Source organism: Pelodiscus sinensis, chromosome 6 (genome assembly GCF_052426305.1).
Source record: "Pelodiscus sinensis isolate ZL-2025 chromosome 6, ASM5242630v1, whole genome shotgun sequence".
Classification (NCBI taxonomy): domain Eukaryota; kingdom Metazoa; phylum Chordata; order Testudines; family Trionychidae; genus Pelodiscus; species Pelodiscus sinensis.
Window position 1 is genome coordinate 60113504 of NC_143057.1, and position 144179 is coordinate 60257682.

General features: G+C 43.1%; 1 protein-coding gene and 1 long non-coding RNA gene across 5 annotated transcripts; one reads left to right on the forward strand and one right to left on the reverse strand.

The window, feature by feature from the left end:
* Positions 1-498: 498 nt before the first annotated feature.
* Positions 499-7405, reverse strand: LOC142829880 (uncharacterized). Its single transcript, XR_012904766.2, has 3 exons — positions 7316-7405; positions 6757-6832; positions 499-833 (listed from the first exon to the last, which is right to left on the reverse strand). It is a non-coding gene; the product is annotated as an uncharacterized LOC142829880 (long non-coding RNA).
* Positions 7406-23870: 16465 nt separating this feature from the next.
* FEM1C (fem-1 homolog C) lies at positions 23871-58959 on the forward strand. Of its 4 annotated transcripts, none has more exons than XM_014579226.4 (3): positions 23871-24095; positions 24803-25548; positions 47965-58959. In XM_014579226.4, the coding sequence occupies exons 2-3, from the start codon at positions 25005-25007 to the stop codon at positions 49272-49274; spliced, it is 1854 nt and encodes a 617-aa protein (XP_014434712.1). In that variant the 5' UTR covers positions 23871-24095; positions 24803-25004; the 3' UTR covers positions 49275-58959. The 4 variants fall into 4 exon arrangements, with proteins under 4 accessions (XP_014434712.1, XP_006134541.1, XP_075788097.1 ...); XM_006134479.5 differs by having other exon boundaries at positions 24878-25548; XM_075931982.2 differs by lacking the exon at positions 23871-24095 and adding an exon at positions 24288-24480 and having other exon boundaries at positions 24878-25548.
* The last annotated feature ends 85220 nt before the right edge of the window (positions 58960-144179 follow it).

Below are 144179 nucleotides of genomic sequence, written 5' to 3' on the forward strand. Positions count from 1 at the left end.
GAGTAGTGTGTCCAGTTTTGGGCACCACATTTCACGAAAGAGAAGGTCCAGAGAAGAGCAACAAGAATGATTAAATGTCTAGAGAACATGAGTTATGAGAGAAGACTGAAAGAATTGGGATTGTTTAGCTTGGAAAGGAGAAGACAGAGGGGACATGACAGCAGTTTAAGTATCTAAAAGGGTGTCACGAGGAAGGAGAAAAATTGTTCTCTTTGGCCTCTGATGATAGTCAAGGAGCAATAGGTTTAAACTACAGCAAGGGAGGTTTAGATTGAACATTAGGAAAAACTTCCTGTCAGGGTTGTTAAACACTGGAATAAATTGCCTACGGAATACTCCACCTCTGAAGATATTTAAGAGCAGGTTAGATAGAAATCTATCAGGGATGGTAGACAATGCTTTGTTCTGCCATGAGGGCAGGAGACTGGACTCAATGTCCCTTCCAGTTCTGGTAGTCTATGATCCTATGGTTCAGTTTTGTCAGATTTAAGTGCACTTGTTGATGGGGAGCAGAGCAAATACTAATGCTGTAGTAAAGTCTTTGCCATTTTTAAAGAAGAGAGAAGCATGACATTTCGGTGTTTTAATATTTTTAATACCCATTTCTGTGTCAATGTTTCATTCTCTAAAATCATTCATTATGTGCGAATGGTGGTCGTGAACTTATGATCATAACCACTTGTCTCTGGCTGAGGAGAAAAGACAGGAGGATTCGATCCTTGACACAATATCTGTCCAATAGCAGTTGGACGTTAGGAGATCCTGTGTCACCCTCACTGACTTGCTGCATGACCTCAGAGAAGCAATTTCTTCTGCTGCCTCAATTTCCTTCCCTGCAAAATAAGAATAGTACTTGCATACTTTCCTGATGATGATTTTATCAGAATTAGTTGTCTATACAGTGCTTTGAACATAGTGCATAGCATTTAGTTTTACTGCATAACACACACAGATATATCAGGCTAAATAAGCCTATCCTATGGATGTTAAATGTACATTAACTTACTTAATTGACAAGTCATTGAGAGCCCTACTGGGCTCTTGCTACAGTTCAGAAGTGGAAGCTCCGCACGGAGCACAGGGCCAGCGGGGGACTGGCCACGCCCTGCCTGCGGCACCTGAGCCTTTGAAATGTCCGAGCCTCTTCGAAAGTAGAATTGCAGCAGAAGTGGCGCAAGCAGAGACTGCTTAAGTTTCCGCTTCCCCATTGTGCGTCTACCTCGCCTGCTCCCTGCGGAGACAGTGCTGGAAGGAACCAGTTTTTAAGCCGACTCCCTGCAGCAGCAGCTCCTGCTCTCCACCCCCCCTCCCACCGCTGCCTCTGATAAAGTCAGCAAGGGGGGGAAGCGACTAGTTACATCACTAGTTGACTCTCCGATAAGTTTACGCTAATTGGATAGATGACTAATTGACTAGTTGCTTACGTTCATGATCTTAAGGAAAGGTAGAAGGGAGACCAGCACAATTGAGGTAATGGATTTCAGGAAGGCAGATTTTGATAAGCTCAGAGAACTTGTAGGTAAGGTCCCATGGGAAGCAAGACTGAAGGGAAAAACAACTGAGGAGAGTTGGAAGTATTTCAAAGGGACGTTGTTAAGGGCCCAAAAGCAAACAATTCCGCTGTGTAGGAAAGATAGAAAATATGGCAAAAGACCAGCTTGGCTTAACAAGGAGATCTTGCACGATCTCAAAATAAAAAAGGAGTCATATAAAAAATGGAAACTAGGACAACTAACAAAGGATGAATACAGGCAAGCAACACGGGAATGCAGGGGCAAGATTAGAAAGGCAAAGGCACAAAATGAGATCAAACTAGCTACAGGCATAAAGGGAAACAAGAAACTTTTTATAAATACATTAAAAGCAAGAGGAAGACCAAGGACAGGGTAGGCCCACTGCTTAGTGAGGAGGGAGAAGCAGTAACAGGAAACTTGGAAATGGCGGAGATGCTCAATGACTTCTTTGTTTCGGTCTTCACGGAGAAGTCTGGAGGTGTGCCTAACGTAGTGAATACAAGCAGAGAGAGGGTAGGTTTAGAAGATAGGATTCACAAAAAACAAGTTAAAAGTCACTTAGGAAAGTTAGATGTCAGCAAGTCACCAGGTCCTGATGAAATGCATCCCAGGATACTCAAGGAGCTGATAGAGGAGGTATCTGAGCCTTTAGCTATGATCTTTGAAAAATCATGGCAGACAGGGGAGATTCCAGAAGACTGGAAAAGGGCAAATATTGTGCCCATCTATAAAAAGGGGAATAAGAACAACCCAGGAAACTATAGACCAGTCAGTTTAACGTCTGTCCCAGGGAAGATAATGGAGCAGGTAATTAAGGAAATCCTATGCAAACACTTGGAAGGTAATAAAGTGATAGGGAATAGCCAGCATGGGTTTGTGAAGAACAAGTCATGCCAAACTAATCTGATAGCTTTCTTTGATAAGATAACGAGCCTTGTGGATAAGGGAGAAGCGGTGGATGTCATATACCTAGACTTTAGTAAGGCATTTGATACGGTTTCGCATGATATTCTTATTGATAAACTAGGCAAATATAACTTAGATAGGGCCACGATAAGGTGGGTGCATAATTGGCTGGATAACCGTAGTCAGAGAGTTGTTGTTAACGGTTCTAAATCCTGCTGGAAAGGGATAACAGGTGGAGTTCCTCAAGGGTCTGTTTTGGGACCCGTACTGTTCAATATCTTCATCAATGATGTAGATATTGGGATAGAGAGTACGCTTATTAAGTTTGCGGATGATACCAAACTGGGTGGGGTTGCGACTTCTTCGGAGGATAGGGACATAATTCAAAATGACCTTAGCAAGTTAGAGAAATGGTCAGAGGTAAACAGGATGAGGTTTAATAAAGAGAAATGCAAAGTGCTCCACTTAGGAAGGAACAATCAGTTCCATACATACAAGATGGGAAGCGACTGTCTAGGAAGGAGCATGGCAGAAAGGGATCTAGGGGTCATAGTGGACCACAAGTTGAATATGAGTCAACAGTGTGATGCTGTTGCCAAAAAAGCAAATATGATTCTAGGTTGTATCAACAGGTGTGTTGTAAGCAAAACTCGTGAAGTCATTCTGCCTCTCTACTCTGCACTAGTTAGGCCACAGCTGGAGTACTGTGTCCAGTTCTGGGCGCCACATTTCAAGAAAGATGTGGAGAAATTGGAAAGGGTACAGAGAAGAGCGACAAGAATGATTAAAGGTCTAGAGAACATGACCTATGAAGCCAGGCTTCATGAACTGGGCTTGTTTAGTTTGGAAAAAAGAAGATTAAGGGGGGACATGATAGCGGTTTTCAAATATCTAAAAGGGTGTCACAAGGAGGAAGGAGAAAATTTGTTCCTCTTGGTTTTTGAGGACAGGACAAGGAGTAATGGGCTTAAAGTGCAGCAGGGGAGGTTTAGATTGGACATTAGGAAAAAATTCCTAACTGTCAGGGTGGTCAAATATTGGAATAAATTGCCAAGGGAGGTGGTGGAATCTCCCTCTCTGGAGATATTTAAGAACAGGTTAGATAGACATCTGTCAGGGATGGTGTAGGTGGAGCTTGGTCCTGCCTTGAGGGCGGGGGGCTGGACTCGATGACCTCTTGAGGTCCCTTCCAGTCCTATGATTCTATGATTCTATGATTCTATCCCATGCCTATCCTGTGGTTAAACAAAAAGGTAAAATTGGGGACTGAGGATGAGGGCCTATGTATTCATTATGTGATATTTATGCTGTCTGGGATTCTGACCACAGGATGAAACTTACACTATATAATTCATATATGTCAGTATTAAAATGAACACCTGCTGTGAGACCCCTGCTGACTAACAAGATACCAAAGCTGTATGGAGGCTGATACTACTCAGCTTTGCTGAACACTCAAATAATTACCATTTGCCTAAGGTTGAAATGTTGCCCGTCAGCCCTCTCTAAGGTCTCCAGAAGCCTGGTTCCAATCCCCTTGAGATTTTCCCAGTTGCTTGAGAACCCCTGAAATTCCTTTATGACCTAGTTCAGTATCCAGCACAGACAATGCGAACTAGAGCAGCTCGCATCCTCAGAGAGACAGCAGTGTGTGTAAAGACTGGGTTTAGAATTCTAAAATACAACCTGGCATCAACATAACTCTGTTTTGTTTTCTTAAAGTGCAGGGTGCAAGGCTTGTCTACTTTCCTTAAAGGCATGGGTTGATCAAAGGAGGAGGATTTTAACATTGGAGGGTTGGTACGGCTCTTGCGCATATATTGAGCTACTTGATGTAGTTATTGTCAGGGGTTTTTTTTTTCCTTGTCAATACATCACAATCGAACATTTCTAAAATTAAAGTTGCCATCTCTAATGTACAACATACAGTTAATATGCGTATCCAACAACCTTAATGTTAAACTGTGAAATCAAATAACATGATGCTTTGCAACTCATGGATGGAGAACACAAGGAAAGAAAGAAAGTATGAAAACAGGGGAAAGAAGATGAAGAAAAAGTTAAGGAAGGGGAAGGTGGTGTAAACTGGTCCCTGAGCCTTTGAGTTTCTTAGTCAAATGTTTCTAAAAACAGCTCAGATTTCTTTAAACTCAGGTAGTTGGTCTCTGGAGAAGGAGACCATTTGGCTGCCAGGTCAAAGAAGTCAGAACATCCACGGTTTTACTTTGGGCCATGATTTATTTTCATCTGTAAAATCAGTTGTTTTGCTGTGCTCATAAACCATGAACATTATGCTGGAGAGAGGCCCAAATTCAAGGGTAAATATCTTAAGTAGTTCTTGGATGATGTTTAATTGTTAAAGCCCAAAATATTTATACATGTTTAACCAGAAAATATTCCTGCAACATGTGGTACTCTGTGTTTTTAAAAGAATGTACCGTATTTTCCGGCGTATAAGGCGACTGGGCGTATAAGACGACCCCCTAATTTTTTAGTTAAAAGATAGGGTTTCGTCTTATACCCCAGCGCCCCTCCGCCTCCTTTGCTCCCGGTGTCCCTGGTCTGCTGGAGACGGTCCCCAGTAGACCAGAGGCACCGGGAGCAAAGCCGCAGCAGCGGCGGGGTCCTGCGTCTCTGAGGCTTTGCCAGAGCAAAGCCTCAGAAGCGCGGCACCCCGCCGCCGCTTCGGCTTTGCTCCCGGTGCCTCTGGTCTACTGGGGACCGTCTCCAGCAGACCAGGGACACCGGGAGCAAAGCCTCTGAGGACGCCCTGGCAGCGGGACAGCCCCGGCACGCCGGGGCTGCCGCGCCGCCGGAGCCCCTCCGCGGCTTTGCAAAGCCTCGGGGGAAGCTGGCGGCAGGGCATCCCAGGCGCGCCTGAGCTGCCCCGCCGCCGGCTTCCCCCGAGGCTTTTCAAAGCCGTGGAGGGGCTCCGGCGGCGGGGCAGCTCAGGCGCGCCTGGGATGCCCCGCCGCCGGCTTCCCCCGAGGCTTTGCAAAGCCGCATACCCGGCGTATAAGACGACCCCCGATTTTGGGGGGATGTTTTTTAACATCAAAAGTCGCCTTATACGCCGGAAAATACAGTAAAGCAAATTAGATGGTACCCCTAGATACAAATGACCCCCTCTCTACCTCTGCAAGCTTCCACTAGACAAGTTATACCCTGCTATTTTATGCCTTACCAAATTTATGGAGACTCCTAAATCTTGCAGCAGCTTCATAACCCAAAGGGAGTATATTATTTATCACAATCTGCCATCCTAACAGGTTTTGCTCAGACCCTTTCTACACTACACAATTTTGTCAACAAAAGTCTGCTTTTTAACAAAACAGTGGAGGTGCATGCATTGAAATTTTCCTCTCACTGATGTAACTCCCCTGCTGCGCCCGCAAAATAAAACTACCACAAGGAGAGGCGTAGCTCTTTTTGTGCTGTAATTTGAGCAACACAATTTCAGAGTAGACGTTGCACTAGCTCATGTTACTAATTGGCCTCCAGGAGGTTTTCCACAATACCCATCACGACCACTCTGGTCAGAGGTTTGAACTCTGCTGCCCTGCAGATACACAGACATGCATCTCTCTCGTTTAAACATCTGGGAATTTTTGAAATTCCTCTTCCTGTTTGGTTGGTGTGGACTGTTCACACATTTGAGCTAACCATGTTGGCTTTGTGCCTATACATGCTCTTGTCTGCAGTACTCTGAAGCTGTTGGGTGTGGGGAGAGGAGGCTGTACAGTCATAACTTTGCTCGAGCCATAGGAACTTGTATATCTACAGGCAAATTGCTTGAGAAGGGACACGTAGCAGTGCTGTGCTAAGATCAAGAAGCTAAGATGGGTGTACCAGGACAGAGGCAAGCGAGACCAACCAGTGTTCAAGCACAATAGCGTCAAAGACATGCCACTTCTACGAGGAGTAGAACACCACCTTTGGCAGCAACTCTGCCGCCACCAGCAGGAGCCTTATATATGCTTCGGGGGGAATGGTGGCAGCAGCTGGCAAAGTCTACCCTGAGGATGGTGGTAGAGGAAGTTGTGTGACATGCAACAAGGTCATTGGGGGCTGGCTTGCCATGACACTGATTTTGGACTCTGCAGGGGTCTAGTCATTCCCTGCACTCCAGCTCTGCCACCACTTGGAGCAGGATAGGCAAGCTCTTGTATGCACACATTTTGCTTTGAGAATGCATAGTGGTAGAAGATTGAGGCTGCCTATTGGTAGAGAAGAGAGGGAGCCCATGCAGCTATGCAGTGGGGGCCCTGCAGAAAAGTTTGTTAATGTACACCAGCATGGCCCAGGAATCTTCCATAGAGATCTGTAGGGAACTTACATACAAGTATCCTGCAATCCTCTGCCACAAGGTCCTGTGCAAAGCTGCCTTGTTTCTCCTCCCTCTGTAGGAAACTCTGCAATACCAGTTGATAATTATTACTGTCGGGACCAAAAGGCAAGCAGCCTATGGGCCCGGTCTGAAGCAGCACACATGCAGGAAATACACTTTTGCATCATTGGTTACCCTCAGGAGAGAGACAGGGTTTGATTATTCCAACCAATGGAAAAGGTTTGGACAATTAGTGTTCCCTCTAATGTTTTACAGCCATGTGTGGAATGAATTTTATTGTGTGCTGATACAGAGGTGATGTGTGACACAAAATTATTCTGCACGTGGATGATCTGTGGTGGGAGGGGGGCCAAGAGGTTTAGAGTCTGCAGTGAGGCTCAAGGGTGGGGTTGGGGATGGTGATTGGGGTGCAGGAGTGGGCTCAGGGCAGGAGGTTGGGATAGAAGTGCAGGAGGGGACTCAGGGTTGGCATGTGGTGTCTAGGAGGAAGCTAGGGTGATAGAGAGGACTTGGAGCTGGGACAGAGATTGGGGTGTGGGAAACTTACCTGGGGCAGCTCCCATTTGGCTGTGATTCCTGGCCAATGGGAGCTGCAGAGACAGAGCTTCTCAGCACTCCCAGTGACGCAGCTCCAGCTGGGGAGGGGTGGGGAAGGAAAGGAATTTTTATCTAGGTCACTGAGTTTGCTTTACATTATCTTAAAACACAGACAGTGCCACATAGTAACTGTTTCTTTGGTTTCTGAAAATGTGCTAACTACTTACGCCAGGGCTGAGGGAACCTTTTTTTGGGTCGGGAGCCACTGACCCACAGAAAAAAAAAAATCAGTAAAATCAGTCAGGGACCACAAACAAGAAAGAAGCAAAACAAACAAGAACAACAATAAAACACCCCAAAAAGACACACTCACCTTGCTTATGCAACTTGGGGCACTGGGGTTCCCTCCACGCTCTAATACTTCCTAGGGTTGGATTAAGTCTTCTGGGAGACTGGGGCTAGTAGATTGTGGGGACCCCCGGGCTCTGGGATGGGGCCAAAAATGAGTGTGTCAGTGTGTGGAAGTGTGCTGCTGGGGAGTGGGCTGAGGGCAGGGCTGTGGGGTCTGGGAGGAAGGAAGGTGCAGGAGTGGTCTGGGCAAGAGGCGGGGTACAGGAGAGGACGGGGAGGAAAGAAGAGTGCAGGAGGGGCAGGTGATTCAGGTGCTTACCTAATGCAGCTCCTGTTTGGAGGGGGGCAGCACAGGTGGCTCTGTGCCACCCTGCGCTTGCAGGCACTACCTCTGCTGCTCCATTGGCTGCAATGCCCAGCCACTGGGAACAACTTGCAGCGCTACTTCTTCTCCCCTCCCCACCAGGCAAAGCCGTCCACATAGGAGTTTTAGATCGGCTCCCCCTTATATCCTCCCACTGGGGAGTTGGTGCTAATGCTCCAGCCACAGAGGAAGGGGGAAAGAGGGTGCTAAGGCTTGGAAACTTGCTGCAGGACTGGAGCACCCGTGACAGCTTTCCTTGCTGTGGGAGTGGGGAGGGAGAGGGAGCCCTGAGTTTCAGCGGGGGCAGGATCCAGTCCATGGGCTTTAGGTTGCCCATCTCTGCCATACGCTAAACAATCTGTTCCACCTTTTATTTAGCTGTGAGGCTTGACTACTTTTCCCTCATCTGAAGAGCTTCACATGGCTCAAAAGCTTGTTTCTCACCAATAGAAGTTGGTTCAATGAAAGGTATTAGCTTGCACACCTGGTCACTGATAATTAAGCTAATGTCGAGCTGGGAGTTACCGGCAGTTTGATTTGGTCACTGACATTAGCCAAATCAAACTTCTATTGTCTGTTGTGAGTTGAAACTCTGTCATGATTCCAGTCCAAAAATTATGCTGGACAGGTTATATTCTAATGCCAGTACAATGCATAGTACTATAAGATACTCAGATACCCTAATGAGAAGGGTGGTATTAAAAAGTTACATGGAGGTTTTGTGGTAAGATGATGAAAGTATTTGACGACAAGCCCAACAAAGACCCATATTATCCAACTGTAATTATATTGTATGTATAATTATATATTTTAACTGACTACAGAGTAGATTATAAGTGATGCATTTTAATTTTTCTAAAGGCCTAACAAAAAGCTATGGCTGTAATTAACATGACTTAGCTGTTTCTTTTCTAAAAATGTACCCATTACAGAACTTCTGGGAGCATATAGAAAATACCTGTCAGCCAAACCAACAAATGGCATAGTATGAACTGTCCTTGCTACTGTCTCACCTCCGCCCCCATTCATCATTAAGATAAAAGGCAGAGTAAATGCAAAAACCTTCCATTCTTTCCTCAATATTAACAGACTCTAGCTCTGTGTGAGAACAAAAAACAAACAAAAAAATCAGGGGCAAGGCCCCTCCCTCCACAGAATGTATTGTTGTCTCTGCCACTTCTTCAGACCTCATCTCCAAGCCTGTTAGGAGAATCACCTAATCTGACATATATTGTCAGGATGATGATGCATAAAGAAAGAGGCAATTGCTGTATAGCCAGAACCCAAGGGACGTATTGATCTAAAAATGAGAGCCTACGCAATCTAAGGAGCTAATAAACACTACAAAGCAAGCAAACAGCTACAATCTGCTGTAACTAAAGTTTCGAGGAGTCGTTGTGAGTCGCCCTATATAAAGTGCATTTTAGTGTTCCAAATTTGGAGACCACAGAATAGGCATTCACATATAACATTTAATTGGGGTGCTAACTTAGATAAGAGAGGAACTGACTAAATACATATCTATTGCAAGGCGTAAATAAGAGTAGAAGTTGCTGCTTAGTCAAATGCAGCTAACAAAAGATATCCATGGACATTACTGCCAACCAAGAATGCTAGAGGAGACAGAGATCCTGGAGTATTCTGCAAATTACAGCAACCCTCTTTGGCAAAGGGTAGACACAACTCTTCAATAGGCAGCTAAGTCAGAATGAGAATGACATCTGCATGTCTGATTATTGTTATTGCTGCAGAAGAAAATGAGCCAGCCTGTCTTATTGGGCACCTGGGTAGGTGAGGCGGAGAGGGGAATGGTACAAACCCGGATGTTGCCAGTTCTCTCTACTCTATATTCCTTCACTCATTCCATGTGTTTTTTTTTTATATTAACTCTTGCAAGCACAACTTCCTTTATGGGGAGAAGATCCAGCTTTCATTCTGCCTGCTCAACACCAGCATAATCCGCCTCAGAGGACCAATCAAAGCATCTGTATCTGGACTGCATGAAAATTACAAACACTAGTATTGCTGATGCTTCCCAAGCTCACAAAATGCAGCTATGCTTCTGAGCATGGCTATTCTTGCTGTCCTTACTCCCTCGTTTCTCTAGAGCAGAGGTTCTCAAACTTTTTTTGCTGGGATTCCCTCTGAAAATATTTCTGGCTGTGATGACTCCTCTCCCAAAAATAATATCATGCTTCTCTTACTGATGCTGGCAACAGTAGAGGTGACAATGCCGTACCATCACAATCTCCCCACTACATTAGCCTTGCAACCCCACTCTAGGTCAATACCCTCAGTGTGAGAAATGCTGCTCTAGAAACTGGTTTCAGTCATCCCATAATCAGAATAAATTAATAGGCAAGTTGTTAATAATTTGACAGAGAGCTACTCCCAGACAGGTCCATGAGCTAACTGGTCACATGCTCACCTCTAGCTAGATACTCATAGTTGATTCAAAACAGAAAATATCAGCAGAAAACAAAACAGGAAACAGGAAACAAAACAGGCCTTTGCATATGAGCTCTGAACATACACTACAGTTCCATATATAATCCTGCCTACCTTGGCAGTGCCCCCAATATTTGGGATAAACTTAAACAACAAATAGTCTGGTAGTACTTTAAAGACTAACAAAACATGTAGACGGTATCATGAGCTTTTGTGGGCACAGCCCATTTCTTCAGATGTAACATACACACACACTCTCACTTACTCATTCACTCACAAAATAGAAAACCCAGGCTGCTGTGAATTTTGATTTTTCGCTAGGAATGAGTCACTAGTAAGTGATAGTTTGAGAGGTCATAATTATTATAAAATACTCTGCACTTGTGCTTTTGCAAACTTCCAAAGACAGTTACAGCTGCAGCTGTTTGAAATATAAAGATACAGCAATCTGCAATTGAAGCCAAGGACTGAACTACTATCACAATGTTCTCAGTTGGTTATTAGCTTCTACAGGAACTGCAGTGTTGCAGTCCAGATTGTTGCCTATCAGTTATATTCTATTTTGTTTGTTCATTGTGTTCATACTGTGTGGTTCTTTTGCTAAATGGAATGTGGTATTGTCTTCCCTACCTTTCTCATCTCCCCCCCCCCTTTTTTTTCTTCTACTGATATTTATTTTGGGAAAATTAAACTAAACCAGAACAACACTGCATGTGTGCTAGCTTACAGCTGTGATGCGTGAACATTAAAGCACTTCATCAGTTTACTGTGCTTCCTGAATAATCAGCTATGTAATTATTCTCTGTGGTAAAACTAATTTAGGGGTCTGTGATGATGCCCAGAGTTAGGGGTATATATTCATGTGCATCACGACAAGTCTGGTAGATTCTATTGTAAGTGAAATGTCTGTTCTATATTTAGAAAACAGGAGGTGTTGGGTATGGTTCTTTACCCACTATGAAAATCTTATATTTCACTTCAAAATGTAATGCCTAGAGCTTTGCAGATCCATATTTACATTTATGAGGTAAATCCCCTCATTGTGCTGGAGTGCAAGGAGTGAAGAAGGATAAGAAGATGTTGCATATGAAGTCGGGGTGGGAAGTAGAGGGAATCTGAAATGCTATTCAAGACCGCTCAGACAGCAAGGCTACGTCTAGACTGGCATGATTTTCCGCAAATGCTTTTAACGGAAAAGTTCTGTTAAAAGTATTTGCGGAAAAGAGCGTCTAGATTGGCACAGACGCTTTTCCGCAAAAGCACTTTTTGTGGAAAAGCATCCGTGCCAATCTAGACGTGCTTTTGCGCAAAAAAGCCCTGATCACCATTTTAGCCATCGGGGCTTTTTTGCACAAAACAGTATTGTGCTGTCTACACTGTCCCTCTTGCGCAAATGATTTGCACAAGAGGGCTTTTGCCTGAACGGGAGCAGCGTAGTATTTCCGCAAGAAGCACTGATATCTTACAGTAGGAAGTCAGTGTTCTTGAGGAAATTCAAGCGGCCAGGGTAGACAGCTGGCAAGTTTTTCCGCAAAAGCAGCTGATTTTGCGGAAAATCTTGCCAGTCTAGACACAGCCCTACAGTTTTGTAATGCATTAAGGACCATAGCAGAGTCAGTAGGAGAGCCAAATGCCATGGACCCAAACTGTAAACCCTATATATGATGGAAACTGCTTGAAGCCAAGGGGTGCAGCAACAGCCCTAGTTCCAGTGCCTGTGCAAACAACTGATGTAGTTCCTGCTTAGAGAAGCAGCAATATATGGTGGATTATCAAACTGGTTAGTTTGGCACAAACAATGCTGCCTTATATGGCTAGCAACATAAATATCATCCTGTGCTGGCTGCTTCCAGTAAGGACACAATTTGGACCTTTGTGGCCAATTTCTTTACTCACACAACTTAATGGACTATTAAATTAAAACTGCTTTGATGGATTTGAAAGGTTTCATGAAAAAGTGTGTTGAGCATAATTTTATTTTATAAAACTATTTTCTTCAATATTAAAATGTACTGCATTAAAACTGTAAGTAGAATTATTAGACACATACTGTAGTTGAAACTTCCATAACAACCTAGGACAGCTTTTCCCCCCACCCTAAAAAAATGGGGCTTCAAAGGAGTAAATGAGGGGGCACAGAAAATGTATAAATTAAGACAAGGAGACCTTTTACATCACATATTTAGGGTTACTAGATGGGGGAAGTGGAGAACTGATTTGATTTTCCTCAGCTTTTCAAAAATTGGCAGATTATGGTCTAGAGAACTTAGACACTCAAATGTGCTATTAATGTTACTGCTAGATATGTGTCTAAATCTCTCAGCTTGCTTTAAGAAATCTCAATATATGTTGTTAAATCTTTCAGGATCTTGAATAATTACTCCAGAAAAAAAATACTGATCTTATACAGTTAGACTACAGACCATCAGACTAGTAAGAAGAAATGTAGATTAATTAGACAATTTCAACATTCTGGAATTTCCCTTTGAGAATATCAATGTACCTGCCTTATTTGTACCTTCCCAGAAACATCTCTCTTGTGGAACAGCATCAGTATCACATGGTATATTCAAACAACCCAACAATGCGTATTACAAGCTTTCTGCTACTAAATAATTATATGCATTTTGGGGAAGTTAAACATACTTATCTGTAAAACTGATAAAATGTGTAAAATCGTAGCATTAAACAGCCCCTGTTTAAATACAGGCAGTCCCCGGGTTATGTACAAGATAGGGACTATAGGTTTGTTCTTAAGTTGAATTTGTATGTAAGTCGGAACTGGCTCCAGATTCAGCTGATGGCACTGAAACTGACAAGGGGCTGACTACAGGAAGCCAGAGGCAGAGTGGCTCTGCCCCCAGCTTCCTGGAATCAGCCTGATCAGTTTCAACAGCTGCTGAATCTGGAGCCTGGGACAGAACAGCTGGGGCGCTGCCCAGTAGGTTCCCACAGGACCAACCCGGCAGCACCCCAGCTGCTCTACCCGAGGCATCCCGCAACAAAAGCCTGGTCTGCTGGGGGGGGGGGGGGGGGGCGCACTAGCTGCGCCCCCTCCCTCCCAGCACACCAGGGAGACCAGAGCAAAGCCGCACAGGTGGAGGGACCCCACCGCCCATGTGGCTTTGCTCCTTTGCCCGGGAGCAAAGCCGCCCAGGCGGCGGGATGCCTGTGCGGCTTTGCTCCTGTCTCCCTGGTCTGCTGGGGGGGTCCAGAAAAGCTGCTGGACCCCCCCCAGCAGACCAGGGACACCCGAGCAAAGCCGCTGCCTGGGCGGCTTTGCTCCCGTGTCCCTGGTCTGCTGGGGGGGGTCCAGCAGCTTTGCTGGACCCCCCCCCCCCAGCAGACCAGGGAGACCGGGAGAAGCTTTTCTCGCCCCGGAGGACGCGGGTGGCGACCTGCCGCCCGTGAGCTCCGGGGCGAGAAAAGCCCCGTTCGTAAGTGCGGATCCTGTCGGATCCACGTAAGTCGGGGACTGCCTGTACGAAGTCCAGCAACGTGAAATCAGATAGCAAAGTATAATTAAAAATTCCAACCATGCTGGAAGAATTTGGGAAGAAAGTAGTCAAGGGCTTGTCTATGCTACGCGATAAGTTCGAATTTACTAAGTTTGAGTTTTGGGCCCCTGATGTTGAGAAGTTAAGGGGCTGTCTCCCCACTGCAAGCAAGAATTGAATTTACTCCAACGTAGCACTTCCACCTTCCCGGAGCCTGCCTCAGGCTCAGAGTCCCGGGAAGCATTCAAGAAAACGTCAAGGAGTGCTTGCAGGGGCTCCTCTCCATACCTGCATCCCAGAAGGCACCCCTCCACTCTTGTGGGACAGAAAAAGGACACAGTTGGTGCGCTCTGTTGTTCTCTGGTTGCTCTCGGGGACACCACAGCACTGTGACCATGAAAACAGAACTGCTGCAAAGCAGTACCATGCTCATGGCTCTCATGCTGTGCTTCATAGTGCAATACATCGACCGTGTCCACATGTTACACCACCAGGAACAGGACATGGACAAGGAAGACGAACCCCAGCAAGGCCCGCAGGCCTTGGTCAGCCAAGTCCTTGTCATCCTGTTATTGTGTATGCCCCTCAGTTCCCTGGACACGGTGGAATGCTGCTTCTGGCAGATAAGTGCGAGCTCAGACTGGTGGAACCATATAGTCAGGCAGGGATAGAATGATCAGCAGTGGCTGCACAACTTCTGCATGTGCAAGGCCACCTTCCTCGAACTCTGCGAGTGGTTCGCTCCTGCTTTCAGGTGACAGGACACCTGACTGAGACCCAACCTCCTCATGCAGAAGCATGTGGCCATTGCCCTCCGGAAGCTACTGCTCAATTGGGTATCAGTGCAGCATGGGGAAGTCCACAGTTGGGGCTGTGCTCATACAAGTAGCCAAGACCATCAACCATGTCCTGCTGTGGAGGGTTGTCACTCTGTGCAATGTTGACAACATCATGGGCAACTTTGGCAACATAGGCTTCCCCCACTGCTGGGTGGTCATAGACAACACACTTCCCCATCCTGGCCCCCCAACCACCAGGCCTCAGAGTGCATTAACTGCAAGGTGTACTTCTTCATGGTGCTGCAGGCACTCATGGTCAGAAAAGGTGTATGATGTGCACATCTTTTGAAACTCATCTCTCTTCAGCAAGATGCACATCAGCACCTTTCCCCCACCCCACTGGACAATCAGAGTCAGAGAGCTGGACCTACCCATTGTGATCGTGGGTGATGCAGCTTACTCCTGACTCATGAAGCCCTACACAGGCAGCCTAGATCCCAGCAAGGAGGAGTTCAATAACAAGCTTGGCAGGTGCAGAATGGTGGTGGAATATGCATTTGGGCATTCAAAGGCATCTCCTCACTTGCCTGGACCTTAGCAAGTACAGCATCCCCTTCGTAGTGGTGGCCTGTTGTGTGCTGCACAGCCTGTGTGAGAATAAGGGGGAGAGTTTTTTTGCCAGGGTGGGGAGGCTGAGGCAGAATGCCTGGCCAGGGCGTTAGAGCAACTGCAGTGCCATACAGAGAGCACAGGAAGGGGCTATGCTCAGAGAGGCCTTGAAAGAAGTTGTGCGAGGCCATTTCTGAGACTCTCCCCCCATGGCTCTTCAGGAGGGGCCTCTGAAGGCCCTTTGTGTTCCTTTCACTCCCCGCTCTCCCCAGCAGAGCTAACAATAAAGAGATTGTTTATTAAACAGGAGTCTATTCTGGGGACATACAATGGGAGGGAATGGAAAGAGAACCTGGAATAGGGGAGTGGGGCTTGGACAAGACTGGGACTAGCATCTTCCTGTGTATGGCCTGGAGGCTCTGGCTGCCAGCCTCCTCCTCCCCGCCATGTTCTGGGGCGCTGGCAGCCCCTGAGGATCCTTGCAGGGGAAGCAGCTTGTGGCCTGCTCCATGCATGCTGTCATGTTCTCCTTCACCATCACCATGGTGATGGAGAAGAACATGTTCATCTGCTGGTGCACAAGCTGTTCCTGTGCAGCCTCTTTCCTCCTGGTCACCCCAGCATTCCCTTTTCTCAGTGACCTGCTCCAACTGTTCTGCCTCTACTTCCTGACTATCTGCTCCCTCATGATTTCATCCCAGGCTTGCGGATCCTAGTCAGGCAAGTAGATTCAGTAGGAAGTGGGGGATGTGCCCAGCTCGCAGCTGTCCCAGCTGTGAAGAGAAGTTACAAGGGCAGTCATCACAGGAGACACTTTACATAAAGCCTAATCCTAATCTGAGCCAACACCAAAGATCTTAGTTCAGACAATGGCGATGTGTTGCGAGCAAAGCCATATTTTGCCTAGAATACAGGCACTTTCCAGCAGTGCAGAGATGTCCCAGGGAACCATGGCAATACACATGGCTTGGAGACAAGCAGGCATGGTAAGGTGCTGACCAGGCCAAGCATCTGTGGGAAGGAGGAATGGGAGTGCTCAGCTTTCTACTGTGTCCTGCATGCACTGGGCCCAGTACTCGCAGTGTCCCACAGAGAGAACTTCAGTCCCTGCCCATTGAGGGAGAGGGATGTGTCAGAGCAGCAAATGCTGCTTGCTGGAGAGAATGCTAATGGGTTTGCCATTCTCTTCCTCCTAGTGGCAGATTCCCATGTACTATATCTGTTTTTTCCGCATTACTGCACTTGACCGGGAGCGGGTGCTGACTGACTGCAGGCACGAACCTGGGCCGTGTGCTGCACAGCTGTGTCATTCCATGACCCCAAATTACTTACTAATGGCTTGGCATGGGAAGGTGTCCTACTACCAAGGCTGGAATAAGGCAGGCCCCTCTAGGAACCTTGCGAGAAGGATTGAACCTGTGTGAAAGCTTTGTAGGACAGCCTGGTGTTCCATCTGCCGTCACGTGAACAAGCTGTCCTTTGCCCCCCCCCCCCCCCCCCCCGAGTAGGCCAAGAGCCCCTTGCAACCTGTCACCTGACCTCTCTAGTAGATGGAGAAGGTTAAAGAACTCACCGGAAGTGTCCTCCTCAGAGTCATCGGAAGCCTGGAAGATGTCCCAGGAGCAGGGGGACAGGCTCTAAAGCGAGGAGCAACTCCTGGCATCATCATGTGGCTGACCTCATCCTCCTTTGCCACCTCACTCTCCTGCAGGCAGACACCAGGTGTGTCTTGGCCAGATTCGATGACTACAGCAGGGAAGGTAACTGGCCCCCATCCCAGAACGGGAGCCACCTGTTCATAATAGTGGCAGGTATGAGGTCCTGCCCCAGAACATCTACTCTACTCCCTACTCTTCTAATAGGATTTGCACAGCTCTTTGATTCTGAGCCTGAACTGCTCCAGGTTCCTCTTGACCAAAGGCCATGCCAGGAAGTCAACAATCCTGCCCTAGATGTTAGCATTCCTCTTCTTGGTGTGGAGTTCATGGAGGTTGGACTCCTCCCCCCGCCCCTTCAATGAGATCCAAGGTTGGAGCTCTTCTGCATCGTCTGGCAGTGGAAGCAGGAGTGCTAGCAGCTATTAGTGTCAGAGAAGAAGTTGGGAAAGCTCATAGCATGTTGGTTGCTCACAAAGCTGGCAATGTGGGACAAGCACTTCCCTAGTTCCCAGGGCTTCTGGAGCTCCGGAGGGGATGGTTTTAAAAAAAAAAAAAAAAAAAAAAAAAAACTCCACACCTTCTGTAAGCTGGAGTTAAGGTTATAAATACAAAGTTACTACTAGTTGATAACTCACAGTAAAAGAAACTAAAGATAGCTTACCTTAACTATTTTTCCAATACTACTTTTCATGAAATGAATTACTGTAGTTGCCAGAAGAATAATATACAAACATAAAATGGGAGACGAGATGTCTGGCAATTGAGAACAGAACAATTAGTATCTGCAAGGCACAATCCCTATTAATAACGTGGTACACATTATCAGAAACCCCCTGATTTAGAGAATGAATTTGTGTGAGACCAAGAATAACTCAGGGTGAGAAGGAATCCAGTGGCAGTGATGGAAATTATCACTTCACATGCTGTTGCTAACACCTATCAACAGCCAGAGAGCATGTCACAGGAAAGAACAGTGTGTGATTGAAAACTGCTGAGTGATGGAGGTTAAGCTCTTGATGTGTGAAGTGGTAACCTCAGAATCTGTTTTTAGGAGACCTTGAGGTACAATAGGTTAATTCATTAGTTTGAAGAACAGCAAAACACATCAGATACATCAAAATGGCTTTGTGGCTCCATTCTAGACCCCAGTGCATGGATAGGAAACCTCAGACCCAGGGGCCAGATGCAGTCCCCGGCTTGCCTGGATCTGGCCCCAGAGGCTCATGGCCCCACCCCCAGTATGGAGGAGCCTACACTGATGCACCAGCCCCCTCTCCTACTAGGCTACCTCACCATGGAGCTGGAGCACACAAAATCTACTAGCCTGGGCCAACCTAGACTCTGGTGTGTGAGGGGGATGTGGAGAGTGTCCCTTTCTCAGTCAGGGGCCACTTCAGCGAGGGTTTTGGTTTTTTGCTTCTCGGTTCTGTGCTACCCCTGATTGATTTTTCTGTGAGTGGGCAGCCCTCCCCACCCAAAAAAGGTTCCCTGCCCCTGCCTCTGCCCCACTGGATCCAGCTGGCAATAAATTGAATATTTCTGTGAGTGGGCAGCCCTCCCCACCCAAAAAAGGTTCCCTGCCCCTGCCCCACTGGATCCAGCTAGCAATAAATTGAATATAGACTGACATGATTAATGGTTTATGTTCTCTAGTTCTAGAAGGCCAGGCACTGCAAGTGAGGTACCATCTTAACAGATCAGGAATGGAATATCAGGATATGACCACGTCAGGATTTAGCAAGAGTCAGAAGTATATCTACAGCCCTACAACTTCTTCACTTTCCTGAGTACTACATTTATGAAGGTATTCAAAGAATTAAAAAAGATAATAGACACCTAAGTATGAAGAGGAACTATGCACAAAAAAAAGGATAGAAAGAAGGGCTTCACATGAACATATGTTGCCAATGTACTTACTAACTATAGAGCCACGCTCCAGATTTTTCAGTTAAGTAAAATTTCAAGACAAATCCATTTCCCCCCCTCCCCCCTTACAAATTTGCCACAATATACCTCCAGTCTTACCTATGTAAGGACAGCTCTGTGGCTACAATTTCTACAGTCCATAGGCCACTCCTGAAGGACTGCTGGAAATAGTACTTAACGATCATTAATATTCCCTGGGACATCATTAGGGCTACTCTCAATAGTCTACAGTGGCACAATCCTACAGCGAGTTTCATGCAAAGCTCATTAATGGATCAGGGCTTTGGAGGAGTAGGAAGTGTGTTAAGGGTGATGCCTTACATTTCTCTCCAGGGAATCATGTGGAATACTCTAGAAATTAGAAAGGCAAGACATAAGGTTCTTATCTTTCTCTCTGCCAGAACAGAACTCTTCTGTAGAGTATATTCTTGTTATATACAATTTAGATTGTATAATGTAGTCTTAACTTTAAACAAATAAAGCTCTAGGCTTCCACAACCTTTTATGTGATTATTGTAGTCTAATATAACCTCACCACCAAATGGTCATTGTTGATAGTAAGCATATATTTTCCTTTGTTACATACCATTACTGCTCATGAAAACCGCCAAACCATCTTAAATAATCCTTCCCTCCCTTTCAGTACTTGTAGGTAGTTCTATATAAGCCTTGAATCCCCATTTAATCCTAATTTAGCATTTAGCCAAGTGTCATGCAGCAGACACTCACTGCTATGGTGCTTCCTGCTGGTAGCACTGGGAAATAGCTCATCTATGAAGCACCTCACTCTGGCTGCTGTCTCCCCATGTCCTCACTACTTGCTTCAGTTCCAGACCCATGTTGCTCCCAGACTATGGTGACCTTTTCAGAACTCTGCCCTCCAGCAGTGCACACTTCAGTGTCTCTCAGCCCCCTTCCAGGGGGAGAGGGGTTGTTTGTCAGTCTCTTTACTGTGGGGGCCTCCCTTTCCAGGGAACCCCAATTTCCCGATACCCACCTTGCCTCACTGACTCACTTCCAATCTTCATCTAGCTCCTGCCACGGGCAAACTGCAATCTGAAATGGCCACTCATCATTGGTAAGAGGGTGTGGACCTGATGACTTTGCTTATCCTGGCTGACTCCACACAGCCCTAGCACTTTGATGCCTTGCTTCAATCCCTACAGCCCTGGAGTCAGGCTAGGCCAGAGCTTCCAGCTGGCCCCTAATTGGCAGTATCTGCCTCAGCTGCACGCTTTGCTCTCAACCCTCTCCCAGGGTTGGGTTTTACCTTTAAAGCACCAGGTCCACACCCTCTTGCCAATGATGAGTGTCTTTAAAGAGCAGACGCCCAGTCACACCAAGATACAGATAGTTACTTTTTAATCTTTCCTCATGCAGTCATATAGCCATCCCCATGGTAATTTTAATTGCTATTCTCCCAAATTCCCTCTAATTTGTTTTTATCTTTCTGGTCCAAATGTTTACAGAAGTGTAACCAGTATTCTGTATATGGTGTCTCACTTGTGTTGCATAAAAAGGCACTTACAGCAGCCTGGTCTTCTGTGATGTTTTATTTCTGTATATACAATTATTGTCCATTATCTCCTATAGATACATATTTTTTGTATCACTACTATGTGTGTATCCCCATCCCTTCTGTAGCTTACAGAACAGGTCCCTGGTTATTCATGGGTTGCTGCCCATATTCCCATGTTCAAATGAAACTTTATATCTTGAATAAGATTGATTCTATTGCCAATGGAGCTAATGGAAGAGGATTAGTCCTGAAGTACCTGCTCCTGTCCCTCTTGTGTCCTAGCCCCACCTCTCTCAGATTCTTAAAAGGGCTGAACCTGCCATCCTAATACTACCTTTCACAATGCCTTCAAAAAAATCCCTACACCTTGAATGAGGTGAGAGTAGCTTGTTCCTTGTCCACGCGCTGAACAATCTTCATGGAGCCACTGTGGCATCTAGTCTCTATCTGATCCACCCAACAGCTTGACACAATCCCCTGTTGCTTTTTGGTTTGAGAAAATGCAACAGAGTAAAATTGACAAAAGGGGAGTTTCCAGGTGTGTTCAGGATAGAGCTGACCATCTCTCTCTTTCCTAGCACAGCATTTGTCAGAAGTTCCAGGTTATCTGGCCAGCCCTGATAGAACAATCAACTGAAGCTAGCCATTTTCTTAAGGGTTAACAAGCATCTCTAAATTCTGAAGATCCAAGATGGTGGTATTTATTCTCTGGGACAAATTCTACTTGATCATAGCATTTCCTCATGATGATTCTTCATCCTGGGTGATTCCCTAGCCACAATAAATTCAGAATTTGTAAATGTCCTTTAAATTCATCTTCCAAAATGTGAGACAGACCTGCACAACTCAGGATCTATCAACATAATGGGCAATACTGATAAAGAGAGCGGTGTGAATGACAATTCTTCTACAGCAAACAGAGTTGGACAGGCTATTCAGTGAGGGTCTGATAGGGAACCTGTGGCAATTTCAAATGGATTGGGGGACACTGCTGGATTCACCACTGAAGCCACAGGTTGGCTGTCCCATGTAGTTCCTTCTGGACTATGTTAACATGGTCTAAGTAGCTAAAGTATGTCACTAGGGTTTTTTGCTAGACTAAAGGTTTTTTTCGAAAAAAGTGGCCTTTTTTCGAAAAAACATCCCCTGCGTCTAGACTGCTGCCATGTTCTTTTGAAAGTAAATCGAAAGAACACAGCAGTTTTTTTGACCACGGAAAACCTCGTTTTACGAGGAAGAATGTCTTTTTTCGAAAATGCTCTTTTGAAAAAAGGCACTATGTAATGCAAACCGTGCTTTTTTGAAAGAGAGCATCCAGACTGCCTGAGTGCTCTCTTTCGAAAAAGCGGTTTGCTTTTTCTAAAGTACTGGTTGTAGTTTAGACGCTCTTTTTCGAAAGAGGCTTGCAGTCTAGACGTAGCCAAAGAGAAGTCAGAGGGGCAGGGAGAGGAGAGAGGGAATGTGATAAGAGGAGAATCATCCCAGGAAGGAATCCTAGCCTATGACTGGCCAAGGTAGTTATGAGCCCTAGGCAACATAGGAAATTAGCTTTCTTAGTCCTAACATTTATGGACTCTAGCCCTTGAAAGCTTATACCCAAATACATTTGCTGCAGGACTCCTTGTTTTTACTGAAACAGACTATGGTTCTACCCACCTGTCAGCCGATGGTCAGGGCAGTGAGTCCCTTATGACTGGCTGAAGTTCTTTTAAATTGTGCTTGGTTCTGTTACAAGCAACTGAAGGAGTCAGGTTAAAGCTTAAACAGTTACCATTTTATTGTTACAGGGTAAACTTAGTTGTTAAATGCTACTACTGTGTTACAGATAACACAGCCACTACAAAGGACAGGACAGAAATTACACTAAGAAGTCACTAATAGGTACCATGAAACCCCTTTGGTTCTCTGAGCTCTTATTAAATGCATGCAAAATAGACACATAGCAGGTATAATTCTCACCCCTGCGTTCCAGACTTGGCGTGGCCAGCGTCTTTCTTTCAATCCCTCAGGAAGAAGTAGGGCAAGATTGGGCATCCCACAGACCTCGGGAGACAATCAATACCTGCCAGCAGGTATAGATGATTGGAGCTCAAATGGGGTGGGCTACTATACCCCTCTTTATACCCCTTGGGTCATGTAGGCTTCTTCCTGGTCTCAAGTGGCCAATTAGGAAAAATGGCTTTGAATGCCAAGTTTCCCATGAAGGGTGCAAAGCATAATTCACACCTGGGAAAATGCAGACAATGGGCACCTCTGGTATGTGATGGGCGAAGATTCCTCTCCTGGGGCAGTGCAGGTGTGTCAATTACTGGTACTAGCCATCAGGACGGCGGGAGGCCCTGGGTCGTCAGCTAGCCTATTTACTGTCTGGTTTCTGTTTATGGTAGAGTCAGGGACAGGCAGCACACCTGTGTTTCCAGGGCATCAAAGGCTGACTGCCTTTCTCTTGCTCTCGGGGGAGGGGGAGGGGGGGGGGACGGAAACCAAGATGGGGTTCGTGTCTGGCTACACCGCAGCCCCCGAAACTTTTCTTAGAGCTGATTCTTCCCTTCTCCCTATTTTAGGGTCAGAGGCACAATAGGGGAGAGCTGGGAGGTTCCCCCCTTGACCATAGACTGGGATATAGAGAGATCTTGGTTTCTCTGGTAACAGGAGTGGGGAGGGGTGGGAGAGGTCCAAGCAACCTAATTCCTTCCTACTTTTTCATAAACACTTCTAAGTCTCAGAGCAAGCCTGGCAGTGCACCATCCACTTGAAATTAGGAGAGCCTCACTTTTTAAAGCGTAGTTAATTCTGTGAAAGGTGTCCGATTCATAGCCCCAGAAGTTGCAGTGCTAGTACCAGTTTGGATAGAAGTAGTGCAGATTTCCCTATGTTACCTCTAATGTGCCCTAATATCAAGGTGGAAAGACCATTTTTAGGGGCGCTAAGAAGTCTTTCAAATCCAACCTCCTACAGAGGCTGCTTGCAAAGCTGACAGTCAGCACATCACCAGTCTCCTGAGCCATTCAGTCCCCTCACCCATGCAAGCTTGAGTGCAATCCTGGATTCACGTGACAGCTAAACACCCCAATGCAAAACTCGAGGGGAACAGCGCAACACGAGGCTCAGCTCCTACATGTTTGTATCTCTGTAGCGCTTTACAAAGTTGGGGAGGAGGCATGATTTTTCAGAGGGGGAAACTGAGGCAGACTCATCCAGTCCCCATCACATGGCGGAGTCTGTATTCCGGGCGAGGGAGGGAGGACGCACACGCGGCTCCACGGGAAGCCCATTAGGCTCCTGGCGCGCTGAGGCAGGGGGAAGGCTCAGACCAGCTGTAAGGAAACTTGAGCGCTCTCCGCCCACCGCTGAGCAACCCTCCCCTTCTGCGCGCTCTCAGCCTAGCTTGAGCCCGGGCGAAGCCCCGCCCTCCGCGCGGCGCGTTCCCGCTCCTAGTGGCTGGCTGGGCGGCGGCCCCTTCCCCATTGGGGCTCCTGGCGGAGGACACGACGCGGCCGGTTTGGCTGCGCTTGGGCGCTCGTCGCTGTGGGGACGCGCCTGTCATGGAGGAGCTGGACGGGGCGCGGCGCGCGGCGGAGGCTTCCCGCTGAGGCGGCTCCGGGGAGAGGGAGCCGGGGGGCGCCGCGCCTGGGGCAGGTAGCTCGGAGCCTGTTCGGGGGGCGGGGGGGTCTCCGGGTCCCAGGGGCGCGGTAGGCGGCTGGGGGGTCTGTGGGGCTGGGAACCTGCCAGGCAGGGGCGGGAGAGCTTGGGGGGCTGCCTGCCCCGGGCCGGTCCCACCCCACCCAAGACCGGTCTCGTTCCCCTTGCCTGGCCCGGGCGGGGCGGGGCGGGGCCGGGGAGATCGGCGCTCCCTGCCCGGGCTGGGTCCGGCTCAAGTTGGTGCAGCTGGCGCGGTTGCCTGTGGCCGGCGCAGAGGGGCTTTCCTGCGAGGCGTGCGAGCGAGGCCGGGGGAGGATCCGCGCTCACTCCCGCCAGCCTCCCGGGAGGGGGCGCTCCCCAAAACCCGGGGAAGCCCCCGAAGGTGGCGCTTCCTTTTCTCTCGGGAGGTTTGGTGCCGCGCGGCACAGGCAGTGGGCGGTCAGTTTGAGCGAAGGCGTAGGAAAGTGTCGCTGCATTTAGGGCATTGGTTTTCAAGCCTTTCTCATTCGCGGATTGCTACAAAATTGCGAATGGAGGCATAGACCCCTGTGGGAGTCTTCGCAGTCAGGGGACCCTAGAGGTCTGCGGACCACCGATTGGAAATCACTGTTCTATGGTAACGACCCTGCCTAGGGTTGAAAACCACTGGTTTAGTGTATTAAAAAGGCAAAAGAAAAACACTTCCATTTTCTTTTCTCTTTCAGATTGCTGGGCACTGTCTGTGCTTTGAATTATTAGGACCTAATTTGATTCATCAGAGTTTTCTTGTTTGTTCACAGAGATAATACAGATCTCAGAAAAGGGTGTGGAGCCTCTATGTGCACCGTGTAGCTCCAGTAGTCCCATTATCTGTGACTCGGAAGAAAGGCAGGTGTGTATCCTGGAAGGATAAGAGGCACAGACTAAATGGATCTAAAGACAGCAGTGTTCAATGCAGCTCGTGATGGCAAACTGCGGCTCCTTGCAAAGTTACTGGCAAACAAAACTAAAGAAGAGGTGGCCTTGCTAATGTCTGAAAAAACTAGTGGTGCTACACCACTTTTGATGGCAGCCCGTTATGGGCATCTTGATATGGTGGAATACTTGCTGGAGCATTGCTGTGCCTCTATTGAAGTTGGTGGCTCAGTGAATTTTGATGGTGAGACCATTGAGGGTGCTCCTCCTTTATGGGCTGCTTCTGCTGCTGGTCATTTGAAGGTAGTCCAGTGTCTGTTAGATCATGGAGCATCGGTAAACAACACAACACTGACAAATTCAACCCCACTTAGGGCAGCCTGTTTTGATGGGCACCTGGAAATAGTAAAATACCTCGTGGAGCATAAAGCTGACTTGGAAGTATCAAACCGACATGGGCATACGTGCCTGATGATTTCATGTTACAAAGGACACAAAGAAATTGCTCAGTATTTGCTTGAAAAAGGTGCTGATGTTAATAGAAAAAGTGTTAAAGGTAAGATCAATATCCTATTTTTCTTGTTCCAAAGTTTCTGATACTATATAGCTGCTGTTACCTTTTTTATTTGTTGGACACCACCATCCATTAATGTTCATCTCACTTGATAATGTAAATGTTCAAAGTGCCAGCAAGAAGTTGAAATTATAGCATTATGGTTATAGTTTGTTATATGCATTTTTCAGCTGTTTTCCAGTGTGCTTACTGGTTCATTACTTAACAAAAGCAGTTACTAAATTTCATTCTAAATTCACATGTTTTAATTTATAAACTCTAGTTTCTAAAAGATTTTGCTGCATGAGAGGTGGGCAATAATTTTTGACTGGGGCCACTTCTGAAATTTTTGAAGTAGCCCTGGGCTGCCCCCCCCCCCTCCAAGGAAAGGGCCCTCAGGCAGAAGGGGTGGGGCCAGGATACTTTCATGCTTCCCCACCCATAGACCCTGATTGGTCTGGGGGTGGGAGAGTTCTGAACAGCTGGCAATTCCTTCTAGGTATCCCTGTTCCCTTGCAGTGGGAGAGAACTTCACATACTCCCCTCTGTTGCCTCCTGGTCAGTCAGGGTCTGGGGAGGGGGAGCATGTGATGTTTCTCACTCCCTGCCCCCGCCCTGCAAGGGAGCACCATGTTTAGAGTCAACTGCCAACTGAGCAGCAGCTGGCAGTTGACTTCAAGTGCTGAGCCCCTTGCAGGACAGGGGAAGACTTCATGTGCTCACTCTGCCCCCAAATCCTGATTGGCCTGGGGAGCGTACGAAGTCTCCCCCCATCCTGCAAGGAGTGTGCGGTGCTTAGAAGGGTTTAGGGGATGGTGAAGCTCGTGAAGCGTCCTCCTGCTCTGCCAGGAGCACACAGTGCTTCTAAGGGCTACACACACCTTGCAGGGCAGAGGCAGGATGGGAGGAGACTTTTCGCACTTCCCCCCTGCCCCTAGGTGCTGATTGGCCTAGGGGTGAGGGGAATGGCAAGGCCTCCGCTCCATGGGCCAGATCAACACACTTGGCGGGCCGGAACTGGCCCAACAGAGGCCCTTTTGCCCACCTCTGTGCAAATGCATACTTCTGGCTAACAGGCTTCTGCCAGAAAATGTAAGTGGGTCATGTGATAACTAACTTCAAATAGATAAATTTACATCATGCAGAATTTTGGGCCATTTGTTATCTAATGTTGTTCATTGACAAATATATCATGCATTGAACAAAATTCTTTGGCCTGCTGCACTGTTAAGATCAGAATAGGGAAATGGAGGAAGTCTTTTCTGTATTTTAAATTTGCATCCTTGATTCTTGAAGTTTTCAGTTGATCTATTGGCTATTATCAGTTGACTCCAGTAACTAATGGAAATTAGGGTAAAGCTAAGGACCAATGTGATTCAGCTCATGCCAAAAAAGAGTTTCAGTAAACAGTGGAGCTGTTGTCACAACAGATTTTTTTTGCTTCTGTTTACAATGATCCTGGCACCATTGTTCAAAGTGAAGACTTCTGCCTTTTTTGCTATGATCATAGTTGCATGGACCTTTTGTTCTAAGTCTGGGCATGTTGCAGCTTTTTAATTGCATCAGCAGTGCATATATTAATGTATTAACTCATAAGGTGTATGGACTCATAGGTGTAATGGTTAGTGCAGACTACCACACACTTTTAACCCTGGAAAGATGGTCTGTGTTTGGACAGTTGATTTGATATCTGGCAAGGGTATTTTCCCCTTAAACTAAAGCCTTCACATGACATGGTACTTGTAATTCCTGTTTCTGGCTAATTCTATTTACATTGTTAACACAGTAATTTAACAAGAGACCTTTCTAATGGTTGACCCTCTCCACTCCAGCACCCTCTGGACCTGACTGATGCCAAACTAGAGAATTTGCTGGACCATGTGAAGTCAAAGTTGTCTAGCAGTATTACCAACATTTCTACTGTTTATTGGGCTCTTAGAAGACATTTAGGAATAAACGTAGAGCTAAATAGCAGCACAGAATGCCAAGAGACTGGTGGCTGTAAACAAACTGAGACTGTAGGAAACTTGTGTGTGTGGCCAAGTGGCCATCACACTAACTTAAATCATGCCAGACTAGAGAGGTTCAACCTGTGTGGTATATAGTTTATTGTATGGTATTCTTAGTACTTCTTTAAATGATCATTTGTTAGCAGAAAAAAAATGAGCATCCCAATGACACTGTCACTAACTGAATCAAGGTGGGTGAAGTAAAATTTTGTATTGCATTTTCCTTGGTGAAGGAGACAAGTTTTCGAGCTTCAGAGCTGGAGAAGGTAACCACTGCTGTGTCACAGCTAAATACAGAACAAGACTGATTGTTGAGCAGAATGGCTTAAAGCATGTTGCAAGAAACCATTTCAAGTGAAGTGGGAAAGAACACCTCAGTTTTGTTCTGCCAACAGAAGTTCGTCCATTAAAAGCTATCCTCTTTCTACCTTGTGTCTTTCATATTCTGGAACCAACATGGATACAACAGTACTGCAAATGTTCATTAACTTAAAGACCTACTGTGAAAGTTGAAAGATGTGTGGAGTAATGTTTTTAAAAAAATCTCAATGCTAATTGGTGATAGAAATAAGAGCGGACATTCTCCCTGCTGTGTAGTAACTTATTTGTGCTTGTAAGATGAATAACCACTCATGAGTCATCATGAACTTGTGTTTAAAAATAGAAATGTGAATTGTCCAGAAATAGTTTTTGGGATATATTTTGTTTGTTTCAGTAGTCTTTGGTAGTAGAGGTGACTTTGTTCCAACTCTATCATATATAAAATCTGCTTTGTAATGTGATGATGAGGGTGATTACAACACAGCAGTGTGAAGGTCTGATGGATCATAAAGGCACTTTGCCAGTGGACTGTAAATGGTCTCAGACTTACTGATCCTTAATATCTTTTAGCATTGTTCAGACAGTGTTTAGTCTTTGCTGTATTTAAATAACATTTTATAGACACATATCCATAAGCATTTTTTCCCCTCTGATCTTAGATCCTCTATAATTTCATTTCTTCCCTTCTTCACTTTATTCAGTTTCTGCATGACTCATGATTTAGGCACAACAGCACAAGTCTCACCCATTCAGCAACACCTAAGAGAGACTATATTTTGTGAACAGCAGAAGCACACTGCTGACAAAGCTCTTTGGTATCAGGACTATATCTCTCTCTCTCGTATGCTCTTATGCTAAACATTCACTTTCCGTATAGTATTGCCACACAGGTGAAATGTTTTTTATTTTTTGTATAGTGCTATAGCAGGGAAGGAACCTTTTTTGGGTCGGGCCACTGACCCACAGAAAAATCAGTTAGGGGCCACACACAAATGAGAAGCGGGGGGATTGGAGCATCTGTGGAAGCTCCCCAATAGTGGAGGGGACCCTGAGCCTCCTGGGCTGGAATCAGGCAAGCTGGAGGCTGCATCCAGCCCCTGGGCCTTTGGTTTCCCATCTTTGTGCTATAGAGTAGCTGATCCTTTTGTTATGAAAAAAATTGAGTGCCAGATAGGATGTGTTATAGCCTAGTAAAGGTCTTTTTTTTTAAGTGTTTGTATATATTGTGTATGTATATATAGTATAGTGTATGTATATATAGTATGGTCTGTCTTTTCTTGCTCTTTGGAAGTAGACTCTGTCCATTGCTGGTGACATCAGATGGAAACACCTCATATGCTATCGGAAGCAGCCTAAATTCTGAAGATCCCTAGTGAGCAGCTACAAGGAAAGGGAGAAGCAAGTGCTAGAGACCTCCTCCTTTTTTTTATCAACAGTAGGTGGGCAGCAGAATTAGGGATGTAAAAAGTAGTCGACTACCTGATAAGCCTAGGCTTCTCGGCTAGTTGAGTCAACTACTTGCATCCCTCCTTCCCCTCCCCCCAGAGGCAGCAAGGGGAAAGGGGAAGTAGGGCCAATGCGGGGTGGAGTTGGCTTAAAAGCTGGTTCCCTCAACACCGTCTCCCTGGTGCGGGTGCGGATGGACAGGGCGGCGGAGGCACAGCGGGAAACCCGGCGTGAGCAGGGACTGTGTCGGGTCCTGACTGTGGCACCACTGCCTTTATATTTCAAAGGCAGAGGCTCAGCAGTCAGGACCTGGCACAAGTGGGGACAGCTTTGTGCTGGGTTCTCCGCTGCACCTTTCCCTTTGAAATGTAGTAAGAGCCGCTGGCGGCTCTTACTACATTTCATAGGCAGAGGGCAGTGGGGATAGCGAGTGCCCCTCCCACCTTATTGACAAATAAAGTAGTTGATGGAAATTCCATCGACTACTTGATTAGTTGATTAATAAAAATGTAACATCCCAAAGCAGAATTGAGCAAAACTGCATTCCTCAAAAAACTACAACATTCTGGTAATTTCAAAGGGATCTGCAATTGGCATGCTTCCAGAAATGTCCTCATGAGCTTTAATTTTCAGCCTTATTACTCTCTGCTAGGATGTCTCTTTCTACAGTTTGAGAGGAAACTTGTCTGCACTATTCAAAAAGTCTGTTGAAACAGTATTACATTGAATGCATTAGGGAACTTGTAGTGTACAACAATAGAGCTACATGGGCCAGTTTTTTACCAAACTGTAAGTGAGCTTTAGAATTCACACCCCTTTCATGCTAATTGCCATGCTGTGTAGATGAGTTCAGAGTTTTCTTGATGCACCCAACCTTAATATAGTGCAAAACTAGGGATTGCCCAATAACACCTTAGGGCCTTGCTCCACCCTACCAGGTGCATCAGGTGTGGGTAGACAGGCTCAGCAAGGCAAGATCCAAGTGTAGAGGGGCTTAATGTGGGGGCATCCAGGTGTGTGTTGAGAGGGTTCTGTGTACGGCAATTTGGATGCAATGCCACCATGGGGACTCTGGGTTTGGGGAGGATTTGATTGCACAGGGGGCTTGCTGTGGGTTCTGGCGGCAGCATTTCAAAGGGGAGGTGTTGCATGGAGCCCGGGGCACTGCTGCTTTGGATTACCACTCCTCCCCCTTTTTTCGCGTCAATCTGATAGAGGCAGCAGGAGGCGGGGAGGAAGGAGGAGGAGGAAGGAATTGACTAGTCGACAACTCTTTAACATCCTTAGAATCTAGCCATGCACATTTCACTTCCTTCTCCTCCCATAGAAGGTCCTTGATAGTCAGTAGGGGGTCTCATCATAGGATAGAGGGAAAGAAAAGTCCTGGTGCTGCTTTTTATGGACAAAGAAACCAGTTACTATAGATGTCCCTGTTGTTCTTCCTATACCTACTATGTTCTTTGGATACATGAATGTTTACTTGTTCTGCTTATAGGAAGGGGATCTTTAAGGGAGTGTACCTAGTAAGCATCTGAGGAGTAGGTTTTCCAAATATCCCATTACTGCTGGTTTGCATGTGTTGAATCCTGCCCCCTGCTTCCTAAGATGACCGTTGAGGGAGCCTTCTAGTGTTTGCCTCTGCTTTATACCTGCTAAAGCTTTTCTGTTCAATTATTTGTACAGCACTTTGAAAATGTAAAGCTGCCTAAGACAGCTAAATATTATATCTTCATTAAGTGGAATACCTCTAGAAAGCTGCTACCATGTGGCGCTCCAGAGTCTTTCAGAAATTTTATTGAAAACAGGAAGGGTGTGGGCATAAACCTCTGAACAATGTAAATAAATAAATAAATGTGAGTTATGTACCATACATGACTCTCTTTATCCCCAGGCCTTCACTTCTAGAAAAATGACTACCGTATTTTAGCGAATATACCCCACACCCGAATATACCCGGCGGTTTTTCTGAATTGAGTAAAAAAAGTTTGTATACCCCGCGCACAAGTATAACCAGCAGGGTATAAAAGACTTTTCTTTCAAACTGTGCCAGGGTATATTAGCTAATTTATGGTGCTGGGGGAGCGGGAATTAGCCAACCTGAATGCCCCGGTTCCTGCGCAGCAGCCAGCCTCTGGGTGGGGAAGCGCTAATCCCCCTGGTTCCTGCGCAGCTGCAGGAAGGGGCAGGGGAGTGCTCATCTCCCGGTTCCTGCGCAGCTGCCAGCCTCCGGGCGGGGGAACGCTCATCCCCCGGTTCCTGCAACTGCGCAGGAATCAGGGAATGAGTGCTCCCCCGCCCCGTCCTGTGGCTGCACAGGAACCAGGTGATGAGCACTCCCCAGGCTGGCGGCTGCGCAGGAACTCACTAGGTGAGTAAAAAAAAAAAAAATGTATGCCCTGCGGAGGCTAGGGGAGTGTTGTAAAAAGGCATATAACTTGCGGGTTATATGTGGTAAAATACAGTACCCACAGGCTAGCGAAGAGTTTATCTTAGGTCTGTGGAAGATGGAGTGGGTAAGTTTTTAGAGTTCCAAAAATCAGGATGACAAATTTTCAATGGAAAAGTTAGATACAAAAGCAGTTAGAAATGATGGAATTCACTGGAATACATGAGTAGTCTGGAATAGGGATGTAAAAGAGTAGTCAAATAGCCAACTGCTCAATAAGCTTAGGCTTATCAGATTCAGTCGACTACTCACATTTCTCCCCCTCTTCCCCCGCTGTCTCTGAGAGGCAACAAGGCAGGGGGAGCAGCGGAGGAGTCAGCTTAAAAGCCGATGTCCCTCCCCCCCCCCCAGCACCGTCTCTGTGCTGGGGGGGTGGAGGAGGCAGAGGTGTAGTGGGGGACCCAGCTGGCTCTTTATTTAAAAGGCAGAACCGCAGAGGGGTGGACTCGGTATGAGCCAGGACTGTGCCTCTGCCTTTTTTAACATCATAAGAACCAGGTGGCTCTTACTACCTTTAAAGGGTAGAGCCACTGCGGGTTTAGCTCCTGGGGGTAGCTTGAGCCAGACTGCTTAGTCTTGGCTCACGCCTCCCCCAGGAACTAACCCCGCTGCAGCTCTGCTGTTTAAATGTAGTAGGGCCTGGCTCCTACTACATTTAAACTGCAGGGCCACAGCGGGGGTAGCGAGTGCCCCCACCTCATTGACTAAGTTAGCTGATTATCCACAATTTAACATCCCTAGTCCAGAATGCTATTGCTAGACTACTAAAGCTTAGAAAGTAGAGATTTGGAAGAGCCTATGATGAAGTGCAGTGGTAAAGATAGGACCTCATTAAGACTGGAGGATTTCAGCTGAGTCAAGAGCAAGACAAGAGCAAATGATACCAATGCCTCATAGGTGTTTGTGACAGTGGGTGAGAGGAAAATTTAAAATGTGTGACAAGGCTGTACGATGAAAGATGGCTTATACCGTATATACTCGAGTATAAGCCGAGTTTTTCAGCACAGTTTTTGTGCTGAAAAATGCCCCCCTTGGCTTATACTCGAGTCAGCATCTCGAGATCTGAGGCGGGCGGGCTCAGCGCGTCTCTGCCGCTGGCCGGGTCTGGCCGGGTCTAGCCCCGGAAGTCGGGGCGAAAGCTGCTCCGGTGCCCCTGGTCTGCTGGAGACCGTCTCCAGCAGACCAGGGGCACCAGGCGGGTTCCCGCGCTTCTGAGGCTTTGCCAGAGCAAAGCCTCAGAGGCGCGGGACCCCCCCGCGGCTGCGGCTTCAGTCCGGGAGCCTGTGGTCTGCTGGGGACGGTCCCCAGCAGACCACAGGCACCCAGATTGAAGCGGCAGCAGCGGGGGGGTCCTGCGCCTCTGAGGCTTTGCTCTGGCAAAGCCTCAGAGGCGCGGGACCCCCCCGCGGCTGCGGCTTCAGTCCGGGAGCCTGTGGTCTGCTGGGGACGGTCCCCAGCAGACCACAGGCACCCGGATTGAAGCGGCAGCAGCGGCGGTTCCCCGTGCCTCTGAGGCTTTGCTCTGGCAAAGCCTCAGAAGCGCAGGAACCCACCCGGTGCCCCTGGTCTGCTGGAGACGGTCTCCAGCAGACCAGGGGCACCGGAGCAGCTTTCGCCCCGACTTCCGGGGCTAGACCCAGTATCTATCTTCATTTTTTACATTTACCAGTAGCTGCCTCATTTCCTACCCTAGGCTTATACTCGAGTCAATACTTTTTCCCAGTTTCTTGGGGTAAAATTAGGTGCCTCGGCTTATATTCGGGTCGACTTATACTCGAGTATATACGGTAACTCTTTCAAATTTAAATTAGCTGAATATTGAATAATCTTGGTTCAAGGTATATTCAAATTTCACTTCTTATCACCATTTTCCAGAATCCTCTTTTACAGTTTCCACAGATTCTTAAAGAGGGTAATGGCATGAGGTCAAATAGTCAGAAAGGAACTTGTTTAGAAAGTAATGTACTCTTTTTTTTTTTTTTTTAAAACATACCTTGTCACACACAAATATAGATGAAGGGAAAAAATAACAAATGGGACAAACAATCCACTCAGTACTGTATGGATGAGGGAATGTCTGAAGTTTTAATTTTGAAAAACAAAACTTCCAAACTCTCTTCCTATTGTCGTAGATTGTTTCAGTATAACTATTTTCTGCTTTCACTGCTACAGCTTGAAAATAACAATACTGTGGTAAGTTTTGTTGATGTTACATAGAAGCTTCTGGATAGCAGAGAGACTGTCAAGAATCATATTGCTTGCATTCTGTTGCTTGGGTATACCGTTAGTAGTAGTTCTGGAGTTTTTTGTAGTGAGGACCAAAAAACTAGACCCTAAGTGAAAGACAGATTTCTCAAGTGTACAGGATTTTTCGAGACACTTTTGCAATTTTGGATGCAGTCAGCTAACTGTTTCCCACTCCACTGTTAAGAATGGCAGTGTTATGTTCATGATAGACAGCACTCCCTTCCCAGAGTCAGAAACAGAACTCAAGAATCTTGATCCCAACATCTTACTATTGAATAACTGTGCAACCCCTGGCAAAATGTATGTGGTGTGCCTTTCTAGTGACTGACTAGCTCCAGGCGTCAAATTTTTTGTTGTTGAAGTGATAGTGGTCTGTGCTGATCACTGAAATTGAGGTTTCAAACACAAAAGAATATGAGTTCTTGTTAAAACACTACTTTAATTCTCACATTAGGAAACCTGTAACATCTGTTTTTATTGTAAAAACCATTATAATTGGTCAATTATAACATGACCTTCCTTTTCCCCATCTCATCTCCTTCGCACCCTTTAATCTCTGGCAAATAGGAGTTTGGCAAAGGGGTATGTAGTGGGCCTGCTAGCATGAGGGATATTTTTTTGGGGGGAAAATCATGTTTTGCAAGCAGTGAAATCTATTACAGCTGGGCTGTGTCTACATTGGCGCGATCTTGCGCAAAAGCACCCGCTTTTGCACAAAAACTTGCTGCCTGTCTACACTGGCTGCTAGTTCTTGCACAAGAACACTGATGTTCTAATGTATGAAATCAGGGCTTCTTGCGCAAGAACTCTGATGCTCCCGCTCAGGAATAAGCCCTCTTGCGCAATTGTTCTTGCGCAAGAGGCCAGTGTAGACAGGCAACATGAATTTCTTGCGCAAGAAAGCCCGATGGTTAAAATGGCCATCAGAGCTTTCTTGCGCAAGAGAGCATCTACACTGACATGGATGCTCTTGTGCAAAAACACATCTCTTGCTCAAAGGCACATGCCAGTGTAGATGCTCTCTTCTGGGAGAGTTTTTGCACAAGAACTCTTCCGCAAAAGAGTTCTTGCGCAAAATCATGCCAGTGTAGACGTAGCCCTAGTCTATGGATAAGAGCTATTCCAAAATTCTCAAGATGTCTTTGATGTCATATCCAATATAGCAACTTGCTAAATTAACAGAGATCTGCAGACTTGTTCAATTGGATTTCTCCTGTGGATATGTATGCAGACTTTGGTTAAGTATGAAACCTATATTAAGGCTTCAATTTAGATGTAGATTGAAATTTGTTTAATATTCCCTAAGCTGGGAGAAAAAGCAAAATCTCCACCTCTATATACCTATTAGTTTCTCTTGTCAATAGCTAATTTAAAACAACTCTTGTCTTTTCAAAATCAGAATGTGGTGTGCTGTATATTAAAATAATTAACCTAATAGTAAGCATAAAGAAGTCTGGCAGTTCTTTTCTCTTTTGGGTTTTTTGTCTTGCCTGCTTGCCAACCTTCATTTTGAAAAACAAGGTTCTGTTTCTTGGGAATAAAGGCCTTGCTCTAAATGTGTTCTGTCTCTCTCTCGGTTGTAATGCAATGCGTCATGTAATACATTTGTGAAGATATTTTGAGCATGAAGGCTGTGTGAAACTGAATCTTAAAAGGAATACATATTACTCAGCCTGATAATTGCATCTTCTTTCACAATTGAATTTAAAAGAAGGAAAATGTTTAATTTACAGTGTGGAAAAAAATTAATGTTGAAACTAAGTGATTTAAATACTTTAATACTTTATTCATAAATGTTGAGACACCAATAGTCTTGAAAATATAATTTAGAGAGCTGCATCTGTGAACAAGGTAATAATCCTTGTTTGATAGCATTTATTTTCCTAGTATGAGAAATTATATTAAAACATGACCATGAAGACTTGTTAATATAGGTAACTTGTCTATTTCATTGCCCAATCTGATTTTTTTAAACTTACTCATGAGAGCACAGCTTTAGTTGTCTTCCTGCAATACTATACTGTAAAAATTCTTAATGTTTACTTCTGGTGGTTCAGTCTAGTATATTCCAGATAAACCCATAATCAATAGTGAATTGGGATATCAATTACATAGATAGTTGCATTATTTTATTTAAATTTTTAAATTTATGTATATAAGGAAGTAAATGTAGGCTCATAAGTCCACATCAGTAAAACTGAGGTCTAGATCCACAAAGGGACTTGGACATTGCAACACCTAATTTTTAGGCTGGATTTGCACTAAGAAGAGATGCTAGATTCAGTTGAAGTGCTCAGGGCAAATGCACAGCCCTGAACATGTGGGTAAGATGAGCTAACCTCACAGTGTAAACATTGCTGGGTGGTTGATAAGAAGAATTATTTCATTAACCTAGCTGCTACCTCTTGGGGAAGTGGATTCACTGTAGTGATGAGAGAACCCTTCTTGTCACTGTAGTAATTTGATCTGAGGAAGTGGGTCTGGCTCACAAAAGCTCATCACCTAATAAACCATCTTGTTAGTCATTAAAGTGCTGCATAGTCCTGTCTTTTGTAGTAAGTGTTGACACTGAAGTATTACAGAGGCCCAATTACAGCACTGTGGCTGCACAGCTGTTTGTGTAGATACCACCATAAACCACCAGTCTTATAATGTAATCTACAGACCCAAATCAGGTGTTCAGGTTCACTATCCAATGCTCAGGGAGAGTTGCATGCTTGACCATGGCCTTTCTGGAAGCCAGGAAGCTTAGCTGGGAGCCACCTAAGACATCCAATAGAAATTCAGAAGTGAGGAATTTAGGGGTTTAATTCTGGGCTCCAGAGAGGCACCTCCCTTCGCTTGGGATTCACAGCTCTGAACCCTCCTTTCCTATGTTAGGGGCCTAAGATAGGTCAGTCATCTGAAAAATGAAGGAGGTTGCGGCTTCCTTTTTATACACCATAGCCTGGTTGTTAAGGCATTCACCTTGGGTCTCCCACATACATTTTTGAGTTCCACTGTTTCAATTAACATTTACTTGTACAACTAGAAGTGTTTCAGTAGGAGAGATTGAGACTTGCCCCCATAATATCCCACCAGTAGTTAGAGTACTCTTTCTAAGAAGTGGGTTCAGATTCCTGTTCCGTTTCAGCCAGAAGAAGTATTTGTTCCTAGTAGGGATGTAAATCCTGGTTAACCGACTAAAGTGGGATCCGAGCTTACCAGTTACCAGTATAAATTTGATATAATTTGGTAGCACTGGAGAGTTAAGGAATTAGTTGCGTTGAAATACATTTGTGTAGTGCTTTCTCATTCTGTTGGCTTTGTACCTTTACATTTTACAGTTATATTAGAGCCCCTCTTTTAAAAAGCTAACTGAGATTTACTCTATTAAATTAAAATATTTTCATAGAAATTTGGGAGAACTAGATGAGTGGAGAAATTCAGTAGTAGCTTTACTTTATTAGTAAAGGAAGTTGCTGATTGTTTTAGGGTGAAACCGTGATGGGCAAATAGGAATAATTAAAAAGTTGTTTGCCTGTTTAAACAGTCACGATTAACAATTTAATGGACTTGCATCCACTTCACTACAAGATTAACATGTTCTGTTCTTCTGTGGTAGTTTCAGGAGTCAATACATGCTGTTCAGAATGGCATGCCAATGTTCGTTGTCCTACTGATACACATAAATATCCAGTATCTAGAAGAATAGTCAGATTTCATAACTCTAGGAAGGAAAGGGAATTAGAAATGGAGTAATACAACTAATTTATAAAAGAGAAGACACTCTGATCTGAATAAAGATTTCACTTTGAACTTTCTAAGGTGATATTTGTATCATAACTCTGATTTCTTTAGAAAGACTTTAAAATGTTTGACACCATTTCTTTAATATCTATTAACACTTTTGTATGTTTCCCTTGGAAAAGTGATGTGCGGAAATTACATATCAAAAGAGAGGTTCTTCACATAAGCCTTTCTTTTCTTGTCAGCTATCTCCTCATTTGATCTAGCAGTAGAATTATAATGCTGAACTTGTTTATAAGTTATGCTTGTGGTAATAAATTAATGTCATGCTTGTGACATAACTGCAGTCTCAAACAGAAAGAATACTTAAACATGTACCTATAACAAGGGACAGAGAACTATAACTTGCCTTTTCAATGAATATTTTTCCAAACAAGCCATCCTCTCCTCAGTTTTTAACACCTATACTCCAGTGTGAAAATTCTTTATAGATGCTCACTAGAGTAGTCTGCCAATTACCCACTTAGTGGCTGTTTGTCATATTGTTGTTTGAGCCACTTTATAGTTTTAATTAATATTTAACACTTTTACTTTTTATTAAAAGGTGTGTTTTGTGATACTTTCCAAATTAATTGGTAATGCATGGAATATCCTCAAGAATGGAACTTGTCTTTACTGTCCCCACCCATTCTTTAAAGTCCCCCTGAAATTGATAATCATTAGATAGGTAACAGCCTTTATTAGACTGTTACATAGTGCACTACTCACACTGTTGATGATGGTGCCCCCTGTGTGGACATGATCTGTTGACAGAGGGAGCAAGTATGAACACCCTCTGGCGATTTGTTTTCTCGAGTTTTAGGTGTTAATATAAGATTTGATGACAATACTTGGTAGTGTATACTGTAGGGATGTTAACATACATTTATTTGTGTAAACGTGTAGCCACTGAATTTTTCAGAAGATATAAGTTTACATGCAGGGGGGAGAGGAGAGGTGGGAGCTGGAGCCAGCTTTTACACAGGCAGCTGGGGGAAGGCTGTGTGTAACCAGTAGGATTAACTATTGAGCCCCAGGCTCATTGGTTAACTGTGTTCTGAACTGCACAGTCCCATCCCTTGCAGTCTGTGTTCGCTCACTCCCACATATACCTGCCCAAAACAGTACTCCTCCAAAAAGCTCCTAGGCAGGTTCACACATCCCTTTCAGTTTGGCTTATGTTTACTGTTATATTAATTGAAGGATGAGTTCATATTTCTCAGTCTCCCCCTTAAAAAGGTTTCATTTAGTTATCAGTATATTATTTCTAAAAGATAGCCCACTCATAGCCATCTGTCTGTGCATATATCTGGCCTGTGTAAGCCAGTGTTCTTGTAACCTTTCTCTGTCATCCTCCTTGGGTCCCTTCTGATTATTACAAAGACTTGTTGCATTTCATTTTAATTGATTTTAAAGTTTAGGGCTGGGCTATACTGAAAACTTACATTGGCATTGTAGTGTCATTTGGGCATGAGCCCCCAACTCCCCCTTGGAGACATGTAGCTATGAAGACCTAACCCCAATGTAGATGGTGCTAGGAGGTCAATGGAAGAATTCTCCTGTTGACATAGCAACTGACTTTTAGGGACATGGACTAAGTAAAGCAACGGAAGAATCTCTCCTGTAGTTGGAATGAGTGTCCCCAGTGAAGCACTACTGTGAGCTGTGCTGCTTTAGCATTCTAAGTGTATATGTAGAGGCAGAAATGGTGTCTTACTGTGTTTATACTGTTCTCTGAACATTTGGGTCCTGTAATTACTACTGTAATACAAATAATTGCAAAACAGAACCTAACTACTTATTCTAATTCCAGCCTGATAACTAGTAGAACAGTGGTTTCTTTCAGAGTAGGTAAAAAGGAAAAATAGATTTGTAAATGAAAGTCTAGTGAGAGAGCAGTGAATTTCTCTGTGGTATATTCTGCTTTTTTAATGGTTCTGTGTTCATTTATTGTAAATTCATGAGCTCTTAAAAATGTTTGAGTTAGAGTTGAATCTGTTCAGTTAGCTGCTACATTTAGTTTTGAGTGTTTTTTGGTTTTGCAATGTTTGTATCATAACAAAGTATATCTCTTGGAAAGCATAGTATATCTCTAATGTAGTAACCCTAGTGGTCTCCGCTTAGGTGCCATGAGAGATTGGGTACTGGAGAGAATGTGAGGGTTTGGGAGGGAGCTTGGATGAGGGAGGCAGGATGACTGGAGTGCAAGGGTTTAAGGGAGGGATGTGACCAACTAGTTGATTATCTGATCAGCAAATATTTATTGGATAGTCGACATACTAGTCGACGAGTCACTTTCCCTCTTGCTGCCTCTATCAGAATGAGGCAGCAAAGTGGGGGAAGAGGTGCTTCAAAGCAGCAGCGCCACATGGAGCCCATGGCCAGACCCTGGCTCCACATGGCTCTGCCACTTTGAAATTCCATGTGTAGCCTGGAGTCAGCTGGGGACTGCTTGAATCTCTGCTGGTGCCATGCTCCCTACAGTGCTTTCGTCTTTTAAGTGTAGCAACAGTCCTGGGGCTGCTGCTACACTTCATAGGTGGAGGTGCCCTTATCAACTAATTGAATAGTCGATGCAAATTGCATCGACTAGTCAATTAGCCCATTAATCTAAATTTAACATCCCTAGTTTAGGGTGTGACCTGGGTTGGGACTGGGGTACAGGTGTTTCGGTTGTGACATGGTGCAGGATCTGGGAAGAGATATGAAGGCAGGAGTGGCGGCAGAGAATTTGAATGATGTGGGGTAGGAGGACAGAGGGTTGGGGTGTCAGAGGCAGGCTGTGGCCTGGAGATTTACCTGCCTGACTCCTGGCCAGCAGCCTTCTCAGGCAGGCTTTCTACCTGCCCCACACCTGCACTGGCATCATAAGAACATAAGAATGGCCATACTGGGTCAGACCAAAGGTCCATCTAGCCCAGTAGCCTGTCTGCCGACAGTGGCCAGCACCAGGTGCCCCAGAGAGGGTGGACCGAAGACAATGATAAGCAATTTGTCTCCTGCCATCCTTCTCCAGCCTCTGACAGAGACCAGGGACACCACTTCTATCCCTTGGCTAATAGCCTTTTACGGACCTAACCTCCATGAAATTATCTAGCTTCTCTTTAAACTCTGTTATAGTCCTAGCCTTCACAGCCTCCTCTGGCAAGGAGTTCCACAGGTTGACTACACGCTGTGTGAAGAACAACTTTCTTTTATTAGTTCTAAACCTGCTACCCATTTGGGCCATGTGGTCTTTGAATAGCTATGAGCCTAAGGAGAGGGAGGGAAGGTTGCTTTGCAAGCAGCCTGTTGACAACAGGCAGCTCCCATTGGCCGGAAGCCTTTCCCTCCTCCCCTGGGCTCACAGCTGGTCAGCCCACAGACCATATTTTGCCCAGCCCTGAACTGGTGATATCTGTTTCCAAATATTCAGTATCCTAGCAAAATCTTCCTTGTGGATGTTTCACCTCTGTGTTTTCACACTGCCTAGCAGTGCTGGAAACAAATACAAGGAAGAGAAAGTATAGTGTCAGTGACAGAATAGCCTCGTTAAAGGCAGTAGTCCCTAGTGGTCCACAGAGGAAGAGGTACTAGGAATGAATGCTACTTCGGAGGATGTCCTGCCAGTGTATCTTGAAGGGGCTGAGGGGAAGAGCCTTGTGCAGACAGTAGGGCAAGGCACCACTCCTCACCCAACCAAGCAGGCATGGTAGATAGTTTATATGCTGCCTTAGTATCTAATAACAAGGCAGACACTAGGAGGAGAAAATGGGTCAGTTGACCTCTGAGTCTTGAGGGTTAATTGGGGGGAAAGTGTCAGCTGAGAGATGAGCTGGCTAAGCATCTCCAGTGACTAAATTACAACCCAGAACCAGAAGGAGAGCTGGGAATCTCTTGGTTAAAGAGAGATATAAGAAGTGGCTGAATTTCCCAGCTCCAGGAAGAGGGCTGGGGCTCTCACTGCAAGATAAAGACAGAAAGGAAAGTGAGAGGGTTGGGAACAGTGTGCAGAGGGTGGGCTTCAGAGCAAAAAAAATCCAGAAGAACCTTTTGTTTATCTGGGACATTGTTGTAAAAAAAAAAAGTCCATAAGATTTATAATACACCAGCCCATGGAAGATACTACTAAGTTGAGAGACATTGAGGTTGAATGACTTGGTTGTTGAGAGGGAAAACTGAGGCAGGGATACCTGAAATGCTACCTTTTGTCAGAAGGGTCATTGCAGGGCGGTCATATCCTGTGATACTGCTGTCAAGTTGACATTACTCCACATTGAGTTCCCTTCTGTTAAGGGACTTACCTTGATAGTAAATATAGTTATCAACATAAACTAGATGGCAAAAAGAAAAGATATTCTTAAGAAAGTCTGACATTATTGACCTGTACAACATGCCCTGGGGATAAAAGCAATTCATATGGTCATAAGTGCAAGTGCATTTGGGTGGGAATTTTTTGTTCCTCTTGAGAAATAACATTTTAAAATAGAATGTAAGGTATGAAAGTCTTTTTTTGTATATGTGTAAATTACATGACAATAGATATATTTTATACATAATAAAACCTACAACATTGTCCTTTTTTAATCTCCATGTCTGTATACAATAATATGATGAGAAAGTAGAAATTACTACAAAGCTAATACCTCAGTTCTGTTCTTAATTTGTTACTCCCCTTTGTTCCATTTTCTGTATGTCTTCTGCATCTTATGTTTTGACATCAGTTATAGTAAATGAATGCTTTGTAATTGTAAAAGGCTAAAACTAGGGGAGGAAAAAATGTTGTAAGATAAATCAAATGTTTAAACTGGTAGGATATAAAGTTACAGGAAATATCCTTGTCCCAGAATTCATACAGAGATTGCAAGGCTGTCACTTTGATTTCAATCCTATTTTGGAAAAGTTAGCTTGTTTTGAAAATTTATAGCAGAGCTCCTAACAGAAGGCACAGCTGAGAACCTTCCAAAAAAGGAAAACGGGGATATATGGAACAGCAGGAGAATGATACTTCCTTATAAACTATACAAGTAAAATCAGATTAAAATGAATAGAAAAAGAACACCAGGAAAAAAACCATGCTTATGGGGATGTAGATATTTGGTTAGCAATGCAACTAAAATCAGTATTAAAATGTATGTTTATAACCCTTTTTGAAGGATAACTTATTAAAGTGGGCAAGTGTTGATTTGAAAGATTTTTGTCATAATTTTCATAATATTTTGCAAATTATAGGCCTGAACCTGAAAATATTGTCAAGCATAGTACTTGCTGCTGCTGGAAATGAATAGTGCCACTTTTGGTAATAAGTACTAAGCTTAGAAGTAAGTGCTGACAGGGCGAGGTTCTAGGTTGATTTTGTCCATGAAAAGAATTAACATTTTGATAGCTTTTTGGCCATTGCCGGTTTCTATTTTCATGGGAGAGTCATCTGTCTTTTGAGACTAAATCATTTACCCACCAATTGTTCTAGTCCCTCTTCCATTCCATTGCTTGGTTCTCAAAATATTTTATTTTGTGCACAAACAAGAAAGGATCTGAAGAATGCAAACATTACATTACATTATTTATGAAGTGACATCTTATACTAAACTATGGATAATACCAGTTGTTTGTCTCTATCTTGTATTCCCTGTTAATTCCTTAATGAAGTTTTAGGGCATCTGTCAAGGAGGAATCCTGTGGACCCATAGATGGTTGCAATAAGTAGAAGAGAGATCTATGTTGAAATAAACCCCCCATAATTCCATCTGTTTTGGGACAAAGTGGATAAGGCATTATCTTTTTTTGCACCAATTTCTATTGGTGAGAAAAACTATAAAATATATTATCTCCCTCACCTTCTCTCTTATCCTGGGACCGATTCAGCTACAATTCTGCATACAACAATATTTGATACTCTGTCATAAATATGTGTAATTTGAAAATGTTTGTCATGAGAGCTGTTCAAATTATGGTGAAGTCAATAGGAATTATCAAGTGGCAGTTGAGAGCACTTTGCACCATGAGGTCCATAGTTTTTGCCTAAATTGTAGGAATATATACTTTTAAGAAATGAACAGCAAGAACTCTAATTTCCCCATGCTCTGCTGACACTGAACAGAATAAGTAGCTGTTTTTTTAAAAACTAATATCAGGCAAGGTAACTACATAGCCAGAGGCAAATGGGAAAAATGAGTAAAGATGGAGCTCCTATACCCTTTTTCCATCTTTCGGGCTGCTCTGATGGAGCAGCCCCCTCTCCCCATTCCATTAACTCCCCCTTTTCAGATGAACTCCAGTGCCTGCCAATATTACAGTGATAAGTAGCTTTCCCAAATGCCAGTAAAAGTGACTAGACTCCAATTATAATTTCACACTGTTGTAGTTGGTAGTATAGGCATTTGAATTGTAATGTAGACTGCAGAAAACCTCACTGCACCAGCTCATGTTTAAAGAGTATCTTTGTAACCATAAGAACTAGAAAATTAAAAACAAACAACAAATCTTATGTTCTGTACAGATTTGTGGCCTATTGCCAATGACAGTTTCTTAATGTCACGAATGCATGGATGAGTAAGGTAGATTTTCTGTTAATGTTCCTAAAAGTTCAGCAAGGAAACTTTCAGCACTCACTTTTTAAATTTAGCGCTTTTTTGGGGCAGGAGGAGCTAAAAGACAAAATTTTACTTTTATAATTGGCAGAAATTACTTCAAATAATATAAGAAGCCCTAATGCTAAAAAAAAAAAAAAAAAAGTTGCTGCCATATTTAATGTGCTACATATTTAATAATTAGTATGTACAAATGTGAAGGAAATTGACTATGCACATATGAAATATTGTTTTTAAAAAAAGACTTCTGCAATAGCATTGGTGACTGAGAAAACTGAGATCTGACTCAGTGGACTATCCCAAAGTTCTTTAGTTGTACAAGTTTTGTGTACTTAACTACAATGTAGTAGAAGAAATATTTCAATGTAAATTGTTCCTTTAACATGGTTCACAATACTTCAGAGAAAAGGAAGAAGGGAGAACAATCATAACGAATCCTTAAATATGGTAGTATTGACCTCCAACAAAGACCAAACTCTATTTAGTAAACATACATTGTCTTTATTACCAATGAAAAAAATCCCTGTTTGAATGTTTATAGTAAATTTTAAGATTTGTTTGCTGTCCCTAAAGATATTTCTTTCAGCAAGATCTGAAAGACACCAATTCACTAATGGCCATACTTGGTTGGTGCATAGCATAGTTGGAGCATAGCATATGCCAGCTACTCCTACCCCGTACCAAGACACACCACCTTCATTCGGGCTTTGGTGCAGGAGCCAGATATATTGGCTTTGTATCATCTGGGACCTCCCCCACACTAGAGAATTTTCTAGATTGCCAGATTTATTTCTTTGTGCTCTCGGGTGGAATAAACCTACTGGAATGCAACTGAGCAAAGAATACATGAACAACATGGAGCAGGAGAACATGTTGAAGTGGCTGGTGGCAACAATAATCCAAGCTGCAGGAGTTAAAATAGCAAGATCCCGGGGAAAACTCTCATTTCTCCTGTTGAAAAATGATTGACAATAAAATAATATACCCGGATTTCCTGCGGAGTGACAGTTGTTCACCAAAAATATTGATTAAATAGCAAGGAAATAATTCAAATAGGTTATATTATTCTCAACTGACTTCCACTTAATTCTGATGCTGTAAGAAATTTACTATTTGCTAGAATTTTGACTGCAATTGTAGCTGTATTTTTGTGTGTAAACTTTGATACTTCTCTAATTAGTGTCCTATTAATGTAGTAGGAGTTCTGTATTAAATTAGAACACATGCTGTCAGCCGACGGTCAGGGCAGTGTGTATGTGCTATACACCCGAGACTTTAACTGCGGAGACCAGGGTACCTTGCAGCAGGCAACCTGGAGGAGGCTGACGGGTGCCCAATAAGTGTACAGGGAGAGCTTTTAACACCTTAGATTTCAGCTGCTAGAATTCGTAATTCCTTCGCAGCGGGCAGCCATGGGGAAAGACTGAAAGATGCCCCAGTGGATTCTGCCACCTGGGTGTGACACAAATCCAAACGCCCAAGCTCTTCCTATACTGTGTGTGTACTATACACCCGAGACTTTAACTGCTGAGACCAGGGTCCCTTGCAGCGGGCAACCTGGAGGAAGCTGACGGGTGCCCAATAAGTGTACAGGGAGAGCTTATTACACTTCAGATTTTAGCTGCTAGACTCTGTAATTCCTTCGCAGCGGGCAGCCTGGGGGAGGCTGAGAAGTGCCCCAACGGATTTGCCACCTGGGAGTGACACAAATCCAAACGCCCAAACTCTCTCTATATCTGTCCCTTAAGACTGGCTGAAGTTCTTTTAAATTGTGCCTGGTTCTGTTACAGCAACTGAAGGAGTCAGGTTAGAGCTTAAATAGTTACAGGTTCATTGAGGAAGCTTATAAATCATATGGTTGCAATGGCTATTGTTCTATTTCTTAACTGCTGGCAAGTATATATATATATATGTGTGTGTGTGTGTGTGTGTGTGTGTGTGTGTATGTGTGTATATATATATATATATATATATATATATATATATATCTTTAAAATAAAAAAATGGTTACAAAGAAAAATAAAGATAGGAAATAGAAAATAATGGTACCAAATGACAGCTTAATCTTTAAAGAGCTCTATTCTATGCATGCACTAAAACAAAAGGACACATACGGGTACAATTTTTACCCCCTTCTGCGTCGCTCGGTCCCAGCGTGTCAGGCCAGGATCGGTCCCTCAATTCCTCGGAAAGACGAAAATACGAGGGGGGCATCCCCGTGGAACCTCGGGAGGTCAAAACACCTAACCCGACCAGCAGGTAGAGGGTAGATTGACACTCAAAAGTGAGTGTGCTCCTGTACCCACCTTTATACCCATTGGGTCACGTATTTCTCTTTCTTATCTGTGATGCCAAATGGTGCTGGTCTGTCTTTTGTGAGACCAGTTCTTACAAGGGAGTTGTGAACTTAATTTACACTTGTAAGAGAGAGTTGAAAGGATATCATTGGAAGTACTGGGCATTCTTTTTCTCAGTGGGAAATTCCTTTCCCAGGGACTGTGTGTGTTCGAATCAACATGGGTGCCAGCCGGGCACTTCTTGCAGCCTCGAGCTCAGTTTATTGCCTTAATCGTCACTCAGAGTCAGGGAACACTCGCATATCCTGATCTTGCATCAAAGTAGATCAAAGCTTAATGGCTATGCTGATTTTCTTATTGTTCCTTCTCTGCCCTGTATACAGACATCTCAGAGGGCAAGCAAGATTGGTTGAGATGGGGGGGAGGGGGCTGTCTGGCTACACATGCATGTAACAGATGAAGAGCTAAAGAACTGCTTGTGTTAAATTGTGGACATTTTAAAGAAATTAGCTGCATCAGACACATTGTTTGTGTCCACCAAAATTACACACTCGTATTGACACCCATAATATTTTCAAGAAACAATATACTAATTTTTTTTTCTTCTATTAAATTGTTCTTGGCTTTGGGAATCCTAACCAGAATAGCAAGGGGATAAAGCTTGGGACTTGAGGATAAAGACCGTGTGGACAAAATATGCTATATGCATTTTACTTTGTCAGCCTTGTGTCAGTGGAATAATGTAATCAGATGTGAAAAGCTACATGAAAAAGACCCCACAGAGGTTGGAGCCCCATTGCACTAGTGTTGTACAATACAAAAAGAAAAATCCCTGCCCTGAAAGATATTATCTCAAGATGCTGATGAAAGATAGGAGGTAAAGATAACATAGTGTGGTTGCAAATGAACCTGCTGAAGAGTTGGCACAAATTACATGTATTATGGTTTTTTAAATCAGGTGGTGGAAGGATACAGAACAGGGTATATAGAAGCATAGAGGAAGCATGTTTCAAGTTAACGTTTTATCCTTAAAAGCAAATATGAAATTACCAAAGAGTGGAGGTTTCAGGGTTAGTTTTGTTTTTGGAGTAGTGAGACAAAAGTTTACTTGAAGCATATTTAATTTTATCAAGTAATTTTTTTGTATAGCTGCTTGGCAACCTTGGTATTTTAATCAAGTCTGGTATATTCCAACTATTAACTTGGAGCTTGTTGGTTTTTACATGTATGCACTAAATATTTCTCCTTCTTTAGCTATTAGTGTGAATTTATGAATTTACCTTGATTTTTGTGTAATTATTTTTTTTTCTTGTCAGGAAATACTGCATTACATGACTGTGCAGAGTCTGGAAGCTTGGACATCATGAAGATGCTTCTTAAATACTGTGCAAAGATGGAAAAAGATGGCTACGGAATGACTCCCCTTCTATCAGCCAGTGTGACAGGTCATACAAATATTGTGGACTTCCTGACCCAGCATGTACAGACTAGTAAGGCAGAACGCATCAATGCTTTGGAGCTTTTAGGAGCAACATTTGTGGACAAAAAAAGAGATCTGCTTGGTGCTCTGAAATATTGGAAAAGAGCTATGGACATGAGGTACAGTGACAGGACTAATATCCTCAGCAAACCTGTGCCACAAACACTAATAATGGCTTATGACTATGCCAAGGAGGTGAATAGTGCAGAAGAGCTAGAAAATCTTATTGCAGACCCTGATGAAATGAGAATGCAAGCACTGTTAATTAGAGAACGTATTCTTGGTCCTTCTCACCCAGATACATCCTATTATATTAGGTACAGAGGTGCCGTCTATGCAGACTCCGGAAACTTTAAACGATGCATCAACCTATGGAAGTATGCTTTGGACATGCAGCAAAGCAACCTAGACCCCCTGAGCCCTATGACAGCCAGCAGCTTACTGTCATTTGCTGAACTCTTTTCTTTCATGCTACAGGATAGGGCAAAAGGCCTGCTAGGCACCACTGTTACATTTGATGATCTTATGGGAATACTGTGCAAAAGTGTCCTTGAAATAGATCGGGCTATCAAACAAACTCAATGTCCACCTGACCAAATACAGCTTAACAAAGCTCTTTCTATCATTTTGCATTTAATTTGCTTGCTGGAAAAAGTTCCTTGCAGTCCGGAACAGGACCACTTTAAAAAGCAGACTATTTACAGGTTTCTTAAACTGCAGCCTAGAGGAAAGAATAACTTCAGCCCGCTTCATCTTGCTGTTGATAAGAATACTACATGTGTGGGTCGATACCCTGTTTGCAAATTCCCTTCCCTACAAGTTACTGCTATACTGGTGGAATGTGGTGCTGATGTAAATGTCAGAGACTCTGATGATAACAGCCCTTTGCACATTGCTGCACTGAACAACCATCCAGACATCATGAATCTTCTTATCAAGTCAGGTTCACACTTTGACACCACAAACTTGCATAAACAAACTGCTAGTGATTTGCTGGATGAGAAGGAAATGGCAAAAAATTTGATCCAGCCCATAAATCATACCACATTGCAGTGTCTTGCTGCTCGTGTTATAGTGAATCACAGCATATGTTATAAAGGGCACATCCCTGAGAAACTAGAAAACTTTGTGTTGCTCCATAGATGATAGTGTGACATTTGCACAGTGCTGTTGAAGCACAAGTTGGTGACATTAATTGTTGCTTTCTCAAGCACTGTTGTGATACACCAGCGTTCATTTAGTTTGACCTATCGTGTTCTCATTGGCTAAAGCATCATTAGCATCAGATCTGCAGGATTGGCTACCCAGTATTTAATATGAATATGCCATATAATATATTTTGTGGATTATTTAGAAATGTAATGCCATATTTAGACTCTTAAAATTGTCTGCCAAAGGCTCGTCTACTCTGTTGGGTTACTTGTTGTGTGATGGGGACTGAGTTGAATATTTTTCACTGGTGTCTTTTTACTATTACTGGTATGTGGATTTTATACAGTTGGTAGGTCATCTTTTTTGTTTTTGCTTGCACATTTCTACTCAAATTCTGTTTTTTCTATGAACTCCATTGCTTAAACAGAACAAGTTGTATGGACTTGTTAACATTTGCAATTACCATAAGTGCTTTATCTTCTCTATGCACTGGCTTAAACATGACTGTTGTGTGTTAGCATATTTCTATGCAGCAATTGGCCAACTTCAGCTCAAACAGCAGTTTTACGGAGCTTTTTCTGAGACTATTTCCTTCACAGCATGACAATTTTTGGAGCTACTTGTCAGTTGTCTAAACTTTTTGGTTTGACTTTTATTCTAGTTGTATATGAGACTGCTTTCTCTTAGTCCTCTGGAAATGTGTGATAAATTTGGGAGAAAAATCTATTCTTGTTCTCTTGGTAACCCAGTTGAAATTTAATCTAAGTCATTCTGATGCATCATGCAGCAAGGGGAAGAGTTCTTATTATGTACAACTGAGACTTTCCCTCTGCACTAATGTCTTGTTTGTGCTGATCGTGTGACTAGTTGTAGAGAGTTGCTCAGATTTTTAACCTCAAACTTAATACACTTGAATAAGAAATAAATTGAATGTATGCAGTAGTCTGAAATTACAAGTCAACTTCCTTACCTACAAAAAGGAACTAAAGCATGTTGGTGGCATGATACTTGTCAGTTCAGGATTAGACATCTAGTATAATTATACTACATTATAGTGAGTGGCTCTCTGCCAACATATCAAAATTCCATAGCAGTGTCCCTTCATTTTAAATATCCCCTTTTAGATAATTTGCATGCATTTTCACCTCTCATTGTCAGCCATACTTAAACACAATCTATGTTGTGTACATAGATTCTATTGAAAGTTACCTATTTTTATAATATTTGCACATCAGCTTAGCTATTGCAGCAGAAAGGGCTCTTTCAACTTGATTAGAAATCTATAAGTGAAAATTATAAATGAGTAAGATTCAGGTAATTAATACAATTCAGCACTTTATTGTTGATTCAGAGTAAAACTTATTCTGGCACATTAGCCCTACAAATGTCTTAACATTGTTCTCAAGAGAAAAATGTATTTTGGGTTGAGTAGAGTACAACTTACTGCCAATTCAGTGGTCAAGCACAGTGGATGTCATTTGATTTGGCTTTTCCTTACAGTGATGGTCAATAACCATGCCTAGTGGGTTTTTTTAACTCCAAAATTGGGTGGATTTATTTGTATTTTCATCAGATTATGCGACAGATGATAGCAAAAGGATTTCAAAAGCCAAATTCATGATACTGAGGTGACTTGAACTTAGTGCTTTACGTTTTTTAATTTGATTTTAAAGTATTTTTGTCTTTGATGTTTGTGAATTGCCTTGGTGATGAGCTCATCACTGACAGTGTGAAAAGGCAGTGCTTTCCTTACATTTTGATTGTTTAGGTATTCTCTCTCTCTCTCCTTTTAGCTTATGAAGTGGAGTGGCTATGTCACCCTCAGATCTTAATGAGATGGATGGTTTTTAAAAAGTTAGCAGAAGCTGTCAGTAGCCCTGTAATTTATACATATTTCAAAGTTTAAAAACAGCATAAACTATATTGAAACAACTTTTTACTTTTTGTCCTATGACACATTTGTATTGTTTGTATGAAAAGCAAAGCTTGAGTTGACTGAATCTCACAAAGATACAGTAGTACATTTCTATTCAATTGGCTGAATTTCTTTAATTTATAATTATTAAAACACGTGCTGCATCAATTGTTGATGGTAAGAACAAATAGTTTCATTGCTTCATTTTTTTATTTTGAACATTCTTCCTCTTTCACTTACTATTCTGCAAGTTGATTTAATTAGTGATCAACACCACAACATAGGAATGAGCCACAATGTGGCTAGAACATCAACGTGGATAATAGAAAAAGGGATTCTAGAATCTGTTCTGCTCTTCATTGCTAATACAGGTTGGACCTCCCTGGTCTGGCACCCTCAGGACCTGAGTGGTCCTGAATGAGGGATTTTGCCAGACCAGGGGAGGTCATTTCTGGCCCCCCTGCCACTGGCCTCCTAGCCCATCTCCACTCCTGGCCTGGCCTCATGGCTGGCTCCCCACCTGCCACCAGCCCCACTGCCTTACCACAGCAGTCCGCAGTCCCACTGCTGAGGCTCCCAGCTCTGCTGTGGCAGACCACTGTCCAAACCCCAGTGCTCCTGGCCTTGCCAGCCCTGCTGTGGAAACAGTAGCCCTAAAAGCTTACAGTCCTGGCGCCAGGGCTCCCAGCCCCACCGTGGAAGACCGCTGCTCAGCTGCCGGGGCTCATGGCTCTGCCAGCCCTACTGTGGCAGCATCAGCCCTGCTGCTGGGGCTGCTGACCTTGCCAGCCCTGCTGGGGAAACCAATTGTTTGGCCACCAGGGCTCCTGGCCCCACTGTGGCAGACCGCTGCCCTACCACTGTGGTAGACTGCTGCCCTACCACCATCAGAGCCCGTTGGCATTCCAGCCACCCTGCCGCTGGCTCAGCCAGACTCCCACAGCAGGATTCCTGGCTGCTGGGCCCCCTGCAGCCAGCCAGACTGAATTTCCAGCTTTTGCAGGGCTTCTGTTTCTGGCCTTCCACTGGTACTCTCTGGTCCTGCTGGACCACGTATGTTGCTGTACCAGAGTCCTGGTTTTGAGAGAGTTCAACCTGTAGTTTTAAATTTCTAACTTTGAATGGGATAATGGGTATTTGGACAATTTTTGCAAGAGTTTTATCTTTGAGAGTTCACAACTATGATTTAAAAATAATAAGAATACTGCACTGTTGTTCCGGTGCTGTTACTCTGGTTCTGAAGTAAAAAACATACTCATGAATTTTCTGGCTACCAAAACCTTAGAGAATATAATTTTCTTTATATAGTGATTTGATGAAGGTTCCCAAGTCTTAGTATGAAAGTTTATTGCACCGTTTGTTTTTTAAAGAAATGCATGCAAATATCATAAAGTATATGGCACTAATCTACCAGTGTAACTTCATCCTGACCTACAGCACCTCTGTTATTATGAATTTTGTTTTTGTAATTAGAGGAGCCCACCTAAGGAACTTTTATGGTCTCCAGGTATTTAAACCTAGGTTTCCAGAGGGTAACGACTGGTGCTTTTAAACACATCTGCCACTTAGCCACCAGTATTCATTTTACCTTTCTTAATTTTTGTTTCACTTTCAAATTAAAGCAGTCAAGATGCCACTGACAGTAATAAGGTGCTGTGGCCTTTCATTGAGTTTATTAGAGGGCTCTAAATTTAGCTTTCCGCCTTCTGAAACAAGGTTCTGATTACATTGTTCTTGGTGGTGTTACTCCTTTTTTGCTAGTATCGGGGTTATCCTAGTGAAACACAGTGATGCGAAAATTCAGTAGTGCTTTTAGCTGAAACTAAAGCATACTAAGGAAGTAAAGGACGTGATAATGAATGATTTTATCTTCTCCTTTCTGTCCTTATTTACTTAATACTCTTCTTTCTGTTATCTTCCTGTTACATATTTCTATAACTGGAATATACGGCTCCACAGGTACCAACCCAGTGACACACGTGTGTCAAGGACATTGCATACCACCTTATGTATTTTTGAGGTGCAACACATTTTATAAAATGTAAACAATCTACAGCATGTTCCTAAGAAAATAGTATACCAATATCCCCCAAAGGCCTGCTTGTTGAGAATGTGATGGTGGATTTTCTTTATACATGTATGTGCGGGTGCACATGTGCCCACACACATGATTTTTTTCTTCAACCCACCAAAGCTTTCATTGGAATACTACAGCCAGGGAGATGAAAACTACAGTGGTATAAAATGAAACTTTCTTCTTTCCCCCCTCAGAATGCTAAAGTGAATTTTGTATTTCTCTCACTGTTGTTGCCATCCTAATAGCAAGTACTCTCCATATGTTTTTGCTATCTTTGGTGGGTCTGACTACTATAGCGCAAAATGTTTACTGCATAAGTGTGACTGTGTTTTCGCAGATGCTAAAGGTAGACTCTCTGACATGCAAATTCTAATTTTAAATGAATATAGTGTCTGTGAAAGGGGTTGAATTGAGAGCCATCTGTTTATCTGCAGATTAGATACAGCGATACTAATGTAAATTTTCGTTCTGTATTCCAGCATTAAATATCCTACCTGGAGGACCAAAATTTTTGAGGGAGAGGATAATTTTTTAGTCTTCATCCTTACACAATCCTTAGTGCCTCAGATAAGATTAGCATTTTACATTTGTTGTGATATAGACATCTATTCGCTAGTTGCTTAAATGAGATTGTCAGATCATTTCCTGTAGATCATCAAAAGGCTGACAGTTACTAAATTCAACCTGGTTTTGAGATATCAATCCCAATCTCTTTGTCATCCAATCTCATTCCAAACCATTCTGCAACAACTCTTGATAGAAGATATAGGTAAATATTTCCTAGCTCCCAAAATGATCCTCTATTGAGAACTGCTTTTAAAACTGGATGGACATACATTATTTCCATTTTTAAAAAATGCTATTTTTTAGAAAGGAATGGTGTGTCATGAGAGACTTTATACAGAAGGATAACATCCTTATTAGGAAAATCATTTGTATCGCTTCAGTTTTCATATCAATTGCAAAGTAATAGTGGCTGTGTATGTGACTATGCTACAAGTTTCATTGAATGAGTTTCAAATGTAAAGAGTAGAATACTGACTGGGTTATGTAATTTTTATAAGTGAATATGAAGACATTGTACAAATGTTGATTGTCTTTACTGTAAAGTCAAATGACAGGGCATGGTAATTGGTATTACAAAGTAATTTTGTGTCAGAAGAGTTGATGGCATCATTGTAAATGAGGGGCAGAGATAATCTAATGTAGTTTGAAGAACACTGTTTTATACTGTACAAATCCCGTGGCTTCGGTAAGTGTGAAAATAACTGTTGTATGGACTTTGACTCTTTGCTAATTGCAAAGTGGAAAAGTGATTGTTTACCTGATTTTTAACTCATTTTGTATAAATGTTCCATCATGTCACAGACTTCCTATGCAGGGCTAGCTCAGCGTATTGAAATACTGCAATTTCTTTTTTACATGAAGTAATTAAGCTTTAATAGTAATGTAAAAAAGGAATAACAAACTTTGCTCTTAATCTCTTTAGGCTCCAAATGCAAATTAAATTAAAATTGTTTTGGAGAACCACTAGCTGAGTCAGTATCTATTTTCTTTAAGGGCTACTGTGGATTCCTCTAAAAAGGGCATTTTCTATCAAAGTAAGGAGGACTAAACTATGAGGGTTACAGCTTTTCCTCCTGTTGCTACTAATGACTGTATCCAAAAGGGAGTTAAACATGACTGCTGTCTCAAATGGTTTGAGTTCTGAACAGGCAGTGGGGAGGAAATTAACTTCAAGCTTCACGAAGACATTGCAGCTGATGGAGAGAAAGTATACAAAATTAAGGTAGTGCTGCTTTAAATGTTATATAGTTCAGTTGCTTATGTTTACAACATAACCAAACCTAATCAGTTATTTTCAGAACAAACTTTAGGGAAAAACTCACGTGACACCAAAAAGTTAGCAAAAAGGTGTGGGCTCTGAAGTCTTTCTCCTGAAACTTACAGAATGAGAAATGTATATTCTAGACTGGAGTTCTAGAAGGGGAGGTGGGTAAAGCTATGAGATGATCTCTCATGAAGTGGGCTGCCAAATTGCAAAGCTTTGAACTGTGTTTTTATTGTTTGGGTTTTTTGGGATCTTTGACTATAAGTTACATTTATTTTTGTAGTGCCCCAAAGAGTAGCAAACACTTGTTAGTACTAGAATTTGCTCATTTCAATTTATACGTGACACAGTGAGTCAGAGTAGCAAGCAACAGAAAAGGGATGAGAGAGACCAAGGAGTTTTACAGTGAGAAAATCCAGTTACTCAGATAAGCAGCTGCACGTTTTAATGGGTCAAATATGTTTCAAGTATATGTGACTAACTTTTTGGGGTATCCTAAAAGGAGATGAGTTTTCTTCTGTATGAGGCAGAAGCTCAGTAGAGTGCCCATTGCCACAGGCATTGATGAGGCAAGAGATGGTTTCTTTTGGGTCAAATCTTTCATCTAACTCTGGAAGAAATAGAGGGAGGAAAATGTAGGGACTGAGGATGTTAAATACCAGTTATTTTACTAGTCAACTAGTCAATGGAATTTTCATCACTACTCAACTAGTCGATAGACACTTCCACATTCCTCCTTTGAAATCTACAAGAGCTGCTCCAGGGTCTCTTGTACATTTCAAAGGAGGAATGTGGAACTCCACTGCAGCCTGGAGCCAACGGGAAGTCCTGCTGACTCTGGGCTCCACGCAGGTGCTTCTGCTTTGAAATGCATAAGAGCCCAGTGGGGGCTCTTGTGCATTTCAAAGCGGAAGTGCCCACATGGAGCCTGGGGTTAGCAGGGGACTCAGAGTTCCCCGCTGACCCCTGGCTCCATGTGGTGCTGCCACATTGAAATGCCATGTGAAGCCGGGGTGAGCTAGGGACTCCCCAGCTGATCCTGGACTCTGTGCAGTGCTGCCCCTTTGAAACTGTCACGCCATTTCAAAAGGGCAGCATCGCACAGAGCCTGGGATCAGCTCCATGCGGCACTGCTGCTTTGAAGTACTTCCTCTTTCCCCGCCCCCCCCCCCCCCCCTTTGCTGCCTCTATCTGATCATCTTCTTTGCCCTTAGCTCCTATGGGAACATAGGCCATCAACAATTTCTTTCCAAGCCTCTCTGCCTCTATCTGATAGAGGCAGCAAAATGGGCGGCAGGGGGGAAAGCGACTAGTCGACTCAACTATCTGATAAGCATTTGCTTATCGGATAGTCGACTAGTCCTTAACATCCTTAGTAGAGACAAGCAACATTATAGTTCTGCCTAATCTTGCACCCTAAACATAAGCTGGCATACAAACATAGATTTGTTCTTCTGCAGCATGTGAATGGTTGCCATTTCCTACCATTGGTACAGCACAGTCTTTGTTATACTTTCAGCCACAACTAGTGCACCATCTATCTAACTGAAGTGCAACTTCTTCTGTCCTCTGAGGCGTTCCCAGTATCATTTAATACGCTCCCCAAGGCAAAATAAAACATGGTTTCAAAATGAGCAAAAATTGAAGCAGAAAATAAAATGTTTACATAAATTGTACTCTTAGCTAAGTTGATGGTTAGTCCAGACCAATGGATATGTGAGAACCTAGTAGAAAGAATCTGGCATTGGGCCCTTGCTGCTGCTGCTGGGTTATATTTATGGGTGGAAAGCAGTTCATGAGCAACTTACAGCAGACTTTTAAATGACTGTGCTACTTCATACAAATCACAGTTAGAGTTGGAAAATTAGAACTGAGTCATGCTGTTAGTTCCTTATGCCAAAGTAGCATGATTGGAGGATGTGTCAGACACGCTGAACATAATATATCCTGTGACTTCACTGGCAGGCTTTCCTAATGTTTAAATTTACTTACTTTATTTCGCATGTATAGTCTCTTGGAAAAAAGCCAGGCACAACTATTAATTGTTTTGTTGTCTTGTTCTTATACTGTGCCCATCATTGTGGTATCTGAGCACTGCCGCGGTAACATTTTTAAAGATCATTTTTCTCCTGCTTTTGACTCCCAAGTTACTATTGTCAACTGTTACTTTCCATGGCATAAATAGAATTGGAAAATTAAATGAAATCTGCAGCCACACAAACTCTCCAGAGCCACACAATGAGGTTTAGCTGCCTGTTTTCCTAACTAAGGTGAAAAAACCATGTATATCAAGTTTGTCTACAATTAGTAGTTGCATACAGGTTACAAATGCCTATTAATCAGGTTGGGGAGAAATAATGAATTCATATTTAACTGTGTGAGCTCATACTGTTGACGCTCAAGTTGATGACAACTTCTGTGGGAGTTAGGTTTAGGGAAGCACTACTTGATTAGATTTGTATGGAGTGATGCCAATAAAATGTCTGATCTACTCAGAAAAGACAACTCTTCCTTGTTTTGACATACTGAAGGTTATGAAATGGGGCTTGGGAGAGGAAACTGTTCAATGGTTGACAAAGGTTAGGATATTGAAGAGTTATAGCTTAAGAAAACCTAGCTGACACCTACCATTCTAAAAACTAATCATACTAGCCAGTGTGAAAAATCCCTGTACCATCACAGGCCATTGGAATCTTTAGTTCAGAATGTTCTCTTCCCACCTGCGCAGGTAGGAGGAGAATATCTGCCCAGGTTTCAGCCCACTTGCAGTGTCCAAGAGCTGCAACTCCTGTTCCCTCTTATTTTTCTGTATATGGAATGAATGACTGACACTATGGAAATTTAAAATTGGTGAGCCCAGTGTCTCCTAACTTAATCCCTTCATCTCTGATCATCCCTCTCTGTTCCCTCCCTTAGCTTCTCTTCTACTTAATTCCCACTCTCCTCATTCTCTCTCCTGTCCCTTTTATCTGTAATGTGTTCCCCACCCCTCCCCCCGCAATTTTTTCTCCCCTGTGTCACTTTTTCCAGAGCTCTGCTTGGAACTGAAATGGAAATTGAGGGCATCAGCAGGATTGGGCTCTTGCTAAATAAGCCTTTTGTGCTCTTATGTCTCACAATTGAACAGGTTTATTTTAATTTAAACAAAATTGTATGGGAAGATAGGTATGTCAGAAGAGACATGGGCTTCAACATGATCCTCATCACCCAGCCTAAGGAATAACTTAGCTACTATTTCTCTGAAGTTATTCTCCAACTACTGATTGCAGAACTTGGCAGCAACTCAACATCACTGGAATTCATATAGGGTTGAATTTGCCCTTAATAAATAGCTGTCCTCTTCATTGCTTTTTACCTTGTACAAAATTCTGGGAGAGGAGGCGAGATCATGTCCTTAATTGAATTATGAATCCATAAACACAGCACTGATGGTAGGTTTCTGCACTGGAATGAAGGTCCTTAGAAGTTCTGCCCTCTGTTTAAATCTGTGGTTGTTCTAACATTGCACAACTTAGGAATTTTGAGAAATGGTCCTAAATGTGTTCATTTTTCAATGTATTTTAAAGGTTCTCTAGTGTTGTGTGTGCAGGAAGTTCCAATTCCCTTATGTTGTGACCTTCTCTAGTTCTTTTGTATTGCAGAAACATAATATTAAGAACGTGCCTTTCATTGGCTTCCTTTAAAGTTGTGCATCTGTCACGTAAAAGTGGGTACCTTGTAAAAACCAACCTTTGCTGTGTATCCTGCTTGACTTTACCTCTTTGCCTTGCTGTTGACAGGGCAAGTGTCATCTGATTCAGAAGTGTTTTCTAACAGGTTCCAGAATAATATGAAAGAATTGGTTTGAACTGGCAAATAGTGTTTATTGGAGATTTTTGTTATCTGAAAATCAATTTGGGGCTGACCCAAACAGTCAGTGGCATAGCGAGGAGGCGGCAGGGGCGAGCAGTTGCCCCCAGGTCACACTAGAGGGGCCCCAATATAGCAGAGGGGGAAGGACTGCGCTAGGACCCTGTGCACCTTCCTCTTCTGTAAATTGAAACGGAGTGAAAAGCGAGGGGGGCGGCACATAGGGTGGGGGTTCAGGCTGAGCATGCATAGCATGCAGCTGGTGCGCAGGCCCCATCTGTGACTAAAACCCGCACAACACCCTTCACCTCTTGGGCCACAGCATCTATGTCCTTGCCCGCCCCTCCGAGATACCGCAGCTGCCTTTTGGTCAATCTGGCTGGAAGCGGAATGGCCCGGTGTACTGGAGGGAGTCCCATGTGGAGGCGGGGCAGGCAAGGGGGGGGTCTGGTTGGGGTCACAAATTTCGCTTTTGCCCCATGGCACATAACACCCTCGCTCCACCACCACAAACAGTAGCTTCTTTATCAAAGAGACGAGTGCCCTATTTCTAAAAAAGTGAATGTTTCTTACAAACTGTGACACCAATCTAGACAACTGGACATACTGCTCTAATCATAAAGGGCAAGAAGCAATCCAATGTTCCAATGCCATTTCCCACCACTCCTTCACATGTTTCATCTGAAGAAGTGGGTTGTACCCATGAAAGCTTGTGATATCATCTACATTTTTGTTAGTTTTGCAGCACATTAGAGACTATGTTGTTTTTAAGTTTATTCAGTTACAGACTAACCCAGCTACCCCTCTGAAACTTTCCTTCACATGAGTTCTGCTTCTTGCTCCTACATCAGACATGAACAATGTCAGATGGAGTATTACAGTAGTTGAAAATATCCAGTGAGAGAGTCTTCTGTGACAGAGAAAGCGTGTGTTCTTCTTGCAAGTGTCAGGATGCCTTATTTGGCACCAGGGTCATTTTATTTGTGCATAAGCTTCTTCACTAGGAGAATGTTCCTATTGTATCCGCAGCAGGCAACGGTGCAAAACTGCTTCCATTAGCAGAGCTTTGATATATTCACTTATATGTGAATACCTAGGTTGGAAAAGAGCACGGGAAATTCCTAGCGGTAGCATGAATTTCTACGATATAAAGGGAAGATGAAAACAAGAATCTTTTGACCCTAATGTGTTAACATGAGTGTTTAGCCATTAGGAATTTTTCATGACATGGTGCTAAAAAGTCGTGACTCCTCTCTTCACTAGTATTCAATGACATTGTGGACAGTCACAGTAATTGTGATACTAGTTGTGTCCATATGTGGATTTCTGTGTACAAGCCTTGCAGTACAAATTCTCTGCCTCAGTTTTCAGTTAGTCTTGGCTCTACCTTTCAGCTTAACTAGTATAGGAAAACCAAGGAGCCATTGAATATTAAACTAAATAATGGTCTATGTTCCCTCTAATTTTTTCTGTCTGTGTGAATTTTTTTCATCCATCTGCAGAATAAATATGTTATGTATACTGAGGCATGTGTGAATGTGAACCACCAATAGAAACAGAAAAACCTAGCTGTGGATGCTCTGCTAATCAGCTGGGTGGCATCTGACACTCTCCTGAGCGGCTGCACAAGTACCCTCCTTATAGGGAACACTGGTCATGATTAAAACAGCATTTGTAGGAATTCAGCAGGAACCTCCCTCCAGGCAGGCTCTGTATGGGGTATGTCTAAACTACATATGGGAATGCAGCTTCCCAGCTGTGTACTAGTGGGACTTATGCCAACACTCTAAAAATAGCCATGTAGGTGTTTGGTTTCAAGAGGTTGGGTTGGGCCCTCCAACCCTATCTCTAAAAAGTGTTCCGATCCAGAGCAGACTGTTGCAGCTCTTTTTAGTGCACAAGTCTGAGCCCTGCTATCCTGAGTGTGTGTTTATTTCTGGCTGTAGCTTAGACCTACCTTACATTCAGGCAACAAGGAGAGTTTCCTTTTACTGTTTGTAAAAAATCTGATCCCCTGGAGCACAATAAAAATAGCACTGTCTAAAGTCCATTTTTCCATGCGCTTGGGAGGGAAGTTTGTCCTCTACAGAAGGACCTCAAGGGACACCCTTTGATGCTAGCTTGGCAATCAGATGGCTTGAGTTTTGGGCATTTTCCTGTGTCATCCTACTCTGGGGAAAGTGTCTGATTCTGAAAAGGAGAAAAACAGAAGAGGTTATTTTTTATTTGTGAGCTTTACAAGACTTTCAAAACTAGGACTCTCCAATCTATATTACCTGCCTCATTCCCTACACACACTTAGATTGGCGTTAGCAGCTGACGGTTGATCCAGCCATAAAAGTCTGTACCAAACAATATGTAATACAATTAGAGGTTTATATCTTTAAAAAATATAATTTTTAGTTCTCAGGGGAGGGACCAGCACCTATATCTTGAGTTATATAAATCATCAGGAAAAGGAATTGTTTTTATGTGGGTTATAAACCAGTTGCAGTAATTTAGTGTTTACTTTTCATATGCCTTTAGTCCAGAAGTGTCACAACTGAAAGCCACAAAGGTGACTTAAAAAAAAAAAAAGGCCAGCCTATCTAGCTAGAAAGACCAAGGGACGACGAAAAACGATGGTGTCAAAACTCTGTGGCCTGTTACCTCATCTTCTTAACAGTTATTGGCTGCACAGCAAGCCCAGATGTTGAGATAGGCATAGCCTCTTAACATTTTCAGTAACATGACACTTAAAACTGCACATATAGATAATACTATCAATTTAGGTTTGAATAAGGATCTTAACTGGCTAATACACTACAAAGGTAGTTTCCCCTCTCTTGATATCCACATTTCCACATCAACTGCGGTGAATGAGCCACTTTCACCTTGACTAGATGAGCCTCATTTATACAAGTATGCCCTTTCTTTAGTTGCCCTTACATATACATCCCTGTGTCTGTAAACTTCACTCCAGGTCATCTGATTAAATAGGTTTTCACCCACAACATTTTATGCCCTAATAAATCTATTAGTCTTTAAGGTGCCAGAGGACTCCTTGTTGTTTTTGGAGATACAGACTAACAAGACTTTCCCTCTGAGACATCTCGATAATGTTAACACTGTTTTGTCCGGTGGTATTGGGTACTCTTAGTTATGAAGAAAGATGCTTAGGCCTACATGATGGAATGTAATGGAAACAAAAATTAACTTCAGCCTTTGCCAGACTGTTAATGAACTTACACACTGATGGGTTCTAAAGTGCTTTACAAACTGATCTGCAAAACTCCTGCCTCTTGTTTGGCCATCACTGCTGTATAGGTATTGTTGATGTAAAACACTGCAGCAATTGTACAGTGCACAGTACTGCTTCAGTGACTGTTTCCCTATACATACAGGCTGTGTCTAGACTGGCCAGTTTTTCCGGAAAATCAGCCACTTTTCCGGAAAAACTTGCCAGCTGTTTACACCAGCTGCTTGAATTTCCGCAAAAGCACTGACGATCTCATATAAGATTGTCAGTGTTCTTGTGGAAATACTATGCTGCTCCTGTTCGGGCAAAAGTTCGTTTGTGCAAAACTTTTGCGCAAAAGGGCCAGTGTAGACAGCTCAGATTTGTTTTCCGCAAAAAAGCCCCGATTGCAAAAATGGCAATCGGGGCTTTTTTGCGGAAAAGCACGTCTAGATTGGCACAGACGCTTTTCCGCAAAAAGTGCTTTTGCGGAAAAGCGTCCGTGCCAATCTAGATGCTCTGTTCAGAAAATGCTTTTAACGGAAAACTTTTCCGTTAAAAGCATTTCCGGAAAATCATGCCAGTCTAGACGTAGCCACACAGTAGAACAGTTTCAAGAAGAGACATTTTGAGAGAACTGCCTTACAATATGCAATAGCTGGGTTTAGAGGGGCTGGAACAAGTTGTACAGTCGGGGTGCTGAGAGCTACTGAGCCTCTGTAAACTTTGTATATAAGGGAAACCACTTCAAACCAGGGAGTGCAGCACCACTTCCACCACACGGCCAGGTCAGAGCTCCCTCCTGAGAAGAGACTCAAATTCAAATCTCTTCTCTACATCTTACAAAGGGGGCAATTAAAGCTGGGTCTCTCCCAGGCTGTGTTTTAACTGCTGGGCTAACATTAGAAAGGAGGGAGGGGGCATGGGTGTTCCTTGCAAAAAACAAACAAACCCCAAAACAAAAAAAACTAAACACTTCAATGCTTAACTCCAAGAAAGGGTTCATTGTTGAGAATCCTAAGAAGTGAGAGTTGCCTCCCTCCAGCCCAAACTTAGTGCCTACTCCTTTAAGGGGCAGGAGTTAGATCACCCCATTCTCCGCCTCAGCATTTCTACTGGCTATTGCAAGTGACTCCCAGCTCAGTTTGCTGGCTTTTGTGACTCTCTGTCTCTCCCTCCCTCTGTCTCCGTGCACTATACTCAGGACTATAGATTCCCCTGGATGACAAGATACCTAAAAGTTAGACATTGTAGTACCTAACTCCCTTTGTAAATTTAGCCCTTTATTCCTTTCCCCAAATGGAGTAATTGTACATAAAAGAGGAACTGCTCCTATCTGACCTTGTCTTTATATCATAATGGTCACACTTGAAAAGTGGAAGTGTGGTTTGCTTAGTAAAATAGTTCACTTGCAAAACAACATAACCATTATGGTACTTTCATTTTCCATAGAAAGTGAGATCAGCAATTTTTCTGTTTATCTGCAGTGTCTAAGAAAATTCAACACCTGAAAAATCTGCGTGGCACAGCGTGGAAAGTATAGGTAAAATAGGTGCTACTGTGTTAGGTGGGTATTATGACCCAATCATGACTATTTATGTCAACACTATTGACTATTTTGTGGCCAAAGCATTCAAGAGAGGAGAGGGGAGATTAGAACAATGTGTTTAAACTGTTGACCACTAGCCACTCTTAGTGGTGTCATAAATGGGTGGAGCAGAGGAGACCACCATCACTTTTCATTCCTCCCTGGCTTCTAACAATGGCTTTGACAGAACATTATAGTAGGGAGAAATAATACTTCTATATTGTAGATTGTCCCATATTCCCAAGTGCTGAGGTGCTAACCCATCACTATACATTAATTCAAACCTGTTAAAATGAGATTGCCTGTCTCCTGGAACGGGAATCTCCTACAACTGGAAGGGACCTTGAAAGGTTATTGAGTCCAGTCCCCTGCCCTTTACAGCAGGACCAAGGACCATTCTTGACAGATTTTTGCCCCAAATCCCTAAATGGCCTCCTCAAGGATTGACTTCACAACCCTGGGTTTAGCAAGCCAATGCTCAAACCACTGAGCTATCCCTCCCCCTGAATTCCTGTGGACCCTTTTATAGCTCCTCACTTATTAGGGATGAGCTCTCATCTAGCAGGGTACCTATGCTGCTCTGTGCTTTGCTGTTCCAGAAAGCATTGCTTCATTTGTAATAACATAGGCCTGATCTACACAAAGGACTTGCATCAAGATAGCTATCTCTCTCAGAGGAGTGAAAGACCCACACCCCTGAGAGACAAAGGTACACCAATGTAAGCCCCAGAGTAGACTGCTAAGTCAGCAGAATTCTTCCACCTAACAGAGTCTATACTAGGGTTAGATTGACTTAACCATGTCTGAATTGTTCACACCCCTGAGAAATGTTTAACTAAGTCAGAATGTGGTTGATGTTTGCTCAGGCTGCTGGAGTCAGAGTTGCTGGACAAGGGGTGTGACTATACACAGTCACTCAGGGTGTGACCTGTATGCTGTTTGGCTCTTTGTGAGTAAGCCAGGTAGAAGCTATGGCAGCAAAGCATTGGGAGGCACTCAAATTTGCAGGGCAGGGATGACATGGCTACTCACTGATCTTGATTGTACCCCAGAATGTCATAGGTGGTTACACTGCAGAAGGTGCAAAACTGGAGAATCAGATGCTTTAAGTGTAAATTATAGTAAAACTAAGCACATCCTCAGAATAGCCTCCTGATCTATCCTGTTTTACAACTTGTTTTACAGGCCACTTAGGGTATGTCTACACTGCAGAGAAGATCGAAGTTGTCGATCTTCCAGGGTTCGAATTAGCCAGTTTGGTGAAGGCATGCTAATTTGAACTGTGGACGGAACTCCAGTCAATACTGGTGGTCCTGCTTCCACAAGAAGTAAGGGAAGTCAAAAGGAAAGTGCTCTCCCTTTGACTTCCTGCAATGTGGACAGCTCCAAAAGTCAAGTTAAGGTACTTCAACTTCAGCTACACAATTAACATAGATGAAGTTGCCCCAAGGTTCGGTTCTAGGACCGGTTTTGTTCAATATCTTTATTAATGACCCGAATGAGGGGATGGATTGCACCCACAGCAAGTTTGCAGATGACATTAAGCTGGGGGGAGAAGTAGATACGCTTGAGGGCAGAGATAGGGATCAGAGGGACTTAGACAAATTGGAGGATTGGGCCACAAGAAATCTGATGAGGTTCAACAAGGACAAGTGCAGAGTCCTGCACTTGGAATGGAAGAATCCCAAGCATTGTTACAGGCTGGGGACCAACCAGCTAAGTTGTAGTTCTGCAGAAAAGGACCTGGGGGTGACAGTGGATGAGAAGCTGGATATGAGTCAACAGTGTGCCTTTGTAGCCAAGAAGGCTAATGGTCTATTAGGTTGCATGAAGAGGAACATTGCCAGTAGATCCAGATATGTCATTATTGCCCTTTATTCAGTTCTTGTGAGGCCACATCTGGAGTATTGTGTCCAGTTCTGGGCCCCCCACTACAAAAAGGATGTGGACGCATTGGAGAGGATCCACCGGAGGGCAACCAAAATGATTAGGGGGTTGGAGCATATGACACATGAGGAGAAGCTGAGGGAGCTGGGTCTGTTTAGTCTGCAGAAGCGAAGAGTGAGCAGGGATTTGATAGCAGCCTTCAGTTTCCTGAAGGGAGGTTCCAAAGAGGATGGAGAAAGGCTGTTCTCAGTAGTGACAGATGGCAGAACGAGGAGCAATGGTCTCAAGTTGAGATGGGAGAGGTCCAGGTTGGATATTAGGAAAACTATTTCACTAGGAGAGTAGTGAAGCACTGGAATGGATTACCTAGGGAAGTAGTGGAGTCTCCATCCCTAGAGGTGTTTAAGTCTCGGCTTGACAAAGCCCTGGCTGGGTTGATTTAGTTGGGATTGGTCCTGCCTAGAGCAGGGGGCTGGACTTGATGATCTTCTGAGGTTTCTTCCAGCTCTATGGTTCTATGATTCTATGACCTTAGCCCGTGGTATAGACATACCCTTAGAATGTATTCTGCTTTAAGACATGCATTTTTTCTTTTTTGAATGAGTCATGTCTACCAACTGAAAGAGAGGAGAGCTGCTTTCCTGATGTCCTTAAATAATTTACGTTTTACTAGATCTTTAAAATACATTTTGTTGCATATGACAGCAAGTGCAGGACTATAAGGGAGCTTCAGTGATTCTCCCAATTTCTATTCATTGCACCCTCCATGCTGTGTGCTTTCCCTCATTTGACTGGGAAGAAGTTAATGGGATTGGTGTGGGGCTAAGGTAGAGAGGAGAGGCAGTGGTTCTGGCTATAATTCCCTTCCCCCTGGGCCTACCAAAAGTGCTCTGCCTCAAATCAGAGGCATTAGGGTTGTGTGGATCAGCAGAGATCAAACCAACAAATTATCTGAAGTTCAGAGCATACTCCCCTTCTGAGCTGACAATACCCACACAGGCATTAAGGGAGGGCGAGAAAGTGCCAGCGTGGCTCTGCACCTGCTCAAACACATCCAGCTCAGCTTGCATGAGAGGAGCCACACAGGTGAGCTGGAGAGAAGTAGTATAGCTGCCATGGGCAGGGCAAGGCAAGCCCTCACAAGAGAGATGATTGCTGTGGAGAGCTGTTTTCTCCTTTCCTTGCAGTGCCTAGTCAGGTCAGGTGGTCCACCCTTTCCAGGCTCTATCTGGTCACCCTGTAGAGTTCTCTCGGCCCCCTGTGTGGGTTTCATTACAGGAAGATAGGACATAGTCCCAGATTTGTCATGTTCTGTCTGTGTCAAGCCACAATACACTAAAATAGGCGTAACTCACTCTTAGAATTAGGCATGTATTATGTATAACATTCGGTGCAAAGTAGATTGTTACCAGCTACTAGTGTATAAAATGATTTAATAGTGCAAATGATTTAATCTATTGCTGCGTATAAAAGGCTTGGACAAAATTCCTTTGTAGCTATGCATTGGCAGATGTGAATATTTTTCAAAAGGTATTTGCAGCATCACTGTTGTCAGGCAAATTGGCACCATCTAATTTTGCTTTTCGATGGTCCCAGTAAATTAGGCCAACTTCTGTTGTCGTCTATAGTAGTTCAACTTCACTGATCTTGTCTTCTACTTTCTAGTAGTCTGGTAAATGAGGGCCTCATTCTGCAAACCTTCCTCACAAGTATAGTTTTGTTAACATCAAGGAGGTTGGAAATGCTCACCTGAGTGCTACCCAATATAAATGAGGCTTGTTGAATCTGGCCTTGAATTAATGGATGTAGGTACACGTACATGTTTTAGGGATGTAAAAGGTTAAATGATTAACTGGTTACTTGATCAGAATTAGCCCTACTGGCATGCTTATTAGTTAACGGGTTAACTGGAGGGCCTAGCCAGCAGGAACAGCCCCCATGCCCATAGTGCCCAGCCCACAGGACCCTGGCTGTAGTGGGCCAGTGGGACTGGAATTGCCCCCATCCCATGGGGCCAGAGCAGACCCCACTGCCTGCAGCTGAAGTGGGGCTGTGGCCAGAGCAGACCCCTATCTGTGGCTGGTGGTTAACTAGCTTAACTAGTTGACTAATTTAAGCATTTTTAATATCCCTAGCTTGTTTTGTAGCTGCAAATTCCTAGTCAAACTTTAAATTTCACGTATATCTTATGGAACCTTCCAAGTCTGCAGCTGGCTTTTGGGGGGATTCTTGTTTTCTGCACATGGCTGTAAAATTTGGTGTGTGCTTTGTAAGAGGTTGCGGTAAAGTAGTCTGCATGGTAATTTTTGCTTCCATCTTGGCTAGTATAAATTTTTTTGCTGTACTCTGGAGAGGAAGTTATGGATACACATTATAAATTGTATATAAAGTTTAAGCTGCTAGTTGTCTGCTTATTTTGTTAACTTGATTTTAAGGCTTATTTGATGAATCACAAACTGAAAGTATCCTCACCCCAGGGATGTTAAATATCGGTTAACTGAATAGTCAATTAATCTCATGAATTCTTATCAGTTACTTGACTAATCTGTAGTACCTGGGGGTGGGACCAGCAGCCAGTGCACTCCAACCCCACTCCCAAGGAGCCCCCTGCCACTCTGTGCTGCTGCCTCTGCCTCTTCCCAATACTTCCTTGTCTCTGTATCAGAGGCAGCAGCGTGGGATGCTAGGCAGGAGCTGGTCTGCAAGGACCAGCTCTCCTCCAAGACCAGCTGCCTGTCACCCCTTGCTGCTGCCTCTGATACAGAGACAGTAGCACAGGGTGGCAGCATGGAGGTCTGAGCTCCTGGACCTGGCACTAGCCGGATTTGAGCCAAGTTGCCTGCCCGCCTGGCTCCTAATACACTTTAAATGCAGAGCTGCAGCAGGGGTAGGTCCTGGACCCAGCACAAGCAAGGACTGAACTAGGCCGTTGGCCAGCTTGCTAAAAAATGTACTGGCGGGGGGAGGGAAATGCGTGTAGTCTATAGCATTAACCTATAAGCTTTTATATTTTTTCAAATATCTAAAAGGGTGTCACAAGGAGGAAGGAGAAAATTTGTTCCTCTTGGTTTCTGAGGACAGGACAAGGAGTAATGGGCTTAAAGTGCAGCAGGGGAGGTTTAGATTGGACATTAGGAAAAAATTCCTAACTGTCAGGGTGGTCAAATATTGGAATAAATTGCCAAGGGAGGTGGTGGAATCTCCCTCTCTGGAGATATTTAAGAACAGGGTAGATAGACATCTGTCAGGGATGGTGTAGACGGAGCTTGGTCCTGCCTTGAGGGCGGGGGGCTGGACTCGATGACCTCTTGAGGTCCCTTCCAGTCCTACTATTCTATGATTACATCCCTACCTCACCCTAGAATTTTCTAACTAATCTGATCCTCTCATTCTTCCCAATACTTCCTTGTCTCTTTAATCTCTCTTTGGCAGCTTCCCAAATCTCACATCTACTTCTACTTTCCTATCACCTTTCTGATCGCATGCTGCTCCCTGTGGCAGCATCAGATCTCTCTGATCTTTTTCTTGACCCTTTAGATCTACTCCAAGCAGGGGCCTTGATGTTAGTGGGTGGATACATGTTATTACATATCAAAAACTAAGGTGTCACACTCTAGTTAGGAAATGGGAAAATTAAGGCTGCCTGTGCAACTTTAATTCAGGCCCTGCATATGTATATTATGATATGGTCTTTAATTACATGATCACAAACTGTTTTTTCCACAGGACCCTTTCCTCAGTCAGTGCATAGGAGGAATAGTGCTCACTGAATGGGTAGCTGTTCAATATGCAATATCTTCATTCAGTGTGTGGCCCTGGACTTTTTCTACTCCGAATACTAAATTGTGAGTTGTCTCGTGAAAGGGTCTATGGCAGTCTCACGAGACAATCTGAAGCTCAGACTCGCAAAGGTGGTTCGGCACCTGACTCAGATTGATTTCTATTGGTGTTAGGCTCCTAAATATCTTTAAGGATCTAGCTCTGATCAGTGTTACCTCTAATTTTTCCCACTCCTAAGTGGAATGAATTTTGTTATATGCATCAATATGGAGGTGATGTGGTAAATGCTGCCCCCTCACCTCTCCCACAGTCGAACTCCCTCCCAGAGCCTGCTCCTCCCACATCCAGTCCCCTGCCCTAGCCTGGTGAACGTGAGTGATGGTGGGGGACAGCAAGTGATGGAGGGACAGGGGATGGAGTATGCAGGGAGAGGGGCCTCAGAAAAGGCAGGACAGGTACATGGCCTCACGGACGGGGCAGAGCAGGGGATGGGGCAAGGATCTTTCAGTTTGCACGATTAGACAGCACCCTTGCCAAGTGGTCATATAGGAACCTTGACTGTGCTGAAAGCTATGCAGACCGCAGTTTGCTGGGTACCACTGGCGTAGGTGCAGCAGCTTGTGCATGCGTGGGGGCCCATTGATTATTCTGCCCTGGGGCCTGGAATTGCTACCGATAGGCCTGGTGATCCGTAATTCCATACTGCATGTTGTACAACTAAGCATCTGACATGTATTGAAATGTGAGTAACTATAGTGTGCAATGAATCAGCGATGACTGTACACATGCTGCATGACAACCTTGTAAATGTTAAGTGATAACTTACTGGAGCATGATGTTGAGCCTGTCATTTCAGGATAAAAATGTTAAACATTCAAGCAACAGGTGCCACAGAAAAAACTAGATCCTTTGGGTAGAGAATATATTTTAAATAATCAAGTGACCACATTTGTTATGATTACCGGTTGCTGAGAGACCTACATTCTAGCTCTGCTATGAGAATATGTAATCACAAAAACAGCCTGAGGTGTAGTCAGAAACTTTTGCAGCAAATCACGCTTATTCTTGTTGTAAATTGACTACTGCAGGTTCAACAACTTAATTGAGAGGAAAACATTGGGTAGGGGTGGCCCATGACTTTTCAGCCACATAAAAGATTTGAAGTCACTTGTTTTACTATTGGCTTCATCAGCAAAGTTAAAAACTTCATTGCCTGTATTGTGACAGGGTCAGGTCAGAGGGATATAAGAGTAGAAAGGAAAGTATGGCTAAAAGGAAAGTATGTGAGCCTTAGATTAAGTAGGTCTCTGTTTTTTTTTTTTTTTTTTTTTTTTTTTTTTTTTACGGGGGATAAATAATGAAAAAACAGGTACAGGTGTGAGGGTCAAAGGGTTAAAATGAGGGAACCGGATGGGGATACTGAGCAGAGAACCCCGGACAGCGCCCACTGCCCCCCGAAGGTCTTGAGAGAGCCAGTGGATGCTGCCCATTGGAACTCTGCCCGGATACGTGAGCGGATGCAGGAATGGAAATAGGCCCCACAGTCGCAGGCCCCTCCCCCGGCCAACCTCTTCTCGCTGGTTTTATAGATTGCCCATTTGGCCATAGCTAGGAGGAGGTTGACCAGGAGGTCCCGCGACTTTGTGGGGCCACGGATGGGATGTGCGTAAATTAACAAGTGGGGGGAAAAGTGCAGCCAGAACCGCAAGAGGAGGTTCTGGAGGAGCTGAAAGAGGGGTTGTAGCCTGGCGCACTCATTGTAGATGTGCGCCAGCGTCTCCCTCACGCCACAGAAGAGGCACGTGTCGGGGGTGGGGTTGAACCGCGCCAAGTACACGCCTGTGCTCACTGCGCCATGCAGGATTCTCCAGCAGATGTCCCCGGTGGGTCTCTGTTCCCTGGGTCAACTGGCCTAGAACCAGCAGGAATTGGACAATCAGGCCAGTTAGAACACCTGGAGCTAATTAGGAGCCTTCCAGAGCCAAGGGAGGCTAATGAGACCATCTGGGACCAATCAAGAATTAGTTGAGACCGGTTTAAAATGGCTCCTCTTCTGTTAGGTAGGTGGCTTGTGAGGAAGAAGGAGCCAAAGTGCTGAGAGCAAGAGGCATTTGAGTGAGAGTTGGGAGCTGCAAGGCAGGAAGAGTGTGTTGGAGGAGGAGGTACCAGAGGAAAGATACTGGGAGGGATTTTTTGGAGGAAGTAGTTGCTAGATGGGGAGTAGGGTTGCCAGGTGTCTGGTTTTGAACCAGACAGTCCAATATTTGGGCTTTCTGTCTGGGAAACAAATTGAGAAAATATAAATGTCTGGTCTTTTCTAAATAAGATGTAATGTAAATTGTGATGTAATGTCAAGTGTGTCCGGTATTTTTGTTCAAACCATCTGGCAACCGTAACAGGGAGTAGAACAAACCCTGTTTGTTGCTGCTGCCTTAAAGCCCCTGGGCTGGAACCTGGAGTAGTGGGTGGGCCCAGGTACCCCCTCTCCCCCATCTTCCCCACACTGCTACAGGGTCTGTTCCTGAATAGGGAAACCAGGACTAGGGAGGGGTTTCACCCCCATATTCTGGACTAGCCTGTGATGAGTATGGCTCAGTAGGCTGTGAACTCTGTCATCTAGTAAAGGCACACCTGAACACTATCCACCAGAAGCACAAGTATTCCAGCAGCAGTCACACCAGTACCAAATACAGAGAGAAAATAACCTCATTGCTCCCACTTGAGATCCCCTGTCTGTGCATCCCCGAATCACATTAGCTCTTTTGGCAAAAGATTCTCACTGGGAGGAGCTCGTGTTCTGCTGAGTGTTCACTACTAACCGCAATCTCTTTCAGAGTCACTGCTTCCCAAGACAGAGACCCCCATCATATGAGCATGGCCTCATTCTTTGTTCCAGATAGATGCATTGCTATGTAGCCATATTAATATACTTAAAGTTTACCAAGTAATTCAGCTTACTTTGCATTAGTGACCTATCCTTCATTGTTTCCCATTCCTCCAGTTTTGGTATTCCTCTTCATACTTTGTCAGTGATGATTTTATGTTTTCTTCCAGGTCACTGATAAAAATGTTAAATAGCATAAGGCCAAGAACTGATCCCTGTGGGATCCCACTGGAAGCTTACTAGTTTGATTCCCATTTTATAATTACATTTTGAGATTTATCAGCTAGCCAGTTTTTAATCCACATGTGTGCCATGTTTATGTCACTCTCTAATTTGTTAAACTGCTGTACAGTAACAAATCAAAAGCCTTAGAGAACTCTAAGTATAGTACCCCAGCACTATTACCTTTATCAACCACACTTGTAAGTTCCTTAAAAAGATATCAGATTACTATGGCAGGATCTGTTTTCCATAGTGCTATATTGATTTGCAATAATTTACATTACACTCTAATTCTTTATTAACAGTGTCCCATATTAGCTGCTATATTATCTTGCCTGGGATTGATGTCAGCCTGACATCGGGCCTATAATTACTTGGGTCATCCTATTCACCCTTTTAAAAATTGGTCAGTTGGCTTTCTTCAAATCTTCTTCAAATCTTGCTCAGCACTCTAAGATTTATGGGGAAAATTAACAGAGTTCTAGCAAGCTCTGCAGCCAGCTAATTTAACACTAATTTAACAGCTAGTTTTAAAAATAACTAACATCAGTAGCTTCTATTGAACATCCTCCAGAAATACTAGTGGAATGATAAGAATGTTATCCTATGATGAGACTACATCATCTTATGGGTCACCTCTTCTCTGGACACTGTAGTTACTCTGGTGCTTAGTTACATGAAGTAATAGTAGTGTAGCACAAAGGAGATGAGGTTAAATTAGACTTGGTTTTGTTTTTTTGTAATGGATATACTGCTTGGTTATGTTGCCTGTCCCCCGCTCTGGTAGTTATACAGAACTATACATGTATTAGTACCAAATTTCCTCATGTTGCTTGCACTTCCTTCTAGTAGTCTAATCTTGCTGGATCACTGGGCAGTTTGGTTTTGGCTTCCTGAGAATTGTCTGCTCCTCCAATTTTGATGCTGTCTTCAAATACGATCATTGTTGGATTCACACTAAGAAGCCTTCAGTGAAAAATACATGAAGCAGGCACCATGTGTAGAGAGGTAAGTGCTTGGTTTTTTGAGGGGGGTTTTGTTTGTTTTTAAGCCTCTGGAAATCCTAAAAGATCCTGGATGAGGCTATGACTGCTAGAGCCATTACAATCTTAACACTGACAGATTTCCTCAATGTAACAGAAGTTGCTCAGTGAATAGCTTGTATATACTTTTCACACCACTAGTGGCCAATAGACAATTGGAGACCTACCCTGCTATGCTATTTTGCTGTCTTAATTGGATGGATAAATATAGGTAAGTTTAAAATATATAGAAACCTGACCACATACCTTTTAAATGCTACAGTCCTAGATGAAGGGCAAATTCTACCTTCAAATTGGAATCATGTATCTGAGGGCTGAATATAGGTATTCCTGATTTAATATCACACCTCCTCAAGCAGAATGTGGCATAAATATGGGGGGGACCATTTTGCCTACATATTAAGACAAATAATCATTAAAAGTCTGTGCTGAGTCAGAATTATTTTTGAAAAGAGCTGGCTCAGAGGTTTTCATGAGAGTTCAGGCTCTATAAATAGAATTGTTTTATGGTCCTGTATCTCAGCCAGTAAACAATGGTAGTGTTTTAGAAAAGGAACATACTGTTTAAAATAAGCCTTTTCTTTTAAAATCAATGTTATGGTAATGTGCAGCCTGTGTATATTAAATACACATCTTCTTCACAGAATCTTGTGTATGGAATTCCCTATGGGAGAAAAGACAGTTTCCCAAGTCCATTTTTAGGATATGGTTGGAATTTGTCTTAGTCACAGAGAGAATTTTTATGTGGTATCTGCCCAACAAGGAACAGCTTCTTTCAAGCTCTGCTTCCTGTGGCAAACATACAGCGCGATCTGTGTTGTGATCAGAATCTCCTGTTCCCCAAGAGGGAATTAATACAGTCTTGCTGCCTTGTTTTTTGTGGGAGGGGTGTTGCTAAGAGACTGGATTCCTAATAAGCTTTGCAGAAAGTAGCTTATTTTAATGACAAACTGAGACTAAAACAAACAAATGCCATAAAAGCAATTTTCTTTACAAAGGTAAATACACCAGTTCTTTAAATCATGCTGTGCCACACTTCTTGCTACTTCTAATGAAATCTCTTCCTTAAATGGAAATGTTTTTCCAAACATATGAATGGAAATCTACGTCCAGCATAGCTTCCTTTGGAGCCAGTCTGGGACATGAGTAGCTGTTCACTAATCCAGACTCTGACCAATGATCAGACCTTCTTCAATTTCCTCCTGGCGCTGTGCACAATGTATTGGAAATGGTTGGCGTGGGTTTCTAGTTATGGAAGCAAAGACTCTTCTCTCCAAACTTTGCCAGTTAGTTTTACGAATGGAACTGGATGGAAATGATGCCTTCCTTCAAGACATCCTGACATTAGGAACTTTGTCTTATATATGCAACTGTACCCATCCCCACCTTCCAGAAGAAATTATCCTAACTTTTCACATTTGCTATCCGGCCACCCCACTTCCTTGTTAAAATGAGTTCTGGTAACTCAGTTTTAAGAGCATTGCTGAACAGTGGGTAGAAACATCCATAAGAGCAGTAAACAATCTTTAACAACTGGAAACAGAGAGTCAGAACTTGCCACTGCTCAATGAAGCACACTTTAAGAACTACTGATTTAATATAACTAGAGTTGTGCCAAATTCACGGTCCATTTTGGTCTATTTCAGTGTCATAGGATTTAAAAAAAATTCATTATTTCAGCTCTTTAAATTTGAAATATCCTGGCATTATAATTGGGCCCTGACCCAAAATGGAGTTGTGGGGAGTTGCAAGGTTATTGTAGGGGAGGGTTGTGGTACTGCTACCCTTACTTTGTGCTGCTGCTGGCAGGATGTGCTTTCAGAGCTGGACTCCCAACCAACAGCTGCCACTCTCTGTTCACTCAACTCTGAAGGCAATGCAGAAATAAAGGTGGCAATATTGTGACCCCACAAATAACCTTATGCATCTCTCTTTTTGGATCATTACCTCCAGTTTGAGAAACACTGTTCTCAACCATGACATCTGTATAACATAAGATAAAAATGCACACAACCAGATTTCTGTGGTGCTTTTTTTCATGGCCATAAATGTGGTAGGGCCCAAAATATAACACTAAATGTTGTTGCTGTAATAGGTAACAACACATTTAGGGTTTGTCTACACAGCATCCTAAACTCGAAATAAGATACTACTTATTTCTAATCTATTTCAAAATAATGTGTTATTTCGAGCCATCCGTTATCCCTCATGCAATGAGGTTTACCAAGTTGGTGAAACAGTGCACCTGTTATTAAAAAAATATATATTTCAAAATAACAGGCGGCTTGTGTAGACGTGGGGAAGCCTTTTGGGATACCTCCAGCATCTGGAAATAGCTGTGCAATGTAGACATACCTTTCTTGAGAACATCAACATACAGCACAGCTAACTAGCACCAGATAGAAGCCAGGAACCCCTGAGTTCTAAGCCCTAGGCTGGCAGTGGCTTACTCTGGGACCTTGACCTAGGCCTTTAGATCAACTTTTTCAAAACTGCATACTGATTGTGACCTCCCAGCTTGAATCTTAGGGTTGATTCTCAGAAGTGCTGAACACTCACTACTTCAGTTGGAGTCAATGGGAGCTAAACGTGCCTGGAGTGTCCATCCATTGGGCTTCCAACAATATGAACATTTTGGCCTGAGTTAATATTTATAAAATTGGTTTGACTATGTAAATGGCTAAATAAGTGCCAGCATTATTAATAGCCATTCTGTTAACTCTTGATTTGTTTTATATTTTACTTGTTACCATGATGAATATTTACCCCTTAATACTATCTTCTATATAAATGCATGTATGCCTGATATGAGTGTTACATAATTATTGTCGACACAAGCTGCATAGGGAAAAATAAAATAGTATCATAGATATAGCTTTTATGTTAAATATGATCTTTTTAGGGCAGATTATGGACCGATTAAAATGCTGGTTTAAATTGATATAGCTTGGACAAAGCACTGATGACCTCACAGGAAATGAGCAGCTATATTTGCTCTTCATTAGAAGTGTTTTGTTAAAAGATTATAAAGGAAATAATGCTGGGACTCTGGGAACTGATTGGGTTAAATGGAGAGCCAGCAAAAAAATTCCTTTTAAAAAAAGAATCCCCATTAATGCAGCATGTAGCAGTGGTCCATGCTACATTCCATCAAAAAGGGGGGAGGGGAAAGTGTTGGCAATGTTGGAATATGTCTGCTTCCAGTTGTGAATTCATTTGATACTGTGAACGCTACTTGTACTTGGTAACTGTTTGGGGTTAGGCCATCCATTTTGTAGAAATAACTGGATACATGAAGAAGCTATGTCTGGAGAACTGACAAAGCAATCAAGCACCATCAGCGCTGAATGGCCCTTCCCAGGTGAAACATGGGTGCCACTTGCAGGGCCTTTGCCTTTGGATGGACTAATCTCTTCAGAGACCTGTTGGGAGAGGGGTATGGAGGCCGGAATTTTCTCCACTCCAAGCAGGTGACTGGAAGATCTGCAGTTTCTTCAGCGGGACAGAGGCTATTTTGAAAGGTGTGCTTCTCTAACTTTCCAAAGGGGGCAATTGTTTCATTGCCAGGACCAGAGACCCAGACAGAAGAGTGGAGGCAGGAGGGACCTTACACCATTAAGCAGAATTGCCAACCCCAAACATTGAAAATTTATAAGGCAGGCACCTGAAAATTATGAAATTTTTAAAAACTCATTTTTAAAAAGCTGTGGGGGGGGGAGGGGTTGGGTTTTTTTCTGAAGTGATAGCACTTCTAGGGAGTGGGTATAATATTTTCAAGCTCTTTTTCCCCCACAATCATGATGGCTGGCAACTTTTTTTAAAATGAAAGCTGAATTTCTCACTGACAAGGGGTGACAAGCTCTCGGAGGCCCCTCGAACTTACTCTCTGGATTGAATGACCTTACAGGCACCAAGTCTAGTCACAGAATGGCTCAATGGCCTCCGTTAATATACTGTCCTCCTGTATTGAGGATATTACAGCCCAGTAAGGTTGCCAGCTAGTTTCACAAATAATACCGTACACGGGGGGGAGGCCGGGAAATTGGTTGAGCCAAAAAAAACCCCTCAAACCCGCACCCCAAAAAAGTCATGGCCCCTTTAAATCTCTACACACTCCCACACACTCTCCCTGCCCCTGACAGACGTGGGTGGGGAAAGAATGTCCCAAGTGGCCTTTCATAAGAGAAAATCAGGAAATACTGGACATTTTACATGTCCGGTATTTTCTGGGTTTTGTTTTTTTTTACCACAAATACCGGGCTGTCCAGTCCAATACCGGACATCTGGCAACCCTATGTCCCAGTGGCCTCCATCAATACGCAAGCCCCTCTATTCAGGATATTACAGTCGAGTGGCCTTGGTCAATATATCACTGGAAAAGCTCCCCCGTGCAGGGGTGTTAAAGGAGGGAGTAAGGGGCCTAGGATCTCCCTCTACCAGTCCACAGCCCTGTTGGCAGTGGCACAGTCCACTGCTCACTCAGCAGGGAATCCTGTTGCAACATGCTGAGTGCTTGGGGTGGAGTTCCCTGCCCTGGACTACTTCCTACCAGATCTTGGAATACTACTTGCACTCAAGAACCACGGCTTCTACTGCAGCCTCTCCTGGCCTGCCTGCTATCTGGTCTGGCTGTACTTCCTCCCCTGGTGCTCTTGAAGCAGCACCTTCCCCTTCAGCAGTTAAACCTGACAGAGTTGCTCTAGAAGCCTTTATAGCCAGCCTCCATTTGCGCAGCAGGGCTATGAGGGTGAGGCCCTCTCAGCCAGCTGGGCCAACACAACTCCCTCAGCTTCGGTGCGGGGTTAATATCTCCCGTCACACTCACCTAATCACAGGCCTCTGAGAGTGGGGGCTTTAAGAAAAGCAACAAATATTGTGAGAGTTGGTAGCCCTACAGAAAAGACTTGAACCAGGAAAAAAAGAGGTGAGATTAGAATGAAGGGGCTTGCATTCTGGAGTTTTGTTTTCAAGAGATCTGTACCTCTCTCATGCGTTTTTAAGAGGAGTGTTTAAGAAATTAATTTGCTAAACCTGTGTATAGAGCCCTGCGAATCCCTGGATATCCACTTTATATCTGTAAGTATCTGCATCCATTGATGCTCATTTTTGCAGATGTGGATACAAATTTTGTATCTGCACTGGGCTCTACCTCTGTTTCTGGGTTTGCTGCACCATGGCCCTGGAAGGGTATAATTGGAGACACTGAAATTCCCACAGTGAGTTGGATTGCAGAGGAAAGTTTGTTTCTAAGCAAGTGGAGTGAATCACTGGTTCCAGGGATTGTGGGGGGCCTATGGCTAAGAGTGTTAGATATAAGGTCTGCACTTGGCGAGCTAGGAACAGCAAGGAGTCACTACCCAGACACAGGGAGCTAGCAATGCATAGAATTCAGTAGTTAGTTCCTTTCACAAAAGACTGATGTGTGCTCAGAGACTGGAATTGGACCAGCTTGTGACAGAGAGAGGAGATATTAGATGTAATAGTTGGAAGCACCAGAATATATTTAAGTATGATGATATAACCAGAATGAGATAGAAATGACTTACACTAATATCATGGGCTGGAAATTGCTCTCTTAGCATGTTGTATGCAGATCTAATATACAGTGCATAGACATGCATACACTTGAATGACAATGAAAATCTGAAAGTACAATAGAAAGGAATATATATCTGTAGTTTGAGAAGATCTTTCATTGTCAATTACAATTCAGCTGTTTATAGCTCTAATTTAGAGGATTTTCTTTTTATAGACTCACTGGAAGGAACCAAATTAATCTCGTTACAGATGCTTTCTAGGGAATTATTTGTTAATCTGTGGTTTAATCTGATAATACACTAACGTACAGCCAAACTACCTTAAATCAAAAAAGGTGTAACACTAATTAGTTGTGGGGGTAGAGGTGCTGGAACTAGGGCGGGGCGGGAGGCAGCAACCCCTGGCTTGAAGTAGTTTTAATCATATACACCGTGTACAGCTTTGTTCAATGGCTTTCATCACTCCCCCCCCATATCAAAATAGCTCCAGTGCCTCTGTGTGGGGGGATGAAACGTCAAGCTGCTCTCAGGTATAAATTAGTGGTTTGGGTCTGCTTGACCTAGAGTTTGTTAGGGCCCATTGACTGGGAGAGGGAAGGAAGGATGCAAAGGAGGCAACTGCCCTGGGGCCCAATGATTCAAAGAGATCTGGGGCTCCCAGGCACTGCTGCTGCTACCATAATAGGGGAGGTGCAGTTGGGTGGCACTGAGAGCTAGCTCCACAGAAAGCCATGCCTGACCCCATCCAACTTGCCCTGGGGCCCAGAAAGTCTGTTGGCTCGCCTGCTGGTAGTCTTGGTTTCAGACTGAGGCCTGGTCCACATTAAAAAGTTACATCAGTATAGCTACATTTCTCAGGGCTGTGAAAAATCCAGTTAAGCCACCCTATGCCATCATGCAGACAGCACAAAGCGGATGGAAGGAGTCCGTCAACCTAGCTACTGCCTCCTGGGGAGGTGGGTTGCATACAGCAATAGAAGAACCTTCCCTGCCACTGTAGTAAGGCTACGTCTAGACTGCTCCCTCTTGTGCAACAGAATATGCAAGTGAGGCAAAGTGGTGAATATTGCCGCACCTCATTTGCATACTTAATGAGCTGCCATTTTGCGCAAAAAGCTGTCAACACAGCTACTTTTTGCACAAAACCCCCCTCTTGCAGAAGAGCCGTTCTGCCACTTTTTTTCAGCCGTGTAAATGGCTTCTTTTTGCACAAAGGCTCCTTGCGCAAAAATGGCAGCTCATTAAGTATGTAAATGAGGTGTAGCCATATTCACTGCTTCGCCTCATTTGCATATTCTCTTGCACAAGAAGGGGCAGTCTAGACATAGCCTATGGCTACATCTACACTGTAGGCTTTTTGTGCAGAACAGCCGTACACACTTCAGCATAAACACTGATCTACGTCTACACTGCACATGTGTTTTTGCACAAGTAAATTTGTAGTAAAGCGTCAGAACAGAGAGCTTCTTGTGCAAGAGTTATTCCTCTCCCCACAAGGAATAAGCCCTCTTGCGCAAGAGCTCTTGTGCAAGAAGACAGTGTGGACAGGCAACACGGGTTTCTTGCACAATAAACCCATATGGCTAAAATGGCCATCAGAGCTTTCTGGTGCAAAAGTGTCCACACTGCCATGGACGCTCTTGCGCAAAAGCACATCTCTTGCGTAAAAGCACATGGCAATATGGACACACTCTTGCGCAAGACCTTTTGTACAAGAACTCTTGCGCAAAACAGTTCTTGCGCAAGAAGCCTGCAGTGTAGACATAGCCTCAGTGTTTATGCTGAAGTATGATAGTTGCAGTAGTGTTAAGTGTACGTGTAGCCTAAGCATAGAAATCAGCTTCTTCATGACAGGGTTAAAATACTGTGGCATGTTAATGCACTCCTGACAAAAGACTGTGAATGCAGTCATCCCAATATGAAGTGGCAATCGCAGCCTCAGTTGCAAAGCTAAAAATATATCATTTTTGTAGATTAACTTTTTAAAAAATGATTGTGAAGAGGACATGTAAACATGGCAGAAAAGGTTTCCATTTTAAAAAAAAATCTGCTTGGTTTACAATCAGTTAACCTCAAATTAAATTAGACAGTTCTTTGTTTACAGATGGTTCATTCCTTAAACTAAAATGATTTCCAGAACCATGTTATTTAGAGAATTGTGTATAAACATATCATCTTGGACAGCAAAACAATATACCCGAAAGACTTGAACTGAGATTTTTCCAGTAAAGCATATGTCTGTGCTGTATGAAGTGTTGAAGAGCTGGAATGTTGTGTGATTTCTTTTATTTTTTTTAACTGCTTTTAAGAGGACTGAGCTATTCCGTCTACTGTCAGTAACTAGGAGAGGGGAAAATGCTGGAAACCTGTACCAAGTGCTTGATAAACAGAGGTTGCAGCTACATTTTGAGAAATGAACTGATTAAAAAATATGGTGTGAGCACCAGTGGTGTGCAGGTGTTAACAAGCTGTGCTGTCTTGGCTGTGATTTGTCCCATATCCTTTCTTGGGCAAATTCTGCTGTAGATTGTGCATTGTGCTCTTGGTACCTGTGCTTGTCCCACAACTTGATTGAGTGGCTTCTGGGAGATTTCAAAAGTCCTCTTGGCAACTCAGCAGAATTGTGGCAGAATTCCATAATTGTGGCAGAATCCCCATAATTCCATACTTGTTTACAAGATTGTTGTAGTTTTGTTGGTCCCAGAATATTGGTGAGATAAGGTGGGGGAGGGAATATCTTTTATTGAACCAACTTCTGTTTATGAAGCTTTCAAGCTTCCACAAAGCTCTTCTTCAGATCTTGGAAAAGTACTCTGAGTGTCACAAACTCAAGATACACTAAATTGTTTAGCATCAAGAATTAACATGTTATAAGACACCACTGAAAGTCAAGTGGGCAGTTAATACATCTGAAGTTCTAGGAGAAAGGTATGTTAATGGGTTACAAATGGTTGCAACAAGTCTTAAATCCAGCGTCTTTAAGTCTGATTTGTGTCAAATGTGGTTGGGAAATCAAAAGCAATAGTAGAGAGGAATTGATGGGTTTTGTGGTAAAGTAACTGGATTGGGCCACAGAAGATCAGGGTTGAATGTCTGGTTCCTTTGTGATTTTTGGGCGTGGGGCATGTCACACTCTCTCTTTGTGCCTCATCTGTGAAATGGGGATGAATAATACTCAGTGATTAACCGGTAATGAAAGGTGTGCCAGGGCTCAAGTAGTTTTGTTTACATTCCTATCTCATGCAGAAAAGCCAAGGATCCAAAGCTCTGAACAGCCAAGCCTAGAGGTGCTGGGGTTCAGCCCTGACAAACCCTGGCCCAAATTAAGCACTGAGAGTTCTGCTTTTTGTCAGTTTTACATGTTCAGGTGTTGAGCAGTTCAGGAAAGGAATGTGTTTGTACAGAGCCTAGTACAGTGAGCCCACATCCCAGTACGAGTTGCAAGGTGCTACCATAATAAAATAAATAGTAGTAAATTAGTGCAGCTAAGTGATAGCTGCAGAAATGTAAAAAGGGAGACTGGATCTGTACAAAAGGAGGACAGTAACTAAATTCAGAATGCCCTACTTAGACTACAAGTAGGAAAAGAGGTTACTTATGAACTTCAGTGTAAAGAAGTGGTTTGTTCCCCTCCTCCCCCGTGTACTCTGGGATTCTTTTCTGAGTTTAGTCCTATGGGTGCTCCATATCAAGATGTGTGTGCACTTGTCACTCCTGACTGGAGATTTGTAAGTGTCCACAGCTTCATGCCTGAATCCCTGTGCTTTGGCAAGAGGATATGTAGGGAGAGGTGGACCTGCTGCTGCTCCAGGTCCTTATTAACAACCTTTGGCTTGAGAGAGAACTTTGCAGTGTCCACTTATTAGCGTTACAGCTTTCGTCAATGTATTTATTTTATTTTGCAGGGTTTTTTTATTTTGTTTGGCACAAGGCAGTGCTTCCCTCCTCCTTTCAGTCAGTCTCCTTTGCTGTTAGCCCTGGTTTGTTTGAAGCTTTCTCTGAGAGTTATGCCAAAGACTGCTGGTTTCAAACCCTGCAAGATCTGCCACATGTCTCTTTCCCTTAGTGATGGGCATTCCAGCGTTTCACTTCTGATCTAAGTACATACTCTCTGTTTTCAAGAGCAAATACAGTGCAGCTCTTCATGGAGTGATCCAAGTCTGCCTTCTGTAGCCACCTTAACCACTCAAGGCGCTCTGGTGACATCTGTGGCCTACGTAAGCAGAGACCCTTGACTAGCTTTGGGCACCTTGAAGTATTCAATCTGAGGGGGAAATTCTGTTTGAGAAAAAAGAGGAGGGGGGCCCAAGTTATTGAGCCAAAAAAACCCCCCCAAAAGTTAAGCATGAAAAAATTAAACCCAGCATGCAGCATGGTCCCTTTAAAAACAGGCAGCTGGTGGCCATCTTCTCCCCCTGCTCTGGACCAGATGGCTCCCCTGCAGAATCAGATAAGCAGGGGGGAGCAGGTTGGGCCAGGTTGCTGAGTGGTAGGGTTGCCAGGTGTCCGGTATTAACCTGGACAGTCCAGTATTTTCACCTCCTGTCTCGGGGGGAAAGATCAGAAAATACTGGACATTTTAGGTGTCTGGTATTTTCTGAATTTTTTACTGGACTGTCCGGGTCCATAGTGGACACCTGGCAACCCTAAGGTTCACTAATGCTGCTCAGACTCCTCTCCCATATAAATCTCCAAGTCATAGAGGAATCCTAATCTCTTTGTCTGAGACTGGGGTGGGCAATAATTTTTTATGGGGGGGCACTCTAAGATTTTGGGAAGTGGTCAGGGGCCTCATTCTTCCATGGTATTAATGGAAGAGGTGCGGAGTGTGAGATGGAGGTAGGGTGCAGAAGGGAGCTTGGAGTAAGGGACTGGTGTGCGGGAGGGAGAATAGAGTCTGGGAGGGAGTTGTGATCTGGGGTAGGGAACTGGGGTGCAGGTTTTGGAATGTGACCTAGGTTAGGAGGGGATTGTGATCTCAGGAAGGAGATTGGGGTGCCAGATCTGGGAGGGAGTATGGGTGCATGTGGAGTAGCAGGGTGGGAAAGGAGGGGCTGGGGTGCCACAGGTAGGTTCTGGCCAGGAGAATTACCAGTTAGCAGCCAAACCAGCCTGCTTGTAGAATTTAAAATGTTTCTGCCTGTTTCAAACAGGCAGCTCCCATTTGCCAGTTTGTCTAGAAACTGGCCAACAGGATTGTGCTGGGGGTGGGAGCAGTGTCTGAATCTCTCCCTAACCCCCTTCCCTCAGGACTCAAAGAGAAAGCACCCCACAGCTGAGTTTCTGAGCAGCCTGAGGGGCGAGCAGGAGAGCCTGCCTGGTGCTTCCCACTGCCTCCATGGGCTGGATCTGGTGGCTTGGCAGGCCATATTTTGCCCAGGCCTGTTCTCAGGAGTACTAACAGAGAATTCATGCTCACGCTGGAGCTGGAGTAACCTTTTGCTGATGTTGCATCCTGTGATGGGATTCCTGCTCCACACTGGGATCTAAGGAATTAACAGAGCCCTTGGAAGGCTGTGCAGGAGGCAGCCAATCAGGACCAGGCTGGCCAACATAAGAAGGGCCTTGACAGAAAAATATTTCTTCACCAGTTCCATGACATTGTCACATTTTATTGATCATTTGCCATAGGACCAAAAAGAGTGGTTTCAACCACTAATTACAGAAAGCCAGATGATTGCAAAGGGTTTGCTTTGGGCTTCTCTTGATGTGGACAACGCAGTTTTGTGTTCATTGGCTACCACCACTGACATATCAAGCCCCTTGACTACAAGCTTCTTGCCTTCCCACTGGATAAAAAATACCAGTGAGGATTCTTCCTTTTTAGAGGGGTAAGCTCTTTCGCAATAGCATAGATGATTTTCGTTAAGTAAAAGACTGCCGGGTGATTCTGATTTGTTGGTGTATATTTGCATACAACAATGAGGAGATTCAGTAAATCACAGATGGCACAATGATCTCTCCATGTCTGATACCAAACCTTCCTGAGACCAACAGAACAACACAGAAAAAGGTCAATGCAGAATGATATAGACCTATCCTGGATCTCAAACTTGAACAGCTCTATACTTTGCGACATTTCAAGATGGTGGTCCCAGCACTGACAATTCCATACTTAGATCTTGGGTGCAGGTATGCAGTGTTTCCTCTAACATTTTCCATCCTGGAGTGGGTTGAAATTTCTTATGTGGAACATCAATATGGAGGTGGTGTGTGGATGTGCACCCCCAAGTACAAACAAAACCCTAGTTATAAATATATATTTTAAACAGCTCCAGGGTATAGAATATATTAAAACAAGGGATAATTAATGAGGAGCAATGCTTATGTTTGTTTAATATGAAATCAAATAAAAGGAAAATTAATAGTGCTCTTGGATTACATGTATTACAGTGCTCTACAGCCAAAATGCTTCTGAAATAAATGTAGTCAAACTTTACTAATTCTGGGTCACTGAGAACGAAAATGTTTAAAATTGTTGTTTGGCTCTAGTTTTTAAGATGTGCTATTGGGTCAGTATATGCGACCCTTGACTTGTGAATGGTGGAGGATAAGTGAGTTATAAAGGGAAGGAATCTCAATTTAAACCAGAAATGGCTAAAATACATCTTTGACTGGATCTATGAATAAATCTGACTGGGTTTGGACAGTACTTGCTTTTTAGGCAAAACAATGAATGATGCAATCTGCAGCTGGTATTGCGTCATACATGATATGAATTGCATCGTGTTATTCCTAGAAGTCATGGATGTTTTGCTGCATACTGTCAATGTTTTGCCATCAATTCCAGTTGGTCATGCAGTCCATATGAAGGAAACCTATGACAACATGAAACAACTTTTGAGGTGCATAAACTGTGACCAACATCAGTGGCAGCTTTGTGGCGATTTGAAGGTCGTTGCTCTCTTGCTTGGTCTGCAGACTGGATACACAAAGTACTGCTGTTTTCTCTGCAAATGGGATAGTCATGCAAGAGATTCCCACTACATCAAGATAGATTGGCTACTCCTCCCAGGCTCCAGTGACTGTCGGAAAAGTGTTCAGCATCCACCACTTGTTGAATCAAGGAAGATTTTGTTACCACCCTTACACATCAAGCTGGGTCTGATGAAGAACTTTGTCAAGGCCATGGACAAAACACAAGCAGTTTTCAAGTACCTCCGTGGAAAATTTCCAAGGTTAAGTGAAGCTAAGATAAAGGAAGGTGTCTTTGTTGGTCCTCAGATTCGTGAACTTCTTCGAGATGATGCATTTGACCATGCACTGCAAGGAAAAGACGGCATGGAAAGCCTTCCAGTTAGTGGCAATAAATTTTCTCAGAAACAACAAGGCAAACAACTACAGGTTGTTAGTGGAAAACCTCCTCAAGGCATACAAAAGCCTTGGTTGCAACATGTCACTGAAGATACATTTTTTTGCGCACTCATGTAGATTTTTTTTCCCACCAAACTGCGGAGCAGTGAGCGATGAGCACGGTGAGCGATTTCACCAGGACATTGCAACAATGGAGAAACGCTATCCGGGCAAATGGAGCCCATCAGTGCTTGCAGACTATTGCTGGACAGTGACGAGATGCTCCATTTAATGAATACGAGACAAGCCAAGAAGCGCCGAGTAGACACTGAATAGGACTAAACTATGTACATAATAGTTTTTTGCCTTTTGTTTCATAATACATTTTATTTATATAACCCTTTTGCTGATTTTTACATAAACAGGACAGGTGAAATATTATCATGTAAAGCAACCATAAACACATGAGAAGACCTAGGTTTACAATTTATGATTAAAACTCTACTATCTACACAGTATACATCGATGTAAAATGTAAAAACTTTATCTTGGAAACGGTAGCCAATCAGTTGTTCTAATTATCATATTTGAATTCAGCACATCAAAATACATAATAAATAGCACATTTTATCTCTGAAGCAGACGACTTCTAAAAAATTGTAGACCAGTGTTATCAACCCATCCAACAACTCAAGCTAGTAAACCAAAATGCATATTATTCACACACAACTCAGTTTTAAGATGCTAAACAAATCTATGGATCAACTCTGTATTTGCATGTGTAAGGAAAGGTAATTTCTTGTAAATGCTCCTCTTAGGTGGCTATTCTTGCTTAGTATACTTTTAAAGGCATTAGTTAAGCAAAGCAGATAAATCTGAGTGTTATGAGTTACAGGGTGTGTGTATATGTGCGTACACACACTTGTAGGAAATAAGGTAATGAAATAATACAAAGATGGGGGAAATGAATTGATTTGCCCTACTTAGAAACACGATTGATACTGTTCAACAGAAAAAGAAAAACCAGTATGTGTGCAATTTATGTAAAATTAAATCCTAGCTGAATATATAGGTTTTCTTTCTAAGCGACAAAACCAAGAACTCTGAGGGGGGTAGTTTTGTGTCACAGACTAACTTTAAAAATTAGAAGTCCTGTAGCACCTTAGAGACTAACAAATACATAAGCTCATGAGCTTTCATGGGTAAAACCCATTTCATTAGATGAGTTAGGGCAGTGGTCCCCAACCTTTTGGGGCTGCTGCGCGCCTGGGGGCGGAGCCAGCACCGGCAAGGGCCGCCCGTGCGCCTCGGGGCAGGGGCTGGCACTGGTATGGGCCGTGCGCCTGGGGCAGGGGTCATCCATGCGCCACGCACCCGGAGCCGACACCGCGCATATGCCGCATACCCGGGGCCGACCCAAATTGTTCGGCGGGCGCACATAAATGCCCCTGTGGGTGCCATGACGCCCACGGGCACTGCGTTGGGGACCACTGAGTTAGGGTCTCATGAAAGCTCATGATTCTATTTTTGTTAGTTTCTAAAGTGCCACAGGACTACTCATTGCTTTTAAACCAAGAACTGTTGAGTAATAAGGATAGAAATGTAGCCGTGTTAGTCTGGTGTAGCTGAAACAAAATACAGGACTATGTAGCACTTTACATAGTCCTGTATTTTGTTCAGTAATAAGAATTCCATGCTCAGAACAATCTAGTGACACTGGTGTATTCCTGGGGTTGCTTAACATACCTGTATTAATCCAATACAATTATTAAAGAGCAATACTATATTCTTTGAGTATGAAATAAGGAACGGGACACTGGAAATCTTAGGAGTTGGGTATAGTTGGGGCTCTGAAACTTTCACTTGTAGATTAGTTCCAATGTGCTCAAGTTCGGTAGTGATCAGTGCTCCTTATCACTTGAAGGCTGTTTGGCCACTATGAAAGGAGTCCAAACCCTAGTGAACTATTATGATTGGCTGATTTGTTTTTTAAAGCTGCAGCAGTGTAATTGACCTTCAAATCATCATACACATTTGGCACCTTTTACACTGAGGTACTGAATGGGCACGGGATTGGAATTGCATTTTTCTCTGAGGTAGTCTCTTCAGCTCAGGGCTGAGGCCCAGGTGGAGGACACCATCATTGTGTTGCCCATATTGTACCTATTCCATGAAACAACAAAGGAGGGCTTCCAGGCTATCAAGCTGGCAGCTTTCACATTTATATTTTCTGTGAATCTGCAAATATGTACAGAGTAATGACCCTTAATCAGTGGTTTGCCATGAGGCAAATTCTTCCAGGTGAGGAAGAAACTGGGCAGATACAACTAATCCCATACAGCCAGAATGTGCTAGAATCCTAATGCTCTGTGAAAAAGACAATGTTCATTCTGTTTCCTTCCTGGGAGTTTGCCATGTTCTGCTCTGACCTCTGTCACCAACAGCTGACTGGTAACAAGTGTGCTCAGAGAAAGAGGGTTAATGTGTTCAGTTCCTTTTTCATTTCTATTTTGAATTGGGTTGTTCTGTTCTGATTCTTAAAGACTTATACATCTGCCCCAATGTAGAGGACTCACCATTTTGTTTAATACGTTTCTGGGGTTTCAAGTCTTATTGGTACTGAACTACAACTAAACTAGTGCTTGCTTTGTACCCTGACTGAGGCTCAGTACCTCTAAGACCTTGGCAATTCGTAGTTCTGGCACTGCTGGACTTATTGTAGCAGTTATGAACATGAAAAGATTGCTTGAGCCCTGGCACCTCTTCATTATAAACTAAGCAGTGAGTAAAATTTACTCTTCACTCATGTCAGAGGCCTGAGTTCAGATCCAGCCCTGAACATTGCAAAGGGCATGGACTGGGAGTTGGCTAACCTTTTGAAGGAAAAGAAATTAGTCCAGCCATTGATTGCCACAAGGTACAGCAAGACTCAAAAGCCATGTTCATATTCACAAGCAGGAAAAAAAAATTAGAGTTCACATGTGGAAAGAAATTGAGCTACCGTTTGAGCACTTGGCTATTGTCTGCAGTTGGAAGAAGGGTGTATTGTGAGGGTTTTTTTGGTCCACAGTCAGGCAATTTCTTTTATTGATTTAGAACATATTCTGGCTTAGACCCTTGTCCTCGTGGACAGATGTTCGGCTCTCTCAAACCATCACAACAGTTGGCACTAGTTATCCTTTTGGTTGACACTCAAGGACTGATAAACATGGGGATTGAACAACACACTCATCCTAGGAATCCCATTACAAAGATAGCTTCCCCAATTATCACCTCTAATACTATTAACTCACAGACATCTACCCTTCCCCACCTCTAATATCATTAACTCACTGACATTCACCTTCCTTTCCTCCCCCCTGCATCCCTCTTCTGTTCTGAAATGTGATTTGTCCTTTTCATATGTGTTCATTTTTTTAAAATTGTATCCTTTGGTATATATGGCGGTGACTATTTTCTTCCACTATTTGATCTGAGGAAGTGGGTCTGGCCCACGAAAGCTCATCATCTAATAAACCATCTTGTTAGTCTTTAAAGTGCTACATAGTCCTGTATTTTGTTTCATCCTAGGAAGTATGGGAGTCTGGCCTGCCATTCCCCTTGCTTTCCTGAATAAACAGAACTCCAAGTTGCTGGGAGGAGACTAACATTTTTTGCAATTGTTACAGTAATTTAAAATTAAAAACAGTACTGAGCCTAGCAAAAATAATCACCTGCCTCTCGTCACATCTGTTGTTCATCTAAGTCAGTGACAGTGGATAACAGGGAGCATTCATTATTCTAGTGAACAAAAACCATTTGTAAAATGTACTGATCATTAAGTGCTCAATAAAATTGCCAATCAAAGCCAAAGACAAGACAACTTGTTCCCTAGCCTAGAACAATAAACAATTCATACACAAGGTTTTAAACTGGAGATGCTCCATAAGTTGCTTTTCCCCTGCTCTGGGTAACAAAGGGTTTTGTGTCTGTGTGGAAATGGATTGATGACATAATAGCAGGGCCTGGTATGTTCGTTGGCATTGTGACAAAACTTCTCAACTTTGGTGGGTCCTGCACTTTCAGGCAGTTTTGCTTACCTTAGAGGCTCACAATAGGCCTCGGTTTAGCCATTTTTTTTTCAGTGCACCAGCCTGCTGTTTGTTGAGCTACTTGCATCATAGGCCATCATGAGGAAAAGAGGGGGAACCAATTCCACAGTCTTTGTGGCTACTCCAAGCAGGACAAACCCCTTTTCTAAAGCCAATCCTTCTCCAGTGCTGAAATGGAAAGTGGGGGGGAGGACCTGGGCCCACCTTCTGCTCCAAGTTCCAACTTAGGGACCCTGTTAAAGCAGCTGCCCACAAATCTCCAATAAAGGCTACATGACAGCTACGATCCCCTGCACCACGGCCTTCCCAGCACCTTCCTTACAGTAGGCTCTTCCTTCTGCTAGCTGCTTTCACTTGCTTCTCCCAACTCCTCCACAGCCCTTCTCTCCTCAGCTCCTTATACCCACTGCTAAGCTAACAGAAGGGAAGCCATTTTAAACCATTCTTAACTGGTTCTTAATAGGCCCCCTGGCATCCTGATTAATCTGGCTCCTTTAAGTCTGAAAGCCTCCTAATTGGCTCCAGGTGCGTTTATTGTCCTGATTTCCCTGCTTGATTCTAGCAGATTCCTGCTGATCCTGGAGTAGCCCTTGCCAGTCTACCCTGGGGACAGGAACCTATTTAATCTAGGACTAATATATTTCCCAGCTTTTACTCTCCTGTAGCCCTCTGGCCTGACCCTGTCATAGCATATAGCTGTAAAGATCTTGGCCTAGTTTGCTTGTTTTCACTTTTCCTCTTGGTTGGAAATCTGAATTCAGATTCACACAGGGCCCGTGTTGGTTTCTTCAGAATCATAGTTTAGTGCAGTGCTAGGCAACAGTAAGCCTGTCTAAATTGGAATTATGTGGATGTGAGGTGCCAGTAACCTCCTCATGTGGTGTGCATGAATCTGGCAAAGAGAGATAGCACAGCATGATGGATGGGATTCCTGTGGAGTTCCAGGCAGAAATTAATGCTGCTCTCTTCCTGGGTAGAACCCTTCGTGGAAAGCGGCAGTGGCTTTTCCATGCCTGTTGCAGCAGGGCTGAATCCTGTCTTGGGGAATAGTGTTCTATTCCTTGTTGATGTGATGGTTACCAATGCACCAGTGGCTACAACTGGATCTCTGGATTGGAAAACATGAGTCCCTACAGCTTGGGCTGTAAAACTAGCCTCTGTAACTGAGAGAAGTAATGGACTTGCATTCTCTGTGGCAGTGAGGGGGACACATGACACAAACTGCGACCCTGACCGTGACATTTCCTCTGGGCAAAGGAAGCTCATCCTGAGCATTTAAAGCCCCCAAGAGCTCAAATTGCAGCCAAGCCCTCACATACACAACAGTTTCCATTTTGTCCAGCATCTAAGATTGAACTGAGACCTCCAGAACTAAACACAGCCCTTTCCCCAGTTTGAGCTGAAGAGTCAGTCTCTGGAACTATAGCAGATCTCAAGAGAGGATGCAATATACACTGACTAATACACTGACTCTGAATATATTGGGAGAGAGAGAAGAGCTAATGCACTGGTAGAGGTGCTGTTCTTCAGAGGACATGGGAAACTGAGGTTTTTGGTGTGTGTCTGACTAAAATGTAAAGATTCCATGATGCATTTTGAAGGTAGGCCTCAGTATCTCTTAAACAGGTTCTAATGTCCAAGGTCATGTGTGAGCAATTGCTGAGTATGTGACTGCTATGTTTGCTTATGGAGTCTGAGTGGCCAATACCTAACTCACATTCCTTTGCCAACCACTTTGAAATGAGGACTTTCAAAGAGTTTGTCAGTCACTATATTAAACAGAAGTCTTTTCTTCTCATGACCTGCAGACCTGATTCTGGACATAACAGAAAACTCTTTGCTGAATGAAAGCACTTCATCTCTAGAAAAAAAGGCTTATATATAAATCACTCTAAACCCTATACCATCTGAAGGTTTATAACCATCCTATAGAATTCTGCAGCATGGATAAAATTCTCTGCAATCTAAGATTTTTTGTATACATTATGATGATTCCTTTGCAATGAAAAAAAATGCATTGTATCCAAAAGTCTGCATTTAAGAGTTTATTTAGTATCAGAGTAATTAGAGATTAAAAATACTTATTAGATCATTGAGTACATCAACTTCTGTGGAGAGGGTATAGTTTGAGTCATTAGCATGATACAGTGAAATTTAAGACTACAAAATTCAGCTCTTGTGCAGAAATGTTGGAAGCTCTAATTGAATTTCCACTGAAAGCTGCAAAGTGACAGTGGTGGTGTGGCTTGGATTTGTTATACCATGTCTTCTGTATACTGCACTTTTACATTTTTAGGAGTCGGCACCTTCAATCAGACATTTTGAAAAGGCCAAGTTACGTGCTGACAAGTTTCAGAGGACATAGGCGCAACATGCATTTGCCTGGAGACATTACTTTTGTTTTATCTTGTTTGTTCCCACTCCTAACCTAGATAACTCATTTCTAACTTGAGGTGTATGGTAGCTTTCAGTATGGGAAAACCAACACTATTAATTAATCTCACAAGTTGTGCCTACATATTACTCTTCCTGAAATGGTCAATCTAGTTTTTGTGAAATCTTTTTACAGCTATCACATTTTAAATGAAATAGAACCATAGGACACGAGAACTGGAAGGGACCTTGAGAGGTCATCGAGTACAATCCCCTCACTTCACAGCAGGATCCAGTAACGTCTAAACCATCCTTGATAGATGTCTATCTAACCTGCTCTTAAATATCACCAGAGATGGAGATTCCACAACATCCCTAGGCAACCTATTCCAGTGTTTAACCACCCTGACAGGAAGTTTTTCCTAATGTCCAACCTAAACCTCCCTTGCTGCAGTTTAAGTCCATTGCTTCTTGTCCTATCCTCAGAGGCCAAGGAGAACAATTTATCTCCCTCCTCCTTGTGACCCCCTTTTAGGTACCTGAAAACTGCTATTACGTCTCCTCTCAGTCTTTTCCTTTCCAAACTAAACAAGTCCAATTCTTTCAGTCTTCCTTCATAGGTCATGTTCTCTAGACCTTTAGTCATTCTTGTTGCTCTTCTCAGGACCTTCTCCAATTTCTCCACATCTTTCTTGAAATGCGGTGCCCAGAACTAGACACAATACTCTAATTGAGGCCTAATCAGCCCATAGTAGAGCGGAAGAATGACTTCTCATGTCTTGCTCACAACACTCCTGTTAATGCGTCCCAGAATCATGTTTGCTTTTTTTGCAACAGTGTCACACTGTTGACTCATATGTAGCTTGTGGACCACTATGCCCCTAGAATCCCTTTCTGCCGTACTCCTTCCTAAACAGTTGCTTCCCATTCTGTATGTGTGAAACCAATTGCTCCTTCCTAAGTGGAGTACTTTGCATTTATCCTTATTAAACTTCATCCTATTTACCTCAGACCATTTCTCCAGTTTGTCCAGATCATTTTGAATTATGACCTTATCCTCCAAAACACTTGCAACCCCTCCTAGCTTGGTAATACCTGCAAACTTAATAAACATACTCTCTATGATATCTAAATAGTTGATGAAGATATTGAACAGAATCAGTCCCCAAACAGACCCCTGCGGAACCCCACTTGTTATGCCCTTCCAGCATGATTATGAACCGTTAATAACTACTCTGAGAATGGTTATCCAGCCAGTTATGTGCCCACCTTATAGTAGTCCCATCTAAGTTGTATTTGCCTAGTTTATTGATAAGAATATCATGTGAGACCGTATCAAATTCTTTACTAAAGTCTAGGTATACCATGTCCACCACTTCTCCCTTGTCCACAAGACTCGTTATCCTATCAAAGGAAGATATCTGATTGGTTTGACAAGATTTGTTCTTTACAAATCAATGCGGCTGTTACCTGTCACCTTATTATCTTCCCGGTGTTTGCAGATTAATTCCTTAATTACTTGCTCCATTATCTTTCCTGGCACAGAAATTAAACTGACTGGTCTGTAGATTCCTGGGTTGTTGTTATTTTCCTTTTTATAGATGGGCACTATATTTGGCCTTTTCCAGTCTTCTGGAATCTCTCCTGTCTTCCATTTTTTTCCCCGTGATCTCAAATGGAAAATGGTGGGGATGTAATTGGACATTTTGTTCTAACATGTTGAAATAAGTTACCTAATATGCTAATAAGATTCAATCAGTTTTTTCTACTATACATGCTCTTATGCTTAGAGCCCATTTGTGTTAACAATAATTACAATGATTCCCTTACAGATCTTTTATATCAGGAACTTAGACGTGTACTGAATGATTTCATACAAAGAAGCAATAAGCAAGTGTCAGCACAGGGCAAGTTCAAATCATGTCAGGAAACAAATAAGCGTTTGTCCTATTTTTTGTTATCATCAGCCTTGATAGTTGTTCTGCCAACATAGTTCTGCTCCCCTGTGGGTTTGGCTGAAAATTCATCTGATTTCACCATTGTTACCTTGAAAAGTAACCTCTCCTTTCATTTAATGCAATGTAATTGGCACACAGGGATCAGCAAAAGGCAATGACAAAATAGATGCAGTAACTGACAAGATCTGAGCTGCTAAAATCCACCATTTTGGAGTGAGAAGCTTGAAGGTTTAGTGTAAAGGAGTGTGATAGTGAATTTTAAGACCAGAGACTAAGGAAATTAGAGGAAGGATAAATGTGAAAGGAAGTCAGGAAGACAGGAACAGCATTTTTCAGTAGTTAAAACTTCGTTAGAGTGTGAGGAGTCAATTCTCACCCATTTGAGAGAAATTCTTCTTTTGTTCAACCCACAACACAGCAAAGTATGGGTTTTCCTGTTAGCTGTCTCATCACAACCAGGAACCCTCCCCTTTCAGGGCGGTAATGAGTCCGCATATATTAATTACTAATACTTTAAGTAACTATTTTATGTCTTCCATGTCCTGGATGAACATTCCTTCTCTCAGCACCTTTGTTATAGTGGTAAATATGATTATTAGCTCTTTTTTTTTTTTTACCATTGGCAGAACTGAAGCAGAGTGACCCACCCAAGGAAGTAAGTAGTCAATGGCAAAGCACTTTTTTATTTTATTTTTTTTAAACTTCTGCAAGATGCTTATGCAGAGTGGAGTAGCCTATTGCACAGAACAAGATGCCAAGTCTGTGTTAAATGAGCCTACCCGTCAATTCAACTCAACTGCCTCATTCATCACATGGGGGGGTGGGCACCAACGTCAGGGGTCTCATCACCTCTTGCATCCTTTGGGCCATCACTGCCATGGCAAAGGACTGCATGTGTGTTAGGAGAAGGCTGGAGTGGATTTTGTCTACCCAGCCAAGCAGATACCTTCCAGCAGCTGAGGTAAACATAGGAGAACCCTCTACTACAATCCTAGATGCTTGGAGGTAGTGTAGACACACAGGGGAGAAAGACTCCTGATGCTGTGGGGAGGAGGAGAAAGGTGTCGTAGGCCACTGCCCTGACTCCCAAGGAGGAGAATGGGTCAGTGGAAGGTGCCAGGGAATGAGAGAGGGGATATAGCATGGAGCTTTGAGCAGTGCCTATGGTACCCCATTACTTTAATTTGGCTCTGGCTCATACATTTATTGGACTCTAGGTCCTATTTTTCTCCCAATAAATCCAATTTTGTATCACAGCAGTACTTGCAGCTCAGCACATTCCTACAGCTGAGGGAGCCAGCTTTAATTTTCATAACAGTAGTGAGGTGGAGGCTCTAGAAAAACTGAAGTGGAAAGCATCACTGCTATACATCCAGCTACTGCTGCTCCAAAGAAATTCCACTTTTATTCCCAAACCAAGGAGTAGAAGATAGGTTGGAACAAAAGAAATTCTGTTTTTAACCCTGGCCCAAACCTTAGTCTGAATCTAAACAGACCTAAACTTTTAGTATGTGGAAAACTATGGCTCAATTCTCCACTCTTCCTGGCCCGCTCCCTTGATCATCTTTTATTTTCAAACTTGGGGCTATGCAACATGGTGACAAGACCTTGGATTACATAAAGGAATGCAGGACTCTTTTGTTGACCCAACAGTTTGCAGAAATTAGAACCCTGTGAAAATCTGCTGAGTGTTCTCTGCTGGTTTATCATGACAGATGTGGCCTAAATCCACCAGAATAGTAGAGGCAGCAATGGGGAGGTCCTGCAGATTTAGTCTGGGTTTGTTTTGTTCTTTGAGTAACCAGCAAAGCCAGATCTCAGGAACAGAGTAAATTTGGCCTGATACGGAGTGCATAGATTTTACTGGGAATAAGGTGGACATGCGGAGGTACTTTGAGACAAGCTGTTCCCATGCAATTCCTGGAAGCAAGAAGTACTGGAAATTTCCCAATATATGCTGGCGAAAGTGTAGTTATCTGGATACCAATCCTGGCTCCTATACAACAGCAGCAGTGTTTCCTCACTCAGAATGTACACATGTCTTTCAGATTAGTGGCTGTCCCTTCTCCACATGTCTTCCTGTGGTATCAATATGTTGTGCGGAAATAACATTTTTAAACAACACGGCACCGCCATGCCACTTGGGGAACTGGCAGGCAAGAGAAAAATCATGTCCCTCTTTGGAGGAGAGGATGTTGTGGTCCTTCTGTTGCTATGAATACTGTGCAATTGAGGACACATTTGAGGAGAATGTAAGGACCAGACTGAGCTGGTGTCACCCTATTGTTTTGTACTTGCTTCCCTAAAGAAGGTGACAGAGCAGGAAATCTTTCTTAGCTTGGGCCTTCCTTTTATAACGCCTCCCAAATGGCTAACTATATACCAATGTGAGGTTACACAATGAAGTTATACAATGAGGCACATCTTTTTCTGCACTCATCTTTCACTACCTCAAAGACAAGCTCTATATATGACATTCATTATAATAATAAAGTCCCCACTTGTCCAGGGCCCCAGCAAGTCTGTCAGCCACTCTGGCAACCAGCTCTTGTTTGGAGCTGGAATGGGGGTTAGCAGACACATTATATTTGAGACTTTTCTGCAAGGGCATGGCTTTTTGTGAGGTGCTGAATCATTCACGTGCTAGGCTCTAGCCAAGCCACAAGCTGATCTGGTGACTCTCAAGACAGGCATACAAGCCTCAGGAGAAACATCAGCTTAGACTTGCCAACTTCACTTCATGGTGTGGAACTCTGATGGTGGGGACGGGTGCCACAGGGCTTTAGTGTTCTTCAGACTTGTTCCCAGTCCTGCTGCAGTCCTGCCCTTGCATCAGCCTTACTCTTGCTTTATTTTGAACCCGCTCTTGTCTCCTAACTCTGCCTCTGCCCTTTGGCTGCAGTTCCTGGCCTGGCTACCAGTGCGCCAATCACTATTCCAGCCAATAGATTTGATTCTTCTCGGTTTCTGACCCTTTTATAGGGAATCTGATTTTATTTGAACTGGCCCTGAAAATCTGACCCTTTTCATAACTGCTTTGACCCTATCACTGTGCCTTAGAAATGTATTCTTAACTGCAAGAGATGCCATGGCAACCGCTCCTGAAATAATACAGCAACAAGCTGTATTCTTCCAACCCATAACTCCAAAATATCGTCTGCATATTCCACGCTACCTGGTTTCACCACTCCCCCTTTTTAGAACAATGGAGGCAGCTCCCTTCTGATTTATTTTTCTGGTTCAATATGAGGCTAAGCTGTCAAAAGCCAATTTAGGAAGCAATATATGGAAATATACTCAGTCCCAGCTGTCATAACCTATATTCCACAGTGTTCCCTTCCCAGTTGTTCACATGATCTTTCTTTTCCTCTTGTCACTTACTGAATAATTCTTTGATTTTTGTTTGTTACAAAGCTTCAGTCACTAACACTTACATATTGTTGTTTTTCCTCTGTATGTTTTATCACGAGAGTTGTTAATCTTATATTTAAACAAGCTATTGAATACATATTTTTCATCTAATACTCTAAACACTTGCAATAGACTCATTTATGCACTTTTGAGGCAAGCATTGACAATAGAACTTAATATCTATGATTTATTTGTATTACAATAACTTAGAAGCCCAAACTGAGTCTGCCCTTTGGGGCCCTATTGTGTTACATGCTGTCTAAAGACTGAGTAAGAGCCAGTCTCTGCCTAGAAGAATTTATTACCTAAAGTCCTGTCTGGGCCAGAGTGAAGGTGAGAAAGAGGGAGCATTTTTCTCCTCTTTCCCACTATCCAGGTGGAAAAATGATGCACACAAATATTAAGTGATTTGCCCAATGTCACACTGGAAATCTGCAGCAGAGCTGAAACTGAGCCCAGATATTCTGAGTCCCAATCTGGGGTGATAACCACAGGATTTTCTAATGCTGCTATATTGTAAACACACATGCATGAGCATTTCCCCAAGTTTGGGACTAAAAAGTCTCCATGGATAATTAAACACCTATGGGATAATGTGAAATATTTCACACTCATGTGTTCAATATCTTGCCACTGCAATCAGTTCATCTCTGAATTTCTCAAGGACACTGTAGGTTTGCATCTTGTTTGTATGAGTCATAAGTCAAAAGCACTGTTTGCTTGAGTGCTAAACCACCTACAAACTTCACAGCCTCTGGTAAGTAAATGAAGAATTTGTATGTTCATTGGTTTCCATGTGCCATGACATTTTGCATGTGACAATTAAATGGTAGAAACAAAAGGAATACTGAGAGAAGCTAAAAATAGTTGGCCAAATTAACCTTTTTGTAATGCCACTGACTTTAATTTAATTATATCATGGATTAATTTGGCTCAGTGTTTATGGAAAGCATATAAGAGACTGTGCAAGAAGTTAGTTGCAGATTCAAAGGTGATCTAAATTAAGGTGCAAGTTACGCATTGATAGTTCAGTGCAAGTGGAAGGAACCAACATGCATAAGGAAAGAAGTGGCAGGATTGTAGGAGAAAACACAACAAAGAGCAGCTTGTAAAATCCAGAATATCTTCCTTCTACTTTCTGGTTAATTGCTTTTTCTGCTGGAGCCCTGCCCTGCACACCTTTCATCTATATACTTAGGCATAATTTATAGTGTCTCTCTCTTCAATTGACCCAATCAATGAAAAGAAAAAGGTGTTTTTCCTAACATACCAAAACAAATATTTTCTATAAAACTTGTTAACTATTTTATGTGAATAGAATAGAATAGAATATCAGAATTGTAGGCCTAGGAGGGTCCTTGAGAGGTCTTTTAGTTCAGCCCCTACACTCAAGGCAGGCTTAAGTATTATCTAGATCCTGACAGGTGTTTGTCTAACTTGCTTTTAAGTCTCCAGTGATTGTGATTCTACAACCTCTCTAGGCCATTTATTCCAGTGCTTATCCACCCTGACAGTAAGTTTTTGCTAATGTCCAACCTAAACCTTTCTTCCTGCAACTTCAGATCATTGCTTATTGCCTTTTTCTGTACAGAAAATTCCATTTGGATACAGCAAGTTGATGTGTGCTGTCTGTTAATATCTTATTAAAAACACTAACATGACAAGTACTGTTATGTTCTTAATCTGAGGAATTTATTTAAAAAATGTGATAAAGAAATGGCATGTTAAATTTACTGGAATTAACACCAGGTTTTGTTCCGCATTCACATATTTCTTAAAATTTCCCTCCTCTGCCTTTTCTTAAGCTCTTGTCTTCTCTCCCTTTTTAATACCAACAAAAAAAGGTGGGTTGTCATGTCAGTGAAGTATATTCCGTGACTAACTTTGTCAGCTAAATGACAGAGTGGTGACTCCCTACCCTTTCCAGACAAAATCAGGGGGAGGGACTAAAAGTTGCAGGTGTTGTAAATTGCACGAGAAGTTGTGTATATGTCTGTGGCAGTTGCCTTCTATATATCAGGTACCATCAGTGATATCTGTTTCAAACCCAGCATTCAACCTTTGCTCTGACCCAGCATGGCTGCTGTGTAAGTTCTTACATTCCAATTTCCAGTTTTGAATTAAACCAGGAATCAGCTGAGATTCTGTTTTGTGTTTTCTTTTTGAACATTCATGCAACTTTGTTCAGGAGCTGATTCAGCTGAGGCAGTTCCGAATTAGGCATGGGTGAACTGACTTTGAAAAAACTTGAGAACTGTCTTGAATGTCAACACACCTTTGAATTCCAGTACCTTTTAGATTCAGAAAAGATTTGGATGAACAACCTCTTCTTTCCTTGACCCTCTAAATTCAGTTGGTTGGGAAATTTGGCAGTGTTTTTTAGATTCTCTGGTCACAGACAATCTTGGAGAATTTAAGAACAGATATCAGCCTCTGCTTAAAGCCAAGTAGAATGCCAGTCTCAATGCCTATTCCAAAACCGTAAGAACTGGGGAGGATCAGGGAAAGGGGGACTGAGAAAGAAGAGGAATGTAAAGAAGAGGGGAGAAAGGACAGGGAGAATTTGAGAAGTTTGGATGAATATCAACACAGGAAGAATAACATACCTTTACTCACAGTGTGAAACTTACTGCTTGAAGGTCTCCTTATTGATTTATAGAGTCTGGTGCTTGCCAGTGTGGATTAAAAGGTAGCATAATATAGACCATAATGGGGATTATAGCCCTGATCTAGCAGAACATGTAAGCAAGTCAATGGAACAACGGTACCTCAAGGTAAGCATGTGCTTACATGTTTTGCTGGATAAGGGCCTACCTGAACTTTTTTTTAGCTCTTCTCCTTACAACTTTTCCTATAACCTATGTAAAGTCACTAGGTTTTTCCATAACCCTAGTTATTATGTAGACTAAGAAAGCAGCATCGCTACTCAGCCTTAGATGCTGACTGGAAGACAATTAGAGTATAATATTCATAAAGATTATTTATACCTTGAGATAAATTGATGCAGAGTGTTAAAATTACATCTGTTTCACACATTTTTGGGGCATTCTTATGACACAATGACATTGATCTTTTTATGTTTTTTTATTCAAAGAACAGTAAGGTGTATTTCTATTCCAGAGTCTTCCATTTTAGATTAAGGAAAACAAGGAGGAGGAAAAATAAAGTCCCTGGGAATCCCAGTGCGTGCTTCTTCCCTAAGAACAAAATGGCTATATGACATAGGAAGAAACCTTAGAAATAAAGATTTAGCACACTGACAACCCAAAAGTCTATTTGTATTGCATCTTTTTTTTTGTAATTAACAAAAATGAACTGAAAATGTAATTTTCGAGTTAATACCGTTATGTATTTAAATTCAAGTTAACCTAATAACCACTGGTGTTAAAATCTTGGTCATGACAATCTTCACACATCTCACTTTATTCCATCTCATTTAACCTAAAACAACACCACCACCAAAAGCAAAATCTCAGGCCTCTAGTCAGTGACAACATAAATACCAACTTAGAAGGCCTACTGTATAGACTTCAGCACACATTGTCCAAATATAAAGTTATTACAGTTCCCACATGTTTAGAATTGTTATTGTTTTATTACATTTTTTCTATAAATCATGCAATTGCTATAAATGTCTTCTCCTATGAGAATCCTTTGTCTTGCTCCACTCTTGTTCTCCTATATTAGTCACCTTTACCAGATTTAGGTACGCTTGGTTCATTGTCAGCATATTGATTTTATCCGCACTCCAATAATGGTAACATCTGCTTCATTTTAAAATAAAGCTCTGTCTTCCTTTAAAATGATTTCCCATCTCTTGTTTCTTTGTGCCGCTAATGCTGGGGGAGCTGCTACTCCTATTCCAAAACAAGCTATCACTCATCTAGCTGCTGGTGGTTAGTGTATTATCAATAGGTCTGTTGCTGAGTCAGTGACCTCCTTGGAATTGTAACCTAAAAGAATCATCATGAGTACTGTGGGAAACCTACTTCAGTTCTCTTGAAAATTCTATGTATTTTCATCAAAATTCTGTTATCTTAGGAATCCCCACCAAATATGCAGAAAGGCCCTTGTTCTTCCACAATATCCTCTCCAATATTTGATTTCCTTTTTATATGCATTTCCTTAGCATAAGTTAGCATTACCATATTTGAAATTTCAAAAAAGAAGACAGCTGGGTCCTGCCAGTGCCGCTGCGGCAGTGGTTGCTCCACTTGCACAGGAGCCGGCAAAACTTGTCCCCGTGCATGCCAAGCTCAGGGCTCTGGCCACTGCCTTGCTGCTGCTGGCTCTCATGGTGCGAGGGGCCGCCGCATACCGAGCTTCCACTTCCCCACCACACCACTCTGAGACACGGCAGTGCGGGCTCCAACAATGCCACCAATCAGCCAGCAGCCTGGGCTGCTTTGGGGTCAGGAGGAGAGAGTGGGGGGTCAGGGAGGCTGTTGGCTGGGGCTTGTTCTGGCGCATGAAGTAAGAGGCACTGAGGGGAGAAGTGGCATGGCTAGAAAAGGAACCCAGGAATCCTGCTTCCCAGAATCCCTGCCTTTCTCCTACCCGCCCCACCAAGCACCAGCTCCCACAGTCCTCACAGAGCTGAGACTGGAACCCCCAAATCTAACCAACAGACCCACTGCCCACCTACAGGGAAGGAAAGATGCCAGAAATTCTATCACCCAGTTCCCTGCTCTAACCCAGTGCCCCTGCCCTCCTCCAGAACTAACCATGCCCCCCAGCCCTCCTGCTCCAACCCAATACCCCTTCCCTCCCCCAGAGCCAGGTACCCCCCCAGGCTCCTCTGCTTTAACTCAGTGCCCCTGCCTGCTCCCAGAGCTGGGCACCCCCTGCTCTAACCCACCCCCTGCTCTAACCCACCCCTCCCCCAGAGCCGGGCACCCCCAAACGCCCCTGCTCTAACCCAATTTCTTCCCCTCCCCCAGAGCCAAGGACATAACATAGCGGGGCGGAGGGTAACACAGTGACTCGATGGGAGGAGCCGACCCCCCCATATCAGATCTGCCTTGGGTCTCACCAGAGCTGCCGCCACTGCAGCCACGTGCTTTTCCCTCCAGGCGCTGGGGCATGTGTGCAGAGCAGCTGTTAATGTCTGGGTGCGCAGCTCTGAATGTTCAATTTGAGTGACAGTCACATGTCCCGCCCCCTTTTTAGCCATTTAAAAAAGCCGGCCGGCTGGAGATTTAATAAGTGAAAAGGAGGACATGTCTGGGGAAAAATGGATGTATGGTAACCCTACAGAAATGAAGAGAGTTGCCACTGATGAACTATTTCATAGTGATTTTCTTAAATGGTATTGTTTTTTTTCCAGATGTATTCTCGTTTTTCTGAAGTGATATCTGTTTTTAAGCAGCATTGTTTTTACGATTACATACACCACAAGACTTAATTAATTTCTGATGCCAAAATATCAAAGTTTTGACCAGCTGAAAGTAGTGTTTTTTATTTTCCTGCTTTGTTTATTAAGGCTGAAGACTCAGAGATAAAGGAGTCATAGTTCTTTACCCTGACACCAAGGATTACTGACCATATATACCATACTCCGAATCATGTTTCTGGATGAGATTCTTTTCAGCAAGACTGATTTGAAAGTATCAGTGAAGGCTTTAGTAGAATATCCCATACTCTTCAGTTTTTGCTATAAGCCAAAGTTACTTTATTTTATCTGTTTCATGTAGTTCAGCTTTGATGCAATATAGTCACAATGTTTAATATAGAGTCAACTAGCAGAACAAAGAAAAGGTCAAAGCAGGGAACAGAATATGATCTCAACTCCCAAGAACCCAACTATTAACTCTTCATCTGACAGCTTTAAATACCATCAGTGCCAAGCGTGCAGAAATTTATTATTTTTAAAAGGGTGACTAATTTAATCAACCAAATATCAGAATTGCAACTTCATTGGTTTCATTGTATTGCTGCATGGTCTGTTTAACAAAACACTTACAGCAGAAATACACCTCAAAGGTAATTCTCTATCTTTCATTGATATGGAAGATTTTTTTAATATGAGTTCTGGGTCTAATAGAGAGAGAGAAAAAAATGTTTTCATCATTAAGGAGCCCTAATGGTATAAACTATAAAACTACAGTATCAAAATACCTTTTCCCTTCAAGGCTGCTCCAATACCACAGTCTCTAAAAGTCTGTTTTTGATTTGCATGTTTTCACAGTTAATACGTTCTGTAAGCCAAAGGGGTACCGATTTACTAACTATACATAAATCAGTTTCAGCTTCAGGGGTTAGCAGTTGGGACAGTCCTCTTTCAAGTCTCAAGAATCATCTCCTAAATAGTGGCTCTGATGTTTTGCTCATATGAGCCTGACTGATTCCAAAGCATCCTCTGTGTAGCCTTTGGGTGTTGGCAGGAAATTGCCAACATGTGCCATATTGGGAACACTATCACATGGGAAAACCCTGACTCTTAACTCTTGTCATCATCAAGGGTTTGGTGCTTCTTTGCTGTTCACCTATTTGTACAAATCGTTGGGTTAGTTACATCAGGACAGGTTGCTTTTCTGATGAAAGCTTTATGGCCAAATGCATTTGTTATAGTCTTCTAGGTGCCACAGGACTTCTCATTACTATTCTAATTCTAGAAAATACTTGCTTAAGTTGTATCTTTCCGGGAATTGCACTTTGGGGTCTTTTTTAAGGGAGAAGACGACTGAATATGGGGCTTTTTGTTTGTTTCCTTTCTGAATTTTAGTGCTCGCTGAAGATACCCAGATGGTAGAACTAATAATGAAATCTCTCAATTCAGGAACAGCATGAACAGTGAGCAGTATAATTTTCTGAACACTGGCGTGCCCAACCATGGCATATATGGGAGTTCTCCAGGCAGGCCTCAAAAATTACCACATAATTACAGATTATATCTGAATTGCCAAGTAGCTCTTGAATCTTTGTAAACAAATTGAGGCCTTATCTAAATTAGAACAAAATGAGTATTGAAATGTGCAGGAGAATGAAATGTGCTAAATAGGTTTGAAAAATTTAGTACAGGTATAGACAAGGCACACTGCCTTAAGATATACTAAATTGATAGCATTAAAGCCTAAGGAGTAACTGCACTAGACCACAGCCAGTTAACAAGGCTTCAAACATGCTAGCTTTTTAACAAGTATGAAGAGGGCTTCTCACTAAATAAATTGAGCAGACATACGTGGAAGAACACATCCTTTTGGCCACCAAGACAAACATTATGGGAGAGCTGAAGGTTAACCAGGACTAGATAACACATTTATAGAGGGTTACGAGGACTAGCCTAACCCTGTTTATATTTAGCATGTCTGTGCCACAGCTGTGAGGTTTATTTCCCATCTTGATTAGATGTACACAGTACAGTCCTGTCTGATATCCTAGGTATTTAAGCAGCTAATTCTGTTTGTCTCTCCTGTTGTTGTGACTACACTGCTATTTTTAAGTATGCAAGCTAAGGTGTATGTCTTCTCCAGCTGGGTTACTCCTCCCAGCTGCAGTGTAGACATATCCTCAATTCTAACACATCTTTAAAATGCTCTTCATTAAAATGTGTTAGCTAACACCTTTTTAGAAAACTTTTCTTTCTAGCCTAGACAAGATTTATAAAGCGTCCTAGATGACAACATTTGTCTGTACTGGAGTTTTTAAAGTTCAGTTCATTGATTGCCAATGAACATGAATTAACTAGTATGTTTTATGTGCCAGAATGGAATTTCACAAGTGTTTGTTCCAGGTACATATGTTTTACGGTCAGAAGAGGCAATTAGATCATCTAGTCTGAGCTCCTTTATAAAAGAGGTCAGAGAATTTCACTCAGTTACACCTATATTGAGCCTAATAACTAAAGCATATCTAATACAAACATTGTGGTTTAGCCTAGGACTCATGAGAGATAGACCACAAATATTTGTGTGATCTGCAGACTAGCACATACAAACAAGTTATCTAACTTGATTTAATTAGCAATCAACTTGAATGGACCAATGTAGACATATTCAGAGTCTTTATCTGCAGAGGGAAATGGATGGGTCTGGAGACTTGTGATTTTCAGTTGCTCAGAGTGGTGTGACAATCAGAATGCTCTTGAACTGGCAGTTGGAAGATACATTGCTTATCGTTTATCATTTTTTGGCTGCTTTAGAACTGACCATTTCCCATCAATCAAAGTAAGTATGAACTTCAGAGAGGAATGCAATTGGTCTCTCATGCAATAAAAAAAAAACCCAGATTGTTCCAGCTTCAGTGATTTAATTCTGAATTTCCTCAAAGGAGGTTGGTAAAGATTACAAGATTTCATTGCTACAGACTGAGGTCATCATGCATCTTGCAACTATAACACAAACTATGGGAAAACCTCTGAGAGGACAAGGAAAAAGAAATGTCCTGGCTGTGAGAAGTTAGGAAATGGATAGTACTACATGTGTGTGCTCTCCTAAATCCCCCATGTCTCTTACAAATACATCTCTAAAGTGTCCTAGAAATTTCATTCCTTCTGAAAACACAAGGTACTGGGTGGATTATAGATCTTATTTGGCTGAATTATACTGCATCAAATTTCACTGACAAATCAGCTTTAAGGGAGGAAAAACTCACTGTGTGTTTTGTCTCCTTCCCTCATCTGGGATAAGAAACAGCTGTGGTTTAAAGCCATGCACAGAACTGCAACGAAGTACAGGTTGCACCTCCCTAAGCTAGGACTCTCTGATCTGGCAACATCTGTGGTTCAGGATCATGGATGTTCCTGGTCCAGAGAGCCCCAGAGGCTGGGAGTCAGGCTGGCAGTTGAGTGCCCTGCCTGGCAGAATTGGGCATCCGCCTGGTAGGGGAGCTGGGGCCAGCGGCAGGCAGCTTGGCTGGGGCTGGCAGCAGGGTGATCAGCCAGGGCCAGAAGCGTAGCCAGTGGCAAGTTGGGGGGCCAGTGGTAGGGGATCTCTCCTGGCTTGGTAAATCCCCTTATTTGGAACTGGTCAGGTCCTGAGGGTGCCAGATCACGGAAGTCCAACCTGTACTGTAAGATTCCATCCCAATGTTGACTTTATATAATATTGGGTAACACTAGGATGGGGTGGTAAAATCAAACTACGTGCCCACTGGAGACTATTTTACATTTTTGATACAAGTATAAAGTCTATTTTCTTTGGTGGACAGGTAAGGAAAAGAGTTCAGACACTTCTTCAAGGCAAATGAGCTGCTCTGAACTTCACTGCTAATATTTTATGCCATGCATGTTTCAAGGATAGCACACACCACATTTAGTGAACAGCACATTCCAGTTTTATTATTTATTTGGTTTTTCTTCCCTATGCTTTCCTCATTTCTGTGGTAAGCTTTATCTATTAAGACAATGAGTTCTCTATCCTGTCATTTTGTGACATTTTTTCTCACTTACTCACCACAGCACTTCTATTTATTATTCCAGCATTGTATTTTGAATACTATTCAGCACTGTACAGCAATGCTCAAAGCTTCATTCTAGTGACCAGATTCTCCTAATCTGCACTATTTATCATATCAACTTTGAGTATTTTTTTTTTACAATGCACTGATTCTATTAACTACCAATACCTTTTTTCTTGTAATGGTGTCCTTCAATTCTTTCCTCTGAGTGTTTCTTTTGTGTGAATCTTCATAACATTAGGACAGGGTTTTATTTTGTGAATCCATGATAACTTCATGGCCTGATTAGTGTTGCCATTACCTTCCCCCCTGCTAAACTAAGTTTACAGAGTGATATATGGTTGTGTAGAGTTTTTTTTTTTTAAATCTGTTCATAAGTTGAAATCCAAATATAAGGACTAAAAGTATCCCAAGTCTTTCTAACAACTTCTAAATCCAGTTTCTAAAAAATCCCAATGAGCAGGGATTACATACAGACATCCCTCAATATAAGAATTACTGAAGTCATTATTGACTATGTATTTCTCACAGTTGTCCCAACGTACAGGTTCTGATCAAGTCTCTTGGAGTTGAGGGACATATAGAGACTAGGAGAATAGGTTGCATTTTAAAAAGGATTAGTTAATATTTGTTAGTGGCCCATTGCACAGATTGTCTCTCTCATGGTGAAATTCACAGACTCCATACGTGCACCAGTGCTGTAGCACCCATAGAAAAATAATAGTGGGTGCTCAACCCCCCACTTGCAGCCCTGCAAGTCAGTTCCTCCCCCTCCTCACCAGCACCTCCTACTCATCGCAATCAGCTGTTCTGTGAGGTGCAGAAGGCTCTTGGGAGAAGGGAGGAGCAGGAACAGGAAGAGGCAGGGCAGGGTGGGGATTTGGAGGAATGGATGGAATGAGGGGTCGAGCATCTCCTGGATCTGAATAAGTTAGTGCCTGTGGTGAAACTGACTTGAAAGAAGTTGAATGGAAGTGGGCAGGAGAGTGGCGTTGTGGGATCTTGCATTAATAAAGATTCCTTTTCAAGCCGTGGGGGCTCTGGCATGGCTCTAGCATGGTTTCTAATGCTGGCTATTTCTCAAGTAGCCTCTAGAGTTGATGTTTCCATCTTGGCATAGTCTCTCTCTCCTGTCTGCTGACACATTTCATACACAAAGTGGGCTGCTTTCTAGAGGCTCAGTAGATTAGAGAACTGCTGAATTTAAACATTGACCTTTAGCTTTCCCACCGCCTCCACTGATGCACAATTTAGTTTCACTCATAGTGAAAATTGCAAAATAGACTGGGTTAGAACTAAAAGCATTTCCATTCAGTCACGAACCTGGCAAAGAGTATTATTTGGTAAGTTTCACTTGACTGCTCTGATAGGATTGAGACTGCATGCAATCACTTCAGAAAAAACAACTTGTAAGTTTCCCTTATTTATTTGTAGCACAGCATCACAGATTTGAGCATTTTTAAGGTTGTGAAAATATTGCAAAATGCATCCAAAAGTTCAGTGGACTTTTTCATCCTCTTATGGAAAATATTTCAGTTTATCTAATTTTGGCTCATGGGGAAAAAAGATGTTCTGCCCCTAACTATTATTATATTGCAGGTGAGACTAGTATTAGATGAATATGAATTTGAATAAAACTCGAGATTAGATGGTACATTGGAAATAGCACAAAAAAAATCACTTTAAAAACTTGGAATTAATGATAACTTCAGATCTCAAGCCTGCTTCCCCTCATCATTGAACCACTATGCATATTTCCAGTATGAGGCATAGCAGAGTTAGTCAGTAAATACAAAGTAATTTCCAAATGTTTTTGTGAATAAACATGGTGGCTACATCTACACTGGCATGATTTTCTGAAAATGCTTTTAACGGAAAAGTTTTCCGTTAAAAGCATTTTCGGAAAAGAGCGTCTAGATTGGCACGGACACTTTTCCGCAAAAGCACTTTTTGCGGAAAAGCGTCCATGCCAATCTAGACGTGCTTTTGCGCAAAAAAGCCCCGATCGCCATTTTAGCCATCGGGGCTTTTTTGCGCAAAACAGTACTGTGCTGTCTACATTGGGCTTTTGCCCGAATGGGAGCAGCACAGTATTTCCGCAAGAACACTGACGATCTTACATGAGATTGTCAGTGTTCTTGCGGAAATTCAAGGGGCCAGTGTAGACAGCTGGCAAGTTTTTCTGCAAAAGCAGCTGATTTTGTGGAAAAACTGGCCAGTCTAGACACAGCCGGTGAGTTTTTCTGGTTTTGGTAAAGCCATATTATTTTTTGTTTGTAGGTATTCAGATGACCATTTATTTGTGAAAATGCTTGTGGATCATGAAAGCTTCATGAATTTTAGCATGAACAATCTTTATCTGAAATGTCATGCAAGAAGTATTTGTCTTGTTTGACATTCATTTTTTCTTCTATTTAAAAAGTTTCACCTATCTAGTTGATAAGCAGAAACCATGTGACTTACAGAACCAATCACAGTGTAGTAAGCAGGCCACAAGAACAGTTCATGGACAACCCATACATTGAAGTGTGTTCACATAAACAACCTGTTGAATGCTTCCAAATAATGAATACACCCGTAGAATATAGATCAGTTCAAATCTTTTCTCTGTCTTTCTTTAGAGGGGAATTGAATGCAAGTCTTCCACATCCTACATGAGTGTTCTTATCACTGAGCTAAAATTTATAAACTGGGCAATATCCCTTTAAATATCCTGCTTTTGAATGTGACCCTTCTGTAAGCTTGGGAGACAGTTTTACTTTGCTCAGTTTATTCTGGATATCTCAGGTATCAGTAATAAATATTTTTTTAACTGACAAACATGCTGCTCTTGAGATAAATAATAATAATTATTAAGATACAGCCACTGCCTCTGGGTCAAATCATAAAGCCTTCTTTGGCTTTGACACAGTCCTAACTTGGGCAAAGCTCCAACTGACATCAAAGCATGTCCTTCTGTATTCCATACTGATACCAGATACACAAACAGACATGCGACTAGAGTATATTTTGTGTTCTCTGGGTTTCACTATTGCAATGTACTGCACCTGAATTGCATTGTGCTGAAGCCACATATACTGGCTGGTGCATGATGCACTATCTGCCCACCTATGCATGATAAATGGAAACATTCCCCAATTAAGGTTGCCAGGTGTCCGGTTTTGAACCAGATAGTCCAGTATTTGAGCTTTCTGTTCAGGAAACAAAATAAGAAAATATAAATGTCCAGCATTTTCTGAATAAGATGTAATGTAGATTGAGATGTAATGTCAAGTATGTCTGGTATTTTTGTTGAAACCATCTGACAACCCTATCCCCAATGTTTCACTCTCTGCACTAGCTTAGCACTGAGTACTGATCTGAGTGACAGCTCCTAATTTAGATTTCCAAAGCCCTTCATGGTTTGATTCTGGTTGTTTGAGGGTCTGCAATGCCTTCTTTGACAAAGACCTAAGCTGACAATTCTGTTTCCTGGGAGCAAGAGCAGTGTTAATTACAAGAGGGAAACTACTAGATTTGGATGAAAGTGACTACTCAGCAGCTGGCCTGCAGCTGTGCGACTCTATCCCCGTCACCCTTTAACAATGGCCTTAAACAAAATTCTTCTGGACACAACTGAGATCATTCTTTCTGACAGAGTTCTGTAAACCCGAATGTATTAATAACAAAAAAAAAAAAAAAAAAAACCCTTGAAACTATTTTACCTTGTATAGGTTGAGTGGAGGAAATATAATAGTGGAGAAAACCTATGTTTAGAATTAATTAAGCACTTGCAGATTTTTTTTAAGACTAGAGGGAATTATTAGATCATTGAGGCTAATCATCTGAATAGCACAGGGCATACAGTCATCATAGGCACGGCCTAAATGCCTAAATATACCAATCTTTTAACAGAGAACTGCAAATGAAAAAATAAAATGCAATTAATGTCATACCTTTTGCAGAGTATCTTGCTGCCTACCTATCACGGTGACAGGTGCATGAAATCTTTGAGGATAAATAAACAGTGTGTGGTGCTCGGTGTCAATTGGCTGTGACATAGAGGAGGTCAGACTAGGTGATCTAATGGTTCTTTCCTGTCTTAGACTTCATGACATAGAAAGCTTTTGCTACTTTTTGAAATGTTTTCCTTCAGCGAAATTCTCATTCAGCTTCCTGGTTTGATTAAGTTGTAGAATGGATCCTTCTTTATTTTCATAAATATGGACTGCATGAGTTATAATGAAATGCCTAGTATATGACGTCCCGACGTAAGAGACTATCAATGAGCTAAGAAGTACTAAAAAATAAAAATAAAAAAGAGGCGGAAGGTAGGAAGAACTTAAAGAATTAATTTAAAACTTATGTTCTATAGCCTGGTTAACTGGAACAGGAAGCACAGTTTTTTCCTTTTTACTTTGAATCTTTTAACTTTGGTCTGGTCAAACATCAGAAATTACCTTTGTTTAATGTCTTATCCAAAGGATAGTAATCAAAAATGTGCATCAACAAATGTACGCCTTCCTTTACTATCCTCTGAACAACACTAATACAGAAAAGTACAGCATCTTTGGGAGCATTTCTAGTACTTGCAGATCTTTTTGAAAACATATGGTAGCAACCCAATTTGTAATAATGTGCATCTGCGTTCTTTTACCATGCTCATGACACTTAGCAGTAACCTGGCAACATCCTACTTGTTGTGGGTAAGTAATTTTTTTTTATGATGATCAGTTAAAATAGTATTGGTGTGTTCTGGTTCTCAGCCATCATTATCGTAAGGCTTGCAGGAGTAGCTTTTGTGCCTGGGATGATAACATTTCATCTTAGATTTGCAATGGTGCCTATCCAGATGAAATGTTTACCTGATGACCCCAGAAAGCTCTGTTCCATTTCTAAAGGCTACTGGGTTTTACTCACAAAAACTCGTGATCTAATATATTTGTAAGTCTCTAAGCTGCCACAGACTGCTTATTATTTAGGGCACTGTGTGTGTAGGAGTTCCCTGCCTCTCCCAGCAAGGGGGGGCTTCAAACTAGCTTGGCGCAAGAAGCTTATCCTGAAATGTGCAAAGGGACTGCCAAGATTGTTCTCATCCTACTTCCCCATATGTGCAATTTAGCAGCCAGAAGGAGGTGGGGAAGGGCAGAAGGAGGCAAGGCCATGGCACCACCCCTTTCACACACCACCAGGAAGTATGGCAGGAAATTTGGAAATAAGCTTGATTCTCTTACTCAGGTTGGCAGTGGGTGCAGCAATGAGTGCTGTCCTGGTGCATTTCTGGGATATGCAGGATGTGTTCAGGCAAAATGCCTCCCTGTGTGCCTGTAAGGGATGGTGTGGCTTCATGTACCACACTTTACTAGTACCTGTACACCCCACCCTTTACTCTGGGTTATGCTTGCAAGCCACAATCAAGCTTTTAGGTGCTACTAGCCATGTGAATTCTAGAAACAAAAGTGATAAGATGTGTGAGGCGTATAGGTGGTATTTTCATAGTATTGCCCAAAATGTGTATATCCTAACTCTGTATTGCAGAGGGCCTGTTTCCAAATTGTGAAAACTTGAGATGGAGCTGTGCTGCAAAATTTGGATCCAACTTTAATCCGCTCTCCCCATACATTGAGATCTGAGGGAGGAGTGCTCTGGTCCACCTCAGAGGTAGGAGCTAACCACTAAATTCAGATCCAAATGTTGGTTTTGATTCCAAATCATGCCCCAGCCACTGCCAAATGAGACATGCAGAGGGGTTAGAGCTGGGGCTTTGTGGCAAGGCCATCTCTACTGGGGATAGGCTGAAAAGTGCAGAGTTCCTTTCTACACTGTTTACTATCGAGTTTGTACAGGGGAAAAATGTTCTCTGTGATTGTATTTTGTTGTGCTGTGCTTTTAACGCCAGCTATGATTTCTGGCAACATTTTGGGAAAATAATAATGTACAATTAAATGTCTATGACTTGAGCTTTGAAAAGAGGTTATAGCTCTGTATGTGAAATGTAAGAATAAAACAATTTTTGTTACTGCTGCTTAAAAGAGCACTAGAACCCTCCTGAGCCAAAGCGAAGCATGAAAGAGCAAAACAATCAAGGCAAAAAGCAAGTCCTTGTATGTAGGCAGTAAAATAGAATAAAACATGTGATTATATGTCAGGGGGCATGGTTCTGAATCACAAAATGTACTTCCATGTTTAAAAGAGGGAACTGCAGTGAAATAGATCAAGCTATCATTTTAAATGACATAAATGGAATTAAACTTGTTTCATTATATCACAGCTTATTGATTATACCTTTTTGAAGAAACATTTAATTGTGATGAATTTATTTTGCTTTGTTTTTAGTGCATGCTACTGATGGAGTAGATGATGATTCATCTAATTGAACAGGGACTGTGTCATAGTGTAAGGAGAAAAGTAAGATTAAAAATACCACCCGTTTGCCAATGCGTATTCTTATTATACTTACTCTAAACATGCCTTAGAATGCTGTATTTTACTAGGACAAAATTTAAAGGGGTTTAAGGTTGCATGGAGCTGGAAAACTAAGAATTCTAGATGATTATAATATATCCTTGACTGAAGCTAGTGGCCCGAGGAAATTTGCAATGCCACTTGGACACCTGACATCAATAAAAGGTCTCCTTTTCCCCTCCAGCAACTAAGGAACTCCACAGTCTTGTATTAGATGTTGGAAAGCAGGGCAAATGTTTAGTATCCAGCTTCTTAAGTGAATGACGTGTTCTGCACTAGTAATAATGATGATGTTGGCAACATTAATATTAAAAATCCTCTAATGTCTTGTGAAGAATTTTGGGTATAAGCTGAATTGCTTGAGTAGTATTTTCCTTGAGGGTCTGAGGGATGGCGTTTCTCTTCCTCATTTTGAATTAATTGGCCATTGCCATGAACACTTTCTAGTTTGACTATTGCTGCTTAGTTCCCTCTGAAGTCCTGATCTTCTGACATTGTTAGTTACTGGGAAAATACTGATATCAGAGGGTTGTGACTTTTTCAAGTGTTCCCCTATAAAACCATCAGTGAAGGAAACTCAGCCTAACACCATTAGCTCTCTTCCTATAAATATTATATCATGCCCTGTAGAACAGAGGAACACTTACAAATATTTTGACTGACAATCTGTTTTGATTAGTACAATGGATGTCAGACCAAGTGTAGACTATGGACGGATTTGTTGCTGGCCAGGCACAATCACATATCTGGACCAAAACCTGGGCTCCTTGTTACCATTTTGTCTCATCTTGCTCAGAGAAATGTACATTGTTTTCAATTGAACTTTTCCTGAGTACAGACTTCAAGATTTGGTCCACATTAAATAAACTACCTATACATTCCAAGCACCAAAACGTCACAATGCTAACTAGCTGCCTTTACTCACTTTTGGCTAATTTGATTACCACTGCTGTTTATACTATTGTAGTGCCTGGAAACACCACCAAGGTGGGACTCAGTGGTCATAAGTGCAGGACTATGTATGTTATTTGTATTATCTCCCTGCAGCAATCTGGGGAGATGTCTTATATTAAGAGAGATTACATATGAGAAAGATTGAAAGGGGAAGAGGAGAGGAATTAGTGATTGAAGCCCTCAAATGCTTGTTTGTTGAGGAGAGGAAATTCTGCCCTACCTCATGTTCCTGCTCCCCACCATCCCAGATATAAAGCTGGCAGAGATTTCTTCCACCTTGGCTCTCTGGTGTGGATTTTTCCATGGGAGTAACTGTTAGTTTGGGTCACCTCATAGGTGAGAAGTAATGTGGTAATCTGTAGGCTATCAGCAGAGGAAAAGAAATGACAGTCTAATATGAAGTGGACTCCTGAAGACTATTTTTCTATTTATATAACATCGTTGCTATGGGATTTATAGCCTCAAGTACTTGGTAAGTTATATTTATATGGCACTTGCATGATGTGGCAGATTTGCTGAAAGTCACAGCTGTATAAACAAAGCTTGTTGGGATCTAGTAGCTTAAGTCAACCAAACACTTCAATCTGTTTAAATCAGATAGTACTTCTAGGAGATTATGTTGTCCCTGTATTGCTATAAAAATGACTTTATATAAAACTAGGGAGCTGTGTCCCCTGCTTACTACACTTGCCAACCTTTCTCTTGGCCAGAGAGAGTCTAGGACCGAGGCTGCCCCAGCCTCAGCTCTTCTCCCTCTTCCCTGCCCTGGGCCACTGGGGACGGGCTAGGGAGGACCTGGGGCTGAAGCCGCCCTGGCCCTTCCCCTTCCCTCCCCCCCCACGGCCCTGGTTCTTTCCCACCCCCTGGTCAGCCCCAGCTCTTTGCCCCCTTCCTCCCAACCAGCCCCAGCTATTTGCCTGTCCCCCCAGGGCTCTTTGTCCCCCCGTAGCTACCAGAGAGGACCTGGCCCCAGCTCTTGCCCCCTGCCACCCTCAGGTGCTGGGGCAGGCCTGGGGCTGAGGCTGTCTCCAGCTCTTTGCCCTCCTGACTCCAAGGAGGCCCCGGCTACACTGACCTCAGCTCTCTCCCCAGCTGCAGGGAGGGCTGGGCTGAGGCCGTGGCACCTATGGCTCTCCCCCACGACCGCTGGGAAGGGGAGGGGAGGCTCAGGGCCACAGACAGCCCCAGCTCCCAGTCTGCATATTGGTCTTGGTGAGGGCCAGGCTGGGAATGGATGGAGCTTGGCTCCTGTGGATGCAGAGTGATGTGATGATGTCACTCTGTTGTCCCACAGGAAAAATGTTTATATATATATCCGAGAGAGAGAGATGTGGGTAAGGAAAAAAGTTACACTTTTGCAGCTGACAACATGGCTTGATTTAATACTGAATATGGAGTAAGCAGTATGGGCAAAATTTTCAGACAGAGAAACCCGAGAGCCAACTGAAACATGCATATGAAATTAGATAGCTGTGCAGATACATGGCTGGCTGTATATTTAAATAGCCATTTGCACATGCTAATATCAGACTTGCATGCAATAAGTTTGTTCACCTATGTTTGTATGTAATCTTATTGCACATAGTATGTTTATATACAAAAACAAGTGAACAAACCTTTTTGTGCTCTGATCTTTCTGAAAACTTGACTTTGTATATTATTACTGAGATACAACTTTTTCACCATTGTGCTTGCAAGTTCTGAGGGAAAACTTTCAGGTGTTGATTTTTGAAAGCCCAAAAGGTAGCTAGACACCTGGCTTCTACTGAAAGTCACATTGTCTCAGCTACCCAAGCACTTCCAGAAAACAAGTGTTTGAATACAGAGATTTGTGGCACATGTTCTGTGTGACTCTTCTCAAACAACAGAACAAATCAAACTCTGGCACAAGCAGGCCTCACACAGTAGAACTGGTATTCATCAACTCTTGGACTGAGCCGTCGATCGACGGATCTCATCTTCTATGATGCCATTGGTGAGCGACTACACCAATCCATAATCGGCAGAGCCAATTACAGATGTCACATAAAAAGCCGCCAACTGCAGGTGCTGTATGTTCTTTCGGATCCTGAGCTTTTCCTGCAGTGCCAGGATACACTGACTCTCAAAGCAATTAAGAGCCTGTACAATGGTTTGTTGCCAGGACAATTTGTCCTGAACTAGAGTTTCCAGATGATTGGGAGATATGCCACATGACTTCATATTGGCCTTTAAGATGTCTTTATAGTGCTTATTACTGACCACCAATAGAGAGCTTTCCACAAGCAAGCTGGCCATAGAAGACCATGTTTGGTGTCCGTGTATCATCCGTCCTCATAACATGACCAATCCAGCTAAACTGTTTGTTCATAAGCACTGCTTCCATGTCCATGACACCACACAGCTCAAGAACCTCCGTATTAGGAATTTTGTCCACCAATTCACATGGGCAATCTTCCTCAGACAATGCATATGGAACTGATGGAGCTTCAAAACATGTTGACAATATATTGTCCATGACTCCGAGCCATACAGCAGGACATTCAAGACAACTGCCTGATAAACCGCTGTCTTGGTATAGAGTTTAATACCATGGTCATTCCATAGGCATTTGGTCAATTTTCCAAAGGCAGTGCTGGCTTTGGCTAGTCGAGCCGATACATCATGATCCACATTTATGCTAGAGGACAGTACACTTCCCAGGTAGCAGAACTTGTCAACAGCCTTAAGGACTGTACCAGCAGCAGTGATTACTGGAGTGCTGAGCACTTTCCAGACAGGCTGAGGCATAACTTCTGTCTTCTTGAGGCTCACTGTGAGTCCAAAACAGTGAGCAGAAGTAACAAAGCAATCAAAAAGCTCCTGTGCATCCTTCACTGAATAAGCCAGGAATGCACAGTCATCAGAAAACAGAAGGTCATGAATAGTTGTAGAGAAAGCCAATTGTAAAAGATGTGGGCCAGGATCTTACCAGCTATAGAGAGCAGAGAGATGCCCCGATGGTCATCACAACACGCATGGTCACCTTTCCTCTTATATATTTGTACAATCAGGGCATCTTTGAAGTCCTGGGGGACTAGCTCCTTCTCCCAAATGGTGCTAAATAAATGGGTGAGACAGTACAGCAGCTGGCCACCAACAGCTTTATAAATTTCTGATGGAATTGCATCAGTGCCAGGTGCCTTTCCAGATTTCATCTGTTTAACAGCTTTTTGTACCTCCTCAGGAGTTGGTGGTATGTCCAGCTGTAAATCATTAGCCCACTGAGGAATCTCTTCAAGAATGCTGCTGTCAAAAGTTGAGGTCTGGTTCAATACTTTGATCATGGATAGTGCTAAAATCCTTGACCGCTGGGCTGAACATTTTCACAAAGTGAGGCCATAAGCAGAGCGCTATGGTGTACAGCTAGCAATGTGTGCCCCATAGACTGCCTTCAGCCCATCATAGAATGCTTTAAAGTCATGTCTATCAGCTGCATCTTAGAGTTTAACTGCTTGAGTACCAGTCCTCTTTCATTTGTCATAATTTGACTTGTGCCTCCTGTTTAGCTTGAATATATGCCAATTTCATATATCATTGATCCAAGCCAGGTGTGTCATATGCATCTTATCAAGAAAAGCTTGGGCATCGAATCAATCCTTGTGCCTGTGTTTTTAGAATTCTAGGATCTCGACAGCAGTTCTGTAGGTTGTTTCTTCGATGTTTATCCAATCATCCTTAATAGTGGGTGACCATTCTAGACCTTCATTGCTGATGACTAAGGAAGCATCAAGACTGCGTTGAAACAGCGCTTGTGTCTCAGGTATTTCAAGTTTACTTACATCCAATTTTTTTTGGCATACAGCAGAATGATGACATTTTGATGAACAAAGGTTCAAGGAGACAACACTTCGTACCATGTAGTGGTCAGACCAGGAGCCAATGCCATGCATTGCACGAGTCAACTTGACATCAGGAAGCTCTCTTCGTTTGGTGATGAAGTACTCAATCATATGGCAATGCTTAGACCAAAGGTGCATCCAAGTTGCTTTGTATCTGTTCGTCGGTTGGAAGAATGTGCTTGCAATAGCAAGCTCATGCTGTGCACAGGTTTGGAGAAGAAGAGTGCCATTTGAGTTCTCACTTCTGATACCATGATGTCCAAGCACCTTTGGCCATGTGATGCAGTCCTGACCAACTCTAGCATTAAAATCAATGAGGCTGCGTCTAGATTGGCATGATTTTCTGGAAATGCTTTTAATGGAAAAGTTTTCCGTTAAAAGCATTTTCGGAACAGAGCATCTAGATTGGCACGGACGCTTTTCCGCAAAAGCACTTTTTGCGGAAAAGCATCCGTGCCAATCTAGATGCGCTTTTGCACAAAAAAGCCCCGATCGCCATTTTTGCGATCGGGGCTTTTTTGCGCAAAACAAATCTGAGCTGTCTACACTGGCCCTTTTGCGCAAAACCTTTGAATGTATTTGTGTGTAGTGGTACAGAAATTTTTGTCCTATAGGATCTCAAATTGCTTTACAATTTGCTGATATACAAACTCTACATAGGAATCAGTTTTGTGCACTCTACTCACATGGAACCACCTTTGGCCTGAAACACAGTAGCTGTTTAACAGCATACAACAATGCTACACAATTACTTGAGGTAGGAAGAATAGGATGTCTAATTAAGATTTAGTATCTAAAAGATGCTGCAGAACCGTTTGTTGTTTTTTAAGTTTTTCCAGTTACACACTAACATGGCTACCTACATTCTGCCTCCCTAAGTTCCGTTGGCATTTCAATTAGAGACTAACAAAAATGTAGATGATATCATGAGCTTTCATGGCACAACCTACTTCCCTCCATTTTTTCCCTTCTCTTTCCCTCCCCATCCCCTCTCTTTGGCTATGTCTAGACTGCAAGCCTCTTTCGAAAGAGAGCGTCTAGACTGCACGCGGAACTTTCGAAAGAGCAAGCCGCTTTTTCGAAAGAAAGCACCCAGTCTGGATGCTCTCTTTCGAAGAAGCCCTATTTACATTCAAGAACGCCTTCTTTCGAAAGAAGCACTTTCGAAAGAAGGCGTTCTTCCTCGTGAAATGAGGTTTACCGCCGTCAAAAGAAAAGCCGCGTTCTTTCGATTTAATTTCAAAGAACGCGGCTGCAGTCTAGACGCAGGTGAAGTTTTTTCAGAAAAAGGCTACTTTTCCCGAAAAAACCCCTGAGTCTGGACACAGCCTTTCTCTGCTATTTATTTTGCAACCTGGATCCCTTAACACCATTCATCTGAAGAAGTGGGTAGGTATTTGTCTCTGTCTGTGGGATTGGAGCAAATCTGGTTGTATCTTAGGTTCTGTCTATAAACAATATATTGGGAAATATGTCTTGGATGGAAGCTAAAGGAATGTAGGTAAGTGATATGGTTGGTAGGTTTCTGGTATAAGGTGCTGGAAATATGGTCATCATGTAATTGTACTGTGGTATCAAGGAAGTGGATCTCTTGTGTGGACTGGTCCAGGCTAAGGTTGATAGTGGGGTGGAAGTTGTTGAAATCGCTGTGGAATTCTTCAAGGGTCTCCTTCCCACGGGTCCATGTGATGAAAATGTCATCATTGTAGCGTAAGTAGAGTAAGGTTAAGACCACTATGTTCATGGAAATTTCCATGGGTTAACTACATTTACTCATGATCTCAGTTTTTTTTCATATTTGAAAGACAAGTACTTCTAACATCACAGTGTCTCCTAAAATGGTGTAAGAATATGGATTCCGTACTGTTTGGGAAGGAAGTGTGAAATATACTATTTCCTGTACAGCCTCTGGGTGTTCCTGAGAGTTCATCTGGCCTCATATGACACATATCAACTGAGATATGAATGCTGCATGAACAAAAGGTGGACTTTCTGTCTTTAGAGATGACTGCTGTTCTATATAAAAATGTGTTTAACAAAATGTAGAGAATATTTTATTTACATGTAGAGAAATAAAACCACAGCTGTGATTATAACCAACACTAAGTTTTAGTTTTTAGAAGTCCTAGTCTGGTTTTCTGAAGGCGATGAGCAGCCAAAAATCCCATCAAAATTGCTTAGCATCTTTCGAAATCTCTGTTCTTAGCATCACACTATCTAAAATAGATAGATGCATTGTTCCAAAGACATAAATATGTTCACAGGCTAATCTTACTCACTTCTGCCCAGTCATACTCTTAGGGTGTATCTACACTGTACCTGTAGGTCAAAATAAGATACACAATTTGAGCTATGCAAATTGCATATCTTATTTTGAAGTAATTTCAAAATTTTGAAATAAAGCGCTCTTCCGACAAGTCCCTTAACCCTTGTGGAATGAGGGTTACAGGCATACCAAAATAGCATGCCTGTTATTTTGAAATCTATTTCAAAATAACAGGTCCATTTAAAGACTTGGAATAGCTATTTCAGGATACTTCTGGTATCCCAAAATAGCACCGCTGTCTAGACATAGCCTGAATGGGCTAGAGTTACACCTATGTAACTGAGGGCAGAATTTAGCCAAGTTTGGTCTTAACAAATAAAAATATCCAATGAGGCTCTGGATGGGGAAAGAACAGAGGAGCCATACCATGTTTTTAATAAAAGAGGAAAAAATCAAAATGTACAAAAAATTAAGTACCAATCAGAATCTATCCACCATATTAGGTTCCTCTGGAGGAAGTCTGAACATTGATGTTTTATTCACACATTTTACCATACATGCAAGGAAAAGTTTAATTTCCAAGTTATCACCCAGCACTGACACATTTTTACTAGGAGACAGACTGTTTTTATGGCCTTCATTTGGTGGGTCTGTTCTTTCATTCCCTGGTAAAACAGAAAAGAACAAGTATTAAAAATAACGAGATCAAATTTCCAGCTAGCCAAGCCAAAAGCTACAGTGGTGAATTAAGGATAGGGAGCAGAGATAACAGCATGACAGGTGTGGGTTCAGACTAGCCTGACACATATTTGCTCTCTGATGTTGATAGGCACCATTTATATAAGAGCTGCTTGCTGCATGTGAACTCCTCTTTGCTGTGTCCATTAAGAATATTATATGGTATCAGCTCAAGATGAGCAGTTGTTTGTCCTTGGCGTGATAAATGATCGGCTTCTTATATCCATCCAAGTGGGTGTCTGCTATAGCTGTGGGGAGCCGAACAGTCTTACTTTTGTTTGTAGCAGCCTCCAAAAACTATTTAAAGTGGGGGCACTTACAGAAGACAAATTATTGATTTATTTTTAGAAGGAAGGTTGCATTAGGAGGAGCACTGTCAGCAGATCTAGAGAAATGATTATTCCCCTTTATTCGGCTCTGGTGAGGCCACATCTGGAGTATTGCGTTCAGTTCTGGGCCCCCCACTACAGAAAGGATGTGGACACATTGGAGTGGGTCCAGCGGAGGCCAACCAGAATGATTAAGGGTCTGGAGCACATGACCTATGAGGAGAGGCTGAGGGATTTGGGCTTATTTAGTCTGCAGAAGAGAAGAGCAAGGGGGGATTTGTTTGCAGCCTTCAACTTCTGAAGGGAGGTTCCTAAAAGGATGGAGAGAGGCTGTTCTCAGTAGTGACGGATGGCAGAACAAGGAGCAATGGTCTTAAGTTACAGTGGGAGAGGCTTAGGTTGGATATTAGGAAAAACTATTTCACTAGGAGGATGGGGAAGCACAGGAATGGGTTACCTAGGGAAGTGGTAGAATCTCCATCTCTAGAGGTTTTTAAGTCTCAGCTTGACAAAGCCCTGGCTGGAATGATTTAGTTAGAGTTCGTCCTGCTTTGGACATGGGGCTGGACTCAATGATCTCCTGAGGTCTCTTCCAGCCCTATGATTCTATTAAGGGTGGGAGAGCGAGGCAATGTATCTCCCACTCTCCCCATTTCCAGGCCTACATGGTGGCACAACACTTTGATCTTCTTGGCTATTATATGTTAAATTGTAAGCTCCTATATCTTTTCCAGCAGATTTGCTAGTGTTCCTATAGTTTGCCAGGGAAAGGAATGGGGATGGACAAAAGAGTTTCTTGACTGGTTCAAGAGGAGAAACTGAGGCAAGCTGCCTGTAGTGTTATCTTAGCCACTAAGGGGCTATATGGGGAGAAGTCAGCCAGACCGATACAATGTCCAGGTAGGGAAAACAATTCAATAGTAGTTTAAATCTTATTTTCAGCTTAAAAGCTGAAACCCTAACAAAGTGCAGACTGCTCTCCCTATGGCATTTAACACTTTGAGTTGCTCTAAGTCAAAGTGCATGAATGTAAACTCTGCCTTGAGCTACAATCCTGCCTTCAGCTGGTGCATGCACTGTTTGTTTTGGTGAGGCTGCCTGTGCTGTACTGGTTTCTAGGGGTATAGCTAGTAAGTGGGTAGATAATTTCTGGACAAGCAGTAACTTAGAGATACTAACCCACCCTTACTGTCTTTGTGTTACAGAGCAGCTGTGTGTATTTCACAGAACAAGAGTTTATTTAGCTCATTATAAGCGTAGTGGGGTGAGCTCATTCAGATAATTGACTTACCCTCAGAGCTAGTGTGTTGGCCCTTGACAATCAGTCTGTGCCTTTTTAAAACAAACCAGACTGTGGTTGGGATTATTTTAATATGTTTAATGAACATGCCCAGTAGCACATATCCATACGAAACTACACTGTTTGGTCCTAACAACCTGGATCCAACAGACCTCTCTGTTCTTGTTTACAGTGCTTCTCCCTGCCAAACCAAATGCCTAATTATGCCCTCAGTGCCCTTTTCCTGTGTGCCATCCTCCATGTGGCTCCATAAGCCTGTAACCCTCTCCACAGCCCAGTCAACCATTCCCTCCTCACCTCCTCCTTCACACTTTCCTCAAGAGGCCTTATAAACCCTAGTCCCCCCTTCTAAGCCATTTATTGCCAAACTGCAATATGCAAATGCATAAAACCATCCCAATAATGCAACATCCCAACACCACTGCTTAGCCATGGCTCTTTGATCAGTCAGCTACCTTATAGTCTAGGATGGTCTGCCTTAAGGCAATAGGGCAGATGCCATTCCCCTTGCCTGCTTGTGCAGTGTGGCACACAGCTGGTACTACAGAAATAATAATTACTACCACACACATATGTTGTGTACCATCTATGAACCATTGTAAGGCAGGTGTGCTGAAACTCTGTTATAGATGTTAAATGGAAAGTTGGTAGGGACTGTGGCTTCATTTTTGCATTCAATGTACATTTTTCCTATGCAAAGAACCAGCAAAAGGTCTAGACACAGCAGCTTATCGGAAAATATTTCAATTTTTCAGCAACAATTCAACCATTGACAGTTTTTTGACTGAAAACTGACAAATGTTGGTAGAAAATAAAAATATTGCAATTTGGAAATGCTGCTATAGTGACTTGTGAAAGATATAGTTCATGCATGCCTCATGCTCCTATACTTCTTAATAGCTCTTGTTCAGACTGCATATCCTATGATGCATCATAGTCCTCCCCTCTTAGAGAGGAGAAACCAATGCATCATGGGAAATCATGATAATTTGGAGAATTGGTCTGTAATTAATAAGATGAAATCACTGGAGGACTTTAAGAATAGTCTGGACAAAAACCAGTCAAGGATGGTCCAGTTTGCAGTATCATTGTCTGGGGGTTCTGCCTTAGCACAGGGGACTAGACCAGACAACCTCTCGATATCCCTTCCAGCTCCATGTTTCTATGATTTTCAGGCATTCCTGGCTGTCAAAAATCCAATCTTCTTGTAAAAAAAAAAAGGTTTTGATAGAACACTTTTCACCAGCTTTACTATATATTATGGAAATTCCACTTTGATGGCTTAAGCGGGGCTTGTGCTACCCTTTACAAGTGGACAAATTCACTGTCAAAACACAGACTAGCTGAACAAAAAAGCTTCTGCATCATCTCTAACCCAATATGCTTACAGACTATTTTCTCCCAAGTTGACGACAGACATACCAAATGAAGGATTCCTATTTATACAAACTGTCTCAATCCTAGAGATCCCATAGCAATTGCCTTTCCAATGTCATTGTAACAAAGAAATCACACCAGGAGTGGACAACATTTCTTATACTTAGGCATATGTCTACACTTGACACATTACAGCTACACCACAATAGCACTTCCATGGAGACATTATATATGCCAACAGTAGGGCTTCTCCCAGTAGTATATGTCATCTGCCTCCTGAAGAGGTAGTAAGTTGGTCAACAGATGAATTCTTCCATTGACCTAGCCTTGTTTACCCTGGGTCTTGGATCTGTTTAACATCGCCAATCCAGGATGTGGATTTTTCACTGTTTTCCCTGCAAGTGCTTCCTGTGGTTAGAACCAGTGTTCCCTCTAAGCTGCACAGCAGCACAGCTTCACAGGTGATTAATCAGCTCTGCCCAGTCAGTCAGCTCAGTGCACGGAGCCCTGAGCCTCTGATTGGGCAGTGTTGATTAATCACCTGTGAAGCTGTGCTGCCGTGAAGCTTAAAGGGAACCCCAAAGACTCTAGGACATTTTGGGACATGAAAAGATTCTCAATGCAGCTATAAAATGTACCATTGTAACTACTCTGCCTTTGCTTTCCATGCCATTTTTCAAATTTAAATTAAAAAGCAAAAGCAAAAAACGTTGGTGGCTGTGTTTGTTCTTTAACTCCCTCACTCGTAGCAGAACATATCATCTTGGCTGAGAACTCCCCTCTTCTAATGAGATCAGGAAAATCTGACAGCAGCTTCAACGGGTTGAGTTATGCTAACTTGCAAAGAATAAATCCCTTGTCCAACCCAGCTGTAGTTGTTATAATACTTGATAAGGAAATAACACAAAGGACTCAGAGTTTTGGCAAAATTTTAAGAACTTTTCAAAAGTTCTATAGGTTGCATGAAGTGGTATGAGTATTTATGGTACTCAGAAAGTATTCAGAGTGGTAACACCACTGTCTGATAGCTGAAATGAGCAATGGTCCCAGGTCAATTCTTAATAATCAGAGATCTATTTAAAAAATCACCATCACAACTGGTCATAATTAGCAGATTTTTAAAATAATACTTCCTTATAATTTTGGGGCAACAAAGTAGAACATAGCTTATTGAAATAAAGAATAGGATGGCAAATATAATAGAAGCAAGACACACAAATCAAACCTCTTTTTTATAGTTATAAATAACTAGCTAACTCAAATATTTTTCCCAGAAAGGAGACATCTTTTCAAGTACAGTAGGTCAAATGTTAAAGAACACTCAGGGAAAAACAAAGCCATTTTTTATTGAAGCCCACAGAAGTTCTCTTTATGGTTGCCACTTGTGTGTACTGCCCTTTTAATACTACTGTTAGAAAATATGAAAGAAGGCAGCACTGCAGGACAATGTAGAAAGTAAGTGTGTGCAGTTACTAGGAACCTGACAAACTAGGGGATTAGGATTCAAAATACTCCCAGGCTGTGTCTAGACTGGCAAGTTTTTCTGCAAAAGCAACTGCTTTTGCGCAAAAACTTGCCAGCTGTCTACACTGGCCGCTTGATTTTGCGCAAAAGCACTGACGTTCTACTGTCTGAAATCAGTGCTTCTTGCGCAAATGCTTTGACGTTCCCGTTCGGGCAAAAGCCCTTTTCCGGAAATGTTTTTGCACAAGAGGGCCAGTGTAGACAGCTAAAAACTGGCAAAAATGGCGATCGGGGCATTCTTGCGCACAACCGTGTCTAGATTGGCACAGACGCTTTTCCACAAAAAGTGCTTTTGTGGAAAAGCGTCCGTGCCAATCTAGACGCTCTTTTCCGCAAATGTGGAAAAACTTTTCCATTAAGAGCACTTGCGGAAAATCATGCCAGTCTAGACGTAGCCCCAGAGTACGGAGAGGGCAGCACTTAGGGGCAGCAACACTCCATCCCAGTACACCTAAAGTAGGCGTTCTGGGAGCAGGGAGTGTGGGCAGGGCCAGGCTAGCAGTTTGGGAAGGCAATGCCTTCCCCTGCCTAATATACCAGCCACCTATGCTAGAAACCATGAAAAGAACAAACCCTGATTATTATGTGAATAGGAGACTATCCTATGATTCTATGTATACATCACTGGAGATTTTTAAGAGAAGGTTAAACAAACACCTGTCAGGGTCAGGATGATCTAGATAATACTTAATCCTGCCATGAGTGCAGGGGACTGGTCTAGATGACATCTTGATGTTTCCTCCAGTCCTATGAGTCTATAAGCCACTAATAACTACAGATCTCCACTGTCCAGCTTTCATCAACTCTACCACTTCCCTGACTATTTGCATAGAAAATACGCGCCATTTCTGTAATTTTGTACTCACTGTATTGACTGCAGCACCGGTCTTCCTGGGCCAGCCAAAAGCCCTCAGCTTGGTCCTACTCTGGTCTCACTGAAATCAGTGCGAATTTGATCATTGACTTCAATGGGAGCAGAACAAAGTCAATGCTGGGCACTATTAAAAATTACGCTCATTGGCTGTACTTCTCGGACAGCTTTGTCTTGCCTCCCATCTCTGGTGCAGTGCAGTGGTGGAGACTTATAGACTCATAGACTTTAAGGTCAGAAGGGACCATTATGATCATCTAGTCTGACCCCCTGCACAGTGCAGGCCACAGAATCTCACCCACCCCTCCCAGAATAATCCTCTCACCTATATCTCAGATATTGAAGCCTTCAAATACTTTGAAGACCCCAAGATGCAGAGAATCTTCTAGCTGTGATCTGTACCCCATGCTACAGAGGAAGGCAAAAAACCTCCAGGGCCTCTGCCAATCTACCCTGGAGGAAAATTCCTTCCCGACCCCAAATATGGCGATCAGCTAAACCCTGAGCATGTGGGCAAGACTCACTTGCCCAGCAGCCTTCATCTAGCTATTTAGCTTCCCTTTAACTCCACAGTGCAAAGTGGCTCATTGACATTGAGTGAAAGCTCCTTCTGGGGCTGGTGACTTTGTCTCCATTTCCTTCCCATCCAAAGTGAAGACTATGACCAAGGACCTCTTAATGTGACCTGGCAAAGGGGTGCAGAGGGACTACAGAGATCTCCTGGGTCTGGAATATACATTCTAGTGCACTAAAGGATGTCATGTAAGACCTCAAATAAAAGTCAGCATTACGTTGGTCATTGATATCAATATAAAATGCGTTTACTGATGTTGTATAAGGAATTACGTTTATTTATACTGAACATTATGTTTTTTGGGACTATGTGAAGAGAATGGTCAGCAACAAAGGTGAAAAATAGGTTTTCTGGCAGATTCACATCAAAGTTTGTTTTACTGCATTTAGAAGATAAAGAAGACACCCTGACATTCTTCACTTCACAGGAAATGAAAACAGTATCTCAACCAGCCTTGGTTGAGAATATTGGAGAGAATATTGAATAAGAATCTTCCTTGGACTGGAAGTTAACTACTTAGTTAAGTTTAGTTTCTAGAAAGCACGTTATGACTTTGTTTTACATGTAACCATTGTTTCCAATAGCCTCTCACTATAACTTAAATCTCTAGTCTTTGATTACAAAAAAATCCTTATTTTTGTTTTCACCATAAATATATCTATGTGGTGTGGTGTTAAGCAAAGTGATGATCCTGAGTTGAATTTTACAAGCTGGCGTGTACTCTTCTTGGGGAACAACAGGCCTGGTAATTCTGTGTTCAGTAGCTAAAGGGCTGGAATTTGCAGGGAATGAATGATCTGAAGACTTGGAAGTTGGTATGTGCCTATCGCTACCAGGACAAAGGCTCATGCTGCCAGAGGCTGGTGTTCCACTGCAGGCAGAAACAAGACTTGTTCATGCTAAGGGCCAATGGTGGTGAGGTGCCTCACAACCTTGGGTACTTCAAGGGAACATCACAGGGATAAAGATCTAGAGTCGCCTTCCTCTGTAGCATGGGGCACGGGTCACTTGCGGGAGGATTCTCTGCATTTTGGGGTCTTTAAACCATCATTTGAGGACTTCAATATCTGAGATATAGGTGAGTAGTAGGTGGGTGAGATTCTGTGGCCTGCATTGTGCAGGGGGTCAGACTAGATGATCATAATGGTCCCTCCTGGCCTTAAAGTCTATGAGTCTATAAGTTGAAGGTCTTGACTGAATCTTTCTGAAGGTTGGCACATGTGGCTGGTAGCCAGGCTTAAAATCTTGTCTGGCCAGGAACTTTTCCTTCATGATTTATAACTGTAGAATATCTTCCCCCACTTCTCTTCACAGCTGTAAGCAGCACCTTGTTTTGTTTTTGATAGCATGCCTCCTTATGAGAAGTGTACTCTGTCAGGCTCTGTCTCTGCGTATTTTTCAGGTTTGTTTTGTTGAACTGTGGCATTATTGCTGGCTGCCTCTTGGTTCAGGAAGGAAATTTTCCATCAGATGCTCTCTGCTCTTGTTAACCAGGAACTCCAGTCTTGCCTTTTGTTAACTGGATGTGCCCTATGTTCCACACTTTAGATCCCCACACAGCAGACTCCTTCCCCCAAACCACATCTATTATTGGAGAGAAGGCTACAAACAGGGTTAACTATAAAACAAACTGGTTTATTAACAATAACTTAGTAAACAATAACTCAGGGGACCCTTGTCAAAACAATACAGGGCATACAGGTACAGGTTGGTGTAACAAATTGACACAGGTTTGGGCTGCTGAGGTGTTCTTCCCACCACAAGAATGTTAAATGTTATTATATTATGGTCACTGTTTCCAAGCGGTCCTGTTATAGTTACCTCTTGGACCAGATCCTGCGCACCACTCAGGACTAAATAGAGAATTGCCTCTCTCCTCGTGGGTTCCTGTACCAGCTGCTCCAAGAAGCGGTCATTTAAGGTATCAAGAAATTTTGTGTCTGCATCTTGTCTTGAGGTGACATGTACCCAGTCAATATGGGGACAGCTGAAATCGTCCACTATTTTGAATTCTTTATTTTGATGGCTTCTCTAATCTCCCTTAACAATTCATAGTCACTATTACTGTCCTGGTCAGGTGGTCAATAATGGATTCCTACTTTTATATTCTTATTAGAGCAGGGAATTACTATCCATAGCAATGGATGGTGTCTTTTTTAGTATCTGTGGAACATGTTGATTCATTTAAGATTACTTCATTTGATTCTAAATTTTCTTTCATGTATAGTGCCACTCCCCCACCCGCACGACCTGTTCTGTCCCTCCGATATATTTTGTACCCTGGAATGATTGTGTCCCATTGATTGTCCTCACTACACCAGGATTCTGTGATTCCTATTATATTAGTATCCTCCTTTAACACGAGGCATTCTAGTTCATCCATCTTTTTTTTTTTTAGACTTCTAGGATTTGTGTACAAGCACTTTAAAAACTTGTCACTGTTTATTTGTCTGCCCATTTCTGATGTGTCAGATTCTTTTTTAGGTGAATGTTTTTCATCTGATCTGGCCCATACTTTATCCTCTTCCATCCTTGCCTCCTAATTAAAATCTAGAGACTCTCTATCAATAGACTCTCCTCTATGAAACATCTCTGTCTGATCTATGTGCTCCTCTACACTAATTGGCTTTCCCCCATCTCTTAGTTTAAAAACTGCTCTGGGACCTTTTTAATGTTAAGTGCCAGCAGTCTGGATCCACTTTGGTTTAGGTAGAGCCCATCCTTCCTGTATAGGCTCCCCATATCCCAAAAGTTTCCCCAGTTCCTTATAAATCTAAACCCCTCTACCCTATACCATCATCTCATCCACGCATTGAGACTCTGAAGCTCTGCCTGTCTATCTGGCCCTGTGCGTGGAACTGGAAGCATTTCCGAGAATGCCACCATCGAGGTCCTGGATTTCAGTCTCTTTCCTAGCAGCCTAAATTTGGCCTCCAGGACATCTCTGCTACCATTCCCTATGTCATTGGTACCTACATGTGCCATGACCACCAGCTCCTCCCCAGCACTACACATAAGTCTATCTAGATGCCTCGAGAGATCCGCAACCTTCGCACCAGGCAGGCAAGTCACCATTCGGTTCTCCCGGTCATCGCAAACCCAGCTATCTACATTTCTAATTATCGAATCTCCCATTACTAACACCTACCTTTTCCTAATGACTGGAGTTCCCTACCCCAGAGAGGTAACCTCAGTGCAAAAGGATATCCCAACATCTGGAAGGAGGGTCCCAACTATGGGAAGGTTTCCCTCTGCTCCCGTTGACTGCTCTCCTTCCCTGAGCCTTTCATCCTCCTTAACAGCACAGGGGATGTCTGACTGGAGGTGGGACAATTCTACAGTGTCCCGGAAAGCCTCATCAACGTACCTCTCTGCCTCCCTCAGCTCCTCCAGTTCAGCCACCCTGGCCTCCAAAGCCCATACATAGTCTCTGAGGGCTAGGAGCTCCTTGCACCAAATGCACACACACACCACCCATCCACAGGCCAGGTAATCATACATGCTACATTGAGTGCAATAAACAGGATAGCCCCCACTCTGTTGCTGGGCTTCTGCCTGCATTCTCTCCTACAGCTACCTAGATTATTGATAGGGTTTTTAGTTAAATCAGGAAGTTTTGATTAAAAACTTTAAATTAAACTATAAAGAATGGCAAGTATACCTCAGCCCCTTCCCACTCCCATTCCAAACTCCCTCTCAAAACTCCCTGTTTGCTGCCCCTGGTCGTTGACTCACTGCTTTATAAAACAGTGGCCTTCCTGATAGTCCCGCCCTCTGACTAAGGCTCAGCCAATGAACAGAGGCTTCTAGATTTCAAACCTTTAGAAACTCACAGCTTCCAACTGCCGACCACAGCACATGCTCCTTCAAACAAACAAACCAAACACACAGACACACACAAGCTCAGCACACAGCAAGTAACCCCCAAACACACACTACAGACAGCCACTTACCTCAAGGGTTCCATATTTGCTCCTCTTTTACCTGGAGAACTCCCTCTCAAAACTCTCGGTTGCTGACTCACTGCTTTCTAAAGCCCTGACCTTCCTGATAGCCCCGCCCTCTGACTAATGCTCAGTGAATGAACAGAAGCCTCTAGATTTACTTACAGCTTACTTATAGCTACTTTATCCTGCCTACAACTATGTCTATTATTATTTACATAAAATTAGTAAAACTGGTACATCAAAAAGAGGTTTACATGGTAAATTATCACTTGATGGAATTCTGGTCTATCTATAAAAAAGAAAATTGTATCTAGTATTTTGAATAATAGTAATAACATGGCGCTAGTAATGCTATTAATACTACTGAGTAAGGCTAATGGAATATGTAAGAACTAACATCTCTTTTCTGGAAGAGACTGAGACCGTAGTTCCCTCTAAGGTATGCACCTGCGTGGCTGTGCATAAAGAATTCTAGTCCCACCCACCTCATTGGCAGAGCTGTGCAGCACCACTCACTTTTCTGCAGGACCTGGAAAGTAAGTGGCAAAGTGGGTTCTAGCTCCTGCAGCCTCTATGTGGCCCGCTGCTCTGGCAGCTGGGGTTGGAGCCATGTGGTGGGCCGGTGGCTGCTCTGACTGACTGAGACGGGGCTGTGTGGCAAGCAGGAGGGTGGCTGCTGCAGCTGGCTGAGACTGGAGCCATGCGGCAGGCAAGTGGCTGCTCTGGCTTGCTGGGACCAAGGGTAGGATCATGGGGTGAGTGGGTGGCTGCTCCAGGTGGATGGGTGGGCAGCTTCCGCAGCCAGCTGGGACCTGGGCCAGGGCCACGTGGTGGGCAGGTGGCTGCTCTGGCCAGCTGGCCAGGGCCAGGGCCACATGGCGGGTGGGCGGATGGCTGCTTCAGCTGGCTGGGACTGGGGCCTTTGTCCCTTCTGTGTCCCTTCTAGTCTATTTTTCTCTTCCTTTTTTGTACCACCATCCTTTCTCCAGCCACTTCGTAAGAAGTCTAATTCTCAGAAGATTAACATTTTGATTAACTATCCTACCAAAATAAGAAGTAGGATTTCTTGTCCTAAAAGGGATCCCCCACCATTTGTCCCACATAATAATTAGGAATTGTGAATTGCTCAAATAATGCTGAAGAGAATCAGAATTTAGGAAGACCCCTGTCATGCAGTCGGGCGGAGCCCCCTACCACATCTCAGAGTACCTCACACCAACATCCTCTCCTGACTTCCCAATTGTCCAAAGGAGGTCTCTTTGTACTAGAGAAACCCTGTCCCTTTAGTACACCGGCGCACACTCTCTCGACCGAGGCCCCTATTCTAGGTCCTTGTGAATCTGGCCACAGCCCATCAACCGGCTAAGTGTTTCTAGTTCAATAGTATACCGCCTTCTCAGCTCAAGTTCAATGCCAGGATCCCATTTGGGAGGGCGATCCTCAGGGTCAGCTCTGAGTTGGGGAAGGAGGACCCGTGTCCGCCCTCTCTCCAGGTCCTGACACAGGGCCCTAAAGGTGGGGAAAACCTTCCCTAACCTGGTTGACAGGGTGCTTATCCATAACGCATCAACCCACGGGTATCCAAACCGCCCTGCTCTGGGTTGCTTTCTTCCCCTTCTCCTCCATACCTGGGGGCCTCCGACTACCCAGCTCCCATCTTGGTGGGGCCTCCGCAGCACCCTCTGATTCCCTGCCACCGCTCCTGCATTCCCCCTCCTTTTCCAGATGTCATGCCCTTTCTACAGGATGCCCTGCATCATGCCGGCGTCAGCCCTGACCATCGGGCGTAAAGACGCCTGCCCCGCGTCCTGCACATGCGTGGCCGGTGGGATGCCGTGATCCCCCCTTCTCCAGCGGGTCTCTGGCTGTCCTGCAGGCCACGTCAACAGGGGTGTGGAGCTTCGATGCCCCATCACAACACCAAAAAGTACAAGAATGGAACAAGGAACCAGTCCTACACCACTGAAGTTAACCAGAGTTTTGCCACTGACTTCAAAGAATGCAGATTAGAGCTCAAAAGTTGTGGCTTTTCCCCTTTGCAAAATGGTTATTAAAGCTGTCTGAAAATAGTTTTCTTTTTATATCTGTTGTTAGGTAAGATATTCAGACATGGCGTGACTGAGTTCAATTAAGCTAAACCTTCACATGTGCCAAATATAATGGCTCAAAATATATTAGTCATTAGATTATCTGTGGTTAGTCATTAGATTATCTGTTACAAAATTCTGAGCTCACATTACTATGTATATAAAGCTGTCATATTCCATTATGCTAGATGTACGTAGCTGTGCCTCAGTTTCCCCGCTGTACAGTTGTGAGGCCACATGTATTAGTGATTATGAGGTGGTCAAATATTGGAGTGAAAGAAGGTGCTGGGAGTTCCTTGGTAGGCAGACTGCATGTGTCCCAGTGAGGCTGGGGGAGCACCATTAACATAGGCCTTGTAAACCTGAGCTCTGATGCCTTCAGGAAAGTCACACTTCCGTCTGTGGGTGCAGCTTCTCCCTCACCCGGCTGTGGGTCTCTTTCCATGTGCTTCTCACAATGGACCTAGCCAGTCCCTTGGGTCTACCTCATGCCTTGTCCCCCATCTGCCCTCTATGGGCCCTGGCGGGGGGTAGAGAATAGCTGCACCAGTGTTAATTATCCCTTGTTTTAGTATTCTTTCTTCCATAACACATATATCTAAAGAGATTTGTTAGTACCTGGTGGGGGCCACAGTGGCACACATCCAAACAAGCGTCTATGACCCCAGTATTGGTGCACAAGACAAAACTCACTCTGCTCATGGGTGGAAATTCTTAGAAGGACCACTGACTGAGACCATCCCCCTTCCTTTGTTTAAGATATTGAATTTCAGTGCTGAATATGTGAGGCAGAATGTTGCAGAGGAGAGGATCAGATTGTCTGAGGAGAGGATACGTTTTTGTACAAATGAAGATATGAGAGGAAGGTATTTTGCAGCTTGTGTCTCTTCTTTTATTATTCTTACTGAACATTGTCATTTACTATTTAACTGTACAGTGCCTAGAACAAGAAAGCCCTACCTGATTGTGAGCTGGAAGCGTTACCATAATATAAATATTTATCATGACCTTATTTAGTAGCAAGAGGCCAACCTCTGAGGGCCCCATTGTGCTAGCTTCTATACAAATGAAAATGAATGACAGAAAGCATTTACAATCTACAAATTTACTTTTACAGCTCTGTTTCCAGAGTCTTAGGAAAAGACATGAAAACCTGGTCTTCTCCTACTTACATGCTGTACAGGAGGGCTTTCTAAGTAAGTTTAGTGAGAGAGCTGAGACAGAGAGAGACTCAGTGGGTGTAAATTGAAATCACATTATTGATTTGACTAAAGCTGCCCCAATTTGCACCAGATGATAATCTGATCCATCGCCTCTTTTGTTATGGCAGTCATTATTGTACAATGTTGTTGAGAAGTCTGACAATTGAAATGCAAGCATACAAGTGCTGATGTCAGGAAAAAGAAAAAATAATGTTGAAATTACTTTGGTTTTCTTCAGTGGCTTTTACTGACTCTTTTTGGTGACTTTTTTTTAATGGCAACTCAGTATGTCACCATAAAAAGGAACTAGTGTGCACTGGAAAACGCGAACATGGTGTGTGACAAAACTACAGTATAAAACATAATTGTAGAATGTGAGGGTATGTTTACACTGCACTCTAAAATTCAAAAAAGATGCACAATTTGCATAATGCAAATTGCGTATCTTATTTTGATTTTATTTTGAAATAGGCTATGTTGAAATTTGGTGCATCTACACAGTTCCAAATTTCGAAATAAAGTGCTATTTCATGACATCCCTTTTTCCTCACGGAATGAGGTTTACAGGGATGCCGAAATAGCACATCCGCTATTTCAAAAATAATTAGTGGACACGTTCCTTGGATGCGGGGTAGCTATTTCAGGGTACCTCTGGTATCCCAAAATATCATTGCAGTCTAGACGTACCCTAACAGAGCAAGTTTTCATGGCTCTGTGACAGCTGAGGGAACAGGTTGCTCCTTCTTTTGCAAACCTCCTACTGATTATATCTCCTGTAATTTTAGGGGTGCTTTTGAATCCATTCACACTCCTGTCAAAGATGTGCTCATTATGCAGCCTTCATCTAATTTTGCTCAAAATAAAAAGCCTTGGTCAAATGTGCGATAAGAGAGGTTGCCTTTCCAGTGGTACCTGTTGGTAATTATTAATGAAGTAAACCAACACAGCACTTTGGATAAGCTAAGTAGAGGATATTGATTTCTCAGCCTAACTGCAGCAGGTATGACCTCTTCTCTACTAACTGCAGAGAGTCAGCTAGTGTATACAGCAGAGTACATCACATGCTGCAGAATAGTGAAAAATCAATGAGGTGGTTTTTCTAATTGGATTTTTTTTTTAAACTGCAGGTTAAAGCAATCCCCTGCCCATTCACTTTGTATTGCCATTGAGTTCCTTGAGACTGTTAGTGGGAGCTGCTGGCAAGTTTGCTACTATTTTAACTATTTTCAGCATGTTAAAGGCATTGAGAGTAAAGCTTTTGAATGCTTGAATAACAAGTTATAGAGATAACAACTAATCATTTGATGTCTCTGAGCACGTATGCTGTCCTACCTTTCTTGTGTCTGCACACTGTTATGTGGGTTGCCAGTGGGGGTGTTTTCACTGGTGCGCTATAGAAATGAAGGACAGCCACACAGTTTGCAAAAGTGGGCCTTTTCACATCTGATTTGGGGATCACCACGGAATAAATAGTTCTGGGTTGTATGTGATTCTGTTTCTTTAGTATTTGAAGGCACTGGACAATGTGGTGATGAGTGAAGAATGTTTAGTTGCAAGGATTGCAAAGGCAAAACCCAAGAAGCCCATGACAATTGAATATGAGCTGATGTGCTGAATGGTGGAATGGCAGCAGGGAGGCTATGCTCCGTTTTAACAGAATCAGTAACTATTGCTCATCTTCACGTTGGCCTGTGCATCTTCTCACTTGTGGGGATGTTCCCCTAAAGCAGCTGAGCTTTGTGCACCTTCTAGAGTAGCAGTGTGTGTTGGAACCACATGGGTCACCCCCATGCTTACAGACTAGTTTATAAAAAGGCTAAGTGATCTCCAGTTCCTTCAGTTCCTTCTTGCTCACAGCCACTGGCTTGTTTGTTGACACAAATTACCTATTATCTTGTAGCACCATTGTAGTTTTACATGGACTACTAGATTATTTACACAGGCTTTGGGTAATTTTAGGTCATTTCTGTGCCATTAGGCTGCGTCTAGCCTGGCATGATTTTGCGCAGATACTTTTAACGGAAAAGTTTTTCCATTAAAAGTATTTGCGCAAGAGAGCGTCTATACTGGCATGTGCCTTTGCGCAAAAGATTTGCTTTTGCGCAAAAGCATTCGTGCCAGTGTAGACGCTCTCTTGCGCAAGAAAGCTCCGATGGCCATTTTAGCCATCAGGCTTTCTTGTGCAAGAAATTAACTTGTCTGTCTACACTGGCCCTCTTGTGCAAGAATACTTGCGCAAGAGGGCTTTTCCCTGAGTGGGAGCATCAGAGTATTTGCGCAAGAACTACTGATTTTGTACAGTACAGAGTCAGTGTTCTTGCGCAAATATTCGCGGCCAGTCTAAACAGGCGGCAAGATTTTGCGCAACAGTGGCTGCTTTTGCGCAAAATCTTCCCAGTCTAGACGTGGCCTTAGAGTTTAAATTCCTGGCTCCAGCTTTGGTTCTGGGCTCATCAATCTGAACTGGCCTCTGAAGAGAAAAAGACCAGGTTTAAACTGTGTTTTGTGCCCTTCTAGCCTTCTGGAGTTGGACAGACATTACCACTGATTGATGTGGCGCAGAGAGGGCCTTTTCTTGATCATTGTTCTTGGTGGTAGGCCATTACATCTTGCTCCTGAAAAGACAGGCACACTTGCCTCAAGACTTTCTCAAAGACTGAGTCTTTATGTGCCAGACCCATCTGTGGGTAGGGCCCCATCGCCATTCTAGGAGAGTAGAACTTTGTAAGGGTTTAAATCCCCTGGAAGTAGGGAAATAGGAAGCTTTGGTGGCAGGACTGGCATGGTCCTGTAGACCCAAGACAGGAGAACATGCGGTCTGTTTCTGGGGTTTCCATGGAGGAAACTAAATCCATTGCCTGGATCTTTTAGTGCTGAGGTAGCCTTGGTGCCAAAGGCTCTAAAAATACCAGTTCTCAGGCTGAAACTGATTAGTGCATTTCCCTCTGTGCCAGAGATCATCTCAACACTGGAGAAACCTCTGTCTTAGCATGGTTTTGTCAGTGCTAAGCCTCCCCCAGATTCAAGGTGTGTCAGGACCATTGTTTGCAGAAGCCTCAGTCCTACTTTCCTCTGCCTGCAAGATCCTTAGCATTGGGGATATAGTCACAGGGAAGGTAGAAACACCACCACCAAAGGGAGTATGGGTGGATTATACATCTCAGTTCCCACTTCCTGGATTCTAAAAATGTCTCTGGCCATTCCAATAATGCCAATTCATCGGGCATCCTCAACACCCCTATTTTAGGAGCAATGCGGTCCTTCAATGTCAAGGCACTTCCCTGTGGCTTCCCTTCTTAACTGGAGAAATTCACGAGTGGGACCTCAGTCTTCACATGCAGGTACTTTCTGTTCCATAGTTTTGGACGAATTCTATAAAATTCTATTGGAGGGATATGATGCCCTACTAAATTCCAGGCTAGAGAAGTGACTTTGATGGAATGTTATAGCACACTCATATAGGAGAACTTTCAGAGCACCTGAAATGTCCGCTGGCCCCCCAGACTTGGTGAGTGTTCGAATGATATATAATACAGTGGAATATGCCAGCAGCTTTATTTTTGGTGGTTGTGATCAATCACTGCTGCTCTAAATATATTGAGCAACCTATCAGTGTACTTAGGTTACACTATAAACAAGTATTGCTCTGTTAGTGCTGGGATACTTTTACCTCATTGCTCACCCTCGCTTGGTGTCTTTAATTACTGTGGAGCTTCCCTAGCAAAGGTCAGCAAATAACTGCCCAGCTCAGAAGCTCACATGCTAGAATTCTCTTTCAGATCCCTCCTGACTTCTCTGTGCCATGCACTGCTCAGCTCTGGATATGGGCATGTTCTAATTCTCCCTTATCTCTTCTTTCCTGTCCTTCCCAAACAGGACTAAATATCCTCCCAGTTCTTTAATTGAGTTTGACTACTTTGCTGCTGAATTTAAGTCCCTGCTGTGAAGCATGGGCACGTTAGACCTTCTAAAAAATAGGGTTGTAACTGCTTTTGCGCAAAATCTTGCCACCTGTCTACACTGGATGCGAGTATTTGCGCAAGAACACTGACTTTGTAATGTAGAAAATCAGTGGTTCTTGCGCAAATACTCTGACGCTCCCGCTCAGGAATAAGCCCTCTTGCGCAAGTATTCTTGCCAAGAGGGCCAGTGTAGACAGCCACGTTAATTTCTTGCGCAAGAAAGCCCGATGGCTAAAATGGCCATTGGAGCTTTCTTGCGCAAGAGAGCGTCTACACTGGCACGGATGCTTTTGCGCAAAGGAACATGCCAGTATAGACACTCTCTTGTGCAAATACTTTTAATGGAAAAACGTTTCCGTTAAAAGTATTTGCGCAAAATCATGCCAGTCTAGACGCAGCCTATGTGTTTGGCCATAATCTCAGCCTTAGAAATGGCAGGATTCTTTGTGCAGTAATTTTAAAAACAAAAACAAAAACAAATAAAAAACAACTTGAGGTAGAAACCTGGCATTGAAAAGTTCAGCCTGACTAGTGGAAATCTGGCAAAAGCATAAGTAACTGAAAACAGGGTTTTATAATGGGAAGCAACGAGGAAAGCTTAGCTATAGTGCTTGAAGGGAATAACTGTTGCAGAAACTGGCTTGTTGTGTTTCAGCCTTTTGCTATATTGCCAATCCCAAATGTTCCAAAGTCATGAATTGAGCCCTTCCCCCAAATCAGAAGATTGGCTGGCTAGAAAACCACAAGACTTGATTATTTTTATTTGCAGTCTAAGTTTTGAGCATTAAAGTTGCACAGAGGAAGGGAGTGGTTTTCAAACTTTTCTCCACAGCCATCAGATTTAGAAACTTTTTTTTTTTTTAAATCTGAGAGTTTCATATAATCACATTCCTCCATAGTCTGGGGCTTTAAGAAAACTATAAGTATCACAAGAGTCATGCTAGTACTGTGAGAGCTGGCATCACTCCCTTTACTTCTTCTGGAAGCACTGTGTGTTCTTGCGCTCCAAAGCCCTCCTAAATTAGTGCCTCGTGACTATCCATTCTGTTATCATGAGATCGACTCTCACTTTCACTTTGCCAGGGATGTCAGTTTCAGTTGCCCGCTACTCTCTTTCTTCCACAAATACTTCTGTGCTTTCTCCAGCACCAATCCCTATATTTGGGAAAGTTTCCATTCAGAATCCATAAACTTATCCTTTCTCAACTGCAAGCAGTTGCTGAATTGTGATCATTGCTCCTGACTGTCTTGGAATTGCACACACTGGTAATCTGTGCTTAGATACCTCATTATTTTTGTTACCTCACCTTCCCTCACCCTTCTGCTTCCTTGTTTGTCTCATCCACCTGCCAAACTGTTAACACTTCTTGGCACTACTGAAATATAAATGTTAAATAATAAGCCAAATGTCACTGAAGTTGACAGAAGTGTTGTATATACATAGGTGACTGGTGCCGTGGGGGGATGGGGTGCAGGATAGGCCACCCAAAGGAACAGGGTGGGAGCATGAGGGGGCCTCCCATTTAGCAATTAAAATTTTGGTGGGGGCATGGGGGCATTGCACCTTCTGCATACTGTCGTGAATCACCTATGTATGTATGGCTAGATAGTAGAATCAGGCCCAAAATATTCAGGAAGGACTCTTCATTTTGGAGGCTTTGGAATAGTATGAATGTAGCTATAGAATTCTGCAGAGATGTTATGCTTCTGTTTCTTGTGTAATTCATGCCTGAATGATTCTTCTCCTGCTATCTGTTAATGAACGGGTGAGGGCGGGAGGCGACACAAGACTTCAGGAGTAGATCTTATTTGATTAGGCACACCTATTTTGCTTAGGGGGTCAGTTTATCAAAGTAATCGATTTTGACTGTTTTGGGTTAAAATTCACTTAAGTCTTAGATACAGTGCTAATGAAATATCTTTATAGTATGACTAAAGGACAGCAGAACTAGTTGCTGAGGTCGCTGAAACTTAAACCTCACCTATTAGCATGGGGATAGTGATGCCAAATCCAGTTGAGAGATGGTTGGGGGGGGGGCTCTATTTAAAGGGTTTTATTTACCATTTAATTCTTCCTCTCCTGAGTTTACTGCATGGAGATGATTAAACTCAATTGAATGTCCTTGTTTCTTCTCAGAGATCACTAGAGCAAAAATCACTGATAAGATGGGCTAGGGAGTGAGCACTAGCTGTGATGTAAGGACAGTATTGTGCTGAAAAACAACAGACAGGTGACTGAAGCAATGAGGTTCCCCCATGACCCAATGAAATCACTAAATATTGGGCTAAGTGTTGCAATAGCAGCGCAGCTAAAGGCAATGGTTGTCAGAGTTGGCAGTGACAGCAACAGCTGCGGTGAGCAATGGCAGAAACGGAGATATCACTCAGCTAGCTTCAGGGTCCACCCACGCACACTGCTGGACTCTGGGACTTCGCTGACCTTGAACAACAATCCATGAGTGAGGTGCAGAGAAGGGAAAGGGAATGTGTGTTAAAGGGAATTTTTTCCTTTGGACTCCTACACTGCAAGATGGTTGTGATGGACTGAATCCCCAACATCTGCCAGAGATGAGGAAAAAGAGACATGCTCCATCTGTGAGACAATTGACTGCCTCCTGGCCAGAGCTAGGGGATGAGTTATGAGTCACCTGGCCCTATGAGGAGGCTGAGGGAGCTCAGTTTGGGGAGAGGATGCAGAGGAAACAGGATTCTCCTTCAGAGGAAGGCCCCGTGGTTTGGGGCTGGCTGCGTCTGGAGAGTTGAACCACAGGAGCAGAGCTAACTGCTGTGGTGAGCCTGTGAAACAAGATACAAGGCAACCAGAGAGACAATCCTGGCATAAGACTTCTGAAAGAGGAAGAGAGGGCACAGAAGGGACCCATAGGGAACAGGGTAGACTCCTGAAGGAGAGCCCTAAATAAGGCCTGCAAGGAGATCCCTATGGGAAGATGTCAGAATTCCTTGGGAAAGGAGGCAGTGGGGGAATCCTGCTGGGGAGAAAGCAAAGTAGGAGAAGCTCTGCAGAGGCTAAAAAAGCAGTGAAGTTCACTGGAGACAGAGAGCAAAAGAATTATTAGCTTGAGTCTCCATTTTTGGACTTCCCATTGAACCTTTTGCTACCCCAAAAGCATCTGAAATTTTAGATGGCTTGGCAGAGGGCCAGACCTCAGAGGACTCCAAGAAAGGCAGTTGGGCTGAGGAAAGGGGCACCAGAGAAGAGGATCCCTGGCAACCAACATTGCATCTGATAAAAGGGCTATTTATATCCTTAAAGTAGAAACTGAGGCAAAGGACTATTGCCTAAGATACTCTGTGGGGAGACAGTGTTTCCCCAGCGTTTGCATACTTTTGAGTCATTGAGGTGTTTTCACAAATCAATGCTGTGCTTCCCTCTCCTCTTAATTGTTTCTTTTGTTATAGACCAGTGGTCCCCAACCTTTTGAGGTTGTTGGGCGCCAGAGGGCGTGGCCATTCACCCGCCGGGCGCCAGGGGGCGGGGACACTTGCGCGCCCGGGGGCGGCCCCCCCCCCATAGCTGCTTGCCCGGGGGGCCAGGGGCCCCCCCCCCCGCAAACACCCCACAAGCGCTGCGCGCCCGGGGCCGGCACTTCCCCCTCCCTCCTGCAAGCGCCACGCGCCCGGGGCTGACGCTCCCCGCAAGCGCCGCGCCATGTGCCCGGGGCCAGGCCAGCCCCGAGCACCTGGCGGGCGCATGCAAGTGCCCCCGCGGGCGCCATGGCGCCCGCAGGCACCGTGTTGGGGACCACGGTTATAGACAGACTCAGCACATATTGGCTCTTAAAAGTGCCCAGTATGGGATTCATTTTCCAGGTTGTCTGGGTTGGGGCTCAAGCAGGTTCTGTTCTGTAAGAGGGATATTGAACCTGGCCCTGGCTGCTGGTGCACCACCTGGAGGGTTACAGAGCTTTTACTTTTGTTTTGTTACTTATTCCTTCATTTAAAATAGATCATGCAGACTGACAGCCAGATCCTCAGCCCCTCTTTGGCCCCTTTGCATTATGCTCAAGGACTTGTGTACACTTGGAAACGTAAGTCTCCCTGTGGACACTTAGGCTACATCTATACTACAGGATTTTTGCGCAAAAATGGCTGGTTTTGCGCCAAAACCCACGGTGCATCCACATTTCAGGAGCATTTTTGCGCAAGAAAATTTACAGTGACTCGATAGAACAGGGCTTTTTGCAGTGTAGGTATTCCTCTTTCAATAAGGAATAACTACTTTTTGCTCAAGAGCTCTTGCGCAAAAAGACATGTGTGGATGGGAAACAGGGTTTTTTTGTGCAAAAACAGCCTATCAGAAGAAGCACAGGTGCCCTGGTGACCATTCTGTTAATGGAAATCAGAGCTTCCTTGTGAGAGAGCATCCATACAGCCTGGACGCTCTCTCATGCAAAAGCACATCGCTTTTCCAATGCGCTTTTACAGCGTGGACATGCTCTTGCACAAGAAGTTTTTGTGGAAGATCTTCTGCAAAAAGCTTCTTGCTCAAGAAGCCTGCAGTGTAGGCATAGTCTCAGATTCCAGAATAAGTGTGTTCACACAGGGGTTACACTGAAATAACTATTTTCTACTAATTACTGTTTCCAAGAGTAGACAAACCCTAAATGAGGATCTCAGGATTCCTCCGACATGGGATGGGGAGTGGAGATCCATGAGTCTATACCATTTACTCCTGAGGAATACATAAGGGACAAGAAATAGACAGAATACTGATGTACCACAGCAATCCTTAGGTGACATAATTGCTCTCTGGGGTTTACTACCAGCCAATGTAATATATTCCAGGGGACAAATAGACTCCAGCAGCCCTGGAAACTAGAAGAACATAAGGTTTCTGGATAGCCACCATTCCCACCTTTTTACACTTTGTATGTGGAAGAACAGTAAGAAAGCACTTATTTTCATGTCTTTTCTTGTTTATACATAAATCTAGCAATAGAGCTAAGAGCATAACAAAGGTTTTACTGTGCTGTGCAAGGCAGAGGAAAAGACACAATTATCTTTGCTGCCTTCCTGAAAGGGAGTAAACAATTTTCTCTATATATTCTTATTCATATCTCACACTCATACAATGCATAAGCCCAGTGTTGG

Excerpts from the sequence above, each read along its gene's own strand:
- FEM1C (XM_014579226.4), top strand. The coding sequence starts at position 25,005 with ATGGATCTAAAGACAGCAGTGTTCAATGCAGCTCGTGATGGCAAACTG. Across the intron at positions 25,549-47,964 it reads TAATAGAAAAAGTGTTAAAG|GAAATACTGCATTACATGAC; the intron begins GTAAGATCAATA and ends TTTTCTTGTCAG.